A 144,179-nucleotide genomic window follows, 5' to 3' on the forward strand; every position below is an offset into this window, starting at 1 on the left:
AACCTAATTATATACCTAACAAGTGAAAGTAATTAACTTCAAAACACACGCAGCACTTTACAAGCCACGAAAATTATTTACCCAACACTTCAAACTTAAGACTTGATGATATTCACAAAGCACTATGGTAACCTCGCGGGATGACATCACTTGTGAACCACTCCGTATTTTTTAATCCAAAATATGCTATCATGAGTACGACCTCACCAAAGCTTTACTCTACATATCAATTCAAGCGTCTCTTTCTGAGCTTCAACCAACCAACATGAAAAAGTCGAAACGTGTAGTTAAACCGATCAACCGCGCGCACACACAAACACACACACACATATATATCTTGAATCTCTTGCGAAAAAGCTTCAACTCCTAAAAAATATCTTCCATTGTTTAATTAATTAGTTCCAGATTCTACATTCCATTAGAGATCTCAAGGTAATAAAATCAATTTTGATAAAATTTCTTATGGTTCTTGAAACATTATTCTCGTTTTGCAGATCCAATTGGGGTGTTTGTTTTCCGCAATTCATTTCAATTTATTTTTCTGTCTTTCATTTATCACCAGGTGAGGAAGATGTTATGTTCTTTTGTTTTTCTCTGGACAGTTTTGATTATTTGTTCTTGGTTGTAATTGTTAATGGATGATTGAATTTGTATGTGTTTAGGATTCTTGAAAAAAGAAAAAAAAAAAAAAAAAAAAAAAAAGAGTTTGACTGAGTATTCTGTGAGATCCCGGGTTACTGTCAGAAGTGTATGATTGTTGCAAATTATTCTCTCTCTTCCCTGTTTTTTGCTTCATTGTGTCAATACCTGATTCATGGTTTCCTTATAGATATATATATTTGTGTGTAATCTTTCCGCAGTTTTCTTTCTGGGAGTTGTTTTGCTATCCAATTTGAGCTGATTGATTTGGATATATATATTTAGAAATTATAATTTAATGGGATTAGGACGGTTAATTACCAATCTTGTTTCTCAAACAATAATATATATCCATGGACGATCATGTCTAACAAACTAATGATTTACGGAGACTTTTGTAGATCCCCTTGTAGAGATGCAAATTGAATGGTCACATGGTCGTGGATAAGATGGCCATCTTTACATACACACTGGTCATGTTTTGGCCCTAGGATATACTTGTATTATTTGATGGTATAAACATGAACATGAAGATGATCAGATGATAAGATGGTCTCGGGCTCCACATAATAATGCCCAATGTCCATTAAAGTTGTTGTTCACAACTTCATTCAAATTTGATTTCCAATATTGTGTTTGAAGGAACATTAATGTTGTCTCCCTTTTGCTTAATACTATGTTATGATCAAATGCAATAAGATGGTATAGACTAAATTTACGTTATAATCTTGATTATAAGATCATGCCCTCTATGTATACGACATGTATTTACTTAGTTAAGCTTATTCCTTTGCAGCATACGTTCTTTTTTGTGGCTGTTTATCAGGGAAAGAAGTACAAAGCTGTTTCCCATTTACAAAATGATGAGAAGTGAAATCCATAGCGTTGGTGAATGTTCTCGGTCAACCTCATTCAGCAGTCAGCTGGATAATGAGGATGACAGGATGATTGCCGTTGTACTATCAGAAGAGTATGCTAAGATGGATGGTGCAGTTGGTCGACGCCTTTCCAACCTGGCTTCAATCCCTGTAAGATACTCTATCATGCTTCTCTTTATGGATCGTCTATTCAATAAATCTATTTTATTCATGTCCTCTTAATTTCTGGCTAGAATTCATTTCTGTGCTAAATTCGGCCAGAAATCGTTTCTGTGCTAAATTCGGACTTATTTCCTCCGTATCTTCCATTTAAATAATTATGAAAGAAAATATGAAATTTTTACATGGTGATTGAATTAAGAGCTAATATCTAGAAATTTTGCTTATTTGCTTTCTTGATCTTTTATTTTTCATGAAATGAAGCGAAACATTGTCTGCTACAACGTAGATAACAATTCAGCTAATTATGATTCATGAAGATGTCTTTTATGTGTACCCCTTTAATATGAGAGGTCGAAAGAAATTGTATCTAAAGGAATTTATATTGTATAAAATTCACTTAAGTTGTGATTGTTTTATATTATTATTGTGTAAGGAAACCTTTTTTTATCTGATTTGATTAAGCTTCATTGATTTAAGGTGCTCGCATGTTTTTTTTTTTTTTCTGGAATGAACTTCGATGAATGTCTTAGCATTTTCTTTTCTTTGTTTTTTTTGTGAAATTTCAGCATATCCCGCGAATAAATACCTATATTCCCAACTTTAGTGATGCCAGTTTTGATCATCAAAGGCTGCTCGACAGGTAAGTTTCATAGTTGGTAGTCATATTATCTTCATCCTTTCATTGGTGAAAGAAATTTTCAACAAATATTTCAAATTTCCCATTTCCTTCTTCTTTTGTCCTCGAAAATGGAGAAAAAGAGTTAAAGAGTGTTGTAGAAATTAAAAGTGGCACCAATTGAGGATAAGATGAGGAGTAGTAGTTGAGATAGTTCAGCATATGCAAATAGCTCCATAGTAAGAAGTGGTAGAATGAGAAATGAATGCATTCATAGAAGTAAAGTGATATTGATTGAAAATGTGACATGGGAAAAATATTGATATAGTTTGGCCATGTACAATGTACACCTTTTAATGCATTAGTATGGAGTCCTTTGATTTTATCTTTTTTTCCTGAATGGGTGGAGTTTATTAAATTAAAATAAGAAATAATGAGCGTGGAGTCCTTTGATTAGAGTTTGAAGATGGTAGAAGGATAAGAAAGATGTCAAAATGAAGGTGGGAAACGGCTTTGAGGAGTCACATGATTGCCTTGGAATTAGCTAAAAAGTTTACTGAAGAAGATGAATTCATGTTGACGACCTCGAGGTTTTGGAGTTAAGGCGTGTTAGGTTCACTGGAGTCGAGTGTCTGAAAGTTTATGAAATGGATTTTAATACAAGAAATGCATCAATTCCAGAACTCTACTGTGTTAAGAATATGTCCGCTACTATCTATGCTTCCTATTCCTTTCTGTTAAAGAATTTTTTTTATTTTTTTCACCTTTATGGACTTGCAAACGGCTGGGTATAAAGTGACTTTTGGAGCTGAATTGAGAGAGCAAGAGTAGCCTTTTAAAATACCTTAATTTCAAAGCATTTGCAGTGCTTGTAAATTTAAATCACTTATACATATGATCGGCACTTATAAAGATTTTTTTTTTTGCTTTTTATTATATACAAAATTTTACTACCAAAAATAGATATTGGATATTGGTAAGTTTCTTAGTTTAAATGATGAAATAAGCTTTAGGTATCAAAGTGGTTGTTACTATCTTAGTTGTTGGCTGGTCACATCTATTCATTAAGCCAAAAGCTTGAATTAGCTTATTTGTTGTAAGAATTGTTTCTAATATATATATGTGTGTGTGTGTGTGTGTGTGTGTTTTATGAATTCCACTACATCCCCTTTTTTTTTGTAATCATGGCATGTGTCGTATAATGGTCAGGTGTATACAAAAGCATAAAGACCATAACATTGGCATGAATGCTCCACAAATTGTGCCTGGATTCACTCAAAGTGTAGATTACCATTCTTAGATCGTGTTTGGAGATGAGTTGGCGAATCTAAGTTCACATAATTTTATAAAGCCCAATAATGTGAAAGAAGTTTATATAAAGTGTTAGATGACCATTTTCCCCAAGAGCAATCTAAACAATGTATATCAAATACTCACACCCTCCTCAAGTATGAACGCCTCTCCACATGGAGTGGCTGCCGAATAGAGTGCAAGTAGACAGATAGATAAGAAGACAAATGCAGTGAAGAAACTTGAATGCAAGATCTCCAAGGATCAAAACTCTGATATGATGTTAGACAATGGCTTGTCCCAGAAAAGTTGGAAATTTTATGAAATGAACAAAGAACTGTATGTTAAACTATCAAACTAAAAATTGAGAAGGTTACCTGCATGAATCGATCCATTGCTCAAGTGTTTAAGCCACAAATATGCATACACATGGTAAGAGGGGAGAAACTTGCATAGCTCAAGCAGCAAAGATATATAGCAGCTGGAGTAGGGGACACATCAGCAGAAGAGAAGGAAATGGAGTTTTATAGGAAACAAGGACATGTGGCGAAGGTACATGCAACAGAAATAGGGACAGATTGCAAACAAAACCAAACAGGATGTAACAGGCAAGCAATATCCTATAAGAAGAAGTAAAGGGCAAATCTAGTGCATAAGGCTCCCGCCATTATGGAGTCTGGGGAGGGTCAAATATATGCAGTCTTACCTCCACATGTGGAGACTCTATTTCAACCCATGACCTCCAAGACTCCAAGTCACAATAGAGCAACTTTACCGTTGTGCCAAGGCTTGCCCTCAACAGTTTTTAGTGACTTGTTGTGCACACAAGGAGCAATTTTTTTTAGAGTAGCAGCATAATTGGTGCTTGGGGTCAAAATCTTGGCTATAAGTTTTGAGCTTCATCTGCTATTGATGCCTGCATTTAGGAAATAGCCATATAAATAAGAATAGAATAAACTGTAGTTTCAACAACTATTGCAACTGGTGCCATATCCTTGTAGTCCTCATGAACACACCTAACCCTGTGAACCAACTACAATTTAGGAAAAGTTGGCAACTGTTGAAGGAAACCCACCTATAATTCACAATAATTTGCAATGTTAATGATACAAAAATTAGCCCATAAAGTAAATGTACTAACTCTTAAACGCGTAAAAAAGAAACACTCTAACCTGCAAACTGTTATCCTTGATTTGTGAGAACCACCACTCTTTATTTAAACTGTTGTCTCCTCTAATTATACAAGGTCCGATCCATCTATTTACATCCATCTATTTACTCTCTCTCTCTCTCTCTCTCTCTCACACACACACACACACACCCACCCACACCCACACCCACACCCACACCACACACACAAAACACAACTCATACATATAAGGATTTACATACTATATATGTTTATGCAAACATATATATTCATTACATGCATAAATTATATATAGAATTGTAGTCATGGTCCTACTAATTTTTACATTTCTAGTGCACATGAAATTAAAGCCTGAAATGATTATTCCTTATAATTCTTAGGAACCTGTGGCTCATGCTATATGCAACTTGGAGTTTTGTTGTGACCATGCTACATTTTGTTCATACTTCACACAGAGAGCCATTCTTGTTATTATCATTTAAAGCTCTTTATATTGAGTGGACTAGTGAATAATTTTTTTCTTATCACTTTCTTCCAGGCTAAATGCTTATGGCTTATATGAAGTGAAGGTCTCTGGGGATGGCAATTGTCAGGTGCAGTTTCAAAGTAATACAGAAATATGATCCTTTGAAATTCATTGATATTATTTCCCCCTTTTTGCAGTTTCGTGCACTTTCAGACCAGATTTATAAGTCACCAGAGTATCACAAGCATGTTCGGAAAGAGGTTGTGAAACAGGTTTGTTATAAGGGTAGCTTTTATGTGGCAAAAAACTTGTTAATGGTTCATAATGGTTAAGGGAATTGGGGACAGAATTGGATTTAAACCCCTTCAATGCCAATCTTGTTTTTATGTGCAGTATTCTGAGTGTCATCAAAATTTCATCCTCACCAAAATTAAGGGCTATTTTGATGATAAAAGAAGCTTTTCTAGTCCATGAGGAAGGATTTTAATTGCAAATCTCACTAGCTAGGACGGTTGACAAATTTGTTTAAGCACAAGCGATGTGCTCATACCAGTTTTAGGACAGATGACAAAAATTTGACAATTCATCCTGATAAGACTAAGTTGAGTTTCATTTGAACCTAAGTTATTAAGTTCGTAAGCTTAGCACGTTTCACAAGTCAAGCGTCATTCTATGATTCGATCTCTTGCAATTTCTCTGTTCAAGTGCAACTAAGGTGCCTGTGCCAATTGTGGACTTATTGTTTTTTCTTTCCATCTTTGGGATTTTATTAGTTGGGAAAATGCTTTGTTGTTGTTGTTGTTGTTGAATTGGGATTTTATTAGAAAAGGATCAAGCATTATGGTACAGAAAAAGGAGGCATACCCTCTAGAAAGACAAAGGAAAATAATGGATGAATACATCCATTTCCGATACACATGAAAAAACCAAAAGGGCAATCTAAGTAATAACATCTTGAGCTCCGCGACCAGCAACATCAAGGACTGAGAACCAAATGAAGGAAGCAAGTGCTTGACTGGAAGAAGAATTTCCAGAATGCAGCCTGGAATTTCTCTTGCCCCAAAGAATGGCAGCAAACAGCATCTTTATTAGCATGGAGTTTCTGAAGTGAGCTAGAAACCAGTCCACCAACTGAAGTAATCTGCTACTGTCATGATGAATGGCCAAGGCCAATGCAGCATAGAACTAAACAAATTCCAAATCTCAACAGCAAAATCACTTTCAACAAAAAGTTGATCTCTGTCATTGGTGGCTTTGACGCAATTAGTGCGGATAGGAGCCAATTTCCAAATTTTTTTTCTGAAGATTAACAAAAGAAGGATGCTTATCAAGCATGGTAATGCAGCAGGCCACAGGAACTCTAGGTCTTCCTTTATTCCAACAAAGTGGAGCCCAAGGAACATGTGTATAATGAGATCTGCAGGTATCGCAAACCTTTTTGAAAGAGAAATGTCTTCTATTCCATAGAATTTTATCATGAGCAAATGAAATAAGACTATGGAGCAAAAAGTTTTAAAGAAGAATCTGCAGAACATAAAATTTCAAAATTCCATCCTCCATTAGATATCAAATAACTTATAGAGTAGAATTCCAAGCAAAAGGAAGACTTCTAAGAGCCCTAAAAGAGAAGTTATTCGTTAAGGGAGTTCCACCATACCATGGATCAAGGGATACTTTAAATCTGCTAACATTACCAATCTGATAAACTACATTCTGTAACATACACTCTCTAACACTGAGAAGATTTCTTTAATAATGGACTGAGTTGCAAAAGGTACAGCTAACCAGTATGTAGTTTGAGGTATGTACTTGTTAATGAACCAAGCTATCCACAACCTACCCTTACTCCGAATAAAGTCCCAAGCCAAAGAACAAGTAGCAGCAACTTGAAGATCCTCCAATCTTAATTCCAAATCCTTCCTCTACCTTAGATTTAGTAACCTGAGACCAACTCAGGTGATGAAGCTTGAATCAGTATTAGATGATTTTCCTTGAGAGAAGCCTAAGTTGAGTTCTGCATGCGTCTATGTTTAATAAGTTCATAAACTTTTACATATTTCACGATCCCTGAAACATTTAATATTCCAGTATATTCTTATAACTTTGTTTCAGCAAAAGCTTAGAAGATCATGCCTGTTTCATTCATTTAGACTATTGAACTATTTTTCCCTCGAAAAGCCCAAATACAGTTCTATGTGAGCGCATTTTCAATTTCTAGACCTTTGCACATTTCATAAATTGAATTCTGTTTTCTTTTTCTTTTCTTTTGCTCATTCTAATTTTGGGACTTTCAGACCAGTATTGAATGATATTGCCACATGAAACCTAACTTGATTTCTTATATGAACTTAAGTTTCTGATTTACTAGACTTCTGTCCATTACACAAACCGGAAGCCATTTCTCGATTTGGTATTTTTTAACAACTTTGTTTAAGCATATCAAGGTGCTTTTGCTAGTTCAGAACATTTGAACCATATATTTTATCTTGCTCCAAGAAGTCCAAGTCGAGTTCTATGTGATCTAAGCTACTAAGTTCCTAGGCTTAAAAATTGAAAATCAAGAGTCGATTTTCAATCTGTTCTCTTGTTATAGCTTTGTTTAGATACAAGCAAGGTTCTCGTGATGGTTTTGGGACATTCCAACCAATATTGGATGATTTTTTACTGGAAAGCGTAAGTTGAGTTCTATATGAACCTAATTTTTTAAGTTTGCAAAAATGGAGTTCTGTTTGGATCTGTTCACTCCGCAGCTTCATTTAAGTACAAGCGAGTACTCATACCAGTTCAGGGCATTTGGATTATGTTGGATATTTTTTGTCTCAGAACACCTAGACTTGAAATTATAACATGAAAGTAATTCTAAATTCTCACAAGAGGAAGAGTGCTTCCTAGACACTGCTAATTTTTTAAGTTTGCAAAATGGGAGTTCTGTTTGGATCTGGTCACTCTGCAGCTTCATTTAAGTACAAGCAAGTACTCATACCAGTTCAGGGCATTTGGATTATGTTGGATAAATTTTGTCCCAGAACCAAGCGAGTACTCATACCAATTTAGGGCATTTGGATTATGTTGGATAAATTTTGTCTCAGAACACCTAGACTTGAAATTATAACATGAAAGTAATTGTAAATTATCACAAGAGGAAGAGTGCTTCCTAGACTGTGCTAGTTTGGTGTGCTTAGACTCCCGAGAGTATGTTGAGCATCAATCTCCATCTGCTTAATCCGGAGCTGCTAAGCCAACTTCTCAGGCTCTCTCTCTATCTCCTTAGCCCTCCTCATGTAGCCTCCTCCACCTGTAAATAGATTGATTAGTCTCTGGAGGATGAGTTGGACATGTCGCCATGCTCAAGGCAGAGACTTATCCAGTCCTACTACTGATGGCCTAATTACATTGGTCACTTGGGGTGGTGCCTTCCACTAAGAGGGAATCAATCATTATCTCCCACGCCTATAAATTAATATAAAAAAAGTTGCCAAAAACAATAATAGTGGAATATATTATTAAATAAATGGATAAACAATATATATATACCAGCTCTTAGTTTAGGTTTTCAAGTGTTGTTCCTAAGCATGTGGACAGGTAAACTCCTTGTCTGGCTTGTAGTGAGTTTCCATGTAGAGCGCTATTTTACTGCTATCCTCCTGAGTCTTGAGGTCTCGCCATATCGTGTGTACATATTATCATATTTAACATGATATCTTTTGTATAGTTAACAGATTATTAAATATTGAAACAAATGTGACAAGTAATACTAGTTCCTCACGGTAATTGATGGACAACATTAACTAGTACTGTGATTAACTTCAGCTTTTTCCTGATCTTAGCATTAATCTTATTTTTAGTCTGCATCAAATAGTTTCACAAATTATTATTATTTCAATGACTATAAATATCTATTTGAAATTCACATAATCAACCTACCGAAAAAAGAAATTTACATAACCATAGTCACAACCATTATAACTAATAATATGTATATATATACACCCACCTTTTATGATACATTTCAAAAAGTATTCTTCTTTCCAATGAATGAGATTGATATTTAAATTGATTTATTAAGTGAGATATATATGATTGAAAGGCCTGATGATTTGATGACGGTATTGTGCTGGTATGCAATTTGTTTACTTAATGAAGATGTTATGATCCAAAACTGTTGTCATCCATCGAGGTTTTCATATGTATGCTGCCCTCTTTAAATCAAGCAGTAAAAGGAGAGGCACACCTTCTTTCTCATTTTTCTCTTTTGGGTAATTATTTAGAAACTCCCATGTTTGTAAGTAGGTAAGGGCGCATTATATCACGTTAAAGATTACTGTGACAGCTACTTTATTGATTTCTCTTGTTTAACTTTTTTGTTTCCAGCTTAAAGACTACCATTCTTTGTATGAAGGCCATGTCCCAATGAAGTACAAACACTACTACAAGAAAATGGCCAAGTAGGATACTTGGGAGTCATTACTTTCAGCCAATAGCATTCATTAATTTACTGCTAAAGAAGATTTCTAATTCAGGTCTAACTCCTTCATAATGCAGATCTGGTGAATGGGGGGACCATGTTACATTACAAGCAGCAGCTGATAAGGTCTAGTAATTTTTTTCTCCAATTAAATATGTTCCCCTTTTTTCTTCCCACTTCTTTTATCCTTCAAGTGTAATTACTTAATTTGATTATCTTGTTAAGTACAGGCAACAGAATGTTCTATTGTTTTTCTTTTTCTTTTTTAATCTATTTCTTCATGAACATTCTCGTGCATGAAAAAGTTCTTAAAGATTGATGGTCCAAAAAATATATTCTTCGCCTGAAAATTCTTTATAAATTAATTTGTTGTATGTTTCTTTTTCAAATCCCATTCAGGAATTTTGCCTTAGATTTCAAAAAAATGGTACATGCTCGCATCTCTCTTTGTAAGAGATTCTAGAAAATGCCTCGTTATTAGCCTAACATTCACTTATTGATATCTGTATAAAGAATCATTGCATCAATTTATATCTATAAAGCTTGTGTTTTTAGCAGAGACAGATAAAATCACTTGGATATAAAAAAATAAAAAAATAAAAAAAATTGGTGAGCTTGAATGGCTTGTATATATTTTTAGTCTATAAAGGAGAGATATTTTATTTAAATGATATATGTAGTTTTGTATGAAATGAGGTGTAGTACCATGCATAGCATCTTACAATAAGGTCATGTTTGGGCATGCTCTTAAATTTGAATGGTCCTTATTTGTTTTTAGCATTTTAATAGGCATATTCATCGCCATTTGAGAATACAACAATTGTCTCAAAAATAATGTTTAAAACCTTGAATCCTGTCATTTCAAGAACCTAAAAATGATAATATGGAAAGAGATATGGTTACGCCCCACGTTTTAATTATTAATTTTAAACTAAACTTGTATGTAAAAGTGAATGGTGCCAAAAGAATTGAATGGATGTCCATGTTAGAATATAGGACAGTTTGGAAAATTTGTGAATCAAAATTAAGAGTATCTATTTTTGTTTGTTTTAGAGTGTCAAGGTAGTTAAATTAGTTATGGTACCTTGTACCCAAGGCCAGATCAGGAATTTCGCAGTTACAACCTCAATTAGGACACTCGCCAATTAGGATTTTGCATATAGTAATTAGGATTACATGATTAAATTGTCAGAGTCCTTTGATATGAATTAAAAGTCTTTTTGGTATGAATTAAAAGTCTTTTTTGGAAACAAAATCCTAATCAGATTCCAACTCAAAATAAGACAGTGGATGTCTATCGATGGAGATATCCATCAAGGGTTACTGTATTTGTGTTAACCGATCAATACCTGGCTCAACTGATCGAACAGTTTGGTTCTGAGTTTCCTTTTAAAATTAAACTACTCAGAAACCCTATTACTGATTCTAATCTCATGCAATGGTCAGAAAATTAAGAGACACGAGCACACTATACGAGATTTTTCATACTCATCCCATGATATTTTGTATATTCTAGTAGTATGGTGATTTCTAGAGGTTTTGTTTTTTGTGTGTGTGTGTGCACCCATCATCATGCATGTAGCATGATGAACGGATTGTTTGGTTTTTGAAGCATCAGTTGTTGCACATGGAGATTATTAGCAACAAAGAGTATACACACACAAGTGGACGTTACTAGCGAGAAGATAGAAGATCCATGGAGAAGCAGATAGTGTGGGGAGTGGATTAGTTGATAAATCAACAGCTGGAGGACACTGGGTTGGACTTGCGTAAGTCTGAATCAGAAGGGGCTAGGTGATTCTAGGGTTAGAATATGGTAACTCAGCGATAAATATTTGTCTCACATAGTGGGTTTCTATCTTTTTGGTTGGGTCCTGTGGTTTTTCATGTTCAGATTTTCCATGTAAAAGTGGTGTTCTCTGTGTGATCGCTTATTTTTATTTACTGTTTTAGTATTGGCATGCATGATTCATAGAATGGATTGACGAGTTTGATTACTTTTGATTAGATTAATTTTGAAATCGTTGTTAAGTTGTTTATAATTTAAACATCTGTTGAAATTAGTTAGTAATTGATTTTGAACCTATTCAATCCCTCTAAGTTTAGATCATGGCCTTATTATACTCTAATCAGAGCCTAGTGTTTAGTCTAGTACACGTATCAATTGGTATCAGAGCAGGTTACTCAAGCTTAAAGAGTAGATCATGGATCCTCTTAAGGAAAGTGGTCCATAATTAACTGATTTTAAACCTATTCAATCCCTCTAAGTTTAGATGATGGCCTTATTCTACTCTAATCAGAGCCTAGGGTTTAGTCTAGTACACGTATCAATTGGTATCAGAGCAGGTTACTCAAGCTTAAGAGTAGATCATGGATCCTCTTAAGGAAAGTGGTCCATATTTAGGCCAGTTTGGTTTGATAGGTTTAATTATAACTATTGGAAAGCTAAGATGTGAGCTTTTTAAAAATCAATCAACAAGAAGGTTTGGACATCTATAGAGTATGGATGGGTACACCCAATTAGAGAAGGAATACTAAAACTTATTATGGACTGGACCAACAATGAAATTGCATTAGCTAATTACAATTCAAAAGCCTTAAAGGCCCTTCTCACTGTTATGCCCCCTGGTGAATTTCCTAGGATCCCAAGTTGTATTGCAGCTAAGGAAGCTTGGGAAATCTTAAAAAAAAAAAAAAAAAGGTGCATGACTAACTAACTACACCAATTAAGATTTCTAAACTTCAAATGTTGGCCTAAATCAAGGTGAATTACTTTGATACCCCTGAGGTTTGCCTAAATCATCTCTGGATTAAACTTTTGAAAAAAAATATGGTCAACCTCCCCTGTGGTTTGATCAAATAATCGTGAGACTCTCTGTCATTAGTAGACCATTAAGTATGTCAAAGCAATAAAAATCAAATGCCAAAATTACCCTTGTAGAACCAAAAAGACAAAAATACGGTATATGTAAATGATTTTACCATTTGAACCAAAATTATTTGTCAAAAATGCCCTTGCATAATTTATAATAAAAAATCTATTATTAATTTTATACATTTATTACATACTATATATCAAAATATATATTTAATAAACATATAAATACAACTTTTATTTACAAACTTTAATACCCTCAAAATTTGCAATTATATATTCTTATGACAAAAATTTTATTTCATTAATATATAATTGGATATTATATATATTTTGAAATTAGATATATAATTTATTTAATTAATTTAAAAATTGAATATATTCTCAATTCCCTCTCATCTCCATCTCCTTGAACAGCCATCTCCATCCCTCACCATCTCTTCCCATAGCTAAACCAAGAGTTACACCATGCCAAGGCAAGACTCAACCCATCCGTAGCCCTTGCCACCCACAGCCACCAAAACTTTCTCACCTTCATCCTCAAAATTTACACAAACTTCAATTTTACTATATTTTCTCAAATTCTTCTTCATTTTGCACACACACACACACACATATTACAAACATATGTATACAAATATTTACTCAATCAATATATGTTTGTATAAATAAATGCAAGTATATATACATATAGCAGAATGAATTGGAATGTATATGCAAGAGTTGAGTCCATATATATATAACAGAGGGGCCTGGAATTAAGTTTGGTCGAGACCCTCCTCATCTTCACCATAGATATCGTGGTTCTATGGTTACTGAGAAATTTGAAGATTTAGGGTTAGGGTGAGAGAGGACGGGAGAGAGAGAGAGAGAGGGCCGCGGGGGGGGGGGGGGGGGGGGGCGGGCGGGGCGGTGTTGGGGTTGGGGTGGAGAGAGTATGAGAGGGGGGGTGTTGGTGTAGTTGTCGTGGACACTAAGAGGGGAGTGGTGGTGGTGTAGAGAGTTTAAGAGGGTTAATGTGGTCATTTCTTCTTTCATTGCTTACATCCTGCTATAAGGTATTATTAAATTGGTATAATAAAAGAGGGTATTTTTGTAATTTTACAATGATGTTTGGTCAACTAAAGGTCTCAACTCGGACGGGTGACATTTATTTTTTTTTAAGTTTCATCTTAGGGTAAACCTCAAAATTTACGGTAGCAATTATGTTCCAGGAGAGAGGATCCCAAGGAATAAAATTAGGAAAATCCTTAGATCTCTTCCTCCTAGATTTCAATCTAAGGGAACAGCTATTGAAGTAAGGATGCAGATCTCATCAAAGTAACAGAATTGGTTGGCTCATTACAAACTCATGAACTCAACTTCCCCGCCTAAAAAGCAAGTCTATTTCAGTTATAAAAGAAGTTGAGGAAGATGAGAGTACTGGCACTGATGCTGTGAAGAAATTGTATTTTTAATAAGAAAATTCGAAGAAATCAAAAGATGTAAGATCTTCTAGAAAAGTCAATTCTTGAAAGAAAGATAATGAACTAAAATGTTTTAAGAAAAATAAAATAGAGTACTTGAAATTTGGTGACTAAGGTCACCTGGCTGACAATTATCCAAAGAGAAGAGAAAGAAAGATAGGAAGAATAAAAGTCTAGGGCTATGAAGGCTACGCTTTTGAATTCTTCTGAAACTAAGTGAGGGTTCCAACAGTGAAAATGAGGAAGAGTCGCAAGTTGCTATGGTAGGAATTGCAGACACCTCCAATGTGGTCATCAATAAAACACATAAGAATGAATTAGAAACTGAAATTGAGATGACATTGATAGTTTTACCAGAAGTGAAATGGAAGACGAAGATGATAAGCAGACTTCAAAAGAATCTACTGAAGCCAAAAAGGAAAATTAGAAATTCAAAGATAAAATTAGAAAACTTGAGAACTCCTTAGAAGAAGCTGGGAAGGAGAAAAACAATAATCTAGCTTTAATTGATGAACGAAAGAAAAATAATTTGATTGGTGAAGTTAAATTCTTGGAACAAGAAGTTAGCTAAGCATTAAGTTTAAAGGCTACATAATAATCTAAGAAAAATAAAGTAGTAGTTGCAAAGTTCACTTCATAGATCTCTCCAATGTAAGTCTTTTACTCCAACATACACGACTTCGATACCGACAATTAAACCTTCAAGACTATATTGAACGGAATCGAGGTCACCATCACTCCCAACATCTTAGGACTTTACTTGGAGTCAATTGAACCCCCAATGGTCTTGCCTTTCCTAAAGATGAAGAAGAATGTGTTTCGAGTGCTGACATCAACAATGTCCGTTGTGCTAGGAAAGTACTTGACTTTGCAAGGTTTAAAACTCCAATCTTAAGCCTAAATTTGAAATTCTCAATAAACTTGTGGAGTTTAACCTTGAACCTAGAGACCACTCCGAATTGTCAAGGCACCGCTTTCCCGTTTGGGTCTTCTACATAAAATCTAGTATTTTGTATGTGATTGCTTATTTTTATTTACTATTGTCATACAAGACTGTATAACATGATAACTCATACAATAGCTCAGTAGGAACACAAGAGCAGAATGGTTGTCCTTCTCAATCACAGAGGCATGAATAGATGCTCTTCGAACTCGAGCATTTATCGAGCAAAAGCCAAACTTGTTGTGGGTATCTCCTTGCCAAACAAAATTTGCAAACTGATCGAAGCGAGTTCAGATTTAAGTCCAAATGAAAAAATTTCCACCTGAAACTCCTCCTTGTGCCGTTTTTGTTGTTCTATGTTTGTAGTCAATGGTTGGCTGACGTTTAATTCTTCCCACATGTCATTCAATTCTGAGTAATAATCTTCAACAGAACGATCTCCCTGATGGAGATTAAAAATAATCTGATACAACTGATAAATACGAGAAATATTCTCCTCTGAAGAATACATGTCCGTGAGATTTTCCCAGATATCTTTGGCAGATTCTAGGAATGACATGTTGTTGAAGATCTCAGGCTCCATGTTGTTCCATAACCAAGTCATAATCTGAGCATCTTCTTTCTCCCAAGCCTCAATAATCTTTTCATTACTGGTGGGTTTGGTTGATTTAAGATAAGACAGTTTTCCTCGAGCCCATAAGAACACCTTTACGGCTCAAGACCACTGAAGGTAGTTTGAACCTCTCAGTTTGGTGCTGGTGATTGACCCAAAATGATGGGATTCCTTAGTATCCATTGTGGGAAAATACGATTCTTTCCTTGTATAAGGAAGTCGTGTACAGTCTGTTAATAGCTAGGGATTTATTAGTTATTGTAATCCCTGATTTCTAGGGATCAGTTTTTTATATGTATTAATGTGTATCTCCAGGATTAATTAGTTTCCTAGAATAGCATTATTCTAATGTACATATGATAGTGTATTTCCAATTCTTTAATTAATAGATTTGATTACCAATTTCAGTAATTTTGTCATGGTATCAGAGCTCTAGGCTCGTTTTCTGGGTAAACGTCTTCTTTTGGCCTTCTTTGCTAGTCCTTTTCTTCGTGTTCTTGTTCTGTGAAAATCCAGTGTTATCAAACCTGTGGATTCCACCTCTCTCTCTAAACCATGTCAGCATCCACCGAAACCAGTGACACTTCAGAGATCCCTGTAACTGGAAGCAACGGCTCTGTCCCAACAGGAGAATTGCAGAATATCCAGGCAGCGTATAGGTTGAACGGGAAAAATTATCTGAAGTGGTCTCAAATGGTCCGCACGTTCTTGAAGGGAAGAGGGAAACTGAGCCACTTGCTTGGTAATGATCCAAAGAAGGAGGATCCTAAGTTTGATGCTTGGGATGAACAAGACTCTATGGTTATGTTCTTGTTATGGAACTCTATGTTACCAGAAATCAGCGACACTTGTATGTTTTTTAGCACGGCCAAGGAGATATGGGAAGCAGTCAAGCAGACCTATTCCAAAGTAGGTGATGCTGCACAGATCTATGAGATCAAGACCAAAATCTCCGCTACAAAACAGGGTAATCGGTTAATCACCGAATATTCCAACCTCTTGAAGGGTCTATTGCAGGAGATGGATCATTATCAGTGCATTCAGATGAAGTGCAGTGAAGATGCAGCTATCCTTAAGAGGTTTGTTGAAAAGGACAGAATTTTTGATTTTCTTACAGGTTTAAACATCGAATTTGACGCTGTAAGAGTGCAAATACTTGGAAAGAAAATCTGCCAACCTTAAATGAGGCAATTGCAATTTTTCTATGCTGAGGAAGGAAGAAGGGGTGTTATGATTGAAACTCACACAATAGAGAGTTCGGCCTTGGTGTTAAAAAACACGGCTGTGAAGAATTATGGTTCCGAACAGCGTTTTGGAGAAGGCAATGGGCAAGCTGACATGTCAAGACCATTCAACAAGGATTCTCTGTGGTCTGCATACTGTAAAAAATCCCGCCATACTAAGGAGAAGTGCTGGAAGCTCCATGGCAAGCCTCAAACTGTGAACAAAGCCTTGCCAGAAAAGAGTGGACAGCCAAGAGGACAGGGACAGGCACATGTGGCAACCACACAATCAAATAGTGAAGACAATCTTTCAATCCCATCTGCCGAATTCAACAAAGAAGAGATAGAGAAATTAAGGAGCCTATTGGGAACGTTGGAGAAACCGTCTACAACAGGTACTTGTTCTTTGGTGTTCTCAGGTATTTCCTCTCCTTCCCCCTCGTCTCATGTTTTTAGTGCTTTGGATATAGTCTCCTCAAGCTCCTGGGTCATTGACTCAGGAGCTACAGATCACATGACCCATTCCTCAAAAAAAATTATTTCATATACCCCTTGTCCTAGCAATAGGAAAATAATAACAGTTGATGGATCAGTGACAATCGTGGCTGGTCAAGGAGATGTTTTTTTTGAATGACCACCTTACACTTAAGAATGTCCTCCATGTCCCAAAACTATGCACCAATCTTGTGTCAATCCAGAAACTCACTACAGATTCTAATTGCAGTGTGACGTTTTATCCTCTCCGTCGTATATTTCAAAAACAGGGCATGAAGAGGATGATTGGACATGCTAGGGAGAGGGATGGTCTATGTTACCTTAAAGAATCAAATGGACAAAATAGAGTTGAGAGTTTGTCACCATTACCGAGTCATTCAAATCCAATAAAGACAAGATATGGCTTCAACACCTTCGTCTTGGTCACCCATCATTTAGTGTTCTCAAAATAATGTTTCCTTCATTGTTCAAAAGTTTATACATTGAAAATTTTCATTGCGATGTATGTGAACTTGCAAAGCACAAACATACTTCTTTTCAATTCAGTAATAAAAGAACTTCTGTTCCATTTACCTTGATTCACAGTGACATTTGGGGACCTTCCACTGTTGCTAATGTTTCTGGGGCAAGGTGGTTAAAAAATAAATGATTAATCATTTATTGATGATTGCACTCTTGTGTCTTGGATTTTTCTGTTAAAAAATAAATCGGATGTGAGTTCTGTGTTTCCAACTTTTTTCAATATGGTCAAAACTCAGTTTGGTGTTGGGATAAAGAGATTCTGATCTAACAATGCTAAGGACTACTTTAATCAAATTCTCTCTCTATATTTCCAAAAACAGGGCATAATACATGAATCCTCTTGTGTTAGCACACCTCAACAAAATGGGGTGGCCGAACGAAAGAACGGCCACCTTCTTGATATTACAAGAGCTTTCTTGTTCCAAAAAAATGTTCCAAAACAATACTGGGGGGAGGTTGTTTTAACCGCTGCTCATCTCATCGATCAGCTTCCTACAAGAGTCCTTGGTTTTAAAAGTCCAATGCAGGTCCTTACACAGTTCTTTCCCAATTTTAACACATCTAATAATCTTGTTCCAAAGATATTTGGTTGTGTTGCCTTTGTTCATGTGCATTCTCAAAACAGGGGAAAACTTGATCCTCGAGCTCTCAAATGTGTCTTTCTTGGCTATTCCTCCACCCAAAAGGGCTACAAATGCTATCATCCTCCGACAAGGAGATTTTATGTGTCTGCTGATGTTACTTTTGTCGAACAAGATTAGTACTTTAACGGTCCTTATCTTCAGGGGGAGACATCTTTCATAGAAGATAAGGACAAGGATCTTTTTCTCCTTGAGTTTCCAGCCCCGATCTCTCATTAATCCGAGTCAAACGTACTCCCAAACATTCAATCCGAGCCAAACACACGGTCAGAAGCCGAGCCTCATACACCCAAATCACAAGGAGTGTTACATGGGAAGCAAACTCAAGACTCTACTTGTCCATTGCAGATTTACTCAAGGAAAAGAGCACCAATCTCTCAACTTGTGCAAGTTCAATCACCCAAATCTGCTCCTGGTAATGTCGAGGTAATTGCTCAACCCAATGATAACACTAATGAAACGTCTGAACAAAATGATTATGATGTCCCTATTGCAATTAGAAAAGGAACTCGAACTTGTACCAAACACCCTCTTTATCTGTTCATGTCATATAAGAATCTTTTTCATAACCATAGGGCCTTTCTTACTAGCTTAAATACAGTCCCTATTCCCAAAACTTTATCCGATGCATTAGGAAATGAGAATTGGGAAAATGCTATGAAGGTTGTGATGGAAGCACTTGAGAAAAACAAGACTTGGGACTTGGTGAGACTGCCTAGAGGGAAGAAGCCGGTTGGGTATAAATGGGTGTTAACAACCAAATACAACTCAGATGGCTCTTTGGAAAGGTATAAGGCAAGATTAGTTGCCAAAGGGTATACACAAACCTACGGCATAGATTATGTTGAGACTTTTGCTCCAGTTGCTAAGATGAATACTGTGAGAATCCTGTTATCAGTGGCTGCAAATTTTGGCTGGAGATTGCAGCAATTTGATGTCAAGAACGCCTTCTTACATGGTGATCTTGAGGAGATCTATATGGAGATTCCGCCTGGGTTTGGCTCAAATGAAAAGGAAGGAATGGCATGTAAGCTTATAAAAGCTTTGTATGGACTGAAACAATCCCCTAGCGCTTGGTTTAGGAGATTTACCAAAGTGATGGTGAGTATGGGATATAAGCAAAGTCAAGGTGATCATACATTGTTTGTAAAACACTCAGCATCAGGGGGAGTGACAGTATTGTTGGTCTACGTGGATGACATCATAGTAACAGGAGATGACTTGGAAGGAATGGAGAGCTTGAAGAAATAGTTAGTGAAGGAATTCGAGATCAAAGAGCTAGGAAAACTGAAGTACTTACTTGGTATTGAAGTAGCCCACTCTTAACAAGGGATTTTTATATCACAACAAAAATATGTGTTAGACTTGTTGGCTGATACAGGCAAGCTGGGATGTAAGCCAGTTAAGACACCTATGGAGTCAAACCACAAACTTTGTGATGCTCCAAAAGACGTGGCCGTGGATAAAGGCTCTTTTCAGAGACTTGTGGGGAAGTTAATTTTTTTTATCACATACCAGGCCGGATATAGCTTGTGTTGTGAGTGTTATGAGTCAATTCATGCACAATCCCAAAGAATCACATCTCAAAGCTGTGTATAGAATTCTGCAATACTTGTAGGGTACACCAGGAAGAGGAATTATGTTTAAGAAAGGGGAAGAACTGACTCTTGAAGCCTACACAGATGCGGATTATGCAGGATCCGTGATTGACAGAAGATCAACCTCGGGCTATTGCACCTTCCTAGGTAGTAACCTCATTACTTGGAGAAGCAAAAAACAGAATGTGGTTGCAAGGTCCAGCGCAGAAGCTGAATTTAGAGCGATGGCACTCGGGATATGTGAACTACTATCGCTAAGGATAATCTTGGAAGATCTGAGAGTCAGATGGGAAGGTCCAATGAAGCTTTACTGTGATAATAAATCAGCCATCAATATTGCACACAATCCTGTGCAACATGACCGCACAAAACACATTGAAGTGGACAGGCATTTTATTAAAGAGAAGTTGGATAGTGGCCTCATTTGTACTCCTTTTGTTCCTATTGGAGAACAGCTAGCAGACGTGCTTACCAAAGGATTGCCTAGTACCGTTTTTCAAAGAATAACCAGCAAGCTTGGAATGGATGACATCCATTCACCAGCTTGAGGGGGAGTGTGGGAAAATACGATTCTTTCCTCGTATAAGGAAATCGTGTACAGGCTGTTAATAGCTAGGGATTTATTAGTTATTGTAATCCCTAATTTCTAGGGTTCAGTTTTTTATATGTATTAATGTGTATCTCCAGGATTAGTTAGTTTCCTCGAATAGCATTATTCTGATGTACATATAACAGTGTATTCCCAATTCGTTAATCAATAGATTCAATTACCAATTTTAGTAATTTTGTCATCCATCACAAGAGATGCCGAACAAATGAGATACAGTAGCGAGCGGGAGCCGAGATAAGAGAACCAAGATCTAGCCGAGATGAACTCGAGAGAAATTATTGAGGAGGGATCCAAGAGAGATTGCGGAGACGAGAACTAAGATCACCGAGGAGAGATCGCCGAGAAGAGATTGCTGAGAGAAAGCCGAGTTGGAATCAAGACCGAAGAGTCTGAATAAGACTAAAAAAAAGAAATTTTAAAGAGGGATCGATTTCCGCTCTGATACCATGTTGAAAGAGAGAGAGAGAGAGAGAGAATATATGAAAACGTATATATTATTGAGTGAGCAATACAATAATACAATGGTGTTTATATAGGAGAAGCTACAGGAATAGGTGAGTGGAGAACAAGTAAACCCTATATATGGTAATTCTATATATGGTGACGAGGGGTAGTGACAACTCATGTAATACTAGTTGTACACATGTGACAATTCATACAATACTGTACAAAAACTATTTTAATATTGGTATGCAAGATTCATAGAATGGATTGACGAGGTTGATTACTTTGATTTGATTGATTTTTAAATTGTCATTAAGTTGTTATAATTAAAAATCAGTTGAAATTAGTTGGTGATTTATAAAATTATACCTATTCGCCCCCTAGGTCTAGATCATAGTCTTATGCTACTCTAATTAGAGCCTAGGGTTCGGTCCAATGCACTTCTCAGTCCATGCATGCCTTAAAAAATAATATTTATTGTTGTCTTGTATGCCAAGACTCGTACCATTAATAATACTCTCGGCCAATGATTTTGTAATATGTTGTAGAATAAAGCATCTAAGGGGTTTGGTTTTTAGGTTGGCTTGGGTTCTCAGATCTGATTTGGTTGGATCTCTTAATTTTGGATCCGTTAGAGGATTTAAATATTAAATTCACACCCTCTCTAACAACCTAAGCTTTTAGAGTAGATGATGGTTAATGTGGTATCAGAGCAGATAAGATCCTGAGTTAAAACCTCACCGTCACCTTGATAGTTGAAATTGAAACACATGTTAGACCAAACAAAGGCCACACACTAGGGGTTGCATTTGAGGATTTTAATATTAAAATTACACCCTTCTAACTGCCTAAGCTTTTAGAGTTGGTGGTGGTTAGCAAGATCCAGGGCTGAACTTACTGAAAAACTTAAATCAACCATTCAACCCAGTACCCTGTTTGTTCTAACACAAGATCTTTTAGTCATTTGTGAGTTACCAGAGGAAGAAGTTGGTTATGTTGGTACTTGATTTCTGCAAGCAAAGTTCAAGTGCAATGCTTCTGCTGCAATGCTCCTGTATCTTTAATATCTCAAGTGGAATGCTGATTGCTTCTTCAAACTACACATTCTGTCTTTATACTTCTCTGTTATTCATTTTTCATTCTTCCTTTTCAGCAAATAATTCAATGCTGGTTGTCTATCTGCTTTTGCAGCAAGATATCTCTTTTAACTTCATTTGGCGATGTTTGGATATCATTTATCGTACTATAACATCGTAACTTTATTTATGCTGTTTGTTTATGTGCAGTTTGCAGCGAAGATATGTCTTTTAACTTCATTTAGAGATTCTTGTTTCATTGAAATTATTCCACAGTATCAAGCGCCTGAACGAGGTATACTATAAATCATTCATTACTAATCACATTAGTAAGTTGAGTGAGATTGTTGAAAATTATAAATGAATCCCTCTCTCCTGTACTGTGGATTAAGGTGGTAAAGTTGCATGTTATATATAGCAGTAAACAAATGCATATATAACATACAACTCTTTCCAAGTAAACTGAAAAAGAGTTGTCAGATGTAAACCCCATCGTCCAGGTCAGACTCCTCTCGACCATGGGAATCCATCCCCATATCACACCTTGTTGACACAACTCTTCTTTTACCAATGCATTGTCACACCTTGTTGACACAACTCTTCTTTTACCAATGCATTGCATGTCTTCACGTGAGGAGCCTTTTTCCAACTCATGGCTACCCATTAATCATGATTTTCCGGGCCTTTCACGAGAGCAGTTGGGGCAGCAGGCAAGGAAATCCACAATGACCCTTCATTCATATCCAGCAACAACACTTGATGATCCGATCCAGACGCGGGTCTGCTCGCCTTTTAATGTCTCTTACCCACTCAAAGCATCTTCCATTCATATCCAGCACTCCAGAACAGCACAACAGAGACACGTGAAAGTATACACTTGGAAAGAGTTGTCAGATGTAAACCCCATCGTCCAGGTCAGACTCCTCTCCACCATGGGAATCCATCCCCGTATCACACCTTGTTGGCACAACTCTTCTTTTACCAATGCATTGCATGTCTTCACGTGAGGAGCCTTTTTCCAACTCATGGCTACCCATTAATCATGATTTTCCGGGCCTTTCACGAGAGCAGTTGGGGCAGCAGGCAAGGAAACCCACAATGACCCTTCATTCATATCCAGCAACAACACTTGATGATCCGATCCAGACGCGGGTCTGCTCGCCTTTTAATGTCTCTTACCCACTCAAAGCATCTTCCATTCATATCCAGCACTCCAGAACAGCACAACAGAGACACGTGAAAGTATACAGAGGTGAAAAAGCAAGAATAGGGAGTAGAGCTTGTTCTTCCATTCTTTCACTTCGACACGTCGCTATGCCAAGAGACGGAATCTGCGGCTAATGCATAAGAGCTCTTTCCCAAGACCATGCTAACTTCCCCTTTAGCAGAAGATGATAAAGGGCCAAAGGGGATGCCTTCCCCTTAGACCGTACCTCCCGAAAGACTAAAGAGTTCCCCAATGTGAAACCTATAAGGCTGGCTTTTGAAAGTAGCCATGAGAAATAAGTAGTACCTGGCATGAAATCCCATATCGGCCGGCACTTGCTAATCGTCTTTCTGCCCCAACCTTCCCTGGTCCTTACTTCTGTATGTTATGAAAACAAATAAGCCTTTACTAGACTATTCCACCTGCACTTCCTTCTTACTTGAGGGCTAGCCCTTCGTGATGAGTCCTTATCCTAAATTTGTAATTAGCCTTGGGCGACCATGAGCCAGCAACAATAGTTATTTCACTGCTTTTAAGAAGTGCGGCAGGTAGAGCACACGTATTGATATAGTTTTCCCTTTGTTAGTAGAAAAGAAGACACTGGCATCCCCCCTGGGTCAAGTTAAGGCTCCAGCCATCGAGCGCTATTCCTAGTTTCAAACTCCACCAGAGGAAGCAGCAACTGGAGACACTCGCTGAGAAGTCGAGTGGGGACGAAGGAAGCGTTATTATTCAATTAAGCATGTGTGGCTGCCAGGACTATTTACGAACCAGAAGACGCTTTATTCCTTCCATCGACGAGGCAAATCAAGCACGTAAAGGGATGGGCTGAGCTTGATCTTGTTGTCTTATATGCCTGTCTTTCTGCCTTCGCTTGTGCGTGCCTCTTCCTTTTATAGTTATCACTCACTTCTTGCAGCTCTGGGCTTTCTGGGATTCGATACATCTTTCCGTAGGGGAGGGGTTCTCAATCTTGTTGTACGAAATAGATTGTTTGATGAACAACTCGCGTCATCGTTGACCTCATTGCCGGCGAATAAATATAGAGAGTTTAATTACCTTCAAGCCGGGCATTCAAGAGCTGCAGTTAACGAGTGAGAACATGATGTCACAGAGCGGTGATGAAAGATTCTGGTCATTGCTCTCTGGGCTACACTTTTGTTTTGGTGAATTACCTCGCACTCAAAGGACGCTCCTGTCCATCGAGCATTTGAAGCTTCTTTTCCTATCCTAGGCCGGAACAAGTTGATAGGAGCTTCCCCACGTCCCAATAGTCCCCCGTAGAAAGGGGGCATACACCAAGCTACAGGGTGAATCCCTAAGGTTGAGTCTCGAAGTTGCCTTGCCCGAAACACATATGGCTAAAGTGTAAGAGACGGAAATGAGACAAGATTCAAAGTTTTCCAAGGCAGAAGTCAATATGTCCTATTCTACTGTCCTATAGCGGATTCATGAGTGAATATATGCCTTATTTGGTTGAGCTCGCGTTACCTGTAAGATAAGCGAGTCCAATGGACATTGCCTCTCTGCTAAAAGACGATTGATAAAGGGCTGCACGGACCAAAGTCATTTCTTTCTTCATTAACTTAAAACAAAAAACAGATTTATACCTATATGTCTTCACAAAGTAAAGGAAAACCCAGCCACTGGGATCCGTATCTGCACTTTCTGATGGAAGAATTTGGAGTTCTTTTAGATAGCTCATATCCATTGGATCAGCTATGCAGATTAACATGATTAGATAGGATGAATTCTTTGGGGCTGAAGCTCAGCGTAATGATGCATGAAACCAACCATCTCTCAAAAAGAAAGAAAAAACTTCCAGTTTTTGCTACAAAGCAAAAGGCCAAATGACCAGATGAGTAAGCAGCGTGGTAGCAGGAAAGCTAGTGAAGCCCTTTCCAGACCAGCCCAGGTGAAGAGAATCAAAAAAATGGAGCTCTTGTGTTTGGCGGGGGAAAGAGTGAAGTTGGCATTTAAGTGCCCTTTCTCAAAGCTGTCTCGTGCTTGAAGATGTACCCTTTTCGGAATCAAAAAGCGGATAAAGGCTAGCGCTGATATCAATGATTGATGGTCATGGACCTACACATACGACTAGTACAACTGACGGTCTGGTCATTCCAGCTTTTCAGTTTAGTGGCCCCCTCTATTGATAGGTAAGGCAGGATGAGGAAGAATGAAGTCAACCTTTCGGGCTTTGGTTTCGACAAAAAGGAGACCTATCTGCTGTAAACCTTCCATTTTTCAATTGAAAATAACAGGGGTTTATGACGTCGTATGCTCCTCTAACTGTCCTAAGGGTTTGAAGCCCAAGACCCAAAAGAAGAGGGATGACGGCAAGGGATGCCCTTGCCTAGATGGGAGAACTTTCTGCAACAACAAGAGGCTAATGCGCTCTATTAACAAGCGATACGGGAACAGATGCGGAAATAGCATATAGCTATGGAACTCTTTTTTCTAGTTTCTAGTCAGGTCAAGAACTCCTTTCCCGGCTTCGTCAATATAAGGTCTGGTGTGAGATCTATCAAGATACTGAGTTGAGTGGTCTGGATACGGACCCGTCGCGCGAGTCTTCATCATATGTCATTTATTCTTTTCGCCGGCAAATCCTCACTCTTTTTGAATTCAAATCCACAGGACTTTTTTTTTTTCCTAGTTGGTACTCACACACACTTGTCTCTTCTGAGACTTGAACCCCTGACCTCCCTTTGAGAAGTAAGAGGCTGATACCACTAGGCCACGTGCTCGTTGGTTATATCCACAGGACTTTATAATGTAATGCTGAAATAACCCATGTCGATTGGTAGAATTCACAACGTTTGATCGTTGACCAGAGAAGAAAGAAAGAGATGAGTTAAGAAGAACCCTACCCTACAACCGTGGCATGATCTGATCTAGCCTTTACTTTCTCATTTCATCTACGTATCGAACGTAGTAAATGCTCTCTTCTCTTCGCATGAATTCCTGGATTTGCAGATCAAGTTTATGCATCAAAATATTCATCAATACCGGTGACAGGGGGCTTACCCACGGTATTCCTTTAGATTGGTTCGAATAATTTGTTCCCCGGTTGTCCACTATTTGACTTTTTAGAAAAGCCAATATGAGATTACATAAAGGTATATTCTCTTTTCCTAAGTAGTCTTTAAGAAGGTCTATTAGTTTTCCATGATCTTATGTTATCAAAACATTGGACGACATCTTATTTAATGAGTCTGTCCACTGGACCCGATCCCTCTAATTGAATAAAAAATGTAATAGTCCCTCTCCTTTTTCGAAAACTGTGAGATTCCGGCACGAAATGAACTTCAAGAATGAGATTTAAGAGCCTTGAAATGGCTTCCATCACAATTCTATCCGCCAGGCTGGGATCCGGATCGGGTTAAGTAATCGCCCGCATCTGCCCCGGTTTGTTTGGCTTTGGTGTAAAGTATATGTACATTGACCAAAACAGAAAGTGTCATTCAAGAGTGACTTTTTAACCGATTCCAATTCCCTTTAGGGCGTTAGCTCTTTATACTTGGGCTTAGCCTTCCAAAGATGGTCAATAATTCTGACTGCCTTCTCCAGCAAGCCTTTCTTCTTAAGAGTCATTGATTCGTCCATGAGAATAGTGAAAAGATTGCGCTCTGTATCAAGCGTATTATCCACTGCTGGCCCACCCCTAGTTCCGCCCCTGCCTGTGGCTACCTTATTTGTTACGGCCGCTAAAGGAATTCCCCCGCCCTCCTTGCCCCATGTGTCATGGGCGCGCCTTCTCATTCCGACCGGTTAACTTGGCTCAGGAAAGTGCGATGATGTCACCCCGCGAGGGGCTATGTATCTTGAATCGCCAACAGGATGGCCTATACTATACTATATATGGGATGTGTGGCATATTTCACCTCCATCAGTGCGGTTGTCTCCCGAAATGCAATGGTTTATTTCGGACGCGTGACTGTTCCAGCGGGAGGGATACAAACGGGGCAGGTTCGGACTACGCAGCGGATAGCCTACCTTCTCTATTCACAGATCTGAGTTGGTAATAGAGAGACCAGGAACTTGGAGAACCCCCTAGCCAATAGAATGATGCTAGGGGCACTGCCTTCTCCTGCCCGACTCACTTTCTCGTTTAAGGAGTGGCCCTGAATGGCTGGTTCAGCCGATGATTACGCTCATCCACTTACCCGGCTACCACGACAAGCTCGTCTTCTTTTTGTTGGCCGCCTCGCTACGACGGCCAGTTGCAATGTCCACTCGTCTCGATATATTCAGATCAAAAAGAAGAAGAAAAGGGACAGATGAGGGAGCGAGAGTCTCTCCTTGTAGGGGGGTGCACGGGAACGACCCATGTAGTCCACTACGGACATTATATTAGAACTTCACTTCATTAAAATTGAAACATGCAACTTTACCACATTAATCCACTACTTTCCGGACATGTGGGGCTACAAAACCGGCCAAGCTCCATTTTTCTTTTCTTTCTTTTATTTTTTTGCTTTTAGTTCTTTTAATCAAATCAAGGTGTCGTTGTAGGCAGAGTTGGTAATCAATATGCTGAATAGTGGCGTGGAGATAAAACAGTAATTAGCCAGAAATTTGAAAATGAGGGGTTTACGTACTTAGATATGGGGAACGATGATCAAAAAACAAGAGAACTATAAAATGTTGGGGTCATAGAACCTACCGACATCTTCTAAATTGTTTGGCATTGAATTTCTCGCGATGTGTAGTTGTTATGTCTTTCCTTTATCGATTTTGATGGCGATATATTTGTTTATTACAAAATGTGTACTCTGCAAGAACATATTCTTATGGTTCAACTTTTTGCTATCGTGCTGCAGAGCTTTGGTTAAGTTTCTGGTCCGAGGTGCATTACAATTCACTTTATGAAATCAAAGGTTCATTTTACTTTCAAACTTGACTTCATTACTGTGGAACTCATAATGATATATGGTAGGAGAAGATAGTGAAATTTGATAATCTGAGAAATGGCTTTGTTTTGCAGATGCTCCAATGCGGAATAAGCCGAGAAAGAAACACTGGCTGTTCTAGAGAAAAAAACATATATTGTTACTGTTCTAGCATTAAGATGGTTGTAAAAATTTTGTACCATGGATTTTTTTCTATACATGTAATTATTGTGTTTAATTTAATGATTTTATTTATTTCTTTATTTCTTTATTTTTACTATATCGTTTCATGTGTGAGTATTAAAACCTGCTATATATCTTTGTTTATTTAATATTATAAGAATACATTGATTCCTACTGAGGTAGAATTGACATAATTTATCCTAAAGCAATGCAAATAAAAATATAGTGGTCTGCATATTAATTACTGCTTTGAGTCATTTTTTTATTTTTCATTTCTTCAAAGATGATGATGTCGGGCCTTTTAAAGGACTTGTAATCTTAGAGCACTCCTTAAGTCTAGTTGATGAGAAGGCCGTTGTGTGCGTAAGATGTTATTTGATAAAATTAAAAATTAAGTATTGAAAATTTTGAGTGAGAAATTTATGTATTGAATATGAATGGAAAAATTCTTCGATACTTGTGCTGTATTTGGTGTGCAAGAAAGGAATTGAATGCCCATTTTAACCATTTCTTTGTTTAGTATGCAATTTAAAGTGAGAATGGTCATTCCATTAGAATGAAAATCCATTCCACAACTAAACTGGAATGGCCATTCCATTCCTAAGTAAATTTTTTTAAAAAATTAGCTTTCCAAAAAACCCTCGTGTTCTAAGTCTGAAAATAACTATTATCTTTCACCAAAACCATCTCTGCTTTTCACCACTACCACCGCTTTCCACCACCGCCACCGCCTTCCTTTGCAGCAACCACAACTGTTACCGTTTTTCATCACTGCTACCGCCACTACCACCACCACTGCTTTTCACCACTGCTACTACCACCACGGCTACCGCCATCCATCGCCACCACCTTTCACCACCACCATCGCCATTGCCTTTTACCATAGCCACTGCCACCGCCTTCCATCACCATTACCCCCTTCCATCACCGCCTTTCACCGTTGCCTTACACAACCATCGCCTTACACCACCACCATTGCCATCATGCCCACCGCCTTTCACCACCACCACTGCCACCGCCCTCCACTATCACCACCGCTTCCACCATCACCACCGCCTTTTATCACCTTCCATCACCACCACCGCTATCTCCACTGCCTTCCACCACAACCATAGTCACTTCCATCGGCTTTCACCATCATCACCTACACCACTATCTCTTCCACCACCACCACCACAGTACTACTATCGCCTTCCACTAACACCATTGCCGCCTTCCACACCACCGCCGCCTTTCAGCACACCACTACTGTTTTCCACCTCCACAACCATCCATCACCGCCACTATCAACATTTATTTTTAAAAAATTATTAGATAATGTCATTTTGTTAATTTAATTTATTTGTCACTAATAGGAATATTTTTGTGAAATGACTAAAAAGGTTTTGCCGGTGCTAGAGAAAATGATGACTCCTATTTCGGTGTCACACAGAATGGCCAGCTGTCCCGCCTAATATGTTAACCTTACACACCTTCTCTATCTTCTTCTATTATTCTATTAACAAAAATAATTAGTAAAATATTGGAATAGAACATTTAAACCCAGTTTATATGTTCGTGATGCAGTGTTTTCGAGCCCACTCTTCCCTCTCTCTCTCTCTCTCCAACCTAACCCCATTTCCTCTCTCTTTCTATCTCTACCCCACCCTCCAATCACAACCTCAACATCTCACTACCACCACCCAGTTGTGTCGAGGAACGGGGATGTAGGACGGCGATGGTTTGAACCGGTGATGAGGCGGACAAAAACGATGGCGGCAGAGATGTCTTCGGCGAGGATGGCGGTGCTCTGAACCGGCGGCGGCGACGGAGAACTATCTGAAAAGTAAGCTCGACAAACACATCTCATCGCCGGCCAGTTGTGTCGCCGCCGTCCTCAAAGCTGCATATCGCCACATCGTTGGACGCCGGTATCGGTAAGTTCAGATCCCTCGTGTATCGCCGCCGCTGTTCCTAGCTCGCCCGATACATTTCATCGCCGTCCAGTCCTTGTGCCGGCAGTGGTGCTCTTTCCTCTCCGATTTACAAACCCGATCGTCAACCACCTCTCCCCACCGACCCTATTGAAGCCCAAAATCAGAACTTCCTCCACCCAGGTCAAATTTTGGATCTTCCCTTCAAGCTCTCAATGAGATCCGAATTTAAGTTTGCAAATTTATGTCATATTTTTATAAGACAAATTGGCATTTTTAAACCTGTTTTTTATAAGTTGGTGGTGGTCACCACCTCCGAGAAATGGAGAAAGATATATAGATTAGATGTGTGTATATATATATATACACAGATATATGTATATATATGTATATAGAGAGAGGAAGAGAAATAAGAGAGGATAATTATTGGAATTTGGAAGAGATAGAAAATCGAAATTACAGAAAAAAGGAGAAAAGAAACTGGAAATTAGTAGGGAGGAATGTTTGGAGAGAGTTAGAGAGTTGCAGAGGTCCTTGTTGCCGGAGGTGCAGAGAAATTGTTTGATTTATCTAGGGGCATTTTTGGAAGAGTAAAATGAGTATTATATTAATTGATGGTCATTTTTGTACAAATTAAAAAGAATAGGGATATTTTTTGTATATTTTTTTAAATAAAGAATAAAAATGTTATAAAATGTTTAGTGCTTCTTGCACTTATCCCAATTTTAAATTAGTCTAACCAAATCCTAAAATGATTATTATCATTTTATTTCTACATAATTTTTATTTATAACCAAACAATAATCCAATAAAAATGACCATTATATTTCCACTTGCATTTCTTTCTATTATATCGTACCAAATGGTGCGTTAGTGTTTGGTAATACTGGAGTGACCAAGTGCTTGATCAGCTTTTAAAAGGACAGTTTCTAATAATTGTCACTTTTTTGCATGATACCTATGTTGTATTAGTAAGGAACACTAAATTAAATAAATATTTAATATTTAATTTATCGAGAATTAAACACCCACTTAAGTTATCAAATATTAACCGTAGAACACATTAATTTTCCCCTAGTTTTTGATCTCTCTTTTTAAAAGCTCACAAAGAAGCTAGTTACGCTCTCTATCAACAATCCTATAATTAAATGATCACCTAATTTTATATTTTCAGAATTGAAGTAATGGTGTATAGAAAAATGAGGAGAGCTTATAAAAATCTTATTTTAAAACAAAAATAAGATTACCCTCACCTCCCTTGAATAATGAAAGAATCTCTTCGTGCAAATTTTTTTTTTCTTTTTAGGAAAAAATACAAAGAAGAAAGTTAGTGTCAACATAATAATAGTCTTATTATAATGATGAGTATGTTAATAATAGTCTTAAGATTCTTTTTTTTTTTTTTTTAAGGAAATCCTTGGATTGAGACAAACATTTGCACAAAGAGAATCCGACTCTTCTTGATGTCTCTAGTCGAATTCAAGTTGAAATAGAGAAATGGTGTTTTTACTGATAATAATGAATTTTTGAAATTATAATTGTGATGGTTTGGCGAGAGTCTTTCTCTCTTCCCTTTATGAATTTATTCAACAAAAGATTCTCCAAATGTGGAAAAATACTACCTTAGATTAGGGACATTGAAAAATCTAGGTTAGGTAAAATACATATTTCAATTTAGAAAACCTAAAACTGTGAAAATAGATGCAAAATATCATTTTAAAAATTACTAATAACAACAAAGTTTGTCGCAATTAACATACTCATTATTATAATAAGACACTATTATTATATTCACAGTAACTTTCTTCTTCGTGTATGTATATATTTTTTTTCTATCTTGGAAACCCATAGATTGAGACAAACATTTGCACAAAGAGAATCCGACTCTTCTTGATGTCTCTCATTGAAGTCGAATTCGAATTGAAATAGAGAAAGAGAAATGGTGGTTTTACTAACAATAATGAATTTTTAAAATTATAATTGTGATGATTTGGCGAGAATAAATTGCATCTTTCTCTATTCCCTTTATGAATTTATTCAACAAAAGATTCTCCAAATCTAGAAAAATACTACCTAGGATTAGGTAAGTTGAAAAATGTAGGTTACGTAAATACATATTTTAACCTCACCTCCCTTGAATAATGAAAGTGCCCTCTTGATTGACATGTGGCAATTAACATACTCATCATTATAACAAGACACTATTATTATGTTCAGAGTAACTTTCTTCTTCGTATTTTATTTTTTATTTTATTTTTTTCCTATCTAGAAAACTCATGGATTGAGACAAACATTTGCACAAAGAGAATCCAACTCTTCTTGATGTCTCTCGTCGAATTCGAGTTGAAATAGAGAAATGGTGTTTTTACTGATAATAATGGAAATTATAATTGTGAAGGTTTGGGAGAGTCTCTCTCTCTTCCCTTTATGAATTTATTCAACAAAAGATACTCCAAATATGGAAAAATACTACCTTAGGGACGTTGAAAAATCTAGGTTAGGTAAAATACATATTTCAATTTAGAAAACCTAAAACTACGAAAATAGATGCAAAATATCATTTTTAAATTTTTTTTTTTTTTTATCTAGGAAACTCATGGATTGAGACAAACATTTGTACAAAGAGAATCCGACTCTTCTTGATGTCTCTTGTCGAATTCGAATTCGAATTGAAATAGAGAAAGAGAAATGGTGTTTTTACTAACAATAATGAATTTTTTAATTTATAATTGTGATGATTTGGCAAGAATAAATTGGGGTCTTTCTCTATTCCCTTTATGAATTTATTCAGCAAAAGATTCTCCAAATCTGAAAAAATACTACCTTGGATTAAGTACGTTGAAAAATGTAGGTGAGGTAAAATACATATTTCACTTTAGAAAACCTAAGGGTGTGTTTGGTATGGTTGATTCGGAGGGATAGAGAAAGAAAAGAAAGAATAGTATAGAAGTGTGTTTGGGTGGGTAAGTGAAGAAAAAAGAGAGGATAAGGAGAGAGTTATCTATCCCTATCCCTCATTTGATTTCTTTCTTTTCTCTTCTCTTCTATATCTATTTAAATATAAATAAAAATTATTAATATTTTTTTTTTCTTTTCTTTCTTAATTAATATTATCATTTCTTTTTTTTCCTTTTCCCCTTTCATCCAAATGCACACCCTAAAGCTGCGAACATAGATGCAAAACGTAATTTTAGAAAAAATACTAGTAATGACGTTTGATATGTTTCGAAGTATGCCAGATGGCAAAATGATAATTGACGGTGACAGAAAGGACCCGTGCAACTTGTCCCATAATTGAAGTGCTGCTCCAATTCGGGAAGAAAAGCTAATGTCAAAAAATAAAGAAGAGAGAGAGAGGGGTTTGGGGTCAAAGATTCATTAAGTTCTCCGTACTAGGTTTTGTTCGATTCTTTAAATATTTTCTTTTGAGTTATCGATCCGTGATTCTTACAGACGGACGTTAGTTTTTGAGTTATCGATTCATGTAAACGGACGTTAGTTTTGTACGGAAACCAAAAAATTAGTCAAATCTAAGGGCGGACGTTAGACAGGTTGGACGGGCAAAGGGGTTGGGCAACGCCAACTCATGGTTCTAACACGTCTGTTCTCGCCAAACCCAAGAATCTAACACATTTCAACACACACCGTATCACACGTTTCACGAATTTTTTAAGTTTTTCGAGTCTTTTCAAATTTTAATATCCTATTAATAAATAACATGAGTATTTTATGTTTTTTGTTAGTGTACCTGCTAGTTGTATACTTTAACAAAAATAAATAAATAAATAAAATTTTATTTATTTATTTATTTTTGTTAAAGTATACAACTAGCAGGTACACTAACAAAAAAACATAAAATACTCATGTTGCAAAAATCAACCAAATAATTTGGGAAGTTGTGGAACATAATAAATTTTTCTTTTTTTAAAAAAAAAATTATGGTTTCCTAACTAAAATTCAATTATTATAAATTTTTTTACTGGGAATTTTTAAAACAAGTGTGTCTAAGTTAGGCAAATACCCTACATAGATAATTAAATATTAATTATTTAGTTTTAACTTTATTTTACATAAATAACCTATAACATTAAAAATATAAAATAATATAATTTTCTTATATTTCAAATTCATCATAACACATTTATTCATATTTCGCTCAAAATAAATTCAAATTCTAAAATTTAAATTCAGTTCTGTCGCATAATCCCAAGTCCCAGTGCTAGTCAAAATGACAGAGATACCCCGCTTTCAAAAAATAAAAAATAAAAAGGGTTAAGAGGAGAGAAGGATGAGACTGTTGGAAAAGTCAATAGTTGTCCGAGTTGGCAATAATGTAAGAACAGAAAGAAAGATGTCCATGTAGTTGGGCAACAAGTAAGACCCAACCTGTGCATGATTGTGACCTTATGTGCCATGCACATGTATGTATGTATATATATCTATATAGACATGTGCATAATTATGTGTTTTTAACCCAAATAAAACAAACATTCGGAAAAAAAAGAGGGAGGGACCGAAGGGTAGACATGTGCATAACTGTGCTATCACATACCAGATTCGAAATGCAGAAGACAAGGTATGACGTGTAGGGTTTAGCGAAAAAAGTAGTAGTTGTTATGTAACGTCAAGTTGATATGTGTTAGGTTACTTTAACGCGCGTGATACTAACTACCAAGTAAATTGTAATATGTCGGTCTAACAAATTATATTAAGGGATGTGGATGTTGGAGTTGGGAAATGAAGCAAATTACTCACAAAAAAATAACCAACCAATCATAAAAACTAAACTCGTGGAAAACAAAACATGTGGAGGGACACAGCCATTTGCGACACGGCTATTATATGTGAGAGGTTGTTTCACAATGTCAAAATAAAAATATGAGTTTAAAAATTTAGAAAATCAAATTTACATTTATAAAATCATTACTATTACTATTAATGAAGTATAGCGAATAGGAATCGTCCTTAGGGATTAAACACGTAGTTGGAATCTAGCTTCGACTTTAGTGTTTCACAATATTGCAAAGAGAAGTTTAGTTTGTTGATTACACTAAAGTTCAATTAAATGAAAATGTAATTAAATTATATTAAAGTGAGTTAGGGTTTGAATGATAGGAAGAGAGGTCTTAGGGTGTTGAAATTACCACCAAGTTCATTATCAAACCACATGCTTTCAACTAATTGGAAAAAACATTATTGTGAATAAAATGTAGCTATAATCATTAGTACAACTTACAATTAGCATGGGACTATCCAATTCAAGTATGAATTGTCTACCCAACAACAAGTAAATTAGGGTGTAGTGCGACCCATCAAGATAGAAGTATAACCCATCAAACTAATTATTCTAGTGTATCTAACAAGAGCACACATTAATCAAGACGGTAATACTAATTTCAATAATAAGAATGGATTGTCAAATCAAGTATAAATTGTCTACCTGACTACAAGCATGAATTAAGGTGTAGATATGCAACCAACATTAATAGGAAGAATTAAACAATAGAAATAAAAAAAAAAAAAAAAAAAAACCCAAATTTCATTATATACACAAGGTTATGGCACTAATCACAATATATAAATCCCCAAAAAAATGAAAGACATATGATGACCCTAGATTTTTCAACGCAGTGTGTCCTGTGATGACCCAAACCGGATCCAAGATGCGGAAGCAAAAGTAGCAAAATAACCTCAAGAGATGTACGCCATCCCTAGGCACCACGATAACTCCTTATGAAGCCACGGAATTCAAATGAATAAAGTGTGGAAGCAAGACAAAGACAAGTCCTTAGAGATGTATGTCATCCCTAGGGCACAAGAATGGACTTTCAAAGAGTTTCGAGACTCAACGTAAACAAAATGATGAGAAGGGCATCAAAACCCTACAAGAGAAGAGCCAAGGGTAAAATGGTCATTTTGCCTCAAGAGGAAGGAATTTAACTTTCAACAAGTCAAATTAGATCTAAAACATCCTAAAACATTCTTTGGTAACTTTACATGAAGTACCAAGGCCAAAGGAAGTGCAATCCCAGATGAACCCTGTCCCGGTTCAAACCAAATCCGACACCCTCTCACTAAAACAAGGATATCTTGAGCTATGAGAAAATTTTGAAACTGAAACTGGTACCATTGGGAAGACAACAAAAAATTAATGAAGTTAGACTCAAGAATCACCTGATTCGGAGTCCGGACGGAAAAGATATCAAGTCCCGAAATCGAAGGAAGGAAAACTCTATCCCGGTTCGAACCAAATCTTGACACTACTTCACTAAAACATGAATAACTTAAGTTACAAATGGAATCTGAAGCTCTAATTGGTACCATTGGAAAGCTTATTTCGACGCGGTCAATTTAGACTCAAGAACAGACCAATTCGGAGTTAAAACGAGTGAGATATGGCCCGTTGAAGAAAGATATTTGGAGCAGGAATAGTATCCGCGGGGGCCCACCAAATGCGGCAGTAAGCTACGGGCGCCCACCAAATGGCTGTGGGGGCCCACCAAAAAAATGCAGGAACAGTGTTTTAGCAGATTTTTGAGTTTGGAGTGCGGTTTATGGGGTCAAGATGACATTTTTCGGAAAAATACGAAAAGGAAACTCCCCCTAAAATCACATTTTCTATGTGACGGAGTTGAGAACGGAATTTATTTTCCAAATGAAATCCCCAAAATGCCTTTAGGTCAGTTTAGGCTCAAAACGGTGAAAATGCAACTTTGCACCAAGCACACATTTGACCCCAAATGCACTTCTAAGCTGAAACGAATATGCACGCACACATAATAAGTGATTTTGAGCGTGCGGGAATGGTCCATGACTCCCTGAAATGGCCGATACAAAATCCGACCCCCCCGACGGTCAAAAAGGCGAAAATGAACTTGACATGGAAATTTTGAAAACCAAAATTAACAAATGATTAGAAATTACCATTTGGCCCTTGGCCACACTTCATACATGACTAATGAGATCCTACGGAAGAATCAAAATGGAGTTCCCACACCCAATGCAAACATGGTGAAACAAAAACTCAATAATTTTCAATATTTTCATAATATTTCATGACGTAAAAAATTACATAGTATACGAAATACACGTTATTGGCCTCCGGCCTCATCTCATACATGTCAAATACATTGTAAGGAGTGCACTCATGTACACATTACATATATGTAATCAAATATACACATTTTGTCAAATAAAGCTACAAAAGGCATCTCATGCTAACATTTGCATGAAATGGAAACTTAAGAACTATAAGCCATCCAAGGAATAATGAGCATCACGAACTAAGTCTTCGTACTTGAAAAATGTCCCCACAACGTGGATAAGTAACATAAAGATACTTATAGGAGATGAGCATGCATCGACCTAACTTTTTACAATTTTATCACCTTAAGGTGAAACATGTTAAAGGGCTCATGCCACCTAGCGTCTATGTCAAAGTGTGACCCAGGGAACATCCTAAGCTACCTAAGATCATTTCTAGCACAAATCACATCATTTGTGCAATTCAAGTAACATGGGAGCATGCTAAACAAAACAACAAGATGCATATTCTCAAGGTCACTAACTTGAAATCTAAAATGCTAAAACAACTATAGTGGGTCATGCCATCTAAAGTCTATGTTCCAAATGAATCTATAGGATCATTCCAAAGTCACATTTGAACAATATAGCATAGATGTACTTAACAACATCAAAATTTACAATGATTCATTAAAATCACAAAGCTCGGATGTACTTAACAACATCGAAATTTAAAATGATTCATTAAAATCATAAAGCTCGGATGTACTTAACAATATCAAAATCGCCAATAACCAAAACCACAAGTCACAATTAAACATGATTGTCAACTTAGAATTGAATGCGAAACCAAATAGTGAAAGACTTGGACATTTAAACTCGGAATTCTGCCGAGACCTCAATGGTTATTCCGGGCACTAACCCGCAGGGAAGACCACCCTAAGTGCGCACTATTTCAATTGGGGAGAACTCATACCTCCCGCACTAAAGCCAAACTTTAGCCATGTTACTAGTAACCGTGTCCCAAGAGAATCCAAAATAAACCAAATAAGTTCACAACTTATACATAATTTATATAATGCATGAAAACACCTTCCATGCACAAGTAGGTTGAAACCATACAATCCATGCCTTGGAGTTTAAATTCTAAAATGGCATACATAATGTCAATTACAAAGTGTATAATTCATTACATAAGGCAACAATATATTCCATAAAGAAAACATGTTCTCACGAACATAAATATAACAACAATGTTGTCCAATGCTCAAAACACAACAAAGTGATACATAACAAGTTCAAGTCCATGATTTGAATATAGAAACAATTTCTAAAATACCAATAGATCCATGGAGCCATTAGATGAATTCAATTAAACAAAATAATTAAATTTTATAGATTTCAAATCAAATTCAAATAACCTCAAATTAATATATGTTAAACAACATAACATGCTCATTACATATATCAAATCAAAAGTGTCAAATGAGTAAGATACCATCATATAGAATTTAATTAATTTAAATTAATCAAATCTCTAGATTTCAAAAATTATTCAAATGATTCCAAATTAATATATATCAAGTACTAAATCATGGTCATACCATATCTCAAGTCTAAAATGGAATACAAGTAAAATACAATTTACTAGAATTTAAATCAAATTAAATTCATTAAATCTCTAGATTTGAAAACTCATCTAAATCATCCCAAATTAATATATATCAAAGATCAACTCATGGCCATGTCATTTACCAAGTCTAAAATGAGTTATATGCAAGATATGGTAAATCACTAATTTCTTAAATTAGCAAAAGACATGCATACAACTTATATAAGCATCAATAACATGCAAGAAACAAAAATATAACCCTATAACATCCCCTACCTCACTAGAGAAGTGTCTCTCTAGAATCCAAGGCAAATCAACACAAAATGGCAAACCCTTCAAGGGTTATAAAGAGGAGGATGAGGGGAACAAAAAGTGTTCCAAGCTTCATGATCTAAGGTGAGTGGAAGGCCCTCAAAAATCAAGGTCAAGGCTTAAGCATCAAGCTCCATCCATGGAGGCTAGGGTTTGTGATGAGAAAGAAAATGACATAAGGTGAAAAATGGGTGAGTGGAGGAAATAGAAATCCTCCACTTACTATGTGTTCCTACACCATGGTTAACACACACAACTATGATCAATTGCACAAAAATCCTTCTTTAAAACCATAATCCCAAAGTGACCCAAAAATAATTGCCAGACAAAATTTGGTGCATACACTTGTCACAAATCCTAGACTCCATCCTAGGCTTAATCTCAAACCTACACTTGTCAACCATCCAAGCCAACAAGTGCATCAATCGTAGGCTAACAAGTGGGTGAATTTCCACCCTCCACATGTCGTCATCCAAGGCATCAAAGTGTTTCCACACACATGTCATCATCCAAGGCATCAAAGTGTTTCCACACACATGTCAACAAGTGGACCAATGAGAGTGTGACACTTGTCACACTTTTCGAAAATTACAAAAAGGTCCTTTTTGAAAATATCTTCCAAATTAAATTGTAAAATGATCTCTAAAATGAAAAATAATTACTTTACAGTAATTACACAAAAACCCAAAAAGTTTAAAATTTACAAAAAGGTTATGCGTCTATACCCTTTACAAGAAAAGTAAACACTTAGCATGCTTTTCTACAAAAGTGAAAATACACATAGCATGGAATTTAAATATTGTGGATGCATGCAAAACCGGAATCAAATCCGAACACAAAAAGTGAGGTTATGCCAACAAAGTGACAACCGAGAAAAAGACGAAAGGTGAATAGTGTCACAAAAGTGAAAATGTGAAAATGACTCGGTCTTCAAAGGAAGTCGTCAATCCACGGAAAAGAGTCTCGGAAACCATCCCCGAGCACTCAAGATGATACTAAGTGACGAGAAACCGAACTTAGAAAGGAAAAGATTAACGGAAAAAAAATATCCGTGAAAATCTTAGAAAAGGAAATAATAGAAAATGACCGGGTCATTACAAGACAATGGTTTAAATTAAAAGTTTAAGGCTCATCCAAGCCCCAAGAAGAATTCTACCCAATCATGAAAGAGACGGATATGGTCATAGAACCCTCAAGGGCAATCCCTAAACATGGCTTCATCTTCTTCCTCTTCTTCTTTGTTGAATTCTAGAGAGAGGAAATGTGTAGAACTTGAAGTGTTCTTCCTTGTGCCTTCACTCTCCTCTTTTCCCAAAAACCTTAATATTTAATTTTTCTAGAGAGAAAACAAAATATAAAAGCTACAATGTAAAATAAAAGCTACAATGAAAGATACTTTACAAAATGGTTCAATCCCCGTTTTATATAAGACCTTTGGAGGCCAAAATAGCCTAAAAATAAGCCCCAAAACCATTTAATCCTGTAACCATTTGGTAGGTGAAGATCGGGCGAAACTGAGAGAAACCGGGAATAAAACAGCTCGCTGCTAGGTAATTTACGATCGATCACAGGGATTTACGATCGATCGTAAATTCCCAATGATCGATCGTGCTAACGCGTCATTCTGTAATGACCAGAACTAGTGGGTCCGAATCGCTAACCAGGTCCTTACTTGAACCCGAGGTCATCTAAGATAACACCACTATATCTAATGTTAATACTCCGCTATTACATCACAACTATGTCACATACAAACTTTTAAAATAAACCAATGAAACGTCCTAAGGCTTAGGGACAGTCCCGCAAGAAGAAGGAACAAGAATGGGTTCTATACCTGTCAACCGAAATGGCACTATCGGTATGCCGGTTATGAGCTCGAGGATGCAAGGCTACTGGAAATGACCCCAAAAAGATACCGATTAACCGGTACTCCATTCCGTTCGACTAAAATAACCTTATGAAATAACCACAACTGCCAAACCTGTTACAATGCATTATGCAAAGCAAGAAAATGCAAAGGCCTCATTTGGGGCTTTAAACTCATTCAAAACCTATCCCAAAATACTGCAAAATGATGTTAAAACATTCCCAAATCATTTACTAAACATACATTTTAGATACATCAAATCACAGTCCATAAATATAGTTATTGATAGGAAAAAATAAACATAGCCTACCTTGACCTAACGATAGAGGCAACTAAGTGTTGACCAGCCGCCAGACCTCTAAAACTTTCAAACGATGATATTTCCATTGGATAAAAATGATAATATTTCGTTATCAAGGATAATGAAATATGACGTGGTTCAGCAAGGTAAAGATAACCTTGGCACAATTTGAGAAAGTCAAAAGGGTTAAATCATATCCCTGACAAATCTGGCAATAAAGGGATCTCCTCTGATCTCGCACAAGCGGATCTCCTCTGATCCCATAAATCAACTAAGGGAGAGCGACTATAAGAGTGAGATCTTACCAGTCAATAAAGGTACGACAAAAAACTATTATTAAATCCCTGCCTTTCTTTTAGACCTCCGGTGATTGACTTGATCGTCGGAGAGCTCTTGGCAGGCACCACACTGGTGCCATCAAGATTCATCGATCTTCTACTATTTTCTTTGTAGGAAAACAGTGTCGTATCGTACCGCGTAGATTTCACCCTCAATAGTTGGTGCCGTTTGTGGGAAACAACGATTCCTTTAAATCAATTGCTCGGTTGGGTATATGCATTTGCGGTCCGATATGGTAACTGGAACAGAAACATCGTTGCAGGGATCCAATCAAAGAGAAGGGTTGGGTGAACACCCATACGTTTTGAATGACCAGGAACGGCTTGCAACGTTAGAACTACAGGTCCAAACTCTGAATCAAGGTATGGACCAGTTGATCCAACAAAATACAGAGATCCTGCAACATCTTGTCCCGGCGGGACTACCACCTCAACAAGAATTGTCCGACCCATATCCTCCCAATCTAAATGATGGGGGACAACACGAGGAGGATCGAAAAAACAATATTTCTCACAAGTTCGAGGCAGAACAAAGCCAAGTCAGAAACTGACACAGAGAACCTCCTTCCCCGCCTCCGCGGAATCCCCAGTCTCAAACAAGCACAACCTTTTGTGTTAAGGAAATGACAGAGAAAGTTACCTATTTTGACCTACAGATCGAGGATCTCAAGGCGAAAATGGAAGATGTAATGCAGGCTATGAAAGGAAAAGATCCTGCCGCCATAGATGACCTGGCGTAGACGACCAACTTGCCATTCAGCCCCGCCTTTATGAAATGCCCCTGCATAGTAAGTTCAGGATGCCCTCGTTCGAAAGTTTCGATGGGACCAAAGATCCCCTCGATCACCTGGAGACCTTTCAAGCTCTTATGCATTTACACGCCGTACCAGATGAAATCATGTGCCAAGTTTTTCCCACTACACTTAAGGGATGGGTGAAAATTTGGTTCAATAAGCTGAAGCCAGGAACCATCAATACCTTCGAAGAACTAAGTAAGTAATTTGTGAGCCATTTCATTGCAGGTCAGAGGCATAGGAGGTCGGCCACCTACTTACTTACCGTGAAGCAACAGATTGGAGAGTCAATCAGAGAATACATTACCCGATTCAACACAAAGATGTTGCAGGTAGAAGAGGTGGACGACAAGGTGGCTTTGACCACTTTCATAGGAGGACTCTAAACCTCCAAATTCTTGTTCGCCTTATCAAAACAACCTCCCACTAGTATGGCAGAGTTGTTGATCAGAGCACAGAAACACATGAACGTTGAAGACCCTATGAATGCACGGAAGGGAAAGAAAGAAGAGGTCAGCCCCTCTCACTAGGGATGAAAAGGATACCAGCTATAAGAGATCATTCTTCAGCTAAAGCGATAGGACATATACTGAGGAGGACTCAGATAAGTATACCGATTAACAATTATCTCACAACTGGAATTAGCCTTATCAAGTCATTCAAAATAAAGACTGGGGGCATCTCAGTTCATTATTTCACATGTTATTTTATTTTCCAATAAAGTCACCATCACCATTGAGATGGATGACCTTCAATTTTTACGCAATAAAATATAACGTTTTCAGTTACCTACCTATGTGGTAATATTAAGCTCATAGTAATTTATTTATCTTAGGAATGAGAGGCCAACTACACCTTATTAAAGGTTTTCTCATTAAAAGGACCAATGGCCAACAACACATTCTTCCCTCATTAAAGGGACAAGAAACTGATTACTTCTTCTACACAGAAGGGTGAGATAATTAAAGCTTCCTTCATTTACTAGAGAGACGAGACGACTACTTCTCGTATTAAGGGGTCACCATCCTTCAGATTACACCTCTTTCCCCCATAAAGGAACAAAGGGTTAACTTCATCTTCTTCCCTCAGTAAAGAGATGAAGGGTTAACTACTCCCTTATTAAAGGGTGAACTCACAACGCTCGAGCAAATCTACTTCCCTTATTAAAAGGGGCAAGAAAGTAATCATCAAGCATGCTTAGCTCAGTAGGACTTGGCATTCCCGACGTTTGACAAAAACCTAATTCCCTTACTAAAGGGACGAGCTGAGTGAAGCTCGTAAAACCCAATTCCCTTACTAAAGGGACGAGCTGAGTGAAGCTCGTAAAACCCAATTCCCTTTTTAAAGGGACGAGCTGAGTGAAGCTCGTAAAACCTAATTCCCTTACTAAAGGGACGAGCATAGTGAAGCTCGTAAAACCTAATTCCCTTACTAAAGGGACAAGTTGAGTGAAGCTCGTAAAACCTAATTCCCTTACTAAAGGGACGCGCTGAGTGAAACTCGTAAAATTTAATTCTCTTACTCAAGGGATGAGCTGAGTGAAGCTCATTCCCTTATTAAAGGAGTGACGAGCTGAGTGGAGCTCGTAAAATTTATTCCCTTGCCAAAGGGCTGGGCTGACTGAAACTCATGAAGTTTACAACTAGTATATTGGATTTTCAAAAGAAAAATCCAGTTTTGTATCATTAAGAGTCATTGACTATGGGTTTGAATCCACGCCCTTCCAAAACAGAACCTTGATTTGGTATCTGTATTAATTCCACCATAGGGAAAAGTACCCAAGGAAAGATTACCTAAGGGAACATTACCCAAGGGCAGTGTACCCACGGGAATATTACCCAAGGGAAGATTACCCAAGGGAATATTACCCAAGGGCAGAGTACCCACGAGAACATTACCCAAGGGCAGAGTACCCACGCCAACATTACCCAAGGGCAGAGTACTCATGGGAACATTACCCAAGGGCAGAGTACTCATGGGAACATTACCCAAGGGAACAGTACCTAAAGGAAGATTACCCAAGGGCAGAGTACCCACGAGAACATTACTCAAAGGAAGAGTTCTAAGGGTACCAAAAAAAAAAATACTGTTCATGTGAACAGTAACCCGCGGGCACTGTTCCCGAGGGAAAAAAAAAAAGTTTACTATTCAAGTGAACAGTACCTGCGGCACTGTTCTTGGGAAACAGTGCCTAGGGCAAAAAAAAAAAAAAATTCACATTCCCAAAGCTAGACGAGCAAGCTTGGGAATGGGAGACAACTGATAGGGAAAAATAAATCTAGCCTACCTTGACCTAACGATAAAGGCAACTAAGTGTTGACCAGCCGCCAAACCTCTTTAACTTTCAAACGATGAAATTTTCATTTGATAAGAATGATAATATTTTGTTATCAAGGATAATGAAATATGACGTGGTTTAACAGGGTAAGGATAACCTTGGCACAATTTGAGAAAGTCAAAAGGGTTAAATCATATCCTCGACAAATCTAGCAACAAATGGATCTCTTCTGATCTCGCATAAGCGGATCTCCTCTGATCTCGCACAAGCGAATCTCCTCTGATCCCACAAATCAACTGAGGGAGAGCAACTATAAGAATGAGATCCTACCAGTCAATAAAGGTACAACAAAAAAACTATTATTAAATTCCTGCCTTTCTTTTAGACCTCCGGTAACTGACTTGATCGTCGGAGAGCTCTTGGCAGGCACCACACCAGTGCCATCAAGATTCATTGATCCTCTACTCTTTTCGTTGCAGGAAAACGGTGTCGTATCGGACAGTGTGGATTTCACCCTCAACAGTTATAATTACAAGTTTCTTAGTTACAACATTGTGTAAAATAGACCAAGGCTTTACAAAAGATCAAGTTATAATACAAAAATTAGCAAAAGGTAAATCTCCAACTCCATCTCAACTCGTGGTGGTTCGTCATCCGCCACCTCTTTTCTATGTCCTGAAAATGTAAGAATTTAATGGGGTGAGCCAACCGCTCACTAGGAAGTGTCTAAGACACGGCTCTTATGACCCCGTGAATCCACAAAGAGTAAGGAGTACAAGTATACGAGATCATGCCTCGAGAAATAGATAAAGCAATAACAATATTAACAAGTGTGTATACAAGTCATCTGGCTACCAAGCATGCAATATATGTTAATGGAATGCCATGTTGTGCAATGTTACTCCCCGTTTCTGAAATAATACCATTTCACCATTTTCAATCGTTAGTACAATCCGACCCATTGCAACTCCATGGCATCACGAGAGGAAGATTGGCTAGCTATCCCCGACCACATGACAACTTCAAGGCGTCGTTTCCGGCCTAAGTAGCTCAACCACGCTAGGGTCCCTCCCTAGTCCCATCTAAACCACACTAAAGCCACTGGCCACTAGGCTACTCCTAGGCATCTGGGTGTTCGCAAACACTTTTCAAAAACATTTTCCCAAAACAATTTCATTTGCCTTTTGAAACACTTTTCCCTTTTTCTTTCCCAATGAATGCATGAATGCTTCATGCTTCCAAATGATAAGTCAACAATATGGTTCCATACATTCCATCTACATCATAGTTACATTTTCGAAGGAAATTATAAGCATTTATTTCCATAACTACAACATCAAAATTTCATGGCAATTGGAAATCATGGCATACAATATGTCAATACTAAGCATGCTTCTTCACCACAATGGAAACAATCATGTACACGAACTCAATTATCACTTAGAACACATTCACCATCTTATATACATACAACCATAACAATCATAGACAAGATAACTGAAATTAGCCATGCTTAATTAAACCGATAACGGGTCCCACCTATGACTTCCCGGCCTGAAAACGGAAAAATGCTGAAATGACAACTAATACATTTCTAAGAGTCCTGAACTCAGGGAAATGCCCTAACCAACTCTCAGACACATCCGGCACGCCCCACGGTGTCCGACATGCAAAGCGAGAAAAGACGGAAACAACCCCTAAAAATAAAAAAATCCCAGAAAATGAAAATGATAAAAATCGGAAACATTACATTCTCCCTAACTTAAAAAGATTTCGTCTCCGAAATCAAACCATACCTGAGGGAGAAAACAACGCCTGATACTTGGAGCGAACCTCCTGTTCGAGCTCCCAAGTAGCCTCCTCAACTCCGTGATGCCTCCAAAGGACTTTTACTAACTGAATTGTCTTATCCCTTAACACTTTCTGCCGTGTGTCAAGGATCTGAACTGGTCCCTCCTCATAGGAAATATGCTCATCAATGACCACATCAACCCAATCCAAAACGTGAGACGGATTTAGCTCATATTTTCACAACATCGATACATTGAAAACATTGTGAACTCTATCCATATGTGGTGGCAACGCAAGTCTATAAGCCACATTTCCTACCCTGTCCAAGATCTCGAAAGGTTCAATGAATCGTGGCGACAACTTGCCACTCTTCTCGAACCTCATCAACCCCTTCCGTGAAGAAACTCGAAGAAAGACGTGGTCTCTTACCTCAAAGGATAGCGGCCGTCTCTGCCTATCTGCATAACTCTTCTGTCTGCTCTGAGCTGTAAGCAATCTCTGTCTAATCAGTTTAATCTTCTCGGTAGTCTCGAGTACAATGTTAGGTCCTAAGGCGACTGTCTCACCCACTTCAGTCCAACAAACAGGAGATCTACAAGGTCTACCATATAATGCCTCAAATGGAGCCATCTGAATGCTCGTCTGGTAATTGTTGTTCTAGGTAAACTCAGTAAGTGAAAAGTGATCCTCCCAACTACCTCCCAAATCAAGCACACATGCCGAAGCACATCCTCTAAGATTTGGATGGTACGCTTCGACTGGCCGTCTGTCTATGGATGAAATGCTGTATTGAAATGCAATGGTGAGCCAAATGTTACGTGATCGCGGCCGCGTGGTTCCTCATGCAGCGACGGTACTTGATTTTGGCGATAGGTTTGGGGTTCATGATCACTGGTTTATCGGCGGTTCATTTGGTTCTGTGGTGAAAAATGAAAATATAGAGAGAGAACCGTAGACTGGTAGAGAGAGAAAGTGGGACCCTGTAACTAATTTTGGAGGAGCTTAGCCTATACTAAATAATTAGCTGAAACACCGATTGTAATCATAGGAAAGTAATGTTTTGAACCCTAGAGAGGATGAAAAAAGTAATCAGAGGAAAAATGATCCCGAAAGCTTTGTGCCAGAGGCCATTGGAGACCACTTGGACTGGTGATGAATCCGCGATAGGAGAAGTGCAGAAGAAAAAGAAGAAATGAGTTGAGGATAAAAAGGTCTAATATATTTGTAAGAATAATAATGTATTTGAAATAACGGAGGATAATTTAGGTATTTTATTTTATCATTTTAAAAAGAGGAGGTGTGAGAGCTAATTTAATCAAATTTCAGAATGTATTTAAAACTTTTGCTCAAATTTAATATGAGAGCAATAAAATGAAATCTCATTGAAGATTTAGCCTTAAAAAATATTGATGCACTGTTAGAGAAACTTACTAGATGTAGTACGTTGACAAGCGTTGAAAGTGACCTTCAAAAAAAAAAAAAAAAAAAGCTGAAAAGTGTACAGTCCCGTTTGGGGATTTAGGCCGGGGATCAGATGAGAATAATTTATATTAATTTTTAAATCTTTTGAAGCACAGTACCATCTTGCACGACGCCTTTAGTATAACTCATCTATAGTTTTGTCTGTTTTTAGTCAACTGTCGATCGTTTTACTCTCCTGTTTGAGTTGTTCTTAGATATCTTAACAGTTGGTACTCTCGATCCGTCTCATCTATCTTCTACTTGTGGTTAGTCTATTCCTTACCCATCTTTTCTTCTTTACATTTCCTCTGCATACATTTCAAATGCTACCATAAATTATATATATATATATATAGTTGTGTGTTTGTATATATTATGGTCAATTGAATGGTTTTTGTTTTCTCTCTCTGAAACTGGACAGTGTTTTGACGATTCAGCAGACCCAGAAAGACTAAATCACTAAATAACTCGTTTACAAATTCTCTCTACTCTGTGTTTGTGTGCGTCTTTTTGTTTATGCTTTGGTTATATATATATATATATATATATTTATATGTTCTCATCACTTTAATTTATTTGGGTACTCCATTTTTGTCTCCAAAAGGAATTTATGTAACAAAATGAGTTGGTTCTTGATTTCATTGCATAATACCAGCAAATTGTAGATCCAACTCGGGTGGACTTTTCTACTATGATCTTTCTCTGCACTTAATTGGCTTTAAAGATTAGTCTTTCATATATCTGAGTCTTTGTTGTTAACCTTTTTTACAGCTTAGATCTCTAACTTTTAAATTTTTTAGTCGTGTCAATTAAAATTTGATGTCGAAATTTGGTGGACTGCTTTTTCCTTTTTTGTTCTATGTTGATATTTGGAATGTCTAGTTTAAATTGACAAAATAGATATACTATTAGGAATGACAATTAGCTTCAATATCATTTTCAGCTTCAGTCACAATACACATATATTTTTTTCTTAAATCATTGAATTTTTTTTCTGATTTTTGTTACGGTGGATATTGATTATCCAAACCAAGTCCACCCCTGCAATTTGGATGCAGTTTCTTTGTTTACATGACCGAAGAGAGCTACAGCTGTAATTTTTGGGAAAAATGGCTTTTATTTTATTTTATTTTATTTTTTGTTGGGGGGTGGGGGAGTGGTTTTTTATTCCCCTCGAATTTGAATGGGATCATTCAGAATTTTTTGTAGAAAGAATTTAAGATTTTAGGCATCTTTTTATGATATGCTTACGGCTTTTCCAAATGGTTCCAGTCATGATAATGAGTTTCTACATTCAATGATATGTAAAAACTAAAAAGGCAAATGGGGCCATTCTAATTTGAGTGGACATTCAAGCAAGCCATAATGATTTCCTTTCATTCCAGCTAAAGGCTAAGTCAACCCAAATGCTATAACTGGAAAGGATCTATGTTATGAGATTAATTAACAAGTGATGCTATGTGGACATGGACAAGATAATTGCACTGGCATTCTATGATTAGTTTTGAATGGTTAATCTTCATATGGATATAACAAGTAGATAGTGTTAAATTAATATTGATACATAAAATGAATGTAATGATATTGTTTCATGTTAAATTGAAATTGTATGTTATGCTATCTATTAGAATAATCAGAAAGAAATTTGAATTTCCCTTCTAGATAAATTGTTTGTAGTGGAACGTTTGGGAGGTTCTGATCTCTTAAATCTTGCTTTACTTTTATTATATTCTTGTCTGTTTACTAGTCTTCTATTTCTAGATGATGAACCTGATCTTGAAGAGATATCTAATTAAAGTTTCCATTCTAGAATAGTTCTGATCCTGTGAACTGTCAAAAATTAACTGCCACTGAAGTCTGCCTGAAGAGGTAGGCGACTTGAGATGGTGCCAGTTAAATTTCAAGTTGAATTTCCCCGTCAACCTCTGTTTCCCTTCTCTCTCTCTTTTTTCTGTCCCTCTGCCCCGTTAATGACTAATGTGAATTGCTAGTTAGCTACTATACCAATATAAGTCACCCGTACCTTCCCTGTCATTTTCAGCTTTACTACCGTCTTGTTCAATGGTTCCATCAAAAATGGTGAATTTGTTCATTGAAATGATAGTAAAGGTTAAATGGGGCCATTCTAATTGAGAAGGGACAGCCAAATAATCCCTGAAAGATGTCCTTCCATTCCAGCGGAGTACGAGGCTAACCCAGTGCCTGAATTGGAAAGAATCTCTGCTCCTAGATCTGTTCTCAATTGATGCTAATTGCATTCAAATTCTCTCTACGATTATTTTTTATTTTTTTAGTGGGCTGATTTTTCATATGGATTTAAAAATTAGCTACTAGTAAATTAATAGAAAGATTGATACATAAGATAAATGCAATGGAGGCATGATTGAGATTTTCTGGTTTGTGTGTGCAGCTGTCAGTAGATGACAAGATGTGTTAGATAAAGAGAGACGGTTGTTGCAGAAAGAAAGAAGTGCGGTTAGCAAGGAGATGGATCAAGAAGGCAATTTTAGTCATTACAATTATGATGTGAATGACATTGAGAAAGAGGGACTACTGGATGGTAACGAGATTGAGGGGCAGTGGTCAGAGGTGTCCAGCAAAAACAGTTCGCACAGGGAGCCACTTTTGACGAAGAGGACGAACACCACCTCCCAGATTGCCATTGTTGGTGCCAATGTTTGCCCCATTGAGAGCCTCGACTATGAGTAAGTATTCTGACTTTCCTATATACATATGGCCTCTGCCTACTCTTAACTTTTCTTTTGCATTAGGTGAATCACGTCAGTTGTCACTTTCTTGATTGCTTGTCAAAACATATGATAATAAGTGAATTGATTGAGCAGAAACCCATAATTCTTGGGATCTTAACGTAGTTTAGGTCATCCAAAACTAATCTCATTACATCTTTTCCTTCCAAAAATGCTTACATTAGGGATTCGAAGGTTGTTGCCTTTCAATAGGGCTCTTCTTGGGAAATGGCTTTGGAGATTTGGGGTTGAGAGACTTTGGCTTTGGAGGAAAGTTATTGCCAGCAAGTTTGGGGAAATCAGTGGTGGGTGGTGTTCTCTTGAGGGGCGTGGTCCTAGGGGTGTGGGGGTTTGGACTTGCATTCGAAAGGGATGGGACGTTTTTCGTAATCATGTTCGCTTTAGGATCAGGGATGGTAGGAGGATCAGATTTTGGGAGGACCTTTGGTGTGGGGATCTTCACCTTGCTCTTTCTTTCCCTCGGCTTTACAGGATTGCTTTTGACAGGCAGGCCTTGGTGGTTGACTGTTATCACCTTGATAACGGAAGACTAACTTGGGACGTTCAGTTTAGGAGGCATTTTCCGGATTGGGAAATTGAGGAGGTCACTCGTTTTTTGGAGTTACTGTATCGTCAGGTGATCTCTCATGAGGAGGCTGATTGTTGGCTTTGGAGTCCACACTCTCAGGGTCGTTTCGAGGTGAGATCCTATTTCAGGTGCCTTTCTGATGGGGAGGGTCGCACTTTCCCTTGGAAGGCTATTTGGCGTTCCAAGGCTCCCCTTAAGGTGGCCTTTTTTGTTTAGACGTCTGTCTTGGGTAGGATTTTAACCCAGGATAATTTGAAGAGGAGAATGCAGGTGGTTATCAATCGCTGTTACTTGTGTCGTTGTGATGAGGAGACAGTGGATCACCTTCTGTTGCATTGCAGTATGGCCAGAGATTGTTGGGATTTGATGATTGGGTTGTTTGGGGTTCCCTGGGTTATGCCCTGTTCCTCTAGAGGGTTGATAGAGGCTTGGAGAGGTGTCTCTGTTGGGGCGCTCATCCGGGATGCTTGGAGGGCTACCCCTCTCTGTGTTTGGTGGTGCATTTGGCTCGAGAGGAATCGAAGATACTTCGATGGCAAGGAGAATCCCATTTCTATGCTTAAGTTTTCTATTATTTCTACTCTCTTTTGTTGGGTCTCAGGGAGAGATTATCGTTCTGTTGAGGAGATTGTTATGTTTTTGGCCTCTTTGAAGGCTTGAGGCCCTTTTTGGTTTTTTCTTCTTGTTTCCTTGGGTTTCGCTCCCCTTTGAGCGCTTTTTTATAAAATTCTTACTTATCAAAAAAAAAAATGCTTACAGGAGTAATTCTCTTTACAAGGGCTTATACAGTTTTCTATTTGATTCAATAATCACAAAGGTAACTGTTACCACCATCACCTTGGTCTTCTCTCCAAGTTTGTATTGTATTTGAATCTCTATGGCTTACGGTTGTCACTTTAGGGCAAAGGGCAGAGCCAATTAAGGCTCAGTGGGGGCTGCTTCCCCCACCCATTTTTCTTTTAATTTTCCTTTTATAGGTGTATCTTTAAAAAATTATAGAAGTGCACACTCTAAAAACAGTTTTAGTATTTGGAAAAATTATTATTTAGTGACAAAAAATTATATCCACTCCATTTTTGTACTTTTGCAATCCTTTGAAAGCTCACTCATTTCACTAACTAAAAAAAAATACTAATATACTCTGTATTTGTGGGGTAATTGTGTCAATTGTTTTAAAAAAAAAATGAAGTATAAAACTAAATTACAAAAGTAGAATGCATATCACCTCACTTTAGTAATCAAAATTGGAAGTAATTGTTTTTTTAGCAGTAATGCAGTGATTTATATTTGATCGTTGGTTACTTGTGTTTCTTTTTTACGAGCATAGGCGCTGTGCAACGTTTACTTCCAATTTTCCTTACTAAATTATAACATTTCTCAAATTTTTAGTATTATCCTCAAGTCTTTGAACTTCTAGCCTAGCGTATATAAAAAACCCTTAAGCCTGTTGTGGTTCATGATCATTAAAACCTAAACTCATTATCCAAATCCAATATCAATCTCTATACTAACAGAAAATAGGGCCTGTTTTACAAAAACCGTATGAAGTAGCAAGGACGTATGTGACCGTGCAATTTTCTTCCGACAAATCAAATGTTGCCCCCTCCAAAGAAATTTTATGGCTCTGTCACTTCTTTAGGGTGGTCAAAATTTATTTATGACCTTGCTTATTTCATTCACATTGAGGTCTTGCTAACACCTTTTGTCAGACTGTCTACAAGCCGCGGAGTGCAAATCTGACTGGAGATTATGTTCTCTCAAATGAAGTGCCGATCAACTAACAAGTGTCTCCTCAGATCATAAACAATCAACAATGTCTCCTCAGCCCATAAACAACCAATCATGACTCCTCAAATCATAAGCAACCAACAATATCTCCTCAGACCATTTCCCATGTTTAAATTATGTAAGATGGAAGAATTAACAATGTCTCCTCATACTATTCTTCTTCATACACATGTTTAAAATATGTAGATGAAAGAATCACCAATTTCTTCTCAGACCACAAACCATCAACAGTATCTCCGCATAGCATTCTCGAATGGGTGGTGCTGAATTCGCAACGCCCTCGTTGCGGTTGAACCACCCTGGCTCTGATACCAAAAAGAAATACAAGATAGAAGAAATAAAAGTTAGAAAAAATACAAGATAAATATGTAAAGGGTTGAATGAGATAATTTGAATGACAATGTAGGAAAGGGTTGTGTTTTGACAAGTCTACACCCATGCATTTATATTTGTCAAAAATATAATTTTCAATAATTGCCTACTAATTATGACAATTAGTAAGCATAATTAGTGTGATTTTAATTATTGTCATAATTCGTGGGTGTAATTAGTGGGATTTGACCAGTAATTATTGTAAATTATATTTTTGACTAAATAAATACATGGGTGTAGAGAAGTCAAAACACAACCCTTTCTTGCATTCTCATTCAAATTATCTCATTCAAGCCTTTACATTCTCATTCAATTATGCCTACTAATTATGACAATAATTATGTGGTCAAATCCCACTAATTACGCTCTCAAATCCCACGATTCTAGGATAATTGACATATCTCGCCTAACAGATACCAATATTATGTCATATGATCATCTATTAACGTCCGTAGTAGAGCATAGGAAGGCCATCATCTACTGCTGGTCACTAACAAACTTAACCTTTGTTATAGGGGCATACAAGAATGCCATTACTCAGTGCCGGTCCTGTCTAGTGGTAGAATAATACGTTGCCACAGTGGAACATAAAATCAACCATTTTATGTTTTCTCACGGTGCTGCATTGGTTTCGTTATGTAGTAAAGGAAGAAGTAAAGGAAAGGTTCAGATTATGCTAGATTCTGTTTGTTCCTATTGCTGTTTGTTTATTATACCTATTATTGGACCTTTATGTATTTTAATGCTTCAAACTAGAAATTTTAGAGGCATATTTGGTGAGCATGTATGCTTATTAATCTTCACCTCCTATCACCCACTTTAGAAACTTCTTTAGTTAAAAAACGTATATTTTCTTTCTTTGTTTATCAGGACCTAATTATAGAATGCATCATTTGATGTTTAAAATTCTCTTTTTCTCCATCCTTTCCGTTCTTTGTATTTATTATATTTTGTCTACATTTAAAACCAATCTTAAATGTGTTACGGTGTTCATATATGTAGTCCTGTAAGTGTGTTTGATGTTGATGAACTAGGTGGTTAAAGAGTTCAAAAGCATGGCTTATTCCCATTTCTGTTTTAGTTGAAACATAGCAATACGGTATGCACTTTTTTCTTGTATGGAAGTTGCATAGCAGTTTTTGTTATTGCTTTGGCTCATTGGGTGCAGCTTTTTACTTGTAACCATTTACTAGACAATGGCAGCTCTCAAAAATTTATTAGTAAAGGTCTAAAGGCATTTACTCTGTTGTAAAGCATAAAACGGAAGCGAAGAGATAAATTAAACAAGTAGAACACACAGATATTACGGCGTTCAGCCACTAGGGTCTACATCCATGACATAGAGCCCAAAGGATTACATCACTTTCATAATACTCTCTCAATTTGTATATAATACAATGGTGGAGTCTCCTTTATATAGAAGAAGAAATTTTGAGAATTAGAAAATAGGAAACAAGGAGGATTTTTCTCCAGAGAAATTAAACGAGTAGAACAACAAAGATATAATGTAGTTTAGCCACTAGGGTCTACATCCACGACACAAAGAGCCCAAAGGGCTACATCATTTACAATATCATGTTGGAGGCTCCTTTATATAGGAGAAGAAGTTTTGAGAATTAGAAAATAGGAAACAAGGAGGATTTTTCTCCACTGATTCCTCTAGTAACACCAAATCTTCAATAAAAGGAAACAACATCAATTAGTGAACGATTTTTCTCCATTGAATCTTCAATATCTAAACCAAATTCTCATATCACAACATTAATATGTGTGTGGTGCGCTTGGAAGGTTTCTGGTCACTTAGATGTGTCCAAGAATCTTTAATAGTCTTTTACTTGCTTTTCTATAATATATAATCGTTGGTTTTGATTTATTATAATTTTTATATTTTAAACTATAAAGAGGCTAAGTTATTGGGTATGCCCTCTATTTCATGTACTCTAATGCTTTATCTTTAATGGAACTCCACTACCATTTATGAAAGAAAAGGTCTAAGTTATTGCAGTCTTAACATTAAAGCTAATTTGACATCTGTCAACAGTATTATAGGTTTTGTTCTTGTTTAGTGGGGGTTGTGCTTTTCAGTTGGAGAGGATATAGAATGATCATGAGAGTTTGGGGACTATGATAGGCATCTCTGTTATGCCTTTGAGAGAGTATTGGGACACGAGAAGTAGGCTGTTTTTGGAAGGGGTGGAAATTATTATATTTGCTAGAGCAGTTTTTGACCAAGGAAGATTAGAAACTCATTTTTTGAATGAATTTTGTAGAGGGCACTGGGAGGCAAAACTACTCATAATGTTCACCCAATTTGAGGATCGATTTGGAGTTTGAGGCAGAGCGGATGTTGGAAGATCAGAACTAGATTATGTATCAGTTCTTTACTTGGGTGGTTGGAATCTTTCTATTCTGTACATACTCGTTCCTGAGCTTTTTGAGGAGTTATTTAAGGTTGCGATTGCAATTTTTTTTTTTGTGTCGATTGCAAGCCAGGTTGCTACTGCTCTGATACCATGTAAAGTTTGTATTGTGAAGAAGAGAGAACAGAAAAACAGTCGTATATTATTCACTAGTTGCTGAAGAGTACGATAGAATACAATATAATAAGCCCTAAACTAATAAACTGAGAAAAAGACAATACTACCCTCAATAATAAAATAACTCCTACTCTAACAATATTGACAACAAAGTATAAGATGCTGTACTCCCCCTCTTTTTCTGGATCACAGAGACATTTGCAGTTCTGACTAATCTTCCTTGTACAGTTTGCTGGTGGAATGAAATCTTTGTGTAATATCATGTGTACATGTGTAACCCTTTTAGTGCTTTCTATTGGTACTTCTATCTATAAAACAAAAAGCCGATTTTAACAATGAGATAAATTAAGTCTTCTTAGTTCATATATCTGTTGGTGATGTTTCTTCAAAATTTATACATTCCAAACTATTTATGTGTATTTGAAATTGACATTGATTACGAAATCAGTTGAAGTCTGTTGAGAACAAGTGGAATGCCTTTTAAGATTATGCATGTTTAGCTTTTCTGTGGCTGGAAACAAATTCTATTTGCCACTTTTTGAAAAATACATTTGCTTTATGGGTTTCTCAAATACCAGATCAGAATGATTGGGAATTAAATCCTTTCATTTTCAAAATATAGTTGAGTTTCCATTTTTAATTATTCTTTTATAATGTAATTCTAGGTTGCCGGTATATGTGAGTGCATTCTGTAGGACTTTAGCTTCCCATAAATACCTCCTGCACCCAAGAGAGTATTATCAACTTTAGTTATTGCCTTTGGTAATTTATTAAAGAAGTATTCTTCTGTTTTACAGATGAAATTATTTATCAAATAGATTTCTCTTGCTTGTGTTATTTCAGGATTATTGAAAATGAGTTATTTAAGCAGGACTGGAGGTCAAGGAAGAAAGTTCAGATATTTCAGTACATTGTCCTTAAGTGGGCACTTGCACTTCTTATAGGGCTTGGTACTGGACTTGTGGGCTTCTTCAACAATATTGCAGTTGAGAATATAGCCGGTCTAAAACTGCTGCTGACCACTGATCTTATGTCAAAGCAAAAGTGAGCCTTTTCCACCATTACAATTATTTTACAAGTTCTTATAGTGATATAACCTGGACATGTTAAGTAATATAGACTTTTAATATACTTTATGCTTGTGGTCCTTGAGTAAAACAAATATTTGTTCGTAATAGTGTGATATCAGCAGTGTATTGTTGAGTAAACTTATAATGACATGACACAGCACACAATCTTTTAATTGACAGCCACTTCCCTTTAGCAGGGGTACCAGCCATCGAATGATAACCCTGTTTAATAGAATTATAAAATGAAAGACTATTTCAATTGCATGATTTTACATTTAACGGACTTACTGTTTCCTTGACTATTTTTTATGCACACATGTATAGATGAATAGATACTTATAAATCAACGAGACCTAAGCTTGCCAGCCACCAACCAGCCCAATGCATGTTTCTTACCTTCCCGATGAAGCTTCCTTTGATTTGCATGAATGAGGAAGGTGCATGCAAGAGAAAGGAAAGCCCCTATTTTGGCATGAGCCCTAGTACATTGACCTCTCACAGGCCTGAAACTCAAGTTTTTGGCTATTGAAAAATCAAATCACAGAAACAAACGAAGCCATATAGATTCTCAATAAGGGAGGAACTCAACCACTCACACGTGTATAAAATTTTGGGTGAGAAAAATTATTAGATCGTACCCTTAGGTTTTGATAATCAGAGTGTGCTATAGCCAAAATAGATGTAAAGGGTGGTGATAAAGAAGAATAGCTCTGAGTGAAGAAAGGAGAGGAAAAGGGTTTTCAGAAATATGGATTTCTTCTATATCGATCAATGATGGTGATATACACTTATATACATATTAAAAGTCAAAATTATACAAAAGGAAAGGTGATATGGTAGCAATATTTAGAAGAGGAAATCAAGGTGAAGATTGATTGTTTCCTTGTGTGTCAAAACTGCTAACTCATTAGGTAGGTACACAAATATTGCCTTGAATCTCTCTCATATCTTGTGCATCAATATTGCATTTGTTGTACAGTATTGTGTGAGTTGTCACACCTGTACAGTTAGTATTGTATGAGTTGTCACCTACCCCTCATTACCATATATAGAATTACCATGTATAGGGTTTTCTTGTTCTCCACTCACCTACTCCCGTAGCTTCTCCTATATAAACACCATTGTATTATTGTATTACTTGCTCAATAACATGTAAGTTTTCATATATTCTCTTTCTCTCTCTCTATTTCAACATGGTATCAGAGCGGAAATCGATCCCTCTTTAATTTTTTTTTTTTAGTCTTATTCAGACTCCGATCTTGATTCCATCTCGGCCTTCTTTTAATCTCTTCTCAGCGATCTCTCCTCGGTGATCTCAATTCTCTTCTCAACAATCTCTCTTGGATCCCTCCTAGGCTCTCTCCTCGATAATTTCTCTCGGGTTCATCTCGGCTAGAACTTGGTTTTCTTATCTCAGCTCCCTCTCACTACTATATCTCATTTGTTCGGCCACTGTTGTGATGGATACTAAGGAATCCCATCTTCTTAGGTCAATCACAAGCACCAAACTGGTAAAGCGTGAGCATGCAAATCAATCCTCCTCCACCGCTACTATTGATACTTCAGGTAATACGTGTCTCCATGCTTCATCTTCTACACCTTGGATCATTGATTCAGGGGCATACGATCACATGACAGGTAACCCATCTCTTCTTTCTGATATTTCTCATGTTTTCTCACCATCGGTTGTTACTATAGCGAACGGTGCCAAATCACCTGTTCATGGAATTGGTACCTTCCGCGCTTCGGGTCTCACTTTTTCATCAGTTTTATATATCCTTCAATTTTCATTCAATGTATTGTCAATTCGCAAAATCATATCAGATTTAAATTGCTCAGTTATTTTTTCTCCTTCCCGTTGTGTCTTTCAGGATCTCAAGACGAAGAAGGCGATTGGTGGGGGGGTTTGAGAAGGATGATCTTTACTACTTCCAGCCAACTACCGTTCCGACAACTCTACATTCCACCTCTTCTTCAGCTTACCAGTGGCATTGCCGCCTTGGACATCCTCTTCAAATAGTCTTCGAGCCTTGGTCCCTTCTTTAGTTGATTTTTCTAAGTTTAATTGTACTACTTGCGAACTTAGTAAACATCGTCGGGCTACTTTTAAGTCTCATTTTGATAAAAGCTTAAAACCTTTTGAGTTAGTACATTCGGATGTTTAGGGACCAGCTCGTACTACTGGTTTATTTGGTGCTCGTTATTTTGTGTCATTTATTGATGATAATTCACATTTAACTTGGGTTTATATTCTTAAAGATAGATCTCAAGTATTCTCTGTCTTTTAATCATTTTATGCTGAAATTCAAAATTAGTTTGATGCAAAATTACTTGTTCTTAGAACAGACAATGCCATTGAATATAAACTTAATGTTTTTCAAAAGTTTCTTGAGTCGAGGGGCATTATCCATCAAACATCTTGTATTGATACCCCTCAACAAAATGGAGTTGCTGAACGGAAGAATGGCCTAATCCGAGCTATCTCTCGTGCCTAAACAATTCAAATGCATGTTCCAAAACATTTTTGGGCAGATACAGTTCTGGTTGCTGGTTATCTTTTAAACCGCATGCCTTCTAGGGTCCTTCAAGGAAAATCACCCTTCCAAATGATGTTTTCTGACAAAAATCCTTTTTTCATTCCTCCAAAGGTGTTTGGGTGTGTTTGTTTTGTTCATAATCTAAGCAAAGGACGAGACAAACTTGATCCTCGTGCTCATAAATGTATTTTCTTAGGTTATTCTCGCACTCCAAAGGGATATAAATATTACAGTCCAACTCTTCGTAACATTTAGCGTGTGCAGATGTAACTTTCTTTGAGGATGTTCCTTAATAATCTCAGGAAGGCAGTTGCTTGGAGGACTTTGTTCTTCAAGAGTCTGTTCTTCCAACTCCAGTTTTTGCTTCTGACATCCCACTAGCTCTTCGTGCCTATGTTCGTCGCCGGAAAAGAGTAGTTAATCATGTTCCAATGACTGAAGTAGTAGACCCAGTCTTGCCACTTACACCAGTCGCTTTAACGCCTGGAGATTCTTCCATCTCTCCGGACTCTGATCTTGATCAACCTATTGCTGTTTGGAAAGGTAAATGGTTTTGTACCAATCACCCTATCTCTAATTTTGTATTATATAATAAATTGTCCTCCTTCAAGATTTTTCTTTGTCATTACCCTCTATTGTTCTTCCTAAGTCCTACAGGGAGGCACTTTCTCATCCAGGATGGAGGAAAGCTATGGAAGAAGAAATAAACGCTTTAAAATTGAATCATACTTGGGACCTTGTTCCTAAGGTTGTTGATACTCAGGTTGTTGGTTGTTGTTGGGTTTTTACTGTTAAACAGAAGCCTGATGGTACTGTTGACCGTCTCAAAGCTTAACTTGTTGCTAAAGGCTACTCAGACTTATGGCCTGGATTATACTGAGACGTTCTCTCCTGTGACCAAACTGAATTCTGTTCGTGTGATAATCTCTCTTGCAACTAATCTAGACTGGCCACTTCATTAACTTGATGTTAAAAATGCCTTTCTGCACGGTGACCTTAATGAGAGTCTATATGACTCAACCACCTGGGTTCGAGTATAAGGGGGAGTGTGTGTGTCATCTCAAAAAGTCTATCTATGGCCTCAAACAGTCCCCTCGTGCATGGTTTGATAAGTTCAGTAAAGCAGTGATAGCTCATGGTATGACTAGAAGCCAAGTTGACCACTCTCTCTTTTTTAAGAAAACGAAACGTGGTATTGTGATTCTTGTGCTGTATGTAGATGATATTGTTATCACTGGCAGTGACAAAGATGGGTTATGAGTTCTAATCCATCACTTGAGTTCTAGCTTCCTTACTAAGGATTTGGCAAACTTCGATATTTTCTAAGAATTGAGGTGGCTTGGTCGAAGCAAGGCATTAGTCTTTCTCAACGGAAGTATACTCTTGATCTATTATAGGATACTGGATATCTTGGTTCGAAACATGTAGCTACACCCATGGAGACTAATATAAAACTTAAGGTGGATGAAGGTGACCCACTCGATGATGCAAAGATGTATCGGAGACTTGTAGGTAAACATATTTACCTCACAATCACTCGTCCAGACATCTCCTATGCAGTCAGTGTTGTGAGCCAGTTCATGACCAGTCCTTGGGTACCTCACATGGAAGCAGTTGTACACATCTTGAAGTATCTTAAGGGTGCTCCGGGACGTGGTTTGCTTTATCGATCTTCTGGACATCTTCGAATTGAGGGATATACAGATGCAGATTGGCCGGTTCTCTTTCTGATTGACGGTCCACCATAGGTTACTGCACCTTCATAGGAGGAAATCTAGTAACTTGGAGGAGTAAGAAATAGTCAGTTGTGGCTCGTTCCAGTGCTGAAGCAGAGTATCGTGCCATCGCACACACCGCCTGTGAACTTACTTGGTTGAAAACTCTTTTACAGGAACTTGGGATTTCAGTCCAGTACCCAATTCCTCTCCATTGTGACAATCAGACAGCTATTCATATTGCTAGCAATCCAGTGTACCATGAGAGGACTAAACACATTGAAGTAGATTGCCATTTCATTCAATCTAAAGTTGACTCGAATGAGATTGTTACACCTTTTGTTCCTTCTGGTAGACAGCTGGTATACATCTTCACTAAGGCGCTTCCTAAGAACTCTATTGATTCCATTTGTAGCAAGCTGGGAGTTATTGACATTTACTCTCCAGCTTGAGGGGGAGTGTTGTACAGTATTGTATGAGTTGTCACACGTGTACAGTTAGTATTGTATGAGTTGTCACCTACCCATCATTACTATATATAGAATTACCATGTATAGGGTTTTCTTGTTCTCCACTCACGTATTTCCGTAGCTTCTCCTATATAAACACCATTGTATTATTGTATTACTTACTCAATAACATATAAGTTTTCATGTGTTCTCTTTCTCTCTCTTTCAACAGCATTGAATTTCTCCTTCCATGTCTTTGTTTTTAAGTGGATTGGATCTCTGCTGTCGTGAGTCGTGAGACTCTTCTATAAGGGTTAAATTTGGTGCTTCTATACTTGCCCTCAAACTGGACTGTTGGTTTTCCCATAGTCCTAGTTTGACCCGTAACATAGAGAAGGCCTCTTGAGAAAGTGGCTTTGTAAAGATGCCAGCAAGCTGGTCGGTAGAGGGAACAAATTTTGTGACAAGGGTACCGGAAGCAACCTTTTCGTGCACAAAGTGATAATCTAGTTCAACGTGCTTCGTTCGAGCATGAAATATGGGATTAACAGTCATATGAAGAGCAGAGAAATTATTACAAAACAAAACTTGTGGCGTGGGCTGAAAAATACCAATATCTCGTAGCAAAAAGGAAATCCAAGTTAACTCAACAGTGGTAGAAGCCATAGCCGGATATTCTGCTTCGGTACTAGAGCGAGCAACTGTTGGTTGCTTTTTAGCACACCATGATATACAATTGGCACCTAAGAAGGTACAAAATCCTGTTGTAGACCGTCTAGTAACAGGCAGCCCAATCTGCATCAAAAAAACCATAAAGATTTAAACTGCTCGATTCCAAAATACGAAAGCCATATGAGAGAGTTCCTTTGATATAGCGTAAGATATGCTTTACGAGCTGAAAATGAGTTTGTGTAGGTTGTTGCATGTGTTGGCAGGCCATATTGACAGCATAGGAAAGATCCGGACGAGTCATGGTGAGGTATTGAAGTGAGCCTACTACTCGCCGATATTCAGTGACATCTGAAAATAAAGCGTTACCATCTCTAAGTGTGGAGATTTTGCTGGCCATTGGTGTAGCAATAGGTCTGCAATTTTCCATATGGATGCTATGGAGCAAATCTGTTGCATATTTAGTCTGAGAAAGAAAAATCCCTTCTGCATTGTAGTTGACCTCAATGCCTAAAAAATAGTGAAGTGGTTCAAGATCTTTCACAGAAAAGGCTGAATGGAGGTGGCCAACCAAGTCATCAAGCAAGAACGAAGAGCTGCTAGTGAGTATAATATCGTCAACATATAATAGAAGCAACATAACATCATTGCCATGGCGATAAGCGAATAATGAAGGGTCTGCACTACTGCAAAAGAAACCATAGTAAAGCAAGAAGGAACTGAACTTATCAAAGCACGTGGTGCCTGCTTGAGTCCATATAAAGCCTTTTTAGTTGACAAATATGGGTAGGATGCTGGTCGTCAACAAATCTCGGCGGTTGGTCCATATAAATGATGTGTTGAAGGTGCCCATGAAGAAAAGCATTTTTGACATCGAGTTGCTTAATAATCCATCTTTTGACTGTGGCAGTTGTGAGAACAGTGCGAATGGTGCCGGGTTTGATAACCGGATTGAATGATTCAGAAAAATCAATGCCTTCTTGTTGGTTGTAGCCTTTCGCTACAAGACGAGCTTTAAGATGGTCAAGACTGCCATCAGATTTTAATTTTGTTTTGAACACCCATCGGCACCAATAACATGCGAGTGCTACTAGTACCCAAGTCTTGTTGATTTTTAAGGCATCTAGTTCCTCTAGCATGGCAGCTTTCCATCCCGGGTGCTTTAAGGCACTTTTAACAGTCTTTGGTTCTCTTGGTATAGCAGAATGAGTGGTAAAATTAACATAACGAGGATTAGGCATAACAATACTAGATTTGCTTTGTGTTGTCATACGATGTGTATTTAATGGTGGCTATATCAATGGGACAGTGTCTGATGATGACTCCATCAATGACGTATCAACATTATCTTCATGAGCGATGTTGTGATGAGATGTGTTGGAATCCATAAAAGATGTATCCAGCGAAGAAGTGGTAGAATTAAGATTGCTATTATAAAGAAGTGTTGGATCCGGTTCAACTGCATCATGTTCAACAAATCTCCCTCGTCCTTGAAGATCAGGCGTTGAAGTGGACAAGTCAGGGTTGACATCACAAGGATCTTCCCATTGACTAAGATAAAATGGATCAACAAGTACCTGTTCTTCACCAAAATTATGAGTAGCAAAAGGAAAAAGTTGTTCATCAAAGACCACATGGCGAGAAATGTAGACTTTACCACTTGGTGAGTGTAAGCACCGATAACCTTTATGTTTATTTATTTATTTATTTTGATAAATAAGCAATTCATTAAAAGCGTTCAAAAGGGGAATGCGTCCCTACAAAACCACAAAAAACCTGGGTACCCTAAGGCCCCAGGGAAGACAAAAACTCAATAGTCTCCTCAGCAGAGGAACATAGTCTACCTGAACCCCCCAAAAAGAGAGAGCTAATAACAGAAGATTTGAGAACAATGACCGAATATTCCTCTCCTTCAAAGGATCTTCTATTCTGCTCCCACCCAACCCCCTCTCCAAGTGTCCATCAGACCTCTCGTAGATCTAGGCATGACCCAGTAAACACCAAATAGGCCTAACAAGAGATTCCAACTGTCAACCGCTACTGGATAATGCAAAAGAAGATGGTCAACTGACTCTCCATTACACTTACACATGCAACACCAATTCACCATGATATGATTTCTACTTCTCAAATTATCCAGCGTTAATATTTTATCCCACACGACCCTCCAAGCAAAGAATGCCACTTTCAACGGCCCCTTAGTTCGCCACACTACCTTCCAAGGGAATACCGCCCCAACTGGGTCCAAAAGGCATCCGAAGAAAGATCTCACACTAAACATTCCCCTAGAAGAAGGAATCTAAACAAGAGAATCCCTACCTCCTCCACGGATCACTTGGCTGTACAAAAACTTTAAGAAACTAAAGACGTCATCCATTTCCCAGTCCTGAAAGGATCGCTGAAAAAGCACGTCCCAAACCGGTCTCTCGCTATCAAGGCGATAGCAGTCAGCCACCGAGGCATGCCTATTAGCCGCAATCCAAAAAAGTCTGGGGAAGGAACATGCTAAAGTGCGATCTCCACACCACAAATCCTCCCAAAACCGAATCTCTGTACCATCATGAACTCTGAATTTGATATGCTTAGAAAACTTATTCCATCCCTTCCGAATGGCTTTCCAAACACCAACGCCTCCAGGAAGAGACACCAAAACAGAGCACCACCCCCCCTCTCCTTCCCAAAGCGACACAAGATAACCCTCCTCCACAACCTATCCCGCTCAATACCAAACCTCCACAACCACTTACCTAAAAGGGCCTTGTTAAAAAGTAGCAGTCTCTTGATCCCTATTCTTCCGAACTTAACAGGCTTACACACCCGCTCCTAACGAACCAGATGATACTTAAACTCATCACCCAAACCTCCCCGTAAGAAGTTCCTTTGAAGTCTGAAATACAAGCAGCTACTGAGGACAGAATCTAGAAAAGGGATAGAAAATATGTAGGAATGCTTGACAAAGTGCTTTTGAACAAGGTAACCCTCCCACCTTTTGATAAATATTGCTTCTTCCACTTCGCAAGCCTCCTCTCCACCCTCTCCACCACCGGATCCCAAGCACCTACAATCTTCGAAGAAACCCTCAGAGGCAAACCCAAGTAAGAGATCGGAAAAGAACGGACTCCACAACCAAGAACATAAGCTAACTCCTCGATATCCTAAACCTCCCCCACTGGAATCAAAGCGCTCTTCCCCACATTCACTTTCAAACCCGAGACTGCCTGAAAACAGGTCAACACCGACCTCAAATATCTCATCTGAGACACCTCATCCTCGCAAAAAACCATAGTATCATCCGCAAATAAAAGATGGGAAATCTCCAACACAAGGTAAAGATCGTGGTTCAAGTTTATTCGAGGCATATTTCCTCAAATAAGGGAAGCAACGACAACCAAAAGTACGAAGCATGGTATAATTTGGTTGTTTTCCATATAGTTGAAAATAAGGACATTTCATATGCAAGGCTGTTGAAGGAAGCCTATTAATCAAGAAATTGGCCATAGAAAAGGCTTCTACCCAATATTGTTTTGGAGCAGATGCTTGTAGAAGCATAGCTAATCCAAGTTAAACAATGTGACGGTGTTTGCATTCTGCAACACCATTCTGTTCTGGAGTGCATGGACTTGATATTTAATGTATAATGCCTTTCTTAGTCAAATGATGCAAAAATTCTTTCAGACTGAATTCTCCTCCACCATCAGATTGAAATATTTTAATCTCTTTCCCAAGTTTTTCTATCATACTTTGAAAAGCCAGAAAAGTAGAGAAAATGTCACTTTTCTTTTTTAAAGGATAGAACCAACAATATCGAGAAAAGTCATCAATGAACACAACATCATACAACCTTGAGTAGAGGATGAAGGAGATGGACCCCATAAATCACAATGAATTTTATTAAGTGGTTCTAACGACTTGTTGATTGAAGGATAAAAAGGCAACTTAGAACTTTTACTAAGCTGACAACTAGTGCATAATCCATGTGCCTTCTTAGTTACCAAAATCTGATTATTAGAATTCAAAAACTTCAAAACTCGATCTTGTGGATGACCAAGTCTGTTCATTCGAAGCTTGAAAACTGTTGAAGGATTTATATATTTAAGTTACTCCCTCTCTAATAGCTTAAGCTTTTGTAGTAGATGGTAGTTAACATGGTATCAAAGCCAAAGTCTCGAGTTCAAACCTCACTGTCACCCTAATTAAAAAGTTGAAAAACATGTGTTGGACCAAAAGAAGCCCACATGTGAGGGGGCGTGTTGAAGGATTTATATATTTAAGTTACACCCTCTCTAACAGCTTAAGCTTTTGGAGTAGATGGTAGTTAACAAAAAGGATTTGAAAAAAGAGCAGTGGCTTTATTCTGAGATTCATTCAATGCATAGAGACCTTCCTTCTTAGTTCCGAATGCTAGTATCTTTCCCGTTGTCATGTCCTTAATAACGAATCCATTAGCATTAAACTCAAAAGTGTAAGGATAATCAGAAGTCAACTGAGAAACAGATAAGAGATTTTTTGCAGTATTAGGGACCAATAAAATGCCCCTTAAAGGTATAGAATTCTTTGCACAAAAAATTCTTCCATCTCCTATATGAGTGATAGGTAAGTGATTCCCATTCCCAAACATAACAGGATCAGTGCCCTTATAAGGTATAGGATTTGTAAGTTTACCTGGATCACTTGTAATATGTGAAGATGCACTGGTATCTGGATACCAATCATCATCAGGAGAGTTGCTTATCTGCATGGCAGCAAGGGCTTGTGGGATATCTTCTGCTTGATAGCTGTTTTCAAATCTATGCCAGCATTTAAGAGCATTGTGTCCACATCTTTTGCAAATTTGGCATACAATAATAGAGCTTTCTGAACGTCCTTGCCCAGTATTTTTGTCTTGTCTTGTGAATTTGCTCGTCATCAGCTTCTCGTCGGTGAGTGGTTTGAGTAAAGCCTCTTCCCTTTGATGAGAAGAATTGACCACCACCTCTCCTGCTTGTGTTGTGATTTCCAGTTTTCTGAGAAATAAAGGCCATGGTGTGATCTGCCGCTTCATCATTATGTCTCTTACTTCTTAGCTCATGACTTTGAAGTAATGGGATCAAATCAGCATAAGATGGAACGGGAGGCTTTAACATAGCAGTAGAGAAGGACTCATACTTGGGGTCGAGCCCACTTAAAAGCCAGAAAACCTTGTTCTGATCTGAAATGGGTTTCCCAATAGCATTGAGCTGATCACATACGGACTTGAATTCACGGAGATATTCATTCAGTGAAGAAGATCCCTTCTTTATGTACTGAAGTTTTAGAAGAAGCTCAAATTCCCTGGCTTGTGAATCTTGGGAGTAGGCATTGGCTAAAGCTTTCTAGACATCTGCAGATATTTTAAGGCCAAAAACCAGTCCTAGAACCTCTTCTGTGAGTGTTTATGTGATCTAGGCTTTAACCAGCCGGTCGGTTCGTGTCCACGCAGCGAAAAGAGGATTAGGAACCCTTTCTCTTTCTTCTGTCAAAATTTCATGATCTGGAGGCTGGATTTTTCCGGTGATGAAACCAAGTAGGTCTTGACTTTCAATCAAAGACAAAACTTGTGTTTCTGACAATAGATAGCTTGTAGATGTCAACTTTAAGAGAAACAAAATTGACAACATTCAAAGTTGATGGGTTGGGATATAAAGCCATTGGAGGAGAAGAAGAAAAGAAAGAAAAAATAACCCTTTTATGCGACAGCTATGGCTCTGATACCATAAAGAAGAATAACTCTGAGTGAAGAAAGGAGAGGAAAAGGGTTTTCAGAAATATGGATTTCTTCTATATCAATCAATGATGGTGATGATACACTTGTATATATATTACAAGTCAAAATTATACAAAAGGAAAGGTGATATGGTAGCAATATTTAGATGAGGAAATCAAGGTGAAGATTGATTGTTTCCTTGTGTGTCAAATCTGCTAACTCATTAGGTAGGTGCACCAATATTGCCTTGAATCTCTCTTATATCTCGTGCATTAATATTGCATTGAATTTCTCCTTCCATATCTCTGTTTTTAAGGGGATTGGATCTCTGCTGTCGTGAGACTCTTCTAGGAGGGTTAAATTTGGTGCTTCTATAGGTGATAGATCTTGTTCAATTTTTAATTAATAATAACCAATTTAAACCAATTTAAATTCTAGCAAGTATATTAAAATGCAGCAGTAAAATTATTCGAAGTATAGAGTGCAAAGATAAATATTCTAGGATCCACATATAAAACACATGATTTTTACATGGAAAACCTACAACAGGAAAAAAAAACCATGGGACCCAATCCGGTAATAAGAAGAAAGGTACACAACTCGGTTGACCTGGCTCCAATTCAGCAATCCCCTAGTTGACTCTGACCCAGGTTCAAGCTAGATGATACAACTTGATCTCTGCTTCTGCCAGTCAGCGAATATATAGATGGTTAAAAAAGTTGTTGCATCCTGTCTAAAGAGAAATATGTAGTTGGTTTTCTTTATGTGCTCCAACTTGAAGGAAAGAGATAAAGAGATATTAATTTTACTACAGGGTAGATATGTAATTTATCTTGTTTCTATTAATTATATATCTGGAGGAGCCACCTCCATGCTTCATGCTCTCTCTCTCTCTTATACACACACACAAATAAACACACACACACACATCCATTTTCTTTCTTTCCTATTTAAGTTTCTTGCGCATTGCCTGCATACCTTACAAGGTGATACATGGGAAAATTTGACACCATAATTAGTGATGTAGGGACTAATTCCTGCAGGAACCAAAAGCAGCAGGGAAAATTGAAAAAAAAAAAACAAAGAAAAAGTGAAAAAAGCAAGCTAGGATAACCCATAGCAGCAACCTACATACCGAAAACACCGAAAAACTCATCTACATGTGATTTCTAATGCAAGAAATGGTAAAATAAGAAACAATTGATGAAAAACTTCTAATACTGCTAGGATTTGCAGATCTAAGATTTTCAAGCTGTTTTTTTTATATTGTAACAAAACAAGCTGAAGACCACTCAAATGAAATCCAATTGTCACGATTATCTCCAGCAGGTCCAGCAGAGGTAGACATTTCTGATCAAGGTGTCCAAAGTCAAATGGTGATGATGTCAGCACCTGTCACAGTCGGCTCTATTTTTCACTTCTGTGTATTCGGTATCTCAATGCTCTGATATGTAGTAGTTTTACAGAGTGTCGTAGAATTTATTGAATCTTACCCTTAAATTCTGCAGAGCTCCTGGTCGAATGGTAGCTTGTATAGTTGTATATACAAGTTATATTAGTTTTTATAGTTACAGTTAGGCAGGACTTTTTTTACCTTTCCTTCCCACAAGTGTTTTTTTTTTTCTTACAGAACATTTAGTCCCTGTTGGAAGTTTCTCCGTGCATTGCTTATCTTTAAACTTAATATAGTTGCTATATAACTTCCGGCCATTGGTTTTCACATGAAACAGAATATGCTGTGTTATGCATCACCTGACATGATATTTGATGAAAACCCATCAATATTGTTTGCCATTTTGGTTTTCAAATCAAACGGAATATGTGTTATACATCACCTGACATTATATTGTTTCGAGAGCAGATATTTCAAGGCTTTTGCAACATTTGCTGGTTGCAACATAGGGTTGGCAGCTGCTGCGGCAGCTCTTTGCGCTTTCATTGCTCCAGCAGCAGCAGGTTCTGGAATTCCTGAGGTTAAAGCATATCTCAATGGTATTGATGCTTATTCTATATTGGCCCCAAGTACTCTCCTTGTAAAGGTGAATAAAAAGCGCTCCCTGTGTATCTACATGCATACATAAGCATCAATTATAGGTTAAAGCATATCTCAGTGGTATTGATGCTTATACACACTATGTTCTTATGCAACTTGAAAGTAAGCCGCCTGAAATTTATAAGACCTAGAGGGGTGAATAGGTCTATTTGCTCTCTTGATTGATTTTAATTTTCATTATTATTAAGTTGATAATTTCATTCAATTAATTAATTAGTCAATCACACACATGTAATAAAAGCCGATAAAGAAAAGAGTGAGGGAGGAGGAGAGACTCCAGGTTTTTTATGTGGGAAAGCTTAACAAGGAAAAACCACGAGACCGTAGTCTAGAGCAAAGTAATCCACTATATCAAAGTAAAGTTGCACCAACTCTGACACATACTTGTGTTCACCTTTGCTAAGACCTGGTCGTTGACCTTCTCAAACTCACTCCTAATTATGAATTTGAACACGAATGAGCCCAGCTGGCGCAAACCTCAAACTCACTCCCACGATCTCGCAAATGAGCCACTAACGTAGTGATGCAGCAGCGGGTAGGGGCGATTTGAAATCAGAATTCAAGTAGAATCAGAAAGAGATTGAGAGAGAAAGGGAAGACGAATAGAGGGAAGAGGAATCAGAAGAGAAGAAGAATTCAGAGGGAGATGAAATCACGATAATCTCTAAATTCAATATCAATAATAATCACCAAAAGCTGTCTTTCACAATGTCTTAACCAACCTTATATAGGGATCGAAGAAAAACCCTAATCAAACTATTACCATAAATAGAAATCCTAAAATCAAATAATAATACTAATAAAAGTCAAAATCCCTAATTGTATCTTTCCTTCCCACGTCTCCAATAATAGGCATGGGCCGTATGGACTTCAAGTTCTCGGGCTAGGCCTAGTTCTTCATCATTCCCTCTCGGTTGAGAAGAACTCTCCTCCACAGAGTAAATAATAAGCGATTTCAAGATTGAAAAGAATCTGTATATTGCCCTACAAAGAATGGTTTACAATGTTTTAGTTAAATAGGAAATACAAGGAGCTAAAAAAAGGAAACTACAGGCTGTAACAGGAAACTACAGGCTGTACACTAACAAAATTTCCTAATCTTAGTCATTGACTATCTATATTTACACGCTTATGATATCCCCTAAAATCTGGTCTTATTAAAACCGAATATCTCTTTTTCAACACTCCCCCTCAAGCTGGCTTGTAGATGTCTTCCATAGCTAGCTTGCTTCTTAAAACTTCAAACTGTCTCTTGTGTAGTCCTTTGGTAAGAATGTCTGCAGCTTGTTCAATAGTAGAGAGATAAGGAATGCAAATCATACCACAGTCAAGCTTTTCCTTGATCAAGTTTTTGTCAACTTCCACATGTTTGGTTCTATCGTGGAGGACTGGATTATGATCAATTGAAATGGCAGCCTTGTTGTCACAGTAGACTCTCATTGGAGGAGAAACAGTAACCTTCAATTCTTCAAGGAGTCTTTTTAACCACATAGCTTTGCAAATCCCATGGGCGAGTGCTCTGAACTCAGCTTCTGTACTACTCCTCGCTACTACATTTTGTTTCTTGCTTCGCCACGTGACTAAATTTCCTCCAACGAAGGTGCAAATCATACCACAGTCAAGCTTTTCCTTGATCAAGTGTTTGTCAACTTCCACATGTTTGGTTCTATCGTGGAGGACTGGATTATGATCAATTGAAATGGCAGCCTTGTTGTCACAGTAGACTCTCATTGGAGGAGAAACAGTAACCTTCAATTCTTCAAGGAGTCTTTTTAACCACATAGCTTTGCAAATCCCATGGGCGAGTGCTCTGAACTCAGCTTCTGTACTACTCCTCGCTACTACATTTTGTTTCTTGCTTCGCCACGTGACTAAATTTCCTCCAACGAAGGTGCAATATCCTGAGGTAGATCATCTATCAACCATACTGCCTGCCCAATCAGCATCTGTGTACACCTCCACTTGCAAATGACCTTGTTTCTTGAACATAAGTCCTTTACCTGGTGAGCCCTTTACGTACCTCAGAATCCTGTACACTACTTCAAAGTGTTCCTGTCCAGGAGAGTGCATGAACTGACTTACCATACTGACTGCAAATGCTATATCTGGGCGTGTGTGAGATAAGTAAATTAGTCTTCCCACCAATCTTTGATATCTTTCACGATCAACCATATTCTTGGGTTCAGCAACTTCTAACTTTAGGTTGACTTCAATTGGAGTGTCAGCAGCTTTACACCCGAGTAGTCCTCCTGTCTCATTAAGCAAATCAAGTACATATTTTCGTTGATTCATGAAAATTCCTTCTCTTGACCGGGCAAATTCCATTCCAAGGAAGTATTTTAATGCTCCCAAATCTTTGACTTCAAAATCTTTAGCAAGTTTCTTCTTCAGTCTGGTCAACTCTTCAATGTCATCACCTGTCAAAATTATATCATCCACCTACACAATTAAAACGGCAATTTTCCCTTCCTCACCGTGTTTGTAGAAAATGGTTTGGTTTGCCTCACTCTGATGATACCCATGACTCTTCACAGCCTTTCCAAAGCGTTCAAACCACGCTCTTAGAGACTGTTTCAAACCGTACAGGGATTTTTTGAGTTTACAGACTTTGCTCTGACCGTGTTTTCCTTTGAACCCAGGTGGCAAGCTCATAAACACTTCCTCTTCCAAGTCTCCATTTAAAAAGGCATTTTTTATGTCCAACTGATGTAATGGCCAGTTAGAATTGACTGCCAACAACAATAAGACTCGGATATAATTTATTTTTGCTACAGGAGCAAACGTCTCTTGATAATCAACGTTTGCGTAAAACCTTTCGCCATAAGTCTTGCCTTGTACCTTTCCACACTACCATCAGCTTTACACTTAATAGTGAAAACCTATTACACCCAACAGTTTTCTTTCCTTTGGGCAAGTCAACTATCTCCCACGTTCCACTCCTTTGAAGAGCATTCATCTCCTCTAACACTGCTGATTTCCAGTTCGGATCATCTAGTGCTTCCTGAATGTTTCTTGGAACAAACAAGTGAGAAATATTTGAAGTAAAGGCCCTATGTTTATGAGAAAGTTTATCATAAGACAAGTATTTGGCAATGGGATGCTGGGTATAGGTTCAGATTCCTTTTCTAACAGCTATAGGGTTATCAAGGTCTACAGGAACTTGGCTAGGTGACTCTGTACAATCAGAAATAGTAGGGACAACTACAGACAAGTTAGGATTTATAGTACCTTGAGTGTTCAGGGAGTCATTGCTCCGGACCTCTGATTGGCCTTGCTCAGGTACAATAGTAGGCTCTTTACTCTTTTGATGAGTCTTTTTCCTGTTATAAACCAGAAGCTCAGGATTCCGTTTTTTTTGGAACCGTTGGTAGGATTTCTCCCCCTGTTGGAGATATAGTAAGGTTCGGCAGATTAGGACTAGGAGGCTCCGGGTTTCCTGATTCTAGAACATCATTTCCCTGTTTAAAAAGATCAGTGTTCGGAGTAATAGAGTGTGAGACAATAGTTTTAGGTAAGGGAATATTAGTAGAAATCTCCCAAAAATTTTCTCCACTTTCTTTCTCCCCCTGAAGAAAAGTTTTCTAAAAATAAGGATGATTTTCTAGAAAAAAGACATCCATACTGATAAACATTTTTTTTTGTTTTCGGATTGAAGCATTTGTACCCCTTTTTATTCGGGGCATACCCAACAAATACACATTTTTCAGCCCGAGGATCCAATTTAGACCGAAGTCTACTAGGTAAATGGACAAAGACAGTGCACCCAAATACTTTCAAAGGTAGGTTGGAATAAATCCGAGTTTCAGGAAAAGATTTTTTAAGGCTTTCAAGGGTTGTAAAATAGTTAAGAACACGAGTAGGCATCCTCTTAATCAAATATGTTGTTGTTAAAACGGCTTCACCTCACAAATAATTAGGAACATTCATCGAAAACATGATGGCACGAGAAACTTCAAGTAAATGTTTATTCTTTCTTTTAGCAATTCCGTTTTGTTGGGGCGTGTCAACACAAGTGGATTGGTGAAAAATTCCTTTTTCTGTTAAAAAACTTCCTAAAACTTCATTAAAGTGTTCAGTGCCGTTATCAGTATGAAGAATGCCAATTTTTGTTTGAAATTGATTTTCAATCATCATATAAAAATCCTTGAATAATTTTTCAGGTTCAGATTTTTCATTCATTAAATACACCTACTAACACAAACATGTATGATCATCAATAAAAGTCACAAACCATTTTTTTCCAGAAAGAGTTGTGATCCTAGAAGGGTCCCAAACATCGCTATGGATTAAATAAAATGGTTTTGATGTTTGGTAAGGTTTAGGAGAATACGTAGTACGATGACTCTTTGATAAAAAACAATTTTCACAATAAAAAGATGAGCAATCCAATCCTTTAAACAAAATAGGAAATAATTTTTGAAGATAAGGGAAACTAAAATGCCCTAATCTAAAATGCCATAGCATTATTTGTTCTCTAATAGGGATAGAACGAAAACTACTTAGACCTTGAGCCTTTTTATTACTTGAAATATCATCTTCAAAATAGTAGAGACCATTTATCATCTTAGCACTGCCAATCATCTTCCCCAAGCTCTGGTCCAAAAATTCACAATAGGATTCAAAAAAGATAACACGACAATTAGAGTCTTTGGACAATTTACTAACTGATAAAAGGTTACAAGCAAGCTTAGGGACATGAAGGACAGACTTAAGATCAATAATTTTTGAAAGTTTTACCAAACCTTTGCCTGCAATAGGAGAATAAGAACCTTCGGCTATTCTGATTTTTTCAGAGCCAGAACAGGGTGAATAAGTTTGAAATAAATGAGAAAAACTTGTTATATGGTCAGAAGCCCCTGAATCAATGATCCATGGGGTAACACTGGAATTTGAACGACAAGATAAGGCCTTCGGGTTGTTACCTGTTTGAGCAATAGAAGCATTAGGAGTACCAGATGAGGAATTGAATTTCAGTAATTTTAGAAGATGATCCATCTGTTCTTTGCTGAAGGGAAGTGCCTCGGCTTCATGAGTTGATGGGGCTCGGTTGAATCTGCCTTCCTGGTTGAATCTGCCTTCCTGCTTACTCTTCCAATTCGCTGGTTTACCATGAATTTTCCAGCGAGTCTCACGGGTATGGCGAGGCTTGTTGTAGTGGTCACACCAAAGACAGGGCTTTTCATCATGTTTCCTGCCAATATTCGCTTCAGATGCGACCAGGGCAGAGGTCTCAACAGCACCATTTGATAACTTTTCTCCAAGCATGACTAGCCTGCGACTTTCCTCTCTTCGAACCTCGGAGAAGACTTCACCGATTAAAGGTAGGGGCTGTCGTCCAATTATTCTGCCTCTCACTTCATCAAACTTGACATTGAGTCCAATGAGAAACTTGAAGATGCGGTTGTCTTCCACCTTCTTTTTGTAATGGTTGCAATCTTCAGGTGATTTTTACTCATAATCGCTAAACAAATCAAGGTCCTGTCACAAACTGTTAGAATGTTGGGTCATTTTGTAATTACCCATAGTATTTAGGATTATTGTGTAATATTGTGTAATTAGGGTATAACCCTTGTTCTTTATATAAGCCTCATTTTGGGGCTGAAGGATATACATAATACATATTCCTCTCTCTCTCTCTCTCTCATGAATCTGAACATGGTATCAGAGCTATATGGATTCATGGGTGTGGGAATCGCGAGTGTGTTGTTGGTGTCTTTGCCGGAAGTTCTTGTCGCCGGCAGGTTGAGAACATCACTCGTCGTCTTTGTCGTTGTCAGATCTGCAGCCTCCTTCGTCGCCGTCAGGTCTGAAGCCCCTTTGGTTGCTCGTGTTGTTGCCGCGTTGGTTGTCAACAAGCTCGCCGACATGCACCGTCGTTATTTGCAGAGGTGAAGCTTCATCGATTCGTCTTTTCTTTTGGTTGGAATGTGCGGAGGTTCTGATTCGGTGTGGTGTCGCTGATTATTGCCGTCGCCACTACGTGCTTGCCGGAGTCTATCAGTGGGGTTGTGAAGAAGAATAGCCGTGTTTGGCTACGCGACTATGCTATTCCAACCTTGGTGTACTAAAACCGGGATAGCAGAGACCTGGTTTTGATCTGATCCGGTTGCGCAGATCTAATCCGGTTGCTGATTCTGCAAATTTTTTTTTTTTTTCCCAGGTTAGTTTTTATTTTATTTTATTTTATTTTATTTTTATCTTCTCCATGGCTTCCAATTCAGACTTGTTATCTTCTACCTCCTTCAATCCTCCCATGACTTCAGTCAAGCTTAATGGCAAAAATTACATTTTATGGGCCAAGTCAGTGGCCATTTTCCTGAAAGCCAAAGGCTTTGGCGCTCATTTGGTTAAGGGTAAACCCAAAAGCAGTGATGCTAATTTCAGTTCATGGGAACAAAGGGATGCTCAGATCATCTCTTTAATGCTGAATTGTATTGAACCTCATATTAGCTCAAACTTGTTATATTTGGACACTGCCAAGGAGATATGGACCCGACTCCAACAGATATATTCCGGTGCTGGTAATATAACCAGAATTTATGAGGTGTGTAGACAATTTTTTGACCTCCAACAAGGGACTCGAAGTTTAGAAGAATACCTCTCACGGGCAATGGGACTTTGTGAAGAAATGAATATGTATCAACCCATCACCTCTGATGTGAAAAGCATGCAGCAGCAACGTGAGGATTTTAATGTTGTTCGGGTTCTCACAGGATTGTCACAAGAGTATGAACCTGTTCGTGCCCAGATTTTGGGTAGCCCTGCACTTCCCTCTCTACTTGATATGTTATCCAAACTCCAGCGTGCCACTTTATCTAGTGGCGCTTCAGGGGGTGCTTCAAGTGGTGTCATTGCTCCTCCTAGCAGTGAACGTTATACCTTAGTTGTGAACCAGGGTGGCTTTCAGTCTTCTCGTAGCGATGGTGGTTGTTTTACTCGTGGCCGTGGCAGTGGTCGAGGCAGAGGTAGAGACTCAAAACTTTGCTCTCACTGCGGTCTTACTAATCACACTGTCAATTACTGTTGGGATCTTCATAGGAAACCGCCACCTTCTTCCTATGCACATCAAGTGACTTCTCATGATTGGGATTTTTCTCTCTGCCACACCCATTGCTCCACATGTGGCTGTTGAGACTGCTATAGTAACGATACCCCGCGATGAGTATACTCAGTTTCTGTCTCACCAACGGCCTTCCACCTCATCTTCCATGGGGTCCTTGGCCTAATCAGGTAGTGCCCCTGCATGTCTTTTGTCCTCTAGTTAGAGTCCCTGGATTCTTGACTTTGGCGCATCCGATCATATGACCGGTAGTTCTCATCTCTTATATGATTTTTAGTCTGTTCCTTCCTCTCAAAGTGTTACTCTTGCTAATGGATCATCAACTAAAGTTTTGGGTTTGGGAACTATTCATCTTACCTCTTCTATGTCCCTTTCTTCTGTGTTATATGTTCCTCAATTCCCTTTTAATTTGTTGTCTATTAGCAAAATTACTAAATCTCTTAATTGTTTTGTTACATTTTATCCCACATGTTGTCTTTTTCAGGGTCTCAAGACGAAGAAGAGGATTGGTACAAGACATGAAGTAGGTGGCTTGTATTACTTCGATCTTGCACCATCTCCCACGTCTCTTCAATCATCTTTGTCTTCTTTCCAGTGGCACTGTCGTCTCGGCCACCCATCATTATCAGTTCTACAGCGTCAAGTCCCCAGTTTTAGTCATGTTGAGTCCATGTCTTGTGAAACATGTCAGCTTAGTAAGCATTGTCGTGTATCTTTCAAATCGAGAGCTAATAATCGTGTTGCTAGTCCTTTTCAATTAGTTCATTCAAATGTATGGGGACCAATAAAACATATTTCTATTAATGGATTTCGTTATTTTGTGACTTTTGTGGATGATCATTCTCGGATGACTTGGTTGTTTTTAATGAAAAATCATTTTGAGTTGTTTTTTATTTTCCAAATATTTCGCAAAGAAATAAAAACTCAATTTGGGTGTTCCATTAAAATTTTACGTTCTGACAATGCCAAAAAATATTTCTCCGACCCTTTTGAGACTTATTTTTATGCTAAAGGCATCATTCATCAATCCTCTTGTACTTATACTCCGTAACAAAACAGAGTAGCTAAACGTAAAAATCATCATCTACTGGAAGTCTGTTGTGCCCTTTTATTTCATATGCATGTTCCCAAACGATTTTGGAGTGATGCTATTCTTATAGCATGTCATCTTATTAATCGGATGCCCTCGTCCGTGTTAAAAGGTAAATCTCCTCATTCTGTTCTATTTCCCGACTCCGTATCGTTTAATTTGGCTCCGCGGGTCTTTGGCTATGTGTGTTATGTCTATAACCTTGGACCCGGTCTTGATAAACTCGACCCTCGTGCCACTAAGTGTGTTTTTCTTGGGTATTCTCGCACTCAAAAGGGCTATCGTTGTTATAGTCCTCATTTTCAACGCTATTTCACTAGTGTTGATGTAACATTTTCTGAGTCTCTCCCATATTTTTCTGATTCTACTCTTCTCGATATTACTTCTGAGCCACCTATGCCAGCGGTTCCATCTCAGTTTCCTGCTTCCGCACCTCCTCGCTCTGCTGTTCCATTGCAGGTTTATACTCGACGACCTCGACCGCCTACTTCGCTCCCTCCATCTCCTTCAGAGTCTTTGGATCCGACGCCTTTACCTGATGATTTGCCTATTGCTCTCCGTAAAGGTATTCGGTTGTGTGTTACTGCATATCCCATTTCTAACTTTGTCTCCTACCGTCATATTTTATCCTCTTTATTGTTTTTTATCCAAAGTATCTGCTACTTTTGTTCCCAAGACTTTGCGGGATGCTCTCTCTGATTTGGGTTGGTGACAAGCCATGGTGGATGAAATGGATGCCCTTCACCGTAATGGAACATGGGATCTTGTTTCCTTACCTCCGAGCTCCAAAACGGTTGGTTGTAAGTGGGTCTACACAGTTAAATACCTTCATGATGGGTCTATTAAGCGGTTGAAGGCTCGTCTAGTGGCAAAGGGGTACACTCAGACTTATGGTGTTGATTATGATGAGACTTTTTCCCCTGTTGCTAAGATTTCTTCTATTCGGGTTTTGGTTTCCATTGCTACCAATTATAACTGGCCGTTGTTTCAATTAGATGTTAAAAATGCCTTCTTACATGGCGACCTGGTTGAAGAAGTTTATATGGAGCAACCACCTGGGTTTGTTGCTCAGGGGGAGTATCGTCACACTGTTTGTCACCTTAAAAAGGCCTTGTATGGATTAAAACAATCTCCACGGGCTTGGTTTGGAAAATTCTCTTAGGCGGCATTAGAATTTGGTCTTAACAGATGCCAGACCGATTATTCGGTATTTCATCTGCGCACTAAAGCTGGTTTCATTTTTCTTGTGGTGTATGTAGATGATATTGTGATCATAGGTGATGATTCTGCAGGCATTGCTAAGTTGAAGTTGTTTCTGCAAAATCAATTCCACACTAAAGACTTGGGTAAACTTAGGTACTTCTTGGGTACTGAAGTTGCTAGATCCAAAGAAGGTATAAGTTTATCTCAACGAAAATATGTTTGGACTTGCTAGAAGAAACGGGTATGTTAGGTGGTCGTCCAGTTGATGCTCCTATGGATTCAAATACAAAACTTGTTTCTGATGAGGGTGATCTAATGACCCGGGCAAATTTCGTCGCCTTGTTAGGAAATTAATTTATCTCACTATCACTCGACCTGATATTTCATATGCAGTTAGTGTTGTAAGTCAGTTCATGGGAGCTCCTAGAATGCCACATTGGATTGCTGTTCTTCGGATTATCCGATATCTCAAGCAAGCTCCAGGTAAGGTTACTATACAAATCAAATGATCATCTCAGGGTGGAAGGTTTTAGAGATGCTGACTGGGCTGGTTCTCCTTCAGATAGGAGATCCACTACAGGCTACTGTACATTTGTAGGAGGAAATCTTGTTACGTGGAAAAGTAAAAAGCAAACGGTGGTAGCTCGATCTAGTGCTGAAGTTGAGTACAGGAATGGCCCATATCACTAGTGAGTTGACATGGATACAACATTTTCTAAAAGAACTTGGGTTGACAGTTGAAGCTCCTACTCCATTGTTCTGTGATAACCAAGCAGCTGTTCATATTGCATCGAATCACGTGTTTCATGAGAGGACCAAACATATTGAGGTTGATTGTCACTTTATTCGGGAAAAAATATAAAGTGGGAGCATCTCTACTTCATTTGTGAAGTCTGAAGATTAACTAGCTGATATGTTTACCAAATCACTGGGTCATAACCGGTTAAGGACTATCTATTCCAAGCTGGTATTATTTGATATATATTCTCCAGCTTGAGGGGGAGTATTAGAATGTTGGGTCATTATGTAATTACCCATCGTATTTAGGATTATTGTGTAATATTGTGTAATTAGGGTATAACCCTTGTTCTTTATATAAGCCTCATTTTGGGGCTGAAGGATATACAGAATACATATTCCTTTCTCTCTCTCTCTCTCTCTCTCTCTCTCTCATGAATCTGAACATAAACGTTTTAGAGAGTTAAAATATTTTGTAACACTGTTATCTCCTTGACGGATCTCTCCGAGTTTTAGCGTTAGTTCATGGACTTGAGACTGATTTCCCAGGTTTGAATACATCTGGTTGACATTGTCCCAGAGTTCTTTTGCTGTGTGGTAACACATATAATTAGAACTGATGTCCTCCTCCATAGAATTCACCAACCAGGTCATCACCATCGAATTCTCTGCATCCTAGGTCGAGTAGGATGGATCTTCAGGTTCCGGTTCCTTCTTTTCTCCTGTCAGGTTGCCGATTTTGCCTCTGCCTCGGATGTACATCCGCACGGACTGGGACCAGCGAAGTAAGTTTTCACTGTTCAACCGAATTGTGGTAATCTGGACCGAGTGTGTCTGAGAGTTTTGGACTTGGGACTCAAAGGTCTTGGTCTTGGTCTCGGGTACGTCATTAGACATGGTGATTAGGGTTGGTTGGAAGAGAGAAAAAAAAGAGACGGCCAGGGGGTTTTTTTTTCCAGAAGAATCGGTAAGATGCTCTAATACCAAATAAGCGATTTCAAGATTGAAAAGAATCTGTATATTGCCGTATAAAGAATGGTTTACAATGCTTTAGTTAAATAGGAAATACAAGGAGCTAAAAAAAGGAAACTACAGGTTGTAACAGGAAACTACAAGCTGTGACTACAGGCTGTAACTATAAGCTGTACACTAACAGAATTTCCTAATCTTAGTCATTGACTATCTATATTTACACGCCTATCATATCCCCTGAAATCTGGTCTTATTAAAACCGAATATCTCTTTTTCAACATAAATGCATAAGTATATCTCCAAAAAGTATGGGTCAATACTCCGTCTGGTATTTAAAACTAGAAAACCCTTCCATCGAACAAGGTAATACTTAATATCTCCAAGATAAGGGCCATCACTTTGATAATCAACAATATCCTTTGTCCAATCCATATATTGCGGCTGAAAAGATAGATGAACTAATGCTGGTGCTGAGGAAAATGTAAATCCACCTGTAGGACATATGCCAATAAAACAGGAGGCTCAAAGGTGCCTCGGTCAGATAACAAATGCTCCACATCTAAAATTGAATTAATACTCAGATCCAATGACCAGTCAAATAAATATGCATTAGGTCCTGATTTTTGAATGATGTGGAAAATTCCTCCAATTTTTGCATGTTTTATTTGGAAGGAGTTTTTAGGATAAGGTTGAGGTAGTGCACATATTATAGCATAATTTCCTTCATTAAATTCATGATTCCTATGATGAGCATATGCAATGAGTTCATAATTCTTTTTACTTTAGACAATTTCTTGTCGCATATTGGCATAAAAATCATGAACAAGCTGAACGAAGGAATCAACAAACTCAAGTGAATACATACATGGAAGTGGATGACAATATTCAATGGACTGGCATGGTAAAGAACTGTAGATAATCTCCAAAGGACAACTACCAGTACTTTGATTAGTCACACTTGTATAAACATAATCCATGATAGGTAAAAACAAGTTCCAAGTGTCTAGGTGCATGCTAATAATAAAACTAACCATCTTTCCTAGACCTTGATTCACAACCTCAAATTTTCTATCATTCAAAGGACAAGATGCAAAAGGAAACTTCAAATTTGTTCCTAAGAATGTCCAAAGTGTCTTCCAGAAATTACTATTGTATGTGAGTCACGGTTCCCCAAACGCGATATCTTTTGTGGGACGGAGGTAGTACTTGACATCCTTGTTTGACACAATGGAGGTGGATGACTCATGAAATTTAATCATCTCTTCAAGACAATCATGAGTGACCTTATTTTGTGCAAATTCATCATTTGCTCCATTCAGTTCAACATTTTCCCTAGGATGTGTATGTTTATATAGGACATCAAATGAATATGATCCTGGGGCTAAAGCAATGGTGTGTTGCTCAACATTCACGTGTGGCAATTTAGTGGAGGTTCCTCAATTGTCCCATTTTTAATTTCATTAACACATTTAGGTGGTGGAGAATCCAACACCTCCTCATATGTGACATGGGGAACATCATTAGTCACTTTTTCTTCTTCTGCCAACACAGGTTTGTGGTCATTAGGCGGAGGAGAAGAAATTTGTAGTGTCTTAGAATCCTTTTCTGGTCACTTTGCAGGCCTTAACATGAGAGTTTTGCCATTATATTTGAATCGGTAATGATTCTCCTTGCTATGGTGAGTCACATTCAAGTCACAAATCCAAGGGAGACCGGAGACCAAGTAGCACATCGGCTGCAGTCAAGGGTAAAACATCACACCAAATCTCATCAAAATAAACTCTCATTTGAATAGGAACTAAACACCTTTCTGTGACAGTCAGGAAAGTTCCATCAACCCAAAACATCTTATATGGTTGTGGATGAGGTTCAGATTTAAGTTTCATTCTAGCAACACCTGATTTTGATACTGCATTTATTGAACATCTCCATTTATGATTACTTTGTAAACTCTCTCTCCAAATCTGAGATATGTATGAAAGATGTCGGTGTGCGTCCAATCATCTTTTCCCCTAAGAATAGATGGATGCACATCATGTCATTATCACAAGTCTCATCTTCCATATGATTTCCCCCAAGGTTTGGAAACGATCCACTATCATCTAGGTCAGGTGGATACTTGGGTGGATATCCACACTCTAAGAATCGATAGGGTTTGCCAACTAGAATTTTTGTAGTGGAATATGATTTTGAACTATCAAAAGCATCACAACAGTAGCATATGGACTCATTATAATTAAAAGTGTCGCAGTATTTATTGTGGTTTTGTGGAGTCTGATTAGTTAATTATTTTTTAGGAAGATTTAATTATATGGAAACTTCAAGAGTATTGAATTTTAGGGAAAATTCAGTTTCCTGATCTGGTTAACTTCCTTATTGGTTTAGGGAAAATTCAATTTCCTGATCTGCTTTAACTTCATTATTGGTTTAAGGAAATTCGGTTTCCTGATCTGATTTAACTTTCTTATTGGTTTCGGATTCTACAAAAGGCAAGTTCTTGTAGGACAAGTTTGGGACTTTATAAATATCAACTCTAATAAGATTTTAGAGAGTGTGAGAGTTAGAGATAAATTTGTGCCAATACAAGAGAGAGCAATTGAGACAAATTGAGAGAGAATTCTCCATTGTAATTCATCATCTTTTTCATAATGAATTTGTTCGGTGTGCTGCATGGAAGTAGCCCTAAGATTTGGGTGAACCATGTATATCTTGTGTTCTTATATGTGATTTTTTTTATTCTTCTTGATTGCTTGTTTATTCCTTGAACATCGTTGTTTATTTTGCATTTCCGCCACAACAACTGGTATCAAATCCGGTTGATTATGCAGTGCAGCTCCAACAACTGGTATCAGAGCCTTTGGTTGAGAACCTAAGGCACAGAAGGTGTTTGACAAAATTCCGAAAGTCTTTCGATCAGATCTATCTGTTCGAGTGGGAGTAATGGCATAGAAGATAAGACATCCACATCCATGATCGAGAAGTTCGATGGCACAAACTTCGGTTTCGAAGATGCAAATAGAAGACCTCTTGTTTCAGAAAAATCTGTATCAACCTTTGGGAGAGAAGCCAGAGGATACAAAGGATGCAAATTAGGAATTACTTGATAGGAAGGCTCTTGGCACCATCAGATTGATGTTGTCAAAGTCAGTCGTCTTCAACATCAAGAACGAGAAGACGACGATGTCTCTCATGACAGCCCTTTCTAGTATGTATGAACAGCCTTCTGCAGCGAACAAAGTGCACTTGATCAAGAAGTTGTTCAACATGAAGATGGTCGAAGGTGGTAAGTTCAACGAACATCTAAATGCGTTCAACAAGATTGTTGGGCAATTAGAGTCTGTTGATATCGACTTCAAAGACGAGGTTCGAGCACTGCTAATTCTAGGGCAGTTACCCGAGAGTTGGAGTGGCATAGTTATAGCAATTAGTAGCTCTGCAGGGAAGACCAAGTTGAAGTTTGATGAAGTTGTGAGCATGATTCTGACTGAAGAAATCAGAAAGCAAACAACAGGGGTTTCCACCAGTAATTCGGCATTGATGTTGAAAGCAGAGGCAAAGGTTCAAACAAGAAGAAGGGCAACGGTAATAGAAACAGAGGTAGATCCAAGTCAAGGAATTGAAGGACATAGTCTCAAAATTTCAGGAATTCCATAGATCTCAGTGATGTTGAGTGTTGGAATTGTGGAAAGAAGGGACATTACTGTGTTGATTGCAGACTTCCAAAGAAGGGAACCGAAAGAAAAACTGAAGCAAACGTTGTCTCAGAAGAATCAGATGATGCATTGATATGCTCTTTGGAGAGCAAGGCGGAGTCATGGGTTTTAGATTCCGGCGCATCGTTTCATGGCACCTCAAGCAAAGAGCTATTTAATAGCTATGAACCGGGTAACCTTGGTAAGGTGTATCTTGGTGATGATCAGCCTTGCAGCGTCACTGGCAAGGGTGAAGTGCAAATCAAGTTGAATGGATCAGCTTGGAAGTTGAAGGATTTGAGACACATCCCTGACTTGAGGACGAATTTGATTTCGGTGGGACATTTGTTAGAGGAAGGTTTTGTTACAACCTTCAATGGAGACTCATGGAAAGTTTCCAGAGGCGCTATGACCATTGCACGTGGTAATAAATCTGGCACTCACTACACAACTACTAGTGCTTGTGGGTCTATAGCAGTTGCAGAAAACAGAGAAGATCACAACCTTTGGCACCAAAGACTAGGTCACATGAGTAAAAGGGGGCTCAAGATTATGCACTCAAAGGGGAAACTACTAGGCATACGGGCAATTGATAGTGATTTCTGTGAGAGTTGCGTGATGGGCAAGCAGAAGAGGGTCAGATTCAAGAAGAGTGGCAGAGATCTCAGAAAGGAGAAACTTGAGCTAGTTCACACAGATGTTTGGGTGCCATCCATTGTTTCATCCATTGGCGGAAAATCTTACTTCGTGAATTTCATTGATGAAATCACGAGGAAGGTACGGGTTTAGTTTTTGAAGCACAAATCTGAGGTATTTGATGTGTTCAAGAAGTGGAAGGCCATGGTGGAGAATAAGACAGGTTTGAAGATCAAGAGGTTGAGGTCAGACAATGGTGGTGAGTATGAAGACACTGGGTTCAAGAAGTTCTATTTTGATAATGGTATCAGATTAGAGAGGACTATGCAAGGAACCCCACAGCAGAATGGATGAACCGAACATTGACAGAGAGAGCCAGAAGTATGCGTATACATTGAGGTCTACCCAAATAGTTTTGGGCAGAAGCAGTCAATACGGCAACCTACCTAATTAATCGTGGATCATCGGTGCCTTTGGAGCATCGAATACCAGAAGAGGTATGGAGTGGCAAAGAGGTAAATCTTTCATGGTTGAAAGTTTTTGGTTGTATTGCATATGCGTATATTAGTGACCATGCTAGGGGAAAGCTCGATCCCAAGTCACTAAAATGCATCTTCGTTGGGTATGGCAGAGACGAGTTTGGTTATCGACTCTGGGATAATCAGAACAAGAAAATCATCAGAAGTAGAGATGTGATTTTCAACGAGAAGGTGATGTACAAGGATAGAGATGCAGCTCAGTTAACTAGTCCTGTACAGAGTAAGCCTGAGTTTGTTGAGTTGGATGATGATCCAGAGAGGATTGACGTGGAGCAGACAGATGAGGGTTCTTGGCCAGAGTATAGTTCACCGCAGATTCCAACTCCTATGCCTGCACCCAAAAGGTCTACGCGACCTCATGTACCGAATAGGAAATATTTGGATTATATGTTGCTCACAGATGATGGTGAGCCTAAATGCTATGATAAAGCATGTCAGGTTGAAGATGCTAGCAAGTGGGAGCTTGTAATGGAAGATGAGATGAAGTCCCTTATCTCCAACAAAACATGGGAACTAGCCAAGTTGCCCATGGGGAAGAAAGCTCTTCACAACAAATGGGTGTACAGGGTGAAAGAGGAACATGATGGTTCCAAGAGATATAAGGCGAGAATGGTGGTCAAAGGCTTTCAGTAAAAGCAAGGTATTGACTACATAGACATTTTTTCCTGGTTGTGAAACTGAGTACCATTTGCTCAGTTCTTAGCATTGTTGCAGCAGAGGGGTTGCACCTTGAGCAGTTAGATGTCAAAACTGCTTTCCTCCATGGTGACCTCGAGGAGCAGATTTACATACAACAACCGGAGGGTTTCTCAGTCAAAGGGAAAGAGAAACTAGTGTGCAAGTTGAAGAAAAACTTGTATGGTTTGAAGCAAGCCCCGAGGCAGTGGTACAAGAACTTTGATGGTTTAATGAAGCGATATGGCTACAACAAGTGCAATGCTGACCGTTGCTGCTACTTCAGGAGGTTCAAGTCAAATTTTATTATCCTTCTACTTTATGTTGATGACATGTTAGTGGCAGATTCTGATTTTGAATAAATCAGCAAATTGAAGAAGCAGTTGTCTATTGAATTCGAGATGAAGGATCGTGGTGCAACGAAGCAAATTCTTGGGATGAGGATTAGCAGAGACAAGCAGAAAGGTACTTTGCAGTTGTCTCTGGCTGAGTACGTTGAACGGGTTCTGAAAAGGTTCAACATGAATAATGCTAAGGCAGTGAGTATTCCTTTAGCTAAGCACTTCCGATTATCTCAAGATCAATGTCTGTGTATGCCATGGTGTGCACAAGACTAGACATTACATGTGCAGTGAGAGCAGTAAGCAGGTTCATGAAGGATCTAGGCAAGCTACACTGGGAAGCAGTGAAATGGATATTGAGATATCTATGGGGTACCATAGACAGATGACTATGTTTCAGAAGGGTTGAGGTGAAGCTACGTGGTTATGTAGATACAGACTTTGCTGGTGAGGTGGACCACAGAAGAAGTACTACCGGGTATGTGTTCATGGTGTGTACAACTGCAGTTAGTTGGGTTTCGCAAATGCAGAGCATTGTAGCGTTATCTACCATAGAGGAAGAGTATGTGGCGATGACAGAGGCTAGTAAGGAGATGATTTGGTTACAAGGTTTGTTGATAGAGTTGGGATTCGAATAGGTGAAGAATGTTTTGCACAGTGATAGTTAGAGTGCGATACATCTGGTAAAGAATTCAGTATTTCATTCAAGAACCAAGCATATAGGACTTCGGTGTCACTTTATCAGATCTTTGTTAGAAGATGGGGTATTGACACTTGAGAAAATACTTAGCACCAAGAATCCGGCTGATATGTTGACCAAGACAGTGACCATGGAGAAACTGAAGTTGTGAGCAACTTCAGTCGGTCTTTTAGCTTGAAGACAGAAAGAAGTGCACTGACATGTATGGGACATGCATGAGAAGAAGATGGAATGGGTTTACAAGTGCTCCAGCCTCCAAGTGGGAGATTGTTGTGGTTTTGTGGAGTCTGATTAGGTAATTATTTTTTAGGAAGATTTAATTAAATGAAAACTTCAAGAGTACTGAATCTGAAGGAAAATTCAGTTTCTTGATCTGGTTAACTTCCTTATTGGTTTAGGGAAAATTCAGTTTCCTGATCTGCTTTAACTTCCTTATTGGTTTAGGGAAAATTCAGTTTCCTGATCTGATTTAACTTCCTTATTGATTTCGGATTTTACAAAAGACAAGTTCTTATAGGACAAGTTTGGGACTCTATAAATATCAACTCTAATAAGATTTTAGAGTGTGAGAGTTAGAGATAAATTTGTGCCAATACAAGAGAGAGCAATTGAGAGAGATTGAGAGAGAATTCTCTATTGTAATTCTTCATCTTTTTCATAGTGAATTTATTCTGTGTGCTCCATGGACGTAGCCCTAAGATTTGGGTGAACCACGTATATCTTGTGTTCTTATGCGTGTTTTTTTTATTTTTTATTTTTTTTTATTCTTCGTGATTGCTTGTTTATTCCTGGAACATCGTTGTTTATTTTGCGTTTCCGCCACAACAACTGGTATAAAATCCGGTTGATTATGCAGTGCAACTCCAACAATATTGGCATGTGAACTCGTTATAATAATGGTGGCGATCATTTCTAAAGTTCTGCCTAAATCTTGGGGAAACAAAGCTCTCTTCCCTAACATACTCATTAGGGTGCCTATTAACAAATGCATCATTAATGCAGATTGTGAATAAGACATGTCAAGGCCAAACATGTTGATCTCAAGAGGATGGCATAGGCATAAGAATGGTTAAGAATAATGCCGATATAGAACTCAAATTGAATTAAGTAAACTAAATTATAAACTAGAACAATGCACAACTAAGAAATCTGAATGCAAAGAAATCGATTATGCTAGAAGTCATGCACTAGTGTGAGTATTTAAAATAGTGAATAAAAATAATTTTTATTTATTTTTGGATAATAGTGGGAACAAAAATAAAATAAAAATTGAAGTAAATAATCTGTTGGAAGAGTCAAATCAAATGTCAATTAGGACCTTTTTGCAATTTCTAATTAATTAATTGGATAAAAGTACTAATAACAATTTTAATTGGAGTATGTGTACCTTTTCCAAAGCTCCCAATTGAATGCTCCCAAGTGTTGAAGATTACCCAAAAGTGGCTGAAGAACTGTAATAGAAATTCTGTTTCCTTTCTTCTTCTTCTTTTTTTTTTTTTTTTTCCTGAACTGGGCAACTGCAGAACTGGTTCAAACCTGGATTGGTTTTAGAAAATAACTTGAATAGTTCTGAATTTGTAACAGTAGAAATATACAAAAAGAAGAGAAATGAGAGAATTGCGTAAAGGCTTGAATGACATGAATTACTCATTCACAGCTCTATTATTTATAGATAAAATGAGCACATGCTTATATTACAAGAAAGGAAACTAAATCAAATCACAATCAAATCACAACTTATTCTAAAGCATATTCTATGGCATATTCTATAGCACAGTCAAATCTTTGCTATTATGGTAAGTCATACCATAAATCGTGGTATCATATATGCTAACATATGCATAGTCAAATCTCTGCTATTATGGTAAGGTATACCATAAATCGTGGTATCATATATGCTAACACTCCCCCTTAAGTTGGTGTGTGGATATCTGAAACGCCCAACTTGGACAATGCATTCTCAAACACAATCTTGTCGATGCCCTTTGTAAGAATGTCTGCAAGCTGTTGAGAGCTTGTGACAAATGGAGTGTAAATTTGACCAGAGATGATCTCTCGAATGAAGTGACAGTCCACCTCTATATGCTTAGTCCTGTCATGCTGATCGGGATTTGCTGCTATGCTAATGGCAGACTTGTTGTCGCAGTAGAGTGAGAATGGAAGGGATATTGGAAGGCACACATCTATCATCAAGGTTTCCAGCCAAAGCAACTCACCTACCCCAAGAGCCATAGCTCTATACTCTGCCTCTGCACTAGATCGAGAGACAACATCCTGCTTCTTACTGCACCAAGTAACCAAGTTACCACCAATAGTGGTACAATAACCTGAAGTAGACCTCCTATCTGAAATTGATCCTGCATAATCAGCATATGTCCAAGCCTCAACACGTAAGTGACCATGATTGGCAAACAAAATACCGCGGCCTGGACACCTTTTTAAGTAGCGAAGGATCCGAATAGCTGCATCAAGGTGAGGGGCACGAGGAGAGTGCATGAATTGACTCATGACACTCACGGCATAAGCAATGTCAGGTCGAGTCATGGATAAATAGATGAGCTTCCCCACAAGTCGTTGATACTAACCAATATCTGACAACAACTCCCCCTCAGAATCAGCCAACCGATGATTTTGCTCAATCGGAGTATCAGCAGGATGAGCACCAAGTTGACCAGAAGCAGAAAGCAAGTCAAGAACATACTTGCGTTGAGAGATGAAAATGCCAATCTTGGAGCGAGCCACCTCAATGCCCAAGAAGTACCGTAGGGGACCAAAATCTTTAATCTCAAACTGACGGCCAAGATAGCTCTTAACCTCATCAATTCCGGTAGTATCATCGCCGGTAAGAACAATATCATTAGCATACACAATGAGAGCAACTGTCTTACCGCCTAAATGACGTAAAAGCAAGGTATGATTAGTTGCACTTTGATGGAAACCAAACTTGAGCATAGCAGTGCCAAAGCGATCAGACCAAGCTCGAGGAGACTGCTTGAGGCCATGCAGAGAACGACGAAGACGACATACCATACCAGAATGAGCAGGAGAACAAAAGCCCGGAGGAGGAACCATGTACACCTCCTCTTGCAAATCACCATTGAGAAAGGCATTCTTGACATCTAACTGAAATAGAGGCCAAGGTCGAATTGCAGCAACGGAAAATAATACACTGATGGTATTCATCTTGGCAACAAAGGCAAAAGTCTCTTGATAATCTATGCCATAAGTCTGAGCATAACCCTTGGCAACCAATTGGGCCTTGTAACGAGCAACTGACCCATCTAGATTATGCTTAACTGTAAACACCCAACAACAACCCACAGCCTTTCTTTTAATAGGAAGCGGAACCATGTCCCAAGTCTGATTTTTCTTAAGTGCTTGTAGTTCTTCTATCATAGCATCACGCCATTGAGGTTGTGCTAGTGCATCTGCAACACTAGAAGGAACAGGAACCGAGGCAACAGAAACAAGAAAACTCCGATAGGAGGGTGAGAGAGCATAATCAGAAACAAAATTAGAAATAGGGTAAGTACAAGAACGTTTACCCTTTCGAAGAGCAATGGGGCGATCATCAAGCGAAACAATAGCTTGAGAAGGCAAAGCTGGTGCCGAAGGAACAGGGCAGTCGATCGTGGGAGTAGAAGCTTGTACCTGTTGTCTCCGACTATAAACCTGTGAAAAAGGAACAATTCCCCCTGCTGGAGGGGTATCACGAGGAGGAATCATAGAAGAAGAAACACGTAATGGTAGAGGAGTTGAAGACGGAAGATGTTGATCATCCATTATATTCAATGGGAACCATTCACTCTGAGAACCAACTGAACCACTATAATATGGTGTATGTTTAAAGAAAGAAACATCCATGGATATAAACTGCCGACGACTGTGGTAGCACCAATAACCTTTTTGAGAGTGAGAATAGCCCAAAAACACACACTTCAAAGCCTTGGGGTTAAGCTTTGTATGAGTCTGCCCCAACTGTTGAACAAAGCACACACACCCGAAGACTCGCGGAGGAATAAAAAAAAGAGATGAATTGGGATGTAAGATTGAGAGTGGGGCTGCAAAGTTAAGAATCCTAAAAGGAGTCCTATTAATAATGTAAACAGCAGTAAGAACTGCATCTCCCCAAAATGACTGGGGAACATTCATGCCAATGCAGATTGCTCTGGCTAAGTCAAGGATGTGGCGATTCTTTTTATCAGAACGACCATTCTATTGAGGAGTTTTAACATTAGCCATCTGATGCTCAATCCCAAATTCTGTACATAACCGTTGTACCTCCCTATAAGTGTACTCTGTTCCCTGGTCAGATCAGAATTTTTTAATGGTACGACCATATTGAGTCTGAACCATTGTCATAAATTTTTTTAAAAATGGTGTATACCTCATTTTTGGTTTTCATAAGATAAACCCAAGTAACATGACTATGATCATCAATGAACAACACGAAATATCGAAATCCAAGACTAGAAGTAACTGGACAAGGACCCCACACATCTGAATGAACAAGATCAAAAGGTGTTAAAGCAGATTTATTACTACTAGCAGGATAATTGGAACGAACATGTTTAGCCATATGACATGTTTCACAGGATAAATCTGACACTGCCACGTTACAAAATAAGGAAGGAAATAAATGTTTCAAATAACCAAAAGAAATATGTTCTAAACGCATGTGCCAACGCATAAGCTGGGCTTTATTAGATGAAATAATATTAAAAAATGAAGCTGAATGTGCTTGAGGTGATAAAGGAGCATCCAACAGGTATAAACCGTCCACTTCACGCCCACTGACAATCGTCCATTTCGACACCAGATCCTGAAAAATACAATGAGAGGGAAAGAATGTTACACTACAATTTAATTGTTTGGTAATGCTACTAACAGAAATAAGATTTGTAGTCAACTTTGGAACATGAAGTGTATTTGACAAAGTTAATGAAGGAATAACTGATATGTGACCCTTCCCAGCAATGGAAGATGGAGAGCCATCCGCAAGGCGGACCTTGCGTTGGCTAGAGCTGATACTATAAGATTGGAAGAGTGAGGATATACCAGTCATATTGTCTGAAGCACCAGAATCAATGATCCATGGTGTTGAAGATGTTGATACGCTATGTGCAGACGCAATAGTACCTGAGTGGGCATAAGTGGAGGTTGGTTGAGGTGATGCCTCCATTTGGTTGAAGAATTGCTTGAACTTGTCCAAATCAGCTTGAGTCAAGGTAATTGTGGCAGAAGATGTAGAGGCAGGGTTGTTAGGAGTTGACAACGAGACTGGTTGTGTAACAGAATGTGCAGAGGATCGAGGCTGTTGTTTCTGTTGCGGTGGACGTCCATGTAGAGCATAATGAGATTTGATGTGACCAATTTTTCCGCAATGGTCACACCGTCCACGTTGTCGTCCCAGAGGAGGACCGGTGGTAGTGCTCTGAACTGACTGGGATGGTGAAGTTCCAAAAAGGTTGGGAACCCGAATTGCCATAGCAGAACGATCAACAGAAGCAACACCTAATGGATGAGTCCGGCGGCTCTCATCTGACAACACATAGGAGTATGCATCCTCAAGAGTAGGGAATGAAGATAAGCCCAATAAATGAACGCGAGCATACTCAAACCCGTCGTTTAACCCGGCAAGAAACTGAAACACTCGATTCTTCTCCATAATTCCTGCATGTAAAACTGCATCATCTGGATCCTTCTAAGAGTGGAAGGAATCATAATATGACATCTCTTCCCAAATAGCACGAAGCTTGGCGATGTAACCTGAAATTGTCAAGTCACCCTGAGAAATCCTGGTGATATCTTGCCTTAGCTAGAAAATTCATGCATTATTCTGCCTCTGAGAATAAGTGCGTTGAACTAAATCCCAAATCTGCTTAGCAGTCTTCATAAACATATAGCCAACAGTTATGTTTGGTTGCATCGAATTGACTAGCCAAGACATAACCATAGCGTTATTTGCAAACCACTGTGGATATGCCTTCTCTGACTCAGCTGGCTCTTTCTCAGAACCAGTAATATAGCCAATCCTGCCTTTGCCACCAATGAACATGTTGACAGACTGTGCCCAAATTAAATAGTTGGAACCATCCAACTTCATTGTGTTGATTTGAAGTCCTGGATTTTCTGATGAGTTGGTGGGAAAAATGGCACCACCACCCACAGAATGTGAGCCAAGAGAATTAACAGTCGAGGACCCTGAATCTGCCATAATCTGTCACACGACAATAAAAAACTCCAAAAACACCACAAATTCTATTAATAAATCAAAGGTTTCCTCAAACCATTAACAATAACAATGTCTTCTCAGACCATTTCCAAAAAATCCAAATACATACCTTTTTTAAGGAGCGCTGCCCGCTTACATATAGCCAGACAGCCTCCTTCTTAATATCCAGAACCTCTTTGTGGACTAATTTTTTTTTTTTACCAAAGCCCTTCTAGGTGTTGGAAACCAACTATCCCAATTTACCCAACCCTAGAAGAGTGAAAAAGAAATTATAAAACTTAAAAATACCTATTTTCGATCACAAAACAGCAACACAGAAAAACATGTGTAAGCAACGTTACACGATGCCACAAACAGCCTAAGGTAGCTGTCGCACAAGTAGCAAGGCTACTGAAAGGTGTGGAAAGATGTTGGCTCTGATACCAAGTAGAAATATATAAAAAGAAGAGAAATGAGAGAATTGCGTAAAGGCTTGAATGATATGAATTACTTATTCACAGCTCTAGTATTTATAGATAAAATGAGCATATGCTCATATTACAAGAAGGAAACTAAATCAAATCACAACTTATTTTAAAGCATATTCTATGGCATATTCTATAGCAAAGTCAAATCTCTGATAGTATGGCAAGTTATACCATAAATCGTGGTATCATATATGCTAACATATGCATAGTCAAATCTCTGCTATTATTGTAAGGCATACCATAAATCGTGGTATCATATATGCTAACAGTAACCAAACAGGGTTGAGCTGAAATATATATTTGGGCTCTGACCTAGTATTGAACTTGGGTTGAGTTTTTTTTTTTTTAATACTAGAGGATCACTGTTGGGTTGGGCCTGTTCTGAAGCTGGGCTGATTTTGATCTGCCGAGGTGCATACAGTAGTAATTTGAAGCTAGCTAACTTGAGTTGGGCCAGATGGATCTGGATCACTGCTTCCTGGGCCTAATTAGATCTCACTTTAATTTAAATTTGAGTTTGGTCAAATTTGATATAGAAGGAAAACAAAATATATCCTTTCCAAATCAATTCTGATTTCCCAAGCTTGATCTTTCCAAAGCGATAATCCAAAGCTGACTTTCCAAAATCATGAAGATGACGTTGAATTAAATTCGACTTCCCAAAATCAAGTATTGAATTCTTGGCTGAAGTTGCTACTGGCAACGATGATAAAAAAAAACTCTGGTGAAACTATTTGGCAACGGGCTGGCTGACGGCAAAAGCTGTAACGATGGTGACGGTGGCGACGAGAAAACTCTGGAAAGATTAACTGTGATGATTTTCACTAGAGTGGGTGAAGAACAAAATGAACAGGGGCTGGTTTAGGGCAGATGGATGGATGGATTGTGGTGGGGTTTTGGTGGCAGCAGAGGGGTATTTTGGGTGGATGACAGAAGACGATGAACAGACAGTGGGTGTACTGTGTGTGTGAATAGTAGGGTTAACAATGATTATTGCTGAACTATTTTTTTTTTTTTTTTTCCTTTGCTAAAATAGATGATGATGGCTGAGCTTTGAATCTTTTGCTCTGATACCAATTGATGTAGCAGCGGGTAGGGGCGATTCGAAATCAGAATTCAAGTAGAATCAGAAAGAGATTAAGAGAGAACGGTAAGAAGAATAAAGAAGAGGAATTAGGAGAGAAGAAGAATTCAGAAGGAGGAGAAATCACGATAATCTCAAAATTCAATATCAATAATAATAATCAAAAGCTGTCTTTCACAATGTCTTAACCAACCTTATAGAAAAACCTTAATCAAACTATTACCATAAATAGAAATCCTAAAATCAAATAATAATAATAATAAAAGTCAAAATCCTTAATTCTATCTTTCCTTCCCACGTCTCCAATAATAAACATGGGCCGTATGGACTTCAAGCTGTCGGGCTAGGCCCAGTTCTTCATCACGTAGAAAACCATTACTCACCAAAAAATCATCTCCCTTCATAGAGATACAATACTCTATTAGCGGAATAAGAAGAAGAAGAGATGATGAATAATTTGTATATTCAATTCTTATGGAGAATAGGACCCAGCCTATACTTATACAAGACTCTATACTAAGAAAAAATAAATCTGCCAGCTATACAGAATCAATAATAACTATACAAATCTGAATTCATTCCTAGAGATCCTACCTACCTCAAACTATATATGGAAAATAATTTAAATACAAATACAAACAACTAATACATGGAAATACAGCTGTAATGCCTAATTAATGAAACAAATTTGCTGTAATCCCAATACTCCCCCTCAAGTTGGTGAGTATATGTCAACCATTCCCAGCTTGCTCCTTAGATTTTTAAAGAGTACCGTTGTAACTCCTTTTGTGAGAATATCAGCTAATTGTTGATGAGTTGTTACGAACGGTGTAGTGATTTGTCCACTTTCAATCTTCTCTTTGATGAAGTGTCTGTCCACTTCGACATGCTTGGTCTGGTCATGTTGAACGGGGTTGTGGGCTATACTGATTGCTGCTTTATTATCACAAAATACTTTCATAGGAAATGTAGACTCTAGTTTAAGTTCCTTTAGTAACTTATGTATCCATAGAATCTCACAAATTCCCAAAGCCATAGCTCTATATTCTGCTTCTGCACTGGACCTGGCAACTACATTCTGTTTCTTGCTCCTCCAAGTAACCAGATTGCCTCCCAAGAAAGTGCAGTAACCAGTAGTAGATCTCCTATCCGTGATTGAACCAGCCCAATCGGCATCTGTGTAAACTTCCACTAGGAGATGTTCAGATTTTTTAAATAGAAGACCTCCTCTTGGTGTAGCTTTTAGATACCTCAGAATTCTTTGAACAGCTTCCATATGACACTCCAAGGTAGAGTGCATAAATTGACTTACCACCCCTACAACATAGGCAATGTCTGGTCTTTTGTGGGATAAATAAATCAATTTCCCTACTAGCCTTTGATATCTCCCCTTATCAATTGGATTATCTTCACTGTCAAGTCCCAATCTATGATTTGGATCGATTGGAGTTGTTGCTCGTTTACTTCCTAAAAATCCCGTCTTCTTAAGCAAGTCAAGAATGTATTTTCTTTGAGAAACAAACGTACTATCCTTTGATTTTGCCACTTCCATACCTAGGAAATATCTTAGATTTCCTAAGTCCTTAATCTCGAACTCTTTTGCCAGTTGAGTCTTCATATGTCTAATTTCTTCGAAGTTGTCTCCAGTCATAATAATATCATCAACGTAGACAATAAGAACAGTAATCTTCTAATGAGGGGAATGTTTGAAGAATAGTGTATGATCTCCTTGACTCTGTGAGAAGCCACACTTTATGAGAAACTTTAAGAATCTTTCGAACTGAGCTCTAGGAGATTGCTTCAGCCCATATAAAGATTTTTTTAACCTGCAAACTTTCTCACTACTTGCATCTCCGAAACCAGGAGGCAACTCCATAAAAACCTCCTCTTCTAGATTGCCATGCAAAAATGCATTTTTTTACATCAAATTGATGTAAAGGCCAATCTAAGTTAATAGCAAGAGAAAACAAAATTCTTACTGAGTTCATTTTGGCAACCAGAGCAAATGTCTCTCGGTAATCTAAACCATAGGTTTGAGTGAACCCCTTGGCAACGAGTCTTGCCCTGTATCTTTCTATTGACCCATCTGATTTATACTTCACAGTGAAGACCCACTTGCAGCCCACAGGTTTCTTCCCTCTAGGTAGATTAACAATTTCCCAAGTTTCATTCTACTGTAGAGCTTTCATTTCCTCAAGAATTGCTCCCCTCCATTTTAGATCCTGTAGTGCCTCACAAATATTAGCAGGAATACTTTCGGTAGAAATTTGAGAAATAAAACCCTGAAAGGAAGGTTTAATTCGGTGACAGGATAGAAAATTGGCAATGGGATGTTTAGTAGTACATTACCTTACTCCCTTTCGGATAGCTATAGGAATATCTAAATCCGTATCAGATTGAGGCAAAGAAGGATTATGTAAACTACCTGACCGAGGACTTACAGAGTGCTCGTTTTCTAACTCCGGAGTTGAAGATTGATTGCGGGTGAGAGTGTCGGGCTGTATAGTCTGACCAGGTTTCCTTCGTGAGTACACAAGTGGAGTGTTTGGCTGAACTATATTTCTGTTCCCCTCTGGTTTTTCAACTTGAATATTCTCCCTTAGACTCGGCTGTTCTGGTAAAGCAATAGGCGTAGGAGTAGGAGTAGGAGTAGGAGTATGAGTAGAATCGAGATTTATTTGGTTAAGATTTATTGAGAGATCATAGGAAAGATCTTCCTTTTCATCACCAATCTCCCCCTGAAGATCGGACTTGGGATAGTAGGATAGATTTTCAAAAATTTTTACATCCATAGTGACAAAATATTTCTTCGTAGGAGGATGAAAACATTTGTAGCCTTTTTTGTTTGGGGAATAACCAAGAAAGATACATTTTTGTGCTCTAGGGTCAAGTTTAGATCTTTCTCTACTTGGAAGGTGAATGTAGGCTACACACCCAAAAACTTTAAAAGGAAGATTGTTGAAAATACTTTCATTTGTGGAAAAGGAATTAAGGCAGTCAATTGGAGTTTTCATATTGAGTGTTTTAGAGGGCATTCGGTTGATCAAGTAAGCTGCTGCTAGAATAGCATCGCTCCAATAACACTTGGGTACACTCCTAGAAAACAATAAGGCTCTTGCCACTTCGAGTAAATGTCTATTTTTTCTCTCTGCTACCCCATTTTGTTGAGGGGTATCAATACATGATGATTGGTGTAAAATCCCGTTTTCATTTATGAAGGTTCCCGGAGTTTCATTGAAATATTCCCTCCCATTATTAAATCTAAAGACTTGAATATTGGTATGGAATTGATTTTTAACCATCATGTGAAAGGACTTAAATATATTAGCAACTTCAGATTTTTTTCGAAGCAAATAAATCCAAGATGTACGTGTGCAATCATCAATAAAACTGACAAACCATCTAAAACCAAACAAGGATAGGATATGGGAGGGTCCCCAAACATCAGTGTGAACTATCGAAAAAGGAATTGCAGAAAGTTTATTACTAATTGGAAAAGGAACACGGTGACTTTTAGAAAGTTCACAAATTTCACATTGAAAGACTGAAAGATCTAAACCCGAAAACAAACCAGGATATAACACTTTAAGGGACTTACAGTTTGGATGACCAGTTTTGAAATGGAGCAACCATATCAGATTTTCTTTATTACTGACTGAAGTATGGGCTGAGCAATCTCTTTACCAGGATGAAGATAATACAACCCGTCTCTCTCTTCACCATTGCCAATCTTCTTCCCCGAGGTTAGATCCTGAAACAAACAATAAGTAGGGAAAAAGGTCACTGAGCAATTTAGATTGTTTGTGATCTTGCTAATGGATAAAAGATTATAGGTAGAACTAGGGACATGTAGGACAGATGAAAGAGATAGAGTATTGGAAATAGGAATAAAACCTTTTCCATGGATAGGAACAAAGGACCCATCAGCAACCTTAACTTTATCTTTGCCTGAACATGGATTGTATGTTAAGAAATCATAGGAATTACCAGTCATGTGGTCTGAGGCTCCAGAGTCTATAATCCAAGATTTATTGGTGCTACTAAGGAGGGCAGTAGGGGTAGTACCTGATTGGACAAAGTGGCTAGTGGCAACTGAATTAGAATTTGATATACCAGAGAGACTAGCCCGTCCTAGCATCTGTTGTAAAGCCTCAAGTTGTGCTTTAGAGAAGATCTGGTCATTAGAGAGATCCTCTATATTGCTTTCCATAGAATCAGTCACTGCTTGAAAGGCCTTCCTTTGCTGTGGACGATTTCCTTTGTCTCCAATGGAAGGTTTCCCATTCAATCTCCAGCAAGTTTGTCTTGTATGCCTTGGTCTATTACAAAAATCACACCACCTTAAGTCAGTCTCTCCTTTTTTATTTTGATTTTTATACTGCCCAGAATTGAAATGAACTCCTTCAGTTTTGAGATCAGAAACTTAGCAGTTTTAGAGAGAACTGCTTTTCGATCTTCTTCATTACTAACATACGATAAACTTTCCTCCAAAGAGCAAAGAGGCTCTTTTCCTAGAATCCTCCCACTGACTTCATCAAAATCAGAATTGAGTCCAGCAAGAAATTCAAAAACTCGACCCCCCTCTAAAATCTCAGCAAGTTGTTTAGCAACTTTAGCGTCCTTGATCTCAAAGTGTTGGTGAAGGTCTAGCTCTTGCCATAATACCATAAGAGTATTAAAATACTCTGTCACGGAGGAGTTTCCTTGCTTGGTGTTGTGGATTTTTCTTTTCAGTTCAAACTTTCGTGGAGCCCTTCCTTTTTTTGAGTAACTCCGAGTCACACTATCCTATATTTCTTTTGCTGTGGAAAGGAAGAGAAATGGTTTACTAATTCCTGAAGTCATGGAATTAATTAAACCACGTCATGATCTGGGAATTTTCAGCTTCCCAGGAATCATAAGAAGGATCTGATTCTTTGGGTTCTTTAATAGTCCCCCGAAGATACCCCATTTTTCCTCTACTTTTGAAGAATAGCTACACCGATTGAGACCACTCAAGGAAATTTTTTCCATTGAGTTTCTCAGGGGTAATTTGGAGAGTGGGGTTATCAAAGTGGATGACTGGTTTAGTCACCACAGTGGCTGGAACAGGGGTTCTGCCATTAGAACAAATAACTATATAGAAAAAAAATAGCCACGAAGAGGCACAAAAGCTGGGCTAGCAAGAGGTACAGAAAAAAGAGAAAAAATAATATCAGATTCAAAATTCTAGCTCTGATACCATATTAGCGGAATAAGAAGAAGAAGAGATGATGAATAATTTGTATATTCAATTCTTATGGAGGATAGGACCCAGCCTATATTTATACAAGACTCTATAATAAGAAAAAATAAATCTGCCAGCTATACAGAATCAATAATAACTATACAAATCTGAATTAATTCCTAGAGATCTTACCTACCTCAAACTATATATGGAAAATAATTTAAATACAAATACAAACAGCTAATACATGGAAATACAGCTGTAATGCCTAATTAATGAAACAAATTTGCTGTAATCCCAATATACTCCTTTGAAGAAAAATCCAAATTGAATGAATTTGTGGATGAAATTCTGGTTGACATGTCGAAATCAATGAAACTCCATGCTCTCTAGATCAATCACAAAGTTGTATGAATGGTCATCAATCAAATCCCAGCTATATGATGAAGAAAGCATAATGATATCAATAGGGATTTTACAATATCTCTCCTCTACTATTATGTGTGTTCTCTCTCACCCTATTTTCAAGTCCTAGAATGATTAGAAATCAATTAGGCATGTATGGATGTGTTTTGGTTGAGTTCACATCCAATTCTGGGCAAGTTCAACTGGTACAATGAAAGGTATCACCGGTATAATAACATTCTGGACCAAGTTCAACTGGTTCAGGAAAAGCCACAACCAATACAATAGTATTCTGGAAAACTTTCAATGATTGTGCAGAATAACTAACTTAACTTTTCAGGATTTGTTGAGTGGTCAAATGAACTCGAAATTGAGAAAAAAACATCGTTGAAAAGCTTATTGTGTCTATTTTCTGACCATATAAAAATTCTATGGAATGAGAATATATAAAAAAATAAGACAGTTGAAATTTGACTGAATACAATACCCTTTGTGGATATTGTTCCAAGGCTCACTCAAATATTCTTTCAAGGTTTTTAAAACCTAGGTCAAAGGTGGTCCAAACTAAGTCTTTACCAACCTGTTTTCTAAGGTCTCGAAGGCCTCACTTACCTTTTTCTAATGTGATTGAACCTCATGGAGCACACAGTTGAGATATTTTGATGTAACTTCCATCTCAATACTAAAATCCTCATTTTTAACTTTATCTTCTTTGGCGATGACTCGTGATCAACAAGACTCGCATCACAATTTTCGACACACCCTAGTATAAAACTTAACTTTGGAATGGAATTTTCCAACATACAAATATTATTCTTTTATATTGGATATATTGTATCTCTTATTGTTAGCATAGATGATAGCCACGATTTATGGAATGACTTACAATAATAGCAGAGATTTGATTATGCTATAGAATATGCCATAGAATATGCTGTGATTTGATTTAGATTTGATTTAGTTTCCTTTCTTATAATATGAGCATGTGCTCTTTTTATCTATAAATACTAGAGGTGTGAATGAGTGATTCATCTCATTCAAGCCTTTACACAATTCTCTCATTCTTTTTATATTTCTACTTGGTATCAGAGCCAACACCTTTCTATACCTTTCAGCAGCCTTGCTACTTGTGCGACAGCCACCTTAGGCTATTTTTGACACCTTGTGACGTTGCCTACACATGTTTTTCTGTGTTGCTGTTTTGTGATCGAAAACATGTATTTTTAAGTTTTACAATTTCTTTTTTACTCTTCTAGGGTTGGGTAAATTGGGATAGTTGGTCTCCCACACCTAGAAGGGCTTGGGTAAAAAAAAATTGTAATCTACAAAGAGGTTCTGGATATTAAGAAGGAGGTTGTTTGGCTATATGAAAGCAGGCAACACTCCTTAAAAAAACGTATGTTTTTGGATTTTTAGGGAATGGTTTGAGGAGACATTGTTATTGTTTATGGTCTGAGGAGACCCTTTGATTTATTAACAGAATTTGTGGAGTTTTGGAGTTTTTTATTGTTGTGTGACAGATTATGGCAGATTCAGGTCCTCGACTGTTAATTCTCTTGGCTCAAGTTTTGTGGGTGGTGGTGCCATTTTTTCCACCAACTCATTAGAAAATCCAGGACTTCAAATCACCACAGTGAAGTTGGATGGTTCCAGTTCAAACTATTTGATTTGGGCATAGTCTGCTAAGATGTTTATTGGTGGCAAAGGCAAGATTGACTATATTATTGGTTCTAAGAAAGGGCCAGCTGAGTCAGAGAAGGCATATCCACAGTGGTTTGCAGATAACGCTATGGTTATGTCTTGGCTAGTCAATTCGATGCAATCAAACATAGCTGTCGGTTATATGTTTATGAAGATTGCTAAGCAGATTTGGGATTCGGTTCAACGCTTTTATTCTCAAAGGCAGAATAATGCACAGATTTTCCAACTGGGGCGAGATATCACCATGATTTCTCAAGGTGACTTGACAATTTCAAGTTACATCGCCAAGCTTCGTATTATTTGGGAGGAGATGTCATTTAATGATTCCTTCCACTCTTGGAAGGATCCAAATGATGCAGTTTTATATGCAGGGATTGCGGAGAAGAATTGAGTGTTTCAGTTTCTTACCGGGTCGAACGATGAGTTTGAGTATGCTCGTGTTCATTTATTAGGCTTATCTTCATTCCCTACTCTTGAGGATGCATATTCCTATGTGTTGTCAGATGAGAGCCGTCGGACTCATCCATTAGGTGTTGCTTCTGTTGATCATTCTGCTATGGCAGTTCGGATTCCCAACCTTTCAAGAACTGCACCATCCCAGTTAGTTCAGAGCTCTACCACAGGTCCTCCTCTGGGACGATAATGTGGATGGTGTGACCATTGCGGAAAAATTGGTCACATCAAATCTCGTTGTTTTGTTCTACATGGACGCCCACAGCAACATAAACAACAACCTCGATCCTCTGCACAATCTGTTACACAACCAGTCTCGTTGTCAACTCCTGGCAACTCTGCCTTTACATCTTCTGCCACAGTTACCTTGACTCGAGCTGATTTGGACAAGTTCAAACAATTCTTCAACCAAATGGAGGCATCATCTCAGCCAACCTTCACTTATGCCCACTCAGGTACTATTGCGTTTGCACATAGCGTATCTGCATCTTCGACACCATGGATCATTGATTCTGGTGCTTTAGATAATATGACTGATATGTCCCTATTATTCCAATCTTATAGTATCTACTCTGGCCATTGCAAGGTACGCCTTGCGGATGGCTCTCCATCTTCCATTGCTGGGAAGGGTCATATATCAGTTACTCCTTCATTAACTTTGTTAGACACACTTCATGTTCCACAGTTGACTACAAATCTTATTTCTGTTAGTAACGTTACCAAACAATTAAATTGTGGTGTAACGTTCTTTCCCTCTCATTGTATTTTTCAGGATCTGGTGTCGAAACGGACGATTGGCAGTGGGCGTGAAGTGGACGGTCTATACCTGTTGGATGCTCCTTTGTCACCTTAAGCACATTCAGCTTCATTTTCTAATTTTGTTTCATCTAATAAAGCCCAGCTTATGCGTTTGGGTAATTTAATATTTATTCCTTCCTTATTTTTTAACGTGGTAGTATCAAATTTATCCTGTGAGACATGTCATATGGCTAAACATATTCGTTCCAATTATCCTGCTAGTAGTAATAAATCTGCTTTAACACCTTTTGATCTTGTTCATTCAGATGTGTGGGGTCCTTGCCCAGTTACTTTTAGTCTTGGATTTCGATATTTCGTGGTGTTCATTGAGGATCATAGTCGTGTTACATGGCACATCTTATGAAAACCAAAAATGAGGTGTACACCATTTTTAAAAATTTTATGACAATGGTTCAGACTCAATATGGTCGTACCATTAAAAAATTCAGATCTGACTAGGGTACTGAGTACACTTATGGGGAGGTACAGCGGTTATGTACAGAATTTGGGATTGAGCATCAGATGGCTAATGTTAAAACTCCTCAACAGAATGGCCGTTTTGAGAGAAAGAATCGCTACATCCTTGACCTAGTCAGAGCAATGTGCATTGGCATGAATGTTCCCCCAGTCATTTTGGGGAGATGCAGTTCTTACAACTGTTTACATCATGGTTATCAAAATCGCGATTTCGGGTCGTAGAATCGCACGATTCCATGAACTAACATGCCTAAATCGATCCGAATCGCATAGAAATCGTAGCTTGTGCAGAATCGCGGGTAGAATTGTGGGATCGTACGATTCTTTACGATCCCAGCGATTCTGAATCACTCCATATTTGTGGTCTTGTTTTGGGTAGAAGAAGCCTTAGATTGATTACAGACTTTACGGTTCTTCTCTTTCGCGATCGACAAAGCAACTCCAATGAAGAGATAAGTTGCTTGAGGAAAAAAAAAGGAGGAAAAAAAGAGTTGCTAGGGTTTTAGGTGAAGAAGAAGAAGAAGCAGAGGAGGAGGAGAGAGAGGGAACAAGGTCGAAACTAAGAGAGCTTACCTGAGAAAGGCGAGAGGAGTTGTCGCTGATCTTTGCGTGTCGGCTGATTTCGTAGACTTGTACCATAGATAGACAAAAGATGTATACTTGACCTTAAATCTATAAACTTACCATATTACCCTTCTTGATATATTAAAGGCACTATGTTATATATATATTTTGTGCTTTGGCTTATTCTCTATTTATTTTAAGGATAATTTTTGTTTACAAAGCTAGTTTGAGTTGTATTTTTATTAGTTTGGTAGAATCTTATGATTCACAATCCGATTCTACGATTCTGATTCTACGAAGTCCAAAACGATTCCACGTAGAATATCTGTTTTAACAACCTTGGTTTACATCATTCGTAGGACTCCTTCTAGGGTTCTTAACTTTGCAGCCCCACTCTCAATCTTACATCCCAATTCATCTCTTTTTTTTGATTCCTCCGCGAGTTTTCGGGTGTGTGTGCTTTGTTCAGCAGTTGGGGCAGACTCGTACAAAGCGGTTATTCTCACTCTCAAAAAGGTTATAGGTGTTACCATCCTCCCAGTTGTCAGCAGTTTATATCCATGGATGTTTCTTTCTTTGAGCATACACCATACTATAGTGGTTCAGTTGGTTCTCAAAGTGAATGGTTCCCATTGAATCTCATTTGATGAGATTTAATGGGTGAACTCCTCTACTCTTGTGAAAAGTCTTAAAACATGTTAGTTTTGTATTACCTTTTTTAAGGAATGGGATTCCCATACAAATTTAGCATATGTTATTATTAATTAGATAAATAATGTAAAGACAAAAAGACAAAAACAAAAATAAATACCAACGGGCTAGTGGCCTAGTGGTATCAGCCTCTTACTTCCCAAAGGGAGGTCTGGGTTCAAGTCTTAGAAGAGGCATGTGTGTGTGAGTACCAACTAAGAAAAAAAAAATAATTTAATTCATGTTAAAGTGGATAAAATAAGTAAAAATTATTTTTTGTACATATAAAAAAATAAAATCTTATTATGACTTAACCCTCCAAATTTGTAACTTAAAAAAAAAAAAAAAAAAAAAAAAAAAAAATTATTGTGTTTTGTCATACTTGTGCCCCATTTTCATATTATCTTTTTTTATCTGTTAGAAATCAGTCGAGTCATGGTGTACCGCCCAAGTCCTGAGATCATGATTGATTATAATGAGCAAAAAGTACATTAGCGAGGCTGTTGGGATATGAAAAGTCCAAATGGTAGCTCTACAAATGCAACGGTGGACAGACAGTTGCTAATTTTTTATATGAGAACATTATGTAGTTGAATCGATAAAATTTAAGAAAAATAAAAAGGAAAAAGTTTTTTTTTAGTCTGAAATTCGTGATGCCAACATAAATATACATATACATGTCTGTGTGCGTGTGCAATCATGAGGCCATGTTCTTGTGCATATGTAAGTTGGCATTGATGCTATTAAAGGTTATCATTTCCATACAATGCATTTGCATATCAAATATTTTATTCTAATAAATAATTAATTTAATTGACAATATACAAACTAGAAGCATGAGCACAGCATGTATGCATGGGACTTTTTCCTTGAATGGTTGAACCTTTGTCTCAATGTGTATGCATCACATGCATCTTGTGTAATGTCTCTGCCATTGAACCTGTGAAAATGCTGAGCCTTGGGAAAATGAGGCCAAGTCGTTTTATTTAGGAGCTAAAAAGAATATGGCTTCAATACTAGAATTAGGGTTTACAGTAAATTTTCCTTAGCTTCATCAAGTAGAAGTTCCTATGCTGTTTGACACTACTGATTCTTGTTCCTAAGTCCATATTTCCATTTAAATGTTTTTCTCCCTTTTTTCTTTGCTTTTTATTTAGGTGATGTCCTCTTTTATATTTCGATCCTTCACTTCATATTGGCCTTGATTAAATATATTGAAAACTGTAAGTTTTAGAGAGGTCCAAGATGCTGATTTGGTGAGGAATCTATAGTTCAGATAGTTTTCCGAAAAGATTGTTCCACATCTCATTTGATGAAATTCAATGAATGAACTCCTCTACTCTTGTGAAAAGTCTTAAAACATGAAAGTTCATCAAATGTTGTGAATAGGTTTATAACAGTATACCTACCAAAAAATATAAATAAAAAATTTCTAATAGTATATATATTGTGAATCTTGTCTGGATTTCAAAAATCTTACAATCTTGCCAGAGTTCTCTCTCTCTCTTCCCTTCATCATTTCCAGGATAATTCATGAGTTCTTTTTTATGTTTACAATTATCAAATTGGCAGATTTTTGGTTCCATTCTTGGTGTTTCTGCTGGATTTGTGGTGGGTAAAGAGGGACCTATGGTACACACGGGTGCCTGTATAGCCTCTTTACTTGGGCAAGGTGGTTCTCGCAAGTATCATTTGACCTGGACATGGCTAAAATACTTCAAAAATGATAGGGACCGGCGAGACTTGATCACTTGTGGTGCTGCTGCTGGTGTAGCTGCTGCTTTCCGGGCACCAGTGGGTGGCGTCCTCTTTGCACTCGAAGAAGCAGCTTCATGGTACCTTTAATCTCTCCCTCTCGCATACACCTTTCCCTGTTTTTCATGGTGTTTCTGGAAGCGTGGTAAATTTGGATGCATAGACAGGCATCTGATTCCTTCTGATTTGCAAAATTTGTTGCGCTATGAGGTAAATCATGCCTTCCCATGGTGACAACAGTGCAGTTGTTTACATTTAATTACTTGAAAGAACAGGGGAAATTTCCAATGGCAAACATGAGCAAATTTCAGTTAAAAGTAATTGAGTGATCTGGTAACCAACTTGATCAGATTGGTACAGTATTTGTTCTATTATAATTTGGTTTCCTGTTATTAAATTTAAAATATGAAGAGAAATGACAGCATTGTTGAATCACTATCTATTTTGTAGACCTTATGTTGTAATTTTATTTTATATTTTTCTTAAAAAATTAAGTCTTTCAAAAATATGATAAATATGAGTACAGAATGAATTTTGTCCTCTGCTAATTTGCAACTAAAGTAACAAACAGGTAACAAAAATAATAATATGAAATTTCTAATAGCAGAAATGTAATTGTAAAATAAACATATAGATAAAACAAATTAAGATAAACTAAATAGCTAGCAGTATAAGTAGAATTGAATGAGATAGATAAATAAAAGAATCAAATAAAATAAATTAGAGAAACGAACAGGTTGAAGAGCGCATGTGCATGTGACCCAAAGTGCTTAAACACGGGTCACTCAATCAAGCTCAATACAACAAATAGTTTATATAGCCTTTAAACTTCCCATAAAAAATTAATGTGGGCTAAAGGTTTCTGAAAACATTTTATATTTGAACATCTTATTTTTGAGGCACTGTATTTATTAAGTGAGGAATGTTGCTTTTCGTACCTTTCCATGTTGAAGCTTAGGATCTTTCATGATATTAGTCAATATATGTATATCAAGCTTAGCAGCTAACTTCTTTTATTTTATGTTTTTCCTTGGCCGCTGTCCAGGTGGAGGAGTGCTCTTCTTTGGAGAACCTTTTTCACAACAGCTGTTGTTGCTATAGTTTTAAGAGCTTTTATAGAATATTGTTGGACGGGAAAATGTGGGTTATTTGGACAAGGAGGTCTGATTATGTATGATGTTAGTTCAGCAGAGGTATCATATAGTATCCCGGATATACTAGCAGTACTACTCCTTGGAGTTATTGGAGGTATTTTTGGAAGCCTGTATAATTATCTTGTGGACAAGGTCCTTCGCACTTATAGTATCATAAACGAGTATGTCCTCATTCTTTATTACAATTATTAACATTTTTAAATTGGCAAACATCAAAACACTGCACTGATAAAACATTTACTAACATGCCTGCACCATGCATTTATGCTCAATCGTCATCGCTCATCATCACTGGCGTGTTTATCACTTTGTTTTTGAATAAAGCACAAGCTATATGGGCAGGCACGGAATTAATTGAAGCCAGCTGCCCCCACTCAATTATTTTGATATATATTAATTTTATTCTAAAGTAGCCCCCTCTCAAAATTCTTTTTTACTATTATTATTATTTTGTTTGTTTGTTTGTGACTAGGTAAGAGTGTACTCACACACTTCCACCCTTTCCAAACTGGAACACTGAACCTTTTTTTTTTTGAGAGGTGGAGAAGATACCTGATTCCTATCAAGTCAATTTTTGGTGTTAAAATTGAGCTCTCTCTCCACCTTCTTGCCCAACTTGAAGAAGTCTCTCCCATCGGCCTCTATATTTGACTCATTCTCTCATGAAGAGCGGGAGTAATAAAACCCTCCTTTAATCGATTTCTTAACTTTAAACTGATTCACAAGAAACCTAATCCTTTTTTTTTCTGAAGTAATCTTGTCCTTTTCAACAAACTAATACAAAAAATAAAAAATAGTTAGGAAAGTGAGTAGATTTTTGCTAATTCCAATAGGTTGGTAGTTTTGTGAATTGGTTGTTCAAAAGCATTTCGTCCCCACTAGTGTAAATTCTTGTCTATGTCACTGTATATGTGCCCCCTGAATGGTAGTGGTATTGATCATTTTCTTTATCCAAATCACAGAGTGATGAAGGCATCTATGATGATGTTGATTTTCAAATACGTCAAATCTACTAAATGTACATTGTTCTCTGTTATTAAATTCTACTAAACCACTGGTTTTCTTCTTGCTGCAGAAGAGGTGCTGTTTACAAAATTTTACTTGTTGTCACCGTCGCCTTCGTGACATCATGTTGTGCCTTTGGCCTGCCATGGTTTGCAAAGTGCATCGCTTGCCCTCGTAATTTGACGGTAACCTGCCCCTCTGTTGATGGATCTGGCAACTTTAAAAGCTTCCAATGCGAATCAGGCTATTACAATGACCTTGCCTCCCTCTTCCTAAATACTAATGATGATGCTATACGCAACTTATTCAGTACCAGCACCGAGAATGAATTTCGTATTTCCACTCTTATCATCTTCTTTTTTGCTGTCTACTGTCTTGGTGTTATCACTTATGGAATTGCTATCCCCTCTGGGCTCTTCATCCCAGTTATATTAGCTGGAGCTTCCTATGGTCGTCTTGTTGGGAGGCTCTTTGTATCAATCTCTAAACTTGACATGGGTCTCTTTGCCCTCCTAGGAGCTGCCTCTTTTCTTGGTGGCACCATGAGAATGACAGTTTCCCTTTGTGTTATACTTCTTGAGCTCACCAATGACCTATTATTGCTTCCCCTTGTGATGCTGGTTCTCCTTATCTCGAAAACCATTGCTGATTGTTTCAATAAAGGTGTCTATGATCAAATAGTTAAATTGAAGGGATTGCCCTATTTGGAGGCCCATGTAGAACCTTACATGAAGCATTTGTTTGCACGTGATGTTGTTACTGGTCCATTGATGACCTTTTCCGGTGTTGAAAAGGTGGAAACCATAATACATGCCTTGAGGACTACAGGGCATAATGGATTCCCTGTTATTGACGAGCCACCTTTCTCAGATGCACCAGAATTGTGTGGGCTCGTTTTGAGGTCTCACATACTTGTTTTGCTCAACAAAAAGAACTTCTCAAGGGATAGGGTGCTTACTGGGGAAGAAAACTTGAAGAGGTTTTTCGCATTTGATTTTGCTAAAGCTGGATCAGGAAAGGGGCTCAAATTGGAGGATTTGGATATTGATGAAGACGAGATGGAGATGTATGTTGATCTACATCCAATTACTAATGCATCACCATACACAGTGGTTGAGACAATGTCACTGGCTAAAGCTGCAATTCTATTTCGCCAACTTGGTCTCAGGCATATGTGCGTCGTACCAAAGACTCAAGGGGTATGATCCTCTCTCTCCCCCTATATCTATCTTTCTATATCACACATATATGGATGCATGAGTGCTGGGGGCTCACATGCATATATTGTGGAATCAGGTTCCCTTTGATTGGGTTGGGTAAGTGAAAAAGGTCTCCTTTGGTTCTAGTCAGCTAGGTGGTTATACATTGACATGCAATTGAATCAATTGACAGCATATTCTTTTTTTACTTTGGTTTTGCTTCTTGTCTCACTTTCGAAGGACTGACTTCAATTTCCATCCACTGGTCGTTCCTTGTATCTTCTCCCTCAAGGAAATATAGAAAGTTTCATAAATGACCTTGTATCTGACCATTCCTTATTTTATCTTCCTTCACCTTTATAGGTAATTTGCACACATTCAATTCTCTCTCTCTCTCTCTCTCTCTCTCACACACACACACACACACACACACACACACACACACACACACGATTGCCCACTAGGGTACTTGAACCCTCAACCTTCTGTTTGGAAAGAGGAGATACTATTTGAGCTTGAGACTAAGTGGTTTCATCTTGTTTTTCTTCCCCAAGGAAATCATATAAAAACTCCATTTATCCTTTAAATTCCTTCAAGTTCATCTGCAATTTAATAATTATGCAAACTTTTTGACTCTCATTGCAGAGGCATCCAATCGTTGGAATTTTGACGCGACATGACTTCATGCCGGAGCATGTATTGGGGCTCTACCCCCGAATCAAAAGTCTCAAGTAAGGATGATGAGCCATGCTGAATGTTTTGGTGTTTTATGTCACATTGTTTGATTTGTGGGTGATTTAGGCGGCATTTGTAACATTCAAGTCAATTCAACCGTAATGAGCGCAACACGAATAAGAAGGAAGTTCTTGAGACTCTAGAAGCCATCCCGTATACTTCATACTCATCAACAGTTCAAATCGCATGACGAATACAATTGTCCAAATGTAAATTCACGTAAAATGAACAGAATAGTTTCATTTTTGAGTGTTTGAACACTCGAGTACTTGATCATTTTGTTCTTTGTGTGCCATTTTAATAAAACTCAGTGTTTGATCATTTTGTTCTCTGTGTGCCATTTTAATAAAACTCTGTTTGAACACTCGAGTGTTTGAACACTGGAGTACTTGATCATTTTGTTCTTTGTGTGCCATTTTAATAAAACTCAGTTATTTAAATGATTAGTTTTGTGACATCAAGATTAATCTGTATATTTTTTTGTCAATCATGTTACGTTAGGAGAACCGTGTTCAGGGCCTCCCAAATTCCCAATGGTTGTCAACTTGTAAAGCCAAAACATGTAAATATTTTTTGTATGTATTCGATTTTGATTTTGACGTCACCGAATCAGAGTTTCAACTAATTTTTTTTCATTTCTAATTTCACGGTGAATTATTATTATTTTTTCATTTTTAATTTCAATTTGAAAGCACCGACGAGTGTTTCCAAATTTTCGTCCGTATATTTCTTGCAATCGGTTCAGCTTTTGAATTTCTCTTTACATGATACACTCTCTTCGCCAATCAAAACCACAGCATTTGTGCCAATACAAACACACTACTACCTCCCCTGCGATATGCGTGCGCCATCACATTCAGTTTCAAGCCAACTTATATTCCACTACAATTATTGTTGGAATCGGGTCAGATAAATGGCAATATATCCGATGTTTAGAGGAGATAATCACATAAATATAAATATGTGATAAATAATAATATTTGGAAACATACATAAAAAATTAAATATAATTTCAAATCAAGGCTTAGAGACGCGTAATCGTTTCTTGAAAATAATTGAAGCCTCTCTTAGGTGCAATCGGAATATCAAATGGCTGTACACTATTTTCGGGATTCAAGTAAGCCAAATTTAACAATCTGTATGTTTATAGAGTGACACAGGGGCGGAGCTAGGATTTTGTGGTTGGGGGGCAAACTTTGAAGGAATCATAAGACTAATTCAAGCAAAAAAAAAAAAAAAAAAAAAAAAAAAAAAAAAAAAAAAAAAAATTATTATTCATTATATTCATACAAACATATATCTAGCCAAAATTTTTCCAATTTTTTTTTTAAAAAAGAAAGCAATTTAAAGAAGGTATTTATTTTATTTTTTTATCAAGCTTCCCTAACACAAATAAGATTTAAGTCAAAATTTATAGAAGTTTCAAGTAAACAATTTGACTATAATTTATAAACAAATACGAATTTGATGTTGTAATAATACAAATTAATAATCTAGCAAAAAATGAAACGCATAATGTGTAATACATATTAAACTATCCATCTTTGATTATTTTCAATTATCAAATAATAGTATAATTGTATAAAGATAATAATTCAAAAGTGATGCCTCTAATTCAGAGGTTCTTTACACCAATCTTCGCCAAATATGAGCAAGAGTACTCCGTTTGAACCAATTACCAGTTTTATACTTTGAGCTACATAAAAATAAAAAAGTAAATGTTGAATTTTTAAAATATATATATATATATATATATATATATATATATATATTATATGTATAAAAAAAATATGATTATATACTCCCTCCATTCCAAAATGGCATAGTTCTCAAATCAGACAATTATTTTGGAACAGATGGAGTAATTTATATGGTATTCGAGGATCTGACCAATTTATTACTCACTTTTGATCTCAACTCAAAAGTGAGATTCTTTTGATTTTGCAAGTTGGAACTGAATATTTGAATCAATTAATAAAATTTGGGGTAAAGTATATATATTGAAAAAATGAGATTTTTGTTTAATTGATTGATAATATTATATACTCTAAGTTATATATATATATATATATTCCTAAACCACTGGTTTAGAAATAATGTACAGAAGAGTATTTGAAAAAAATAAATAAATTAATATTGACAGAAGCTTCAAACTGAAAGCAAAGGAGAAGATAAAAAGAAAAAGAAAGGAACTTACATATTCACATCCGTTTTACCTTATTATAAAAAATAAAGTTAAAATTCTTAGTTAGGCATCAACTTGAAACAACTAACCTATCACTATCTGACAATCAGCGTATACAACAAGTGTACAAAGCTTCAGTATATTATATATCTATATATATATATACACAAAATCTTATTATATTGCAAATGAATTTGAGCCTAAATTTGTTAAAGGCCCTTTAGAGAAAAAATAATTTTGGGAGGGGGGCAATTATAGACCATCATATACAATTTTTCTTTTTTCCTATATTAATTTTTTGAGTTAATTTCAGTGGCACTCTCTCAAGTTTGACCAAATATCACTTTAAAACATTTGTTCTATCTTTTAACATTTGTTCCGTCTTTCAGGAGTGTCAAGAGTACTTTTGACATGTAAAATGACATTATTACCCATTTGACTTTGTGTTAACTTATTAAAGGATTTTTAATGTATAAAATGACATTTATGCCCCCATTGAACCGGTGAAATATGTTGAGCTAATGTCCCTTTCTCCCTCTTCTGCGTATTATCCAAAACATCCAAAGAAGCATGGGTTTTGAAATCTCAAATCTCCCAAGTTATTTTGACATCTAAATTCAATGACAAGCTATTAAAATGATATATATCAGTTCAATTATATTACAAAAGAATAAAAAAAAAATCTGTGTGTTAAAATCAGTTACAAGCACCTACCATCTCTTTATCATAATTCAGAAGCAATTTCGTTGTACATGAAAATGATGACACAAGCGAATTTTTTTTGCAATCCGCCCCAAAAAAGCTCAGGAAGAGCTTTATCACACTCAACTTGAGCATTCTTTAATGTCTTACAAAAACAAGCGAGCCCCAAAAAAACAAAAACCTTAGCTTGATTTCTTTTTCTACAAAATCCATCTTGGAACCTCGCCAACACTCCTTATTAAATCTTAAATACAGTTGCAAATTCCTATACCCCATTAATACATATCTATCAATATGGTCTTTAAAGTGCTGGAATTGTGAAATTGGATAGATGAGGACGGGATGGAAATAGAATTGAGAATTCTAAATTCATTCCAGAATCGCCGGCCTTGGTTTCTCTCACCAAACTCCACCACCAAAAGCCACCCATGTGCAAAGCTGAATAAGAGAAGAAAATACAAGACGAGCTCGGACTCGCAATCTACTCACCGAATCTTCAACAATTACGTACTTCAAATCAGCGATATGTAAGCTAGTCAGCAGGTGCTGAGGCCTCACGAGCTTCTCACCTTCGCCGACCTCTACTCCTTCACCACCAGTTTTAGTCCCTTTACTTGCATGTTTTATTATCTTAATGGTAGTTTATTTGAGATTTTACATTGTTTTATTATTTTTATTTATTTCAGGGCTTTAATTGTAAATTCAGTCAAGACCAGTAATTCTGAGCTTTACAAGATGACTTTTCGTGGGACCGAGCAATGTTGAAGATCCAAGTCTAATTATACTTAGAAATTTGTTTAAAAGAAGTTACAAGTTGATGAGAATGTAAAGAAGAAGAAAAGGAAAAATCCTTCTCCAAAAAGGATTTGTCGCCAAAGTTGGTAATTTAAACCCATTTTGGTAATCTGGCTGTATCTCTCTCATCGAGTGTCAAAATGGCTAAATTTTTAGGTAGGTTGATAGGAAATTCGAAGAGCTACAATTTTGTGTTTCACGAGCTTTTTCTAAAACAGCTGTTTACCTTGTCAAAATTGGCCTAGAAGTTTGCACAAATTTTGGGAGTCCTTATCGATAGAATTTCTATGTATGTCTCCTATATGAAAAATGGAACTTTAGGGCTGATCTTTTATTATTTAAAGGAGGTCCTCTACAACATTGAGGGAGGATACAGAGGAGCTTGAGGTTGAGATCAGAGAGGAGCAGTTAGAAGAAAGAAGAGATTGATCCATGGCGGTGAAGATGTCTTCCTCAACCATGAAGAATTTCACTCCAGTCATGCTTGGCTAAACGCTTTGCTAAGGTTGTGATGTAGCCCTAGCTTAGCACACTGGTTTGATTGTATTTAATTATTGGAGAATAATTTTTATCATGCATGATTGTGTAATCTATAGGATTTTTAATTAATTTTTCCATAAGAATCGGTTTTAAAGTTTTAATTCAATTACAAATATTTTTCTATTTTGTCTTAGATATTTGAATCTTGTAATTGAACACAACTCATTCACTTTTTGTAGTTGTGAATGAGATGATTACACAATGGTATTTCTCTGAATATAATGTTAGAGATTTGATGGATTATGCCTAGGAAAGATAGACCATGCTACATCCTAGAGTAAAGTAGTTAGGTAGATGGTTTATACCAATCGAAGATAGTCCATGCTTAGCTTTAAATTATATTATTCTCTAACTGAATTAATATGTGCTTGTAGCCATGATTAATTCCCTGTGCATGTTATATCATATATCTTCAATAAATTGATGCAATTGACAGGTGGTGCGACGTTAGTGGGGAAATCATACCCCTCTCTATTTTCTACATCTTATTTAATCATTGTTCTTTAGTTTTTATTTTTTTATTTTTTTTTATTTAGTTAATTTAGAATTAATCATCACGATTCGGTTATCATACTTTCAAGTTAATTTGGAATTTTAGAAATCTGTTGACAAACTTATTTTACACAAGTCCATTGGGTACGACACCCTTACAAGTAAACCTTATCTACAAAGATTCGTGCACTTGCGAGTGGTATATATAAATCTCATAACAACCAGCGCATATAAGTGTAGAAGAGATCATCCTCGATCCGATCTGATCTAGTGAAAAGTCCCTGACGGGCTGCGGGCATCGATCCATCCAAACAGTAACCACTCTGTTGCTTTTTTTTTTTTTTGTTTTTGTTTTTTTTCTTCTTTAAATTGGCTATGACTTACTTAATATATAAATCTGTGTGTATATATATATATATAATTGTTGTATATATCAATACAGGAAGCTCATGTTTTCAGTGGGGTGAGAGAGACGAAGAGTTTTGACTTTTGGGGTTTAAATATTGAGGGTAAAATAGTTATTTTAGGGTGCTCATATTTTAAAATAAAAAATTAGGGGTAAAATTGTCTTTTTCAAGTTTTTAACGGTTTTGTGACGGAAAAACAAAATTGAACCTAAGTGGTAGTAATTCTCGAAAGATGTTTTAAGGTGATATTTGTCCAAACCTGAAGGGGTGCCACTGACTAATTTTTTTTTTTTTTCTTATGCTAAAGATTAAAAAAAATTCAAATTTTTTTGGGGGGCCATGGTCCTCCCCATGACACCCTTTATGAACTCATTTATTCATCCCCGTCCAATCATTTTTTCAGAATAAAATATAATTTAAGAAATTATATTCAAATACATATATATATATATATATATATATATATATATATATATATATGTATATGTATATTCATGATACCGTTGTCAAACCTTTGTCGTTGTCAAACCTTTGTCAGAAACTCTCTGATATAGTTGAATTTGGTTGACTGAAACTTCGTTACAGTTTCATCATATTTCATTACACTTGGGCACCTCGCTTATTATATTTTGGAAACTCCGAGTGCCTTTATATAAGGCTCACCCTAGGCATATATATATATAATGTATAATTAAATAAGATATTTAATCAAGCTATCGAAAGGTCAAGAGTTACAAATCATTAATGAATGATAAATAAAGTATTTTACTCATGAACAATGCTTGCCTCAGGCCGTAGAAGTAGGAATTCCCTACTTATGCTGATGTGGACCACTCACAACTTGACACTTGTAAAAAAAAAATTAAAAAATTTAAACATAGATCAATCGGCTCTTTTTACGGGTTCTCTCAGGTCCAAGATTTTATCGGGTCTCTGCATTCTCTTTCTATCACAAGGTTAAGAAAATTCCGGCAAACCACCACCACCGCCAATCCCTCTATTTTCCCTTCTCATCACCACCAAGTTTCCTACTCTCCTCCTATTTCTTCTTTCCCTTCTCATCACCACCAAGTTCAACCGCAAGAAGAGGGGCCAAAATATGTTCTTTTAGTCTCCCAAATTTTTCTACAATTCATCGATCAATATTGTTAATTCTTGAGATTTATAGAAACCAGATTAAAAATTGAAAATAAAATAGTAAACTTCGGGAAGGCTTCACCCCATAAACAGAAAAGACACCACAACTCCTTTGAATCGCGAATTAGTCTCTCAATCACCAATCTTTTGGCGGACATCAAATCGGTGGTGTATAAGGGTACAAAGATTTAGGAAACCTTCTCCAAGGATTGGCCGCAAACTAGTCCAATTTCCAGTGCGGAATTGGCCGCCAACTTCACACAAACTCTATAATGGGTTTTAGATTTTTGAAAGCATATTTTACACACAGATTTTTCGTAATGGAAAACTCCATCTTCTACCGTACTGGAGCTCGAGTCATCATCAAAATCTCTCACACAACTCAGTTCTGAATCCATCTCATGCAACAGACCACCTTCTTCTCTGCTCCGAAATAACCTTGATTCAACTCCCTCATCCGTCGCCAACTCTAGAAGGTTAGATCCTCTTTCCCTTTGGACCACCGATGGAAAGATCCGACTCATCCATTTTTTAATTTTTAATTTTTTTGACAAGTGTCAAGGTAAGAGTGGTCCATGTCAACATAAGAAGGAGAGGCCTACTGATGCAGCCTAAGGCAAGCTTTTTCCTTTACTCATTCACCTATTTACATAATAAGATGTATAGATATAAAAAAATTTAAGGAAACATATATAACATACAAGGGAAGGCAAAAGTACAGACGAAAATTTTCAACATAATTATACCTATATCTATCTATCTATCTATCTATCTATATATTTGGGAGTTAATATTGGCACTCCACAATTATCCTCTGGCACTCTATCCCTTTTATCTCTTAAAATGAAATTACAAAATAATCCCTACATCATACTAAGTTTAGTTCTTATATTTTTAGTACCATAATTGCCCTCCATATAAAGACATGACTCAATCAAATTCTTTTTAACCTTTCTTAAAAATCAAAATTTGGTTCAATACCCCATCTCCTATATGTGGGACTATTTTACAATAATGGGACTCCTTTACAGTTCTAACTCCTCCAATTCATTAATGTTTTATCTCATTTTTTTTCTTAGATTAAAATTTGATGAAGCTAAGTGTATATTGATTGGCATGGCTATATATATAAAAAAACAGAAAGGTTGGAATGTATAATATTTAGTTTTCAAATTGTTGACAATAAAGTAGTTTTGAAATTCTTATTGAAAGGACTCGCTCAAATAAAGAACATATAGAATTTTGAGTTATCAATCAAATCATTTGTTATGTAATATGGTCAATTTTGTGTGCTTATGAATTCATAAATAAGCAAGTGTAAATTATCAACAAGTTTTTTTCATTTAATTCATGTTCTTTTTTAACTGTACTATTTTAATCTATATGTTTTATAATTCAGGTTTCATTTAGATTTTTTTTTAGTAATTTGTACTTATTTCTAGTTGGTGGTTTCCTTTTAGTGTTGGTGTTACTGCAACAATCAGTGTTGTTGTATTTTGTTTATTTTGGACTTTGAGAAAGTGTGTTTGTATTGGATGTTCATGGGATTTTTTCAAATAATATATATTTTTTATATTATTCTCATCAACCTGATTCTCTTGGTCAAAACAAAAAAAAAAAAATGAAAAAAAAAAAATCATGTTCCTCTCTCCGTTCAATATATATCTATATTACCTTATAAAAGCGTATTCAATTTTGATTTATATATATATATATATATAATTTTTTTAATTTACAAAAATATTATCGGTGACGTTTCCTTTTTACATTTGTTTTCTTTCTTTCTTCTTTTTTCTCAAAGAGTTTTTGTTTTAAACAATTTTTAAAAATTTTATTTAAATCAATCTTACACTCTAGATTCTAGATTTTTTTATATTAAAAAATCTACTTTAATTATATACCTTGTGAATTTTTTTTTTCTAACTTTCTACAACGTAATTTCTAAAAGCCATCAACAGTTAAGATGCCTTTCTATTTTTATATAAAGAGACGCCTATTGTGAAGGGTTGTTTGCCGCTTATATATACCTACGAGTAATATGATCTCAAGAAAAAAAAACTCTTTCAATGTTATCTTCTTATCTGCAAATTTTTTTTTTTTTTATAATTTTCAGGCCAACATTGTAAGTGCACTATACTTCTTAAATAAATTATATATTTAAGTTACAATTCTTCTCTCCTCTAAAAACTTTTTATGTCTATCTGTATTATTTATATTTACTTCTATATCACATTATTATTGAAATATTTTAGAGTTCCTTTTACATATAACTTTTATTCAATATACTCTAATTATTACATGAAAGGGTTTCTTTGTAAAAGTGTCTATATCGTTCTATGTATATCCATTTTCGTCCAAGTCATTGTTTCATTGCTTTGCGATAAGACTTTCACGAACATGACAGAACAATCATTAGTTAAAGTTATTATATATAGGAGTCATTTGATTTTTATTTCCGAAACAATTGGAATCTGTCTAAAATAAGTGAGTTTGGAAGAGAATTTTATATTTTTTAAAAAATAAATAGTATATAAGAGATTAAAAAGTTGATGAAGGAGAATAGATAGAGTCAATGTTGCGATTTTTTATTTATAGATAACAATTTATGATTATGATATAATCTTTGTGTTTCTAATCATCTGTAATTTTTTTATTTTGAAGTATCGTACAAGAAGTGTTTCAATTTAAAATGTAATTGTTCAATTTGCATTATTTTCAGAGTGACAGATATCATAAAAACACAATTAAAATAAGTGTTTCAATTGAAAAAGGTTACTAACTCAATTGGGTGTTCATAATTGATCAATTTTATAAATGACCTACCAAATAACAAAAAACACGTAAAATATCTAAAATTATAATTTTTTTTTTAACGAAACTAAAAATATAATTAAAACATTGATAAAATAGTCAAACGCTAAATGGACTACGTAAATAGTGAAAAAAACTTTCAAAAAATCAATTACTTTTGTGACGAGCTGTGTATTTTAGATTTTTTTTTTATTTTTAAACAAGATATAATTGTGTAATGTATGATGCTATACTAAAATTTTGAATTCATGGAATATGGTAAGGGGAGGTTGGGTTCCCATTTTTCTTAGAAGTATGAAAACTTCTTTGCTATTCAATTTGAATTTTTCTTCTTCGTTAGTCTGTCATAATATGAATTGGAGTATTGCTGCGATGTTTTTGTGATAATGATAATAATAATAGTAATAATAATAATAATTTTCTATCCAACTTTTTTTTTAGGTTAGTCTCACTTGGTACTCATTTGCACCATTTGGCATGTTGCACATGTTCCTTGCATCATCTCTCTGTTAGACCTACGCATTAGTTGTCCATTTCGAAAACTTTGACTCACTACCACCTTTTATTTTTGAGTAATTTGAGGTCATTTTCAATCATATTCCTTTTATACTTATATGCTACCTATATCCCATATTAGATGTCTACTTCAGTAACTTTAACTCACAAAAATTATGAGTCAAAAATTTTAAAGTAGACAACTAATATGGGATGGAGGTAGGAATAAATTCTGAATTTTCATCATTTGGGATGGTTTTATCTACCTTTATTTGGGCTCTTAACAAGCCTTCTATTCTTGGTGATTGAGAAATTATTTATTTGAGAGCATGTATTCATATCAGTGTTAATTTCATAAGTTTGTTGGTAGATTTGTATTCCTTTGATGGTCAGTTGGTTCTTCCATTCCTTTTATTTTTATTTTTATTTTTATTCTCAGTAGTTCATTCATTAGCTACGGTTTAGTGGCCATCAACATAGACAAACCAAGGAAAAATCCCCCTCCAATAAAAGTTGTCCACGTGGCCATGATGGAAACTTTGTTTTTATTTTCTTGATGGGTTGCAAAAGCCCAGCCTTGTTTAAGCCCGGATAAAGACGCCAGCAGCCCAGGGTCGTTAATGTTGAACTTCTGGCCCATTAGCGGAATCTTTTGGACCAAGCTACATTTAGCCCAAATTCATTTAAAGACGGGACCAGTCCTTTTACACAAAAGGAAAATTCTGTGCAAGGAAAGTTTGGCATAGAAAGAATTCTAAAAAGGAAAGAACTCTATTTGTAAAGAATGTTGTATATGGGACAAGTAAGGCAAGTCCTACCGTAATTCCACCACCTTTTTGTATATAAATAGAGGCCTAGACTTCCCGTAAGATCCATCGAGCAATATACGCTTTTCTTTGAGTAATTCTTGTTACTTATTCTTTATCTTGAGTGAGTTGTATTATTTTTTTTTAAATTCTTTTATAGACAGAAATTTAGCACCTACACTTTGGCGCCGTTTGTGGGAACGTATAGAAATATACTTCCGCAATTGATTCAATTCTTTTATGTTATTACGATCTGGAATGTCAATCGGAGAAGCCGCAGCCGCAACTGATCAGCAGATGGAGTTGATGCAAAAGATGCGAGAGGAATTCTTGCACCAATTCGAAACGTTTCGTCAGGCGAACGAGACCAGCGTAGCTCAGATTGCATTGCTTCAATAGCAAAATGATGCCCTTCAAACGGCAATGGCTCAGTTATCACCAAGCCACCACCAGGTGATGCGGCAGCATATCCCCCCAACCAAAACACTCTTCCAGTTAACGAACCTCAGGCCAATGGGGCACGGCCTAATAGCTTGGCCTAACGAAGTTCAGCAAGAGCAGAGGACAAGGACCAAGGTGGTCACTTTAGACAATCATCCTCGTCGCACATAGGACGAACAGGCCGAGTCCAGCCGTAAGCTTACGGTATGGACCAATGGTATTCTGGATGGTGCTGGCATACAGGAGGCCTTTGATGAGAAGAGGCTCCTAAGGGTTCAGACGCCCGTTGAGATAGCCAGGGAGCATAAGAACTCTCTGGTGAAGACTCCATTCACCAATGATATATACCATACTGACAGACCCAAGAAATTCACTATGCCTTCCTTCACTCAATTTGACCGCACAGGAGATCCTTCCCGTTATCTCGATCAATACTCACAGAAGATGGCACTGGACAATCACAACGATACGTTCATGTGTAAGGTTTTCTCAACTAGCTTAACGGGAGCTGCATTGGAATGGTTCAAGAATAGGCCACATAAATCCATCCTAAACTACGAAACCTTCTGCACTATGTCCCTAATACAATACTGTGGAAACAAGAAGTAGAAGAAAACCATCTCTAGTCTCTTCACTATACGGCAGAAGAGATGAGAAAATGTTGAACCAATAGGGGGGGGGGTGAATTGGTTAAACTTTCTCTTTTACAAGTCAGCAAAGTAAGTAGATAACACACATTCAAGCATTGAAATAAGATTTACAAGGAAACCCTTCAAACAAGGGAAAAACCTTGGTTCTTGGCTTTAGCTAATAAAGTCCACTACTAGCTGTATGTATTTTGTTACACACTCAGCTGTCTCACCCTCTGCACACACCCAAGCACAAGAATGAAAGCTAGTTTTCACAACCAATACACACACTAGTTGATATTAGTGCACATACACACTCCCCCTGTCCTAAACACCCTTGCTTGGACCAACAAAGCTCTTACAGCTCATCTCATACATCTTTACAAGTTGTAAATACAATGTTCAGATTCCTTCTACAAGTGAAAAAAAATCATTCAGCACAAAACACCAAGTTACTGCCTAAAAAACACTTAACTGCTGCAGCTAGGATTTGAGGGGTAAAAATGGAATTTCCCTTCGAGATCAATTCACCAGTAACTTCCACAGTCTTGTCTCACTGAATTATTCATGTTCATAACTTTAAACAATCAAGCATAGCTTGAATATATATATATATATATTAAAGTTCAATCTCAGGTCTTGAGCAATACACTACTATACTGTTCAAGGGGTTTTGCAAGGTCACAATCAGGCACTGCCTAAGTTTTGCATCATAGTCAATTTCAACAGCTGAGATTCATCAAAATAAACTTAGTAGCACATAGATAGTCCATAAATAGCTAGCCTTAATCATTTTGTACTTGAATCACAGCAAATATCAGAAAATCAAGCTTAACAACTGATCTAAGAATCCAAAATCCATTTCAGCATGTTTCAGTTCAAAAACAGGTAGTGAGCAAGTGTGAAAAGCTTAATTAAACCTGTAACAGTCTTCAAAAATGACAAAAGCAGTAGGGAACAAAATGTCACTACTCAGACCAGCCCTTCCATTAGCAATTTCAACAGCAGCAGTATTACAGTAAGAGGAATTCACACAGGAGATGAGTCAATCAATTTTCCTAGCTTGGAATCATCATCAATTAGCTTAGAAAAACTTGTTCAACATTTGTTCTCGAGAGTTCTTAGCTGCAATGTCAGTCTCAGTATATTTATTTAGGCTTCTTAACCCTAGAGACTCTTATAACAGCTTATATATAGAACAATGCAAAACATTGGCTACTTTTCATCTCATCTCTTGCTGTCACCTTTCAACCAATAATTATACATGAGCAATTCTAACATTCTCTCAGAAAAAGGACATTATTACCCTTGATTTCTTACCATAAAGTGACAGCTTGTGCACCAGCAGAAATACACTATACAGGTGAGGTACACTGAAGTACATTTCTTTGCTTAGCCTCTAAGCTCTGCAACATCATTGGAGGACAATATTTATGGACCACAACCACGTGTCACACTTTTGAGTATACCAGAGAAGCTCAAAAACCACCCATGCAACAGCTGTATATAACATGCAGTACAATACATTTGCTGAGGCTGTATCAGTCACAATGTAGTCTAAGATACTGCTCTTCAGTGCAATGCAGCTAGATAGGCATACGCGATTTAATAGAATATATATGAGAAAGTACTAAAATACCCCTGTAAGCACCTGTAGCAAGATCCTTATATACTGAATTCTACTGAAATCATCCAATTTAGCTAAATCAAGTGTACAGGCACTACCATGTAAATGACAATTTAGCTAAATCAATGAGAAAGATCTGTCATTACCATGTAAATGACATTGCTGCCCCAGAACATATATTAAGCCATAATGCAGATGGACAAGGCATTTAAACTCACTGAAGCAACACCTTTTTTTATTTCTTTTTCGCAATAACAGGCAAACAGGTCTTTAGAGAGCCTTAGGACCAACAATCTCCCCCTTTTGCCTTTAATGACAAAAACTTTGATGTGAAATAAGACCTCAACCATAGAGAGTCGTATAACAAACATAATACAACCAAACACTCATTAAATGATAAGAATAGCCTAACACTTTCTTTATTTCAGTCCTTTTCTCCCCCTTTTTGACATTAAAGGTGAAAAGGGGAGTAGGACCAACAATATTAGGTTCAAAGAGGTGGGGGAACAACCCTGAGAAGAGCTCTAAGGGTTGGAAATCAGTGAGGAAGAAGAGGTTTGGTCATGATATCTGTAATTTGATCCTTAGTAGGAAGATAAGTAATATCAAGTAGTCCTTTTTGAACTTTATCTCTGAGAAAATAATACCTGATATCTATATGCTTGCTCTTCCAATGCAAAGTGGGGTTTTTACTGATGGCAATGGCACTTTGTTTGTCACAGAAGAGCGTGGGAGGCATAGAGAAGTGAAGTCTAAGGTCTGTCAAGGTAGACTGCATCCAAAGTAATTGTGACCCAGCTTGAGAAGCAGTTATATACTCAGCTTCTGAAGTAGATAGAGAGACTGTGTCTTGTTTTTTACTGAGCCAAGAGACAACATTAGAACCAAGAATGTAACAGCAACCAGATGTACTTTTTCTATCAGGTAAGGATCCACCCTAATCAGCATTTGAAAATGCAGCTATAGACATTGTAGGTGAGCAAATGTAGTGTAAGCCATAAGAGATTGTGCCCTTAATATATCTGAGAATTTGTTTGGCAGCTTGAAGATGAGACATTTTTGGATTACTTTGAAACCTTGCTACCAATCCCACTGAGTACATTATATCAGGTCTTGAGGCTGTGAGATACAGTAGACTCCTAATGATAGACCTGTATAGTGTTGGAGGAACTGCTTCTGAAGTACAATCAAGTGACAGCTTGGTATTGTGCGACGACCCGGATTTCTCAACCCGGTGCGTTAGTGATGAACCGGAAGTTGACCCGATAACGGACCCAAAATGCGGAAGCGAAAGAAGCCAAATGACCTCAAGAGATGTACGTAATCCCTAAGGCCCCAAAATGACTCTCCATGAAGCCACAGAACTCAAATGAGCCAAGCAAATGAAGCAAGAATGCCTAACCCGAAAAGAGATGAACTAAGGCCAAAATGGTCATTTCTAACTGAAAAGGGTGCCACCGTGTATACCATTGGAAGGACAACAAAAAATGAACAAAATTAGACTCAAGAATTGTCTGATTCTGAGTCTGGGCAGAAAAGATATGAAATTCCAACACCCGATGCGAAAGTTATGAAGCAATGACTTAACATTTTCCAATATTTTCATAATAACTTTGAAAACAAAAGTGCATAGAAAACAAGATACATGTCATTGGCCTCCGGCCTCATCTCATACATGTTAAATACATTGAAAAGAGTGCACTTATGTACACTTTACATATACGAATCAACGAATACAAGTTTAAACAAATAGAGCTACAAAGATGCATCTTATGCTAACACTTGCATAAAATAGAAACTTAGAAACTGTAAGCCATCCAAAGAGCAATGGAATCTTCAAATCCTTAGTCTTGTACCTGAAATATGCCCCAGTATTGTAGGGGTGAGTAACATAAAGCTACTCGTAGGAGATGAGCATGCATCGACCTAACATTTTACAATTTTATCACCTTATGGTGAAACATGTTAAAGGGGCTCATGCCACCTAACGTCTATGTCAAGATGAGACCCAGGGAGCATCCTAAGCTACCTAGATCATTTCTATCATAATCACATTGTTCATGCAATTCAAACAACATGGAAACATGTTATACAAGGCAACAAGATATAGATTGTTAAAGTCTTCAACTTGAAATCCAAAATACGAAAACAACAAGTGTGGGTTATGCCACCTAACGTCTATGTTCAAAATGAATCTATAAGGTCATTCCTAAACTACATTTGAACATCAAAACACAAATTATGATATCGATGTAATTTAACCAACAATGGAACTTCCAATACAACACATGAAGCATGCTTTCACAAAGCTACATCTTAAGCTCAAAATAGGAAATCAAATAAGGAACAAGAAGTTACGATATCATCTAGTTATCAACTTGAAATGAAATACGAAATCAAACAAAGTGGATACTCGGACGTCACGCCGGATCAGACCGACAATATAGTTACTTTAGGGTTACTAGCCCATGGGTAACCTCCCTATGTGCGCACTAGATTATATAGAGGGACAATCCCCCGTACTAGAACCGAGTCCTAGCCGTAGCCAAACAACGACATCCCCAAGTTTCCAAAATCAACAAATTGTGCAACAACGTATATATATCAACATGTATATACAAGATATCAACTATTTACCAAGCACAATCCAAATTTTGGAAACTTATACAATACATGCTCAAAATTCACAACTACTATGGCATGTAAGATGTCAAATACAAAGTGTGCAATTCCTTACACATAGCAACAATATATTCAATAAGGAAAAACATATTCTCATGAATATAAAAGTAACAACTATGTTATCCAATGCTCAAAAGTAATCAAGTGAATATATATCAAATCTAAATCCATGATTTAAATATAGAAACAACTTCCAAAATGCAATTAAATCCATGGAGTAATAAAGTAGAATTTAATTAAACATAAATAGTTAAATTCTCTAAATTCCAAGTTAATCCAAATAATCTCAATTTAATATATATTGAAAGACATGTCATAGTCATCATATATATAACATCAATTGACAAGTTAAGTGATTAAAACACTTAAAACAAAATTAATCAAGCTAATTAATTAATTTCCTCTAGATTTTTAAACAATTCCAAATGCCCTCAATTTAATTTATATTAGAGAACATGCCAAGGCCTATTTAAATATCACATTACAACTTGATTTAATGCTTGATACAATCATGTGAATTAAACTTTCACTAAAGATAAATATTAAATAAAAGTTGTAATTTTTAATCAAATGATCCAAATTTAATATATGTTAACCAACATATCTAAGCATAATTTCCTAGCATGTTACAATTCAAATTAAAGTTATACATCATCAGAAATTTTAAATCTTATACAAAGAAATAAAAATTACTAACTTCCTAGATTTGATACAAGGCATACATATATGTTGTATAATCATGGCAAACACACAATACAACACACAAATAATCCTAAAACATTCCCTACCTCAATTGGAATGAAAATCCCAATTACCACCGAAATGAAATCGCTCCAAATTTTCGGTCCGCAAAGCAGATTTTTCAGCTTGCTACCTTCAACTTGTAAAATTCATAAAAAATTCAATTCTAACCCAAATTGAATGAATCCAAAGCCCAATGAAAGCTTAAACACCGTAATTTGATAATATCAATTTAGTTTAACAAAATATTTTCCCAATTGAAACAGTTTTGACCCACAACTTTGAAACAAATTCTGCCCAGAAAACACATTTTCAGCCTGTAGCTTCCAACTTTGAAAATTTATGAAAAATTCATTTGACATCCAAATTGGGCAAACCTAATTTATTTTCGAAGTAAGCATATGAGAGTGTAAAACTGAAAATTTAAGCCATGATCCAATGTCAAAAGGTTAGTGAAATAAATCATCAAAAAATATGTTTTCCAGCTGCAATAAAAACATGGACAGCAGATAGTTTCGGATTTTTAAAAAAATTTAGAAATGCTCTAAAATCGTGAAAAAATTCTGAGTAGTGTAAATCCCATGGGGAAAGTTCTAGTAAAAATTTCAAGATAATTGAAGTACCATAGCTCCATATAAAAATTCAGTTCCAGACCAAAAAGGAAAAGCTTCAAATTTCCAGCAACTAGCTTGCAACTTCAAAAATTCATAACTAATTCATTTTAAATCCAAATTACATGAAACCAAAACTAAATGAAAGCTAATTGAGTATATTTTCATATTCTATATTTAATTTGACAAGATTAATTTCAAGTTAAAACAGTTTAAGGGCAAAATACAAGTCCTTCCCTTCCATGCATGTAAAACACTCAATAATGACATAAAAATACTTCAAAATAATAGATCAATACCTCACTAGAGAATTGAATCTCTAGATACCAAAGCAAAACTAGGAGTTAGGCTAGATCCTTCAAGGGTTTTGAAGAGGAGGATGAGGGGAACAAAAAGTATTACAAGCTTTATGGTCTAAAGTAAGTGGAAGGGCCTCAAAGATCAAGGTCAATCCCTAAGGCTTCAAGCTCCATCCATAGAGGCTAGGGTTTTCTTGTAAGGAAGAGAATAAAATAATGTGGTTAAGTGTGAGTGGAGGAAATAGAAATCCTCCACTCACTATGTGCTCTAACACCATGGTCAACACACACATCTATGGTCAATTGCACAAAAACCCTCCTTTAAAACCATAATCCCAAAGTGACCCAAAGATATTTGCAAGACTAAATTGTGAACCTACACTTGTCACCAATCCATGGCTCCTTCTTAGGCTTAATCCCATACCTACACTTGTCAACCATCCAAGCCAACAAGTGCACCAATCCTAGGCCAACAAGTGGGTGAATCCTCACCCTCCAAATGTCATCATCCAATGCATTAAAGTGTTTCCACATAAATGTCAACAAGTGGAGCAATGAGAATGTGACACTAGTCACACTTTTTAAAAATTACAAAAAGGTCCTTTTTGAAAATATCTTCCAAATTTAATTGCAAAATGGTCCCCAAGATGAAAAATAATTACTTTATTTAATTACACTAAAACCCCACAAGTTAAGAAGAATTACACTAAAGTATGCATTAATGCCCCTTTATGAAAGAAGTAAGCAATCAACATGCTTTTCTAGAAAAGTAAAAATACCACTATCATGAAAATCAAATATCATGAATGCATGCAAAACCAGAATCAAATCCGAGCACAAAAAGTGAGGTTGTGCAAGGAAAAAGGATAAATGAGAAAAAGACAAAATGTGAATAGTGTTCGGAAAAATAAAATATGGAAATGACACAATCCCCAAAGGAAGTTGTCAATCCAAGGAAAAGAGTCTCGGAAATCATTCCAGAGCACTCGAGACGACATCAAGCGATGAAAAACCGAACCCAAAAAGGAAAAGACAACGGAAAAAAAATATCCGTTAAAATCTGAGAAAAAGAAAAGGAAGAAAAATGACCAGGTCATTACATATTGGGACACAATGGTGTTGAAACAGACTTGCTATCACTCATGTTAAATTTCTTAAGTAACTCTGAGGCATATTTCTGTTGTGAAATGAAGATCCCTTTGAATGTTTGAGCAATTTGCAGCCCTAAGAAATACCTGAGAGTACCCAAGAGTGACATTTCAAACCTTATCTTCATAAGATTGGCAAATTCTAATGCTAAAGAAGTGTTTGATCCACGTCATTTTAGACTTCACAATTGACCCTTTATCCTTGGCTTTCTGAACTAGAGTTAAGTCAAACTTCTTCACATACATCTTAGTAACCTTGTAGTTTCTTATGGTTGAGGTGACAAAATCTCTTTGATTGAAACTTAACTTGTTTTCAAGAAGATCAAGCCTGGATCTCAGGGTTTTTATGATAGGAAACTTGGCATACACTTCACCTGTTGTAGCCTTAACAAAAACAGAATGATTTTTTTTGATCTTTGCTGCTGTATCACACACATAACCAATTCCAGTCTTCCCAATTTGCTTGGTAGATTGCTTCCAAATTTCACCCATCTTCAAAGACCTTTTTTTAAAAATTAAGAGACAGTTCTTCTCTGCACTTTTTAGTAGACCACTGAGTGTTAACCTGAGACTTAAGCAGACCTAAAAAGATAAGAGAGATTGAGCACAAGGTTGACAGCTTTAGTTTGAAGTGCTTGATGAGAATTTTTCTTGAATTTAGCAGTTCTGAATTCAGCTTTCTAATTTGAGACTTCTGTTGATTGCACTTCACTACAAGTCTTTCATATTCTTCCAGAATTTCCTCAATCTCAGCATCACTATCTTCTTCAACTTTAGTTACATCTTGTGGTGCTTCAAGAACAGCCATGAACAAGCATTCATCTTCTTGAGTTTCCTCAACTGTTTCTTCCTCCGGAGTTGTTTCCCAATCAGACAACAAGGCTTTTCTTCCAAATCTTCTCTTGTTGTTTGGTCCTTCAAACCTTTTTTGAGGTTGTCCTATAGAAATAGGACAGTTGGACACAACATGACCAAGCTTTCCACAGCCATAACAGGTTAAATTTTGAACCCGAGACTTCTTCTTAAACCTGAATTTTCTAAATTTCTTAGCAAAGTAAGCCACTTCATCATCTTCAAGATCATCTTCAGACTTAGATTCCACTTCCTCAATAGATTCTTTGGCCTTGAGAGCTGCTTCTCTTCTGTATAGAGATGGAGGACCAATTCTCATCTCATAAGCTGTGAGTGAGGCTTGAAGTTCATCAATCTTCATGTTAGATAGGTCTCTATCTTCAAGAATAGTAACCTTAGCATTGAATCTAGAAGTAAGAGACCTAAGAATCTTCTTTCACACATCAGAATCTTTAATGTCTTCACCAAGGGCTTTCATGTTGTTCACAAGATCATTAATTCTGAACATATATTCTGCAACAGTCTCTCTTTCTTCCATTTTACAAACTTCATATGGAACCTTAAAGAGTTGAATCTTGTTCTCTTTTATAACATTGTTTCCTTCATGAGCAGCTTGAAGAGAGTCCCACATTTCCTTAGCTGTTTTGTAATTTTTGACTCTTGTAAACTCCTGTTGCTTTAAGGCACAGAAAAGAACATGTTTAGCCTTTCCATCATTAGCTACAGCTAGCTTATCTTCAGTAGTTGGATTCTCAGGATTTAGAATTACAGCACTATGTATAGCAGCATGCCACACATCATAGGATTGAGGCATCAAAAAGGCTTCCATTCTAGTTTTCCATGAGTCATAGTTTGAACCTTCAAATCTAGGAGCTTTGTTAATAACTTGGCCTTCATTCATAGCTAGGATCAGCTGCAGGCTTGTTAGAACCTTCTAACATAGACCAAGCTCTGATACCAATTGTTGAACCGAGGGGGGGGGGTGAATTGGTTAAACTTTCTCTTTTACAAGTCAGCAAAGTAAGTAGATAACACACATTCAAGCATTGAAACAAGATTTACAAGGAAACCCTTCCAACAAAGGAAAAACCTTGGTTCTTGGCTTTAGCCAATAAAGTCCACTACTAGCTGTATGTATTTTGTTACACACTCAGCTGTCTCACCTTCTACACACACCCAAACACAAGAATGAAAGCTAGTTTGCACAACCAATACACACACTAGTTGATATCAATGCACACACACACTCCCCCTGTCCTGAACACCCTTGCTTGGACCAACAAAGCTCTTACAGCTCATCTCATACATCTTTACAAGTTGTAAATACAATGTTCAGATTCCTTCTACAAGTGAAAACAAATCATTCAGCACAAAACACCAAGTTACTGCCTCAAAAACACTCAATTGCTGCAGCTAGGATTTGAGGGGTAAAATTGGAATTTCTCTTTGAGATAAATTCACCAGTAGCTTCCACAGTCTTGTCTCACTGAATTATTCATGTTCATAACTTTAAACAATCAAGCATAGCTTGAATATATATATATATATATTAAAGTTCAATCTCAGGTCTTAAGCAACACACCACTATACTATTCAAGGGGTTTTACAAGGTCACAATCAAGCACTGCCTAAGTTTTGCATCATAGTCAATTTCAACAGCTGAGATTCATCAAAATAAACTTGGTAGCACATAGATAGTCCATAAAATAGCTAGCCTTAATCATTTTGTACTTGAATCACAGCAAATATCAGAAAATCAAGCTTAAAAACTGATCTAAGAATCCAAAATCCATTTCAGCATGTTTCAGTTCAAAAACAGGTAGTAAGCAAGTGTGAAAAGCTTAATTATACCTGTAACAGTCTTCAAAAATGACAACAGCAGCAGGGAACACAATCTCACTACTCAGACCAGCCCTTCCATCAGCAATTTCAACAATAGCAGTATTACAGCAAGAGGAATTCACACAGGAGATGAGTCAATCAATTTTCCTAGCTTGAAATCATCATCAATTAGCTCAGAAAAACTTGTTCAACATTTGTTCTCGAGAGTTCTTAGCTGCAATGCCAATCTCAGTATATTTATTTAGGCTTCTTAACCCTAGAGACTCTTATAACAGCATATATATAGAACAATGCAAATCATTGGCTACTTTTCATCTCATCTTTTGCTGTCACCTTTCAACTAATGATTATACATGAGCAATTCTGACATTCTCTCAGAAAAAGGACATCATTACCCTTAATTTCTTACCATAAAGTGACACCTTGTGCACCAGCAGAAATACACTATACAGGTGAGGTACACCGAAGTACATTTCTTTGCTTAGCCTCTAAGCTCTGCAGCATCATTAGAGGACAATATTTATGGACCATAACCATGTGTCACACTCTTGAGTATACCAGAGAAGCTCAAAAACCACCCATGCAACAGCTATATATAACATGCAGTACAATACATTTGCTGAGGCTGTATCAGTCACAATGTAGTCTAAGATACTGCTCTTTAGTGCAATGCAGCTAGATAGGCATACGAGATTTAATAGAATACATCTGAGAAAGTACTAAAATACCCCTGTAAGCACCTGTAGCAAGATCCTTATATACTAAATTCTACTGAAATCAACCAATTTAGCTAAATCAAGTTTACAGGCACTACTATGTAAATGACAATTTAGCTAAATCAATGAGAAAGATCTGCCACTACCATGTAAATGTCACTGCTGCCCCAGAACATATATTGAGCCACAATGCAGATGGACAAGGCATTTAAACTCACTGAACCAACACCTTTTTTTTATTTCTTTTTGGCATTAGCAGGCAAACAGGTCTTTAGAGAACCTTAGGACTAACAGAAACGCTACAGGATTACCTATCCAGATTTAAAATGGAGGCCTCAAAAATAGCAGATTGTCATCTTGAGGCTACTATAGAGACATTCAAGATCAGTATGATTCAGGGTACCAAGTTCCATACCTGCCTAGTCAAATATTCCCCTCCAGACATGCAGACTCTCAATGCTAGGGCACAAATCTACATTCGGCTTGAGGAGAATGTAGCCTACCAAGCACAACATACCACCCTCTTCATAGTGGAAAATAAGCCTCAGAAAAAAGTTTCAAGTTTGAAAAGTCAAAGAAGCTAGCATGCTTTATCACCGGTCACTCAGGTACCTGAGAAGAGGCAAAGAACAGAGGGGAGGTTCACACCTCTTCGTACTACCTTGGCTCGGCTATTCCAAGAAAATAAGGTAAGATTCACAGCCCTTCAGCCAATGAGGCAACCCTTGGAGCAAAGGGACAAGAGTAAGCACTACGCCTACCATAGGTATTACGGGCATACAACCAATGATTGCAGAACCCTCAGGCGGCAAGTGGAAAACATGATAACCAAAGGTGAGTTGGCAGACTACCTCACACCAAAAGAGTACATTAAGCCTCAGGAGGTCAATCCTCAAAAAGTAGAGGGAAATCAAGTGAAGGTTATCTATGCAATACACTGGAGGTCAGAAGACGACCAAGAGTCAGAAGAGGTGTACTGATCCAGACTGAGGACAGCCTACAAGCTAAGGAAGCTATCTTTAGTAAACACTATCACTTCAGGCAGTATCAGGGTTCGGCAATGGAGATTTATCCCCAGTTCAGCTTGCCCACGAGGATCCGCTGGTAATTAGTTTTCTAGTGGCAAATTGCATGATCAAGAGAGTATTGCTAGACCCAGGTAGCAGCACCAATATTATCACAAAGGCAGTCTTTGAGCAATTGGAGATCCCGTCATCATCAATTCGACCCACCTTTTGTCCTTTGATGGGGTTCGATGACACAAAGGTAGACCCTATTGGGGTAATTGATCTATCCGTTACTATAGCAAAAAGGACATTAAAGGAGAACTTTGTTTTAACAGACATCCATCCTTCTTACAATCTCATCATGGGAAGAGGTTGGATCCACCGAATGAATGGGGTTCCGTCCACCCTTCATCAGGTGATGCAATGCTTGTCCTCTGACTGTAAGGAGGTTATTAATCTTTGGGGAGATCAGGTTGCTGCCAAAGAATGCTACATGCTGACACTGAATAAAGCAAAGAAGATGACCAAGCAATCTCAACCAGATGTGGTACATGGAGGTACTTCCAAATAGCAATTACAGAGCCCGTTGCCCAAGTATCTAGAAGAAGCCGAAGTTACAAAGCCTATCAAGGAATCTCTTAAAACCATCGATGTTGTCCTCGGCAATCCTCAAAAAATTACTTACATAGGCTCTTCCCCCATAACCGAAGAGAAAGAAGTATTAGTTGATGTCATTCGACGAAACGCAGATGCATTTGCTTGGGATCATTCGGACATGGTAAGAATTAGCCCTTCAATCTCATGCCATAGCCTTAAGGTGGATTCGGCTTTTAAACCAGTTAAGCAAAAACACCGAAGGTTCGCTCCTGAGCGCAACCAAATCATTGCTGAAGAAGTAAGCAAACTGCTTCAAGCAGGCTTCATCCGAGAAGTGCACTACCCACAATGGCTCTCGAACGTAGTGGTAGTTCAGAAGAAGAATGGAAAATGGAGAATGTGTATAGATTTTACTAATCTCAATAAGGCTTGCCCTAAGGATAGTTTTCCACTACCTAAGATAGATCAGATGGTCGACGCTACCACTGGCTATGAGAGACTCACATTCCTTGATGCATATTCCGGGTATAATCAGATCCCTAAGAATCTAGAGGATAAAGAGAAAATTGCCTTCATAACAGAGAAAGGCACCTACTGTTACAAAGTCATGCCCTTCGGACTTAAGAATGCTGGGGCAACTTACCAACATCTCATTAACAAGATCTTCGACGAGATACTGGGAAGGACGGTTGAAACCTACATCGATGACATGGTGGTTAAAAGTGTAAAGAAGGAGGACTATCCCAAGCAATTCCAGGAAGTCTTTGACACTCTAAGAAGGTATAACATGAAGCTGAATTCTTTTAAGTGTTCCTTTGCAGTCTCTTCAGGGTAGTTCCTCGGCCATATTGTCAACAAGAGAGGAATAGAAGTAAGCCCGGCTTAGGCTCAGGCCCTCATACAAAATCAAGAACCAAAAACTCGCAGGGAAGTATAGGTTTTAACTGGCCAAATCGCAGCTCTCAGTCGCTTCATTTCTCGGTTATCAGATAAGTGCAAACCGTTCTTTGATGCAATAAGATCCAAGAACAAGGATATATGGGGACCTCAGTAACAAATGACTCTCAATCAATTGAAGTGCTACATGACTGAACCTCCAATTTTGTCCGCTCCAAAGCCTGGTGAAACTCTTATCATATACTTAGCAATCTCCGACATAGTCACAAGTGCTGTACTGATCAAAGAAGAAGGAAAGAATCAGTATCTAGTCTTCTACATAAGCAAGACGATAACAGATGCTGAGATGCGGTACAATAAAGCAAAGAAGGTCATACTAGCGTTGGTGTATGCAAAGAGGAAACTTTGGCATTATTTTGAGTCTCATAGCATCGTAGTTTTAACCAACTACCCCATATGAGTTATTCTTTCTAAGCCAGACTTGTTCGGAAGAATAACTAAGTGGGTAATCGAACTCAGTTCCTTCGATATATCTTATGAGCCAAATGTGTCGCACAAAGGCCACGTGTAATACCTCTAATTTTAAAAGGATAGTCCTGATACTTTTATTTAATTATTTAATCGCATTTTCATTTAATTTTTTTGCCTATTTGTTTAAAATCGTTGTTTTTAATTAATTAAATTGTATGTTTTTGGTTAATTGTGTAATTATTTAGTTGAGTTATTTTTCTTTTATTATTAAATGCTTATGTGGAATTTAATTGTTTAGTTTAATTAATAAATTGCTTTAATTGTTTATTACTTTAAGCTTACGTGGAAATTCATGTAATAGTTTTTGGTGATTAAATGTTTTACATTCGTGACATTAGGGTTTTATATTTTTGTTTATGTAAGTGCGGGATTTAGTTTAGCCGACTTAGGATTATTGGGGAATTAGAATTAGGTTTTCAGAGACGTATATATATATATATATATATATATATATATATATATATATATATATATATATATATATATATATATATATATATATATGATGTCTATTTAGGGTTTATCACATAAACCACGAACAGAGAGTATTGAGAGGCAGAGAGAGAAACAGAGAGAGGAAGGCTAGGTTTGGCGTAAGACTTAGACTGAATCAAGGAGGAATTAGTGACGCATGCTCGTGGGTTGAACTAGGAGCAATAGAGGTCAGTAAAAGCAGTTAAGGTCGCCAAAGTTGCTAGAGATGACGTTTTAAGATTTCTAAACTGAAATCAGAGGCAAGTCTCTATTCTGTCTCTTTTCCTTTAACTTGTGTTCTGTGCATGCCTAAGTAGACTCTAGGGGTTTAATTAATGTTAAAACATATCTGTGATGCTTGTTTAAACTGGAATTTGCTTCGTTATATTAAACTATTTTGAAAATTTTTAAACCGTTTACTTGTATCCTTCTGTATATGTTGTTTAAGCCTTGTTTAATTGAGATTGTTGATGCATGTTGATGTATTTAAAATAGTTTGGGATATTAATTGAACACTAGAACAAGTATTAAAATAATTACAGAGGCCATGGGAATCACCGGAGGCGAGGAAGACGAAGCAGAAACATGTAACTGCTTCAAGGAGTGAGAGAGTAGGCTCCCAAAAGGAGGGAGCCAGCTCCCTCAAAGATAGAGGCTGCTCCTACCTCTAAAGAATAGGCTCCAAGGCTGCAACACCATGCTCTCCTATGTTGGGAGGTGGCTCCCAAGTTTATGGAGCATGCTCTCAATTTGTGAGAGCTTGCTCTCGCCCGGAATTGCGTATTACTTGTTTTTAGGCTGTGTTTGGGCTATACTGGGGTTTTTTTTTATCCGTTTAAATTGCGTTAAATGGTGTAGGTAATTGTTATAGACTTATAAGAATATAGGGAAACAATAATTCAATAATGGATTAAGGAATGGACAGTGTGAACTTAGGGAAAAGTCCTACATGTTGCACTTTGGGTGTTAAGCAACTTACCTACTGGAACTTGGAGATTCTTGTAAATATGATTTAATACTGTTTAAACATATATAAATAGAGGTATAAGTATAGTGAATTACTTAAAAATAGCTATGCTTGGTTGAGATTAAATTGGTATTCAATTTGCTACAAACTGTGTCAATTTATGAACGATTTGGAGGATTTAAATGCTTTAATTGATTTTAGCAATTTAAATAGTTGGAACATAATTTTTAGGTTCTATAATGAATGCCTAATATCGTTATATATGTATTAATTTATGTTGATGCATACTTTGGGGAATGGTTGATGTATTAACTGTTTGGATTTCATCAATTATTGGATTTATGGATTCTTATGAAATTTACATTTAAGAATTTCATTATAATGTGTTCAGTAATAATTCTAATTATCATTATATTGTTTTGGATTATAATTGATAAACTGCTTATTTTTTTTTGTCAATTGTTGGATTTGTTGTGTGTGTATGCATCGGTATAGGACGGTGGCATACTAGGGATGGATTAGTTCAAAATACTAAGTCCTACCTATTCGGAAATAAGTTGGATTAACTTATAACAGTTAAATCCTACTTATATATATGTATATGCACCGGTATGGGATGGTGGCATATTAGGGATGGCTTAATTCAAAACACTAAGACCTATCTATACTAGGGACGGATTAGTTCAAAATACTAAGTCCTACCTATTCTGGAATAAGATGGATTAACTATAAAAGTTAAGTCCTATTTATATATATGACAGGTCAATAAACATTTGAATGTCATATCTTGAACGGATTTTATATATATATCTTTATGGTGCCGTGATATAAGCTTAAGTCTCAGGATCATGGTTAGGGTGCGTATATCGCCTAGGATGGATAGCTAGATATAGTTGCTGTTCCATGGTAGGTCTAGGTATACATGACCACATTACATGCGATTTGCATATTACCTTCTATTTAGGCTGAGACTACACTATAGTCTAGTGAACGTCCTATACTGTGTATATAGACACATATATGAACTATTTTAGTTATTGTTGAGCTATCTAGGATGTATTTGCGTATCGGGTTTCTGTATGGATTGTAGTATGATAGAACTTGCATGTGGGCCTAACCCACTCTTATTTTTCAAGTGTTCGCAAGTTCTAGACTTAGAGCTTGATTGTGCCGAGCAGATACAGACACTCACTCCTCCGACTATGTTGGACTGCTTTCCATGTTTAGCTTTGTATTTTTATTTTAGTTGTATTACTTTTCAGTTTGGGATTGAATAGGGGTCCACTAGATAGATTCCCGAGTTGTACAGACATTGGGAAGTTGGGAATTTATTATTTAAGTTTTGAGGATTTTTAATTTAGAGTTCTTTTAGCGTATTATTATTTTATTCTTATTTCATATTTTTATTCTGTGCTTATTTACATATTAATTGTTTGGTATCCCTCGAATCTGTGCTCGGACTTGATCACCCGTGGCTCTAGAATTGAAGGGTATCACAGTTGGTATTAGAGCACTCCAGGTTCAGTGTCTCTAGGATTCTATCGTATAAGACTTCCGCGTAGCGTACTCTATTGTTTAGAGCTTAAGTTTAGGATTTGTTGTATTCTTTCATGGTTCGGTTTAATCGTACTGATGTCTGTCTTTCTATATTAACAGTATGGTTAACACTGGAAGAGGACAGAACATGAACAGTCGACAAAGAAGAGTAGCACGTAGGCGGCAAGATCACCTACGGTGTCAGTAAATCGAGGAAGAGCAGCAACTGCCTAGGCTTCAGGATAAAGAGTAGGCAGAAGGAGGTCAGTTGCGTATTGAGCATGAGGATGTACAACAGACTTAGGGGTCTCAAGACCGGGGCTACAGTTACAATAGGAATCCAGAGTTTTCTCCTTAGTTAGTTTACATCATTGCTCAGGCTGTAGCTGCAGGCGTAGCAAATGCACTTCAGAATCAGTTACATGTTCAGCGGATACTCGAACCAGTACTAGTGGTGCAAAGTGTGGTTCAAGTTCATTGTGTTGGCTGCGGAAAAGATGGGCATACATCCAACCAATGTCCTGGGGTAGCTCAGAGACAGCAGAATGGGGGACCACTTGCAGGACGGGATCAACCACAGGCTAACCAGCAGAGGAGGCCATTCGGTACTTGTAGGGGTACTTGCTATGCTTGTGGAGAGTACGGCCACACTACCAGGCAGTGCCCTAAACGAGGAGATATCGGGCCGTCCAAGCAGGAGGGTACCGAATTCCAAGGAGGAAGACTCTTTTAAGAGTAATATTATTGCTAATAGTAGTGGAGATACTAATAAAAGTGTAGTACGGGTTTAATCACATACTCTAGTATTTTGGTTAAAGCATATTTTACAATTATTCATTTGACAGTTTATAGTTTGGGAAAGTTCTTAATAAAGTGAACTAGCGATTTTGGCTATCTTCATTATTTTTGACAGCATTTTTGTAATTTATACACATATGGTTTTATTAAACTGTATTGGAATGTGTATGTTGTGATAATAGATGTTTATCACAGTAGAGTTATTGGGTTTGTACGGGAAAATAAATATTTGCTTGTAAGCACGTTGTGTTGAAACAGGATGATTACCAAGGGGTTTATAAAAGAACCTATGTAAATCAATATGGTAGGTTTGTTTTAGAAGGAGGAATTCCCGGAATAGAACGATAATCTAAAAGTGGGAAGATTTTGGGGCATTTTTTTTTTTTTTACCTTATGTGTTTTGCTCTACGGAGTATTCAGAAACATGGGATTTTCATGGATTGGTTGGTGACACATATATGCAATAGACCTCAGGATATTTTTACCCCGTTGGGCAATACTGCCATTTCTCATGAGATTGATGGGCCTGTTACACTAGATATTGGTAGACTCGGATTTCTAGCCAATCTTTTTGTCCTGGACATGCACACTTATGACGTGATACTTGGGATGGATTGGTTATTACTACCATGCTTAAGTTATTTGTTCTGGATGGGTCTATTGCGGTTACCATACTTGGTTAGGACATGTACGTCGTCGCTATGCCGCGTTCTAGCGGGGTCACTAGCACCTATTTGTTCCTTGTGGATGAGGAAATGGAGGAGGGGGTTACTGTATCTTTAGATAACATACCAATTGTACAAGATTTCCCGGATGTATTTCAGGAGATTCTATGGTTGATGCCTAGTTGTGAGATCGACTTTGTGATAGACTTAGCTTCAGGCACTACGCCTATTGCTAGGGCACAGTATAGGATGGCACCAGTAGAGATGCGAGAGCTGAGGGATCAGATTTAGCAGTTACTCAGCCAGGGTTTTATTCGCAGGAGTATTTCACCCTAGGGAGCACCGGTTTTGTTTGTGAAGAAGAAGGATAGGTCACTTCGGCTGTGTATAGATTACAGGGAGTTGAACAAGGTTACTGTTCATAACAAGTATCCGTTACCCAGGATTGATGATCTTTTTGATCAGTTGAAGAGAGTTACATACTTCTCTAAGATTGATCTGCGGTCTGGATATCATCAACTTCGGGTTCGGGAGCAGGATGTTCCGAGGACGGCGTTTCTTACTAGATATGGATCTTATGAGTTTCGTGTAATGCCATTCGGGTTGACTTATGCACCAACAGTTTTCATGGATTTAATGAACAGAGTCTTCAGGGCTTAGTTGGATCAATTTGTCATTGTTTTCATAGATGGCATTTTGATTTACTCGAGGTCAGAGGACGATCATGCTAGACATCTTCGAATAGTCTTGCAGACGCTTTGTGAGCACCAGTTGTATGCCAAGTTCGAGAAATGTGAATTTTAGCAGCGGGAGGTGAAATTTCTGGGTCACGTGGTGTCAGAAAGGGGAATAGCGGTGGATTCAGCCAAGGTTTCAGCGGTGGTTGAGTGGGGACACCTACTTCACCAACTGAGATTTGAAGTTCCCTCGGTTTGGCAGGATATTATCGTATGTTCATCTAGGGGTTCTCCAAGATAGCGGGACCACTCACTCATCTGACTAAAAAGGTTGTACGGTTCGTGTGGGATGAATACTGTCAGAAAGCTAAAGACTAAATTGATTTCTGCACTGGTTCTGTCTACTCTACAGAGTGGGATTTAGTATCTTGTTTACACAGATGCCTCTTTACAAGGTCTGGGATGTGTTTTGATGCAAGAAGAGCGACCGATTTCATATGAATCTCGGAAGCTTAAGCCTCGTGAGCTTAAGTATCCAACACATGATTTGAAGTTGGCAGCTGTGGTCTCTGCCTTATATATTTAGAGGCATTATCTGTTAGGGGAATCCTTCAGATTGTTTAGTGATCACAAGAGTCTGTAGTATTTGTTTACTCAACGGGAGCTGAATGTGAGACAGTGCAGATGGTTAGAGTTTGTGAAAGATTATCATTTCTCTATACAGTACCATCCAGGGAAAGCGAATGTGGTGGCAGATGCACTTAGTCGCTGACCTGATGCTAGTCTTTCTGCTCTAATCACTACTGAGTGGAATGCTTTGAAGATGGTGGATGAGTTGGTGGATGCTTTTATGGCTTGCGTGGTAGTTACACCTTCTATTATTCATAAAGTTTTGAAGGCGCAACTCACAGATCAGCAGTGTATTGATAAAATTGCAGATATAACTTCTGGGGAGTTCCCATTTTATTATGTTGGGGTGATGGAGGTTTGAGGTACAAGGGACGGTTGGTGGTACCTTCTACTGATGATTTGAGGAAGGATGTAATGACTGAGACTCATCATTCTGAGCTTTCTGTTTATCCAGGAGGAGACAAGATGTATCAGGATATGAAGCGGCAGCTTTGGTGGGCAGGTATGAAGAGGGACATTGCTCTATTTGTCTCTCAGTGTAGTACTTGTCAGATGGTCAAGATTGATCATCAGTGGCCGCCAGGAGCTCTACAACCAGTACCGATACTGGAGTGGAAATGGGAGAGCATTTCTATGGATTTTGTGGAGGGATTGCCTAATTCCTTCATGGATCACAATTCTATTTGGGTCATCATGGATAGGTTGACTAAATTAGCTCATTTCTTACCTATTCGCACTGACTTCACTTTGGAGTAGCTGGCGAGACTTTACATTATAGACATTGTAAAGTTACATGGTATTCTGTTATATATCATATCGGATAGGGATTCAAGCTTTGTGTCCAGATTTTGGAAGAGTTTTTAGCAGGCTTTGGGTACAGAATTACATCTTAGTACTGCTTATCATCCTTAGACGGATGGTCAGACCAAGAGGATTAATCAGATCATGGAGGATATGTTTAGTTCGTGTGTCCTTCACTTCAAGGGCCACTGGGAGGATTATTTTCCACTTGAGGAGTTTGCATATAACAATCGTTTTCAAAAGACTATTGGTATGGTGTAATACCCCTAATTTTAAAAGGATAGTTCTGGAATTTAATTATTGTATTTAATTGCATTTTATTTTATTATGTGTCATTTTATTTGATTATTTGTTTGATAATTGATTATCTGCTTGTTTGTCCTTTTATTTGAATTAATTGTTTTCTTTTATTAATATTATTGTTTTTGTTATTGGATTATTTTGAATTGGGTTAAGTTAAATGTTAATTTATTTTAGATTAGGATTATATTTCTGTGGAAGTTATTTAAACGTTAAATTATATAATTAAGTTGATTTACGTATATGTCAGTTAGGGTTGGAGTTACTGTAGCCGACCTAGGTTGTATTAAGTCACCGTGTATTGTAACTTGGACAATTGCATGGGCCGACTAAGGGTTTGCATTAGGGCTAGCTATATACAGATTAGGGTTGGAG

The 144,179-nt window shown here is 37.4% G+C and overlaps 2 protein-coding genes across 8 annotated transcripts; both read left to right on the top strand.

The window, feature by feature from the left end:
• The first annotated feature begins 226 nt into the window (after nt 1–226).
• LOC132303120 (OVARIAN TUMOR DOMAIN-containing deubiquitinating enzyme 12) lies at nt 227–28,632 on the top strand. Of its 5 annotated transcripts, XM_059800219.1 has the most exons (11): nt 228–432; nt 495–562; nt 1,436–1,667; nt 2,246–2,319; nt 5,274–5,328; nt 5,399–5,473; nt 9,573–9,646; nt 9,744–9,792; nt 22,383–22,467; nt 28,203–28,259; nt 28,367–28,632. In XM_059800219.1, exons 3-11 carry the CDS (start codon nt 1,500–1,502, stop codon nt 28,411–28,413), a joined length of 684 nt encoding a protein of 227 aa, XP_059656202.1. In that variant the 5' UTR covers nt 228–432; nt 495–562; nt 1,436–1,499; the 3' UTR covers nt 28,414–28,632. The 5 variants fall into 5 exon arrangements, with proteins under 5 accessions (XP_059656204.1, XP_059656203.1, XP_059656202.1 ...); XM_059800221.1 differs by lacking the exon at nt 495–562 and having other exon boundaries at nt 227–432; nt 5,274–5,304; XM_059800220.1 differs by lacking the exon at nt 495–562 and having other exon boundaries at nt 227–432; nt 1,466–1,667.
• A 19,464-nt stretch (nt 28,633–48,096) lies between these two features.
• Nucleotides 48,097–112,330, top strand: LOC132303121 (chloride channel protein CLC-c-like). 3 transcript variants are annotated; one of them, XM_059800222.1, is made up of 8 exons: nt 48,097–48,410; nt 50,555–50,849; nt 57,021–57,221; nt 70,201–70,378; nt 107,691–107,953; nt 108,919–109,188; nt 110,103–111,231; nt 111,877–112,330. In XM_059800222.1, exons 2-8 carry the CDS (start codon nt 50,632–50,634, stop codon nt 111,964–111,966), a joined length of 2,349 nt encoding a protein of 782 aa, XP_059656205.1. In that variant the 5' UTR covers nt 48,097–48,410; nt 50,555–50,631; the 3' UTR covers nt 111,967–112,330. The 3 variants fall into 3 exon arrangements, with proteins under 3 accessions (XP_059656205.1, XP_059656206.1, XP_059656207.1); XM_059800223.1 differs by lacking the exon at nt 50,555–50,849 and having other exon boundaries at nt 48,098–48,410; XM_059800224.1 differs by lacking the exon at nt 48,097–48,410 and having other exon boundaries at nt 50,720–50,849; nt 57,049–57,221.
• Nucleotides 112,331–144,179: the final 31,849 nt, after the last annotated feature.

This window comes from Cornus florida, unplaced genomic scaffold, assembly GCF_030987335.1.
Source record: "Cornus florida cultivar Cherokee Brave unplaced genomic scaffold, ASM3098733v1 CherokeeBrave_3.0.0_Hap2_Chr04, whole genome shotgun sequence".
NCBI classification, from domain to species: domain Eukaryota; kingdom Viridiplantae; phylum Streptophyta; class Magnoliopsida; order Cornales; family Cornaceae; genus Cornus; species Cornus florida.

Coding starts and splice junctions, on each gene's coding strand:
- LOC132303120 (XM_059800220.1), top strand. CDS start 1,500: ATGATGAGAAGTGAAATCCATAGCGTTGGTGAATGTTCTCGGTCAACC. Junction 9,647..9,743: donor TACTACAAGAAAATGGCCAA/GTAGGATACTTG, acceptor TTCATAATGCAG/ATCTGGTGAATGGGGGGACC. Junction 22,468..28,202: donor GTATCAAGCGCCTGAACGAG/GTATACTATAAA, acceptor ATCGTGCTGCAG/AGCTTTGGTTAAGTTTCTGG.
- LOC132303121 (XM_059800222.1), top strand. CDS start 50,632: ATGGATCAAGAAGGCAATTTTAGTCATTACAATTATGATGTGAATGAC. Junction 50,850..57,020: donor ATTGAGAGCCTCGACTATGA/GTAAGTATTCTG, acceptor GTGTTATTTCAG/GATTATTGAAAATGAGTTAT. Junction 111,232..111,876: donor TCGTACCAAAGACTCAAGGG/GTATGATCCTCT, acceptor CTCTCATTGCAG/AGGCATCCAATCGTTGGAAT.